Source organism: Astatotilapia calliptera, chromosome 20, assembly GCF_900246225.1.
Source record: "Astatotilapia calliptera chromosome 20, fAstCal1.2, whole genome shotgun sequence".
Taxonomy (NCBI): Eukaryota; Metazoa; Chordata; class Actinopteri; order Cichliformes; family Cichlidae; genus Astatotilapia; species Astatotilapia calliptera.
Genome location: NC_039321.1, coordinates 12,660,924 through 12,802,052, shown reverse-complemented (window position 1 = coordinate 12,802,052; position 141,129 = coordinate 12,660,924). Strand labels below are relative to the sequence as shown.

The window sequence follows — 141,129 nt, the reverse complement described above, 5'->3', positions numbered from 1 at the left end:
TTAACTATTGCATTCTGCCTGCTCTAATCAAGTTCACTTAATGTTTAATAGTCCACATTTAATCTATTTAGTCATATGCAGTTGAGGGTTTCTTTCTTTTACATAACGTTTGTATATAAAGGTATAATGATATTTTTAAAAATTACATACATAATCTATACATTAAATTAAATCCCTAAAAAACTGATATTAGTCTTTACTACCTCATTTTAAGTAAATTCCACCTAAAGTTGGGGTCAGCTTCATAACAGTTAATGTACATTTAAGGTATTTTTGTAGTTTAACATTTAAACCTTGTACATTATATCACTGGACAGCAGTTTATTCATTTTCTTTCTTCTGAAAACTCTAATTGATGCTCTATTCCTCCGCTGTCAAGCTCAAACTTTGTGAAACTTGTGCTTCATTTATATAGCACCAATTTACAGCACTTTACCCCTACAATATTAGAGAGGAAACCGCAACAATCAGATGACCTTCCAATGGGGAGCACTCTGTGACAGTGGGAATGAAGAACTCTTAATAGGACGGGATGTGATTATTTGTAACTTTTTCAGTGATGACTTTTGCTGGGCAAAAAAGTAAAACAGGCAATGTTACTGGAGAAGAGCTGCAGGAGCATGTAACTGATGCTGAGAAAGTGGTGGTTCAATATTATAGAGTCGATCCTTACTTCCAACAGTGAAAGGACCGGAAACGTGGAGTGGCAGTTATTACGAGTGAAAATGTGCAGCTGTCAACCATCAAAGTGAAAAAAGACTGGGCCCTCCAACACGGTACTGGAAGGAGATGCCAGTCAACCAGTAAATAATCCAAAGCAAGACCTCAGTATCCACCAGCTACTTGAACAAAAAACAAAACCGATATGGATAAATATGCTCAGTGAAAGCAGCCCAAAGCTCCTCAGAATATGAAAACGATGAAAAATCAACAAACACTATATGGATGCTCCCAAAGTGGCAAAAAATGTTTAAAAATCATCTGGTCCTTAACAGGTATAGTAAATCCAAATGTAGAAGTAGTGTGAAACAATTAAGTAAAGCCTTATTTAGGCAAATAAATGGAAAATGGACTGGTTCTTATATATCACTTTTCTATTCTACTTTTCTACACATTCCAATGATCAGAGAGCAACTATGGGTACCAGTGTCTTTTCCACAGATGCTTGGGCATTGTTAGAATATACTTTTTATGTTTAATGCTTATAAACCTCATTACTTTATATTTCAAATAAACTCATAACACATTTATGTTTTATCTAATCTCACACATTCAAATGTTATCTTTCCAATGTGGGTGTTGGGTTGCGATACCTACAAGAAAACAACTCTGGGTCTCCTGAACAACCTAAGAGGCATGGTGTTTTTAACTTGAACCTTTTAACTGCTTAATAAATTTAAGAAAATGTACTTTGGGCATATTTGTCTTTCATCTCATGAAATGAATCTGACAGCGTGCAGACTGGAGCAGCCACAGATCAAACCACCAACCTTCCAATTAGTAGATGGACTATACCTCCTGACCTACAGCCAACGTTAGCTGTCCAGCCAGGTGCTGATTATCAAATGCACTTAAGCGCTCCTCAGTAGCCATTTTTGTACTTTCAGGCCTTTGCTACTAACAAGCTCCAACAGGGATGACTCCAGAGGGACTGCACACAATGAATGAGAAAAAAAAGGGTTCCCAGTCATCCAGGTCATGGTAGTCTGAGGAGCTTTGAAAGAAAGCAGCTGGAATTCTCTAAGTTTCTTGAAGACCTTTCACCCCTTGTGAGGAGAAAATTGTTAGAAGGCAAAGAAACTCACAACTCAGAGACCGTTAACTTGTCTGTTAACACAGGAGGTAGTATCATATGTCACAGCATTCTTCTACACATATGGCTTCACTCTCTTTTCCTGTGGTGGTTCCAATTCACAAGCTCTCCTTCCTTTAAATGAAGCTACAACTAAACATAATCACAAAACTAAAAAATCTTTCATCATTCCCTCCTGTTGTAGCGAATTTAAACAGATACATCAACGTGTTTCAGACACAGACCCTACATTGTGAGTGCTTTCGGTCTGGTCGTCATAAAATGTGTATCATTCAAACATAATCATTCATCACATTAGTTTCATACTCATCGTCTTCTCCTTCTTCCTCGTCTGGCACAGTGACATATGCAACAAGAGATTGAGATATCATTCTTGATACCATTCCTCTTACACAGGGGATAATGCATGTAGTAAAGATATAAAACATGATAAGTATTAGGCCAATAAACATCAAAACCTTAAACATCGCTCATAAGCCAATCCCACCAATTACTTTGTGAATTTGCCCAATCGGTTACCTGTGCCTGTTGAACGTTTCGAAGTAATTGTAGATTATTTGTCATATTACCAGAATGCACATTGTCTGGAATATATGTACAACAAGTTGTATTAAACAAAACACACAGTCCACCCTTTTCTGCCAAGATCATGTCCAGGGCAACTCGGTGTTGCATAACAGTTATTCTTATGGCATCAATTTCCTGATTTTGCTCTTTGTTGATGCTGGTCGATGCATTTAAAAACAGCCCAAAACGATAATCCAATAGTCAGGGGGTCGCTGTGGTTTAGGACAATTCCTGAATATTGATAACCTAGACTGGCAAAGCTTGCTGCGCATGTCACTTGAGTCATGTTCATAGGTCTGCCATATAATGTAGCATGCTGTGTTGTAGCAGGCATGTGTGAGTATATATAACAATCTTTGCCTTCTGTGCGATTATATATGTATCTATACCAGGCCTTGTTCATCCAGGGATGGATGTGGTCCTGTGTCACTTCAGCCAGGTGTTAGTTGTCATATGTCCATGCCCTTCTATGCAAGTTGGCTTCTTGATCCTTTAAGTGCATCAGAGTCCATGCTGTAAGCAGCAGGGCCAAGGTGGTAAACAGAATAATCTTCATGATGACCAGACACACCGATTTACTCTGGTGAGTGGACTACAGGCGAGAAGTAGAAGGCGGGATGTACCCAATCAGCCCTCCCTTCACCTGTAGATCACCAAAGAGTCGGGGTGGTGGTGTCTTTAGGTTGTGCTGTCACTCACTTCCACTTTTTTGCAATGGCTCTGGTGGACCCAAGAGGGCCTCTCAGCGATTTTGCAAGCTGTTGGTGTCGTTAGGAGTACTTGGTATGGACCTTCCCACCGAGGTGAGTTCCAATTCTTTCTCTGGAGTACTCGTATAAGGACCCAATCGCCTGGTTTTAATCTGCAAGAGACTTGAGAAGCGTCGCACAGCAGTTCAAAACAATATCTCTATTTTCTACTAAAGTTGCCTCTCTAACAGATTTATCTATTGGTTCACTTGCATCAAATCATGCATCTTTTCACTGAGGTCTGATTCAAACTATCTTACTTCTGATTCTTTCCAAAAATAATTTCACATGTAACAATTTACTGTATATATGTGTGTTTTCTATTTTTGTTTACCTCTTTGTTGTGATCTGGTGGACATCTCTAAACACCATCATGAGTTCAGGCTTCAATTTCAACCCAATTATACTCCTCTGGGCTTCACGTTCACTGGCCCCTGTACCCTTCTCAAAGTATCCTTCGTTGTCTTAAATCTCCAGCAAACATAATCTGTTTCTTCTCTGTTTCTTTTCAGTATTTTCCTTTTAGATTAATCCCCAGCCAGGCAAAATATCACATTCAGTGCCTTTAAACAGTTATGTCACACTGTTCTTACCAGCCTGCTGTTAATTCTTCAAGTCCACGATGTTCTGTTGGTCTTCATCAGGAGATTGACTGTCCTTTGAGCTTCTTCTCAGGATCGGGACAAGTGGGAGGTCAAGCTGTAAAAATTTAAGCCAAACTTTGGCCTGTTTTCTCCCAATTATGTTAATCTATGGTTTTGCTGCTATGCTCAAAATTCTAGGTTGAGAAAAGTCCACCTTTATTTATTTGTGACCTATATTGACACACTAAACCATAACATTAATATCATTTTCATTTCTTTTCTTAAAGCCTCCATTTGCTTCATCTGGCTAGAGTCTGTCTCTTCTGTTTTTCTCTCTGGGTGCTCACTCCTTTTATGGGCATGCAAAGGTCCTGTCACACACACACTTCCTGTTACTCTCTTTTGTGTTTCTACAGGCTAATCAAACTCATTTTGTATTTACAATCTACAAACCCTCTGTAATTCTACTAACTTTTAATCTAAAATGTAGCATCATTCACACAATAATTTCATAATCCTCTCACACACACTGCCTTTTAAATAAACTAAACTCTTTGCATTTTTATCTATTTCAGGCATTTTCTGGGTCTCTGTTTTATGGTGCCGTTAGTTCTCTCTACTAACCCTGCACTCCATAGATGATAAGCACATTGATTTCTTATGCTGAATCCTAGTGCTTCAGAGACCTTACTGATCACATCATTGACAAAATGTGTCCCATTGTCTGATCTTATCAGAGAAGGGATACCATATGTTTGAATAAAATGATTACATAAACATTTTGCAATGGAGATTGCCTCTGCTTTTTACTGGATATACAGTGGGGCAAAAAAGTATTTAGTCAGCCACCGATTGTGCAAGTTCCCCCACTTAAAATGATGACAGAGGTCAGTAATTTGCACCAGAGGTACACTTCAACTGTGAGAGACAGAATGTGAAAAAAAAATCCATGAATCCACATGGTAGGATTTGTAAAGAATTTATTCGTAAATCAGGGTGGAAAATAAGTATTTGGTCACCTCAAACAAGGAAAATCTCTGGCTCTCACAGACCTGTAACGTCTTCTGTAAGAAGCTTTTCTGTCCACCACTCGTTACCTGTATGAATGGCACCTGTTCGAACTCATCATCTGTATAAAAGACACCTGTCCACAGCCTCAAACAGTCAGACTCCAAACTCCGCCATGGCCAAGACCAAAGAGCTTTCGAAGGACACCAGGAAAAGTATTGTAGACCTGCACCAGACTGGGAAGAGTGAATCTACAATAGGCAAGCAGCTTGGTGTGAAAAAATCAACTGTGGGAGCAATCATCAGAAAATGGAAGACATACAAGACCACTGATAATCTCCCTCGATCTGGGGCTCCACGCAAGATCTCATCCCGTGGGGTCAAAATGATCATGAGAACGGTGAACAAAGATCCCAGAACCACACGGGGGGACCTGGTGAATGACCTGCAGAGAGCTGGGACCAAAGTAACAAAGGTCACCATCAGTAACACACTACAACGGCAGGGAATCAAATCCCGCAGTGCCAGACGTGTTCCGCTGCTGAAGCCAGTGCATGTCCAGGCCCGTCTGAAGTTTGCCAGAGAGCACTTGGATGATACAGCAGAGGATTGGGAGAATGTCATGTGGTCAGATGAAACCAAAGTAGAACTTTTTGGTATAAACTCAACTCGTCGTTTTTGGAGGAAGAAGAATACTGAGTTGCATCCCAAGAACACCATACCTACTGTGAAGCATGGGGGTGGAAACATCATGCTATGGGGCTGTTTTTCTGCCAAGGGGACAGGACGACTGATCCGTGTTAAGGACAGAATGAATGGGGCCATGTATCGTGAGATTTTGAGCCAAAACCTCCTTCCATCAGTGAGAACTTTGAAGATGAAACGAGGCTGGGTCTTCCAACATGACAATGATCCAAAACACACCGCCCGGGCAACAAAGGAGTGTAGAAGCAAGAAGCATTTGAAAGTCCTGGAGTGGCCTAGCCAGTCTCCAGACCTCAGAAAATCTGTGGCGGGAGTTGAAAGTCCGTGTTGCTCGGCGACAGCCCCAAAACATCACTGCTCTCGAGAAGATCTGCATGGAGGAATGGGCCAAAATACCAGCTACTGTGTGTGCAAACCTGGTAAAGACCTATAGTAAACGTTTGACCTCTGTTATTGCCAACAAAGGTTATGTTACAAAGTATTGAGTTGTATTTTTGTTATTGACCAAATACTTATTTTCCACCCTGATTTACGAATAAATTCTTTACAAATCCTACCATGTGGATTCATGGATTTTTTTTTTTCACATTCTGTCTCTCACAGTTGAAGTGTACCTCTGGTGCAAATTACTGACCTCTGTCATCATTTTAAGTGGGGGAACTTGCACAATCGGTGGCTGACTAAATACTTTTTTGTCCCACTGTATCTCTGGTCAGTTTGAAAACACATCTGTGATCACTAAGGCATATTTTGATCCTTGACATTCTTTCAATTTGATAAAATCCATGTGGATTGTGTGGAGAACTGGCCTCTCTTAGGTCTTAAGTTTCCTTGTGAGTTGTGTTTTTGACAGAATAGGCATGTTCTTACAAATTTTTTCGCTGAAGTTTCAAAATTTATAGTGTAAAAATTTATAGTGTAAAAGTGTGTATTGTTTATCTATACTATATTTCCCTCCTGTTGACACATGTGTTACTTCATGTGTCACTACAGCCGCTGTCCTGTGTAACGACTCTGGTAATATTGGTTTTCCATCACAGACCATTAAGTCATCTTTCAGTTGTGCTCCACATTTCAGCCACTTGTTTTGTTCAGTGATTGTTGCAGCTTTTTGTTCGGTTTTTAGTACGTCAAGTGGTATTTCTGGGCAGTAGTCGGATATTAGTAGCTCTGCCGATTGTTGTGCAGCCTGTTTTGCTGCTTGATCTGCAAAATTATTTCCTTTTGTGACAATAAAATTGTCTTTTTGATGTGCTGCACATTTGCAAAGTGCCAATTGTTTTGGCAAGGTGATCACTTCCAATAAGATTTTTAATAAGCTGCCGTGTTTCACTGGGTTACCCGTAGAGGTGACCATATCTCTATTATGCAAAATTTTTGCAAAGTGGTGCACTGCTGAAAAACAAACTGGCTGTCAGTGTATATATTTATATTTTGGCCTGTGTGCAATTCATATGCACGTATGACTGCATACGTGCAGCTGACTCTTTTACTGCCTCTGCTGCGGCTACACAGACTTGCACATGCAGGCAGGCCTGACGCAACAGAGTCTAATTTACACAAGTCTAAGTTTCACCAGGAATGTTAACAGGCGTTATTTTTCTCCAAATGCCTGTGTTATCACAGCTTTCATATAACCTGCTCCTCTATCTACACGTAAGTAGAAAGGCTTATCATAGTCAGGCAATGCTAAAACTGTATCTGTCTGTAATGCCTATTTTTAAACAACTGAATGCTTCTTCTTTCTTCTCTATAGATGCAACATTACATTTTCACTTAATGCATTTTTAGATAATTTCTAGTTTTTCAAAGAATTCACCCTCTCACACATCTTACATATTTCAAACTTTGAAGTTAGAGTTTTTATATATATATATTAGTGCTGTCAAAATTATCGCGTTAATTGTTAAGATCAACGCGAAATGTTTAATGCATTAAAAAAATTTAACGCTGATTTTGTTTTTTTATTAATTTCCTGTAATCTAAGACCTTTAAATTCATGAGCACCTCTGGAGGAGGGGGCAACAGTGTGCTATGCTGGCGTTTGGCCTGACAGAAATGATTAGAAGAAGAAGTGACACCATGCTACTATCTAGCTAACACTAGCTAACACACGCAAGCATGGACGAGGGCGGACTTTTGGGTGGAAAGTTTCTCTTTAAGAAGTTGCCTGATGGCTTGTTGGACAAAACGAGAGTAATATGCACAATTTGCAAAGCTGAATTCAAGTACCACAGAAGCAGTTCATCACTGGTGTATCACCTGAGAGCAAAACACCCAACTGAATCCACCTCTACGGGACCTCGCCAGTCTACGCTTCAGGAGTATGGTGCTTGTGGACGAATAACAAAAAATGTGAGAGAAAAGGTAACCAATTCCTTGGTTGTTTGGATAGCTAAAAACTGCCGACCAGTTAGCATAGTAGAAGATGATGGACTGAGAGAAGTCATTCGTGCTGCATCAGGAGATGTGTGTTACAATCTGCCCTCGAGAGGAACCATTGTGTCGAGACTGCACACTTTGTATGGGGACCAGAGGGCTCAGCAGTCCAGCAAGCTTGTGCAAGTAAGGAATGTCGCTCTCACCGGAGACCACTGGACTTCGGTGAACAACGATAATTACTTGGGGGTCATGGCGCATTTTATTGATAACGACTGGACTATGCAATCGTTTGCACTAACAGTGAGTAAAACTGAAGAGAGACACTATGCTGAGGCGTGTGCTGACCATTTTCTGAATGTTGCAAACGAATGGAAAATCAAGGACAAGGTAACCACGCTTGGCACCTACAGTGCTCGTAACATGGTTGCAGCCGCCAGACTACTTCCATTTGAACACATGCCCTGCATGGCCCACATTCTGCAAAGAACGGTCACAGTTTCTCTTAATGACAGCGCATTTGAAAGGGCTCTGGCCAAATGTCGCAAGATTGTTGGACATTTTAAGCATAGTCCAGCAAACGCTCAGGAATTAAAGGCACAGCAAGCTGCACATGGACATCAAACAGAACCGCTTGTTCAGGACGTTCCAACAAGATGGAACTCCACCCTAGAGATGATCAAGCGGATCCAGAGAAACAAATTTGGGCTGACCACCATCCTGACTCAACAAAACAGCAAGGTGACTATGTTGACTGACCAGGAGCTTGACAGACTGCAAAAGCTGGAGGAACTACTGGAACCTTGCAGGTAAATCATTTTGTTTCTCATGATTGTGTGTCTATCTTTGCATTCTAGCTTTGTTTTCAAGTATGTTCTCCACCTCCACCTCTCTGTGTATTTTCATATGTGGTATTTATGTTTGTCTCTGTGTGATTAATAGAAAAATACAGACTTGATCTTTCTATTGCAGATATGTTACCGAACTGCTGGGAGGAGAGCGGTATGTCTCTTGTTCCATGGTGTTGCCAGCCTTGTGTCAGGATTATGGAGCCCTCAGATGATGACCCAGTCTACGTTTTGAGGTTTAAGAAGATTTTTACCACAGACCTAGCTCAGCGGAGGGACAGCAGCAATCTCACATGGCTGAAGATCGCTACTGCCCTTGATCCCAGGTTTAAAGACCTTAAATGCCTTTCCAAAGATGAAAGAAGAGAGGTGTGGGCATCAGTACATGACCTTCTGATGTCAGAGACGGATGCACACCAACCATCTGCTCAGACAACAGAGGAACCCTCACCAAAGAAGAGCAAGATGTCCATCTGCTTGCTGGGTTCTCCTGATTCAGATACAGAGGAAGAGGAAGATGCTATAGACTGCTGTCTGAATCTGTACAAAGCAGAGCCCAAAATTGACATAGGAGAGTGTCCACTACAGTGGTGGTTAAAGAGAGAAGGAGCACATGCCAGGCTGGCACCTATTGCACGCAAGTACCTGTCAACCCCTGCAACCACAGTGCCTTGTGAGAGATTATTCTCACTCTCAGGTCACATCATTCAAAAGAAGCGTGCTTCTTTGTCATCAGACAATGTAAACAGAATAGTCTGCCTCAGTAACTGGCTGAGTGCAAAGAAGGACTAATCCAGATTGCTCCTTTGAAGTGAAAAATGTTCAACATTCTGGGTTTTCAGCCGTGTCTTTTTGTGTTTTAAATACTGAGTTTTGTGCACCCTTTATTGTTATGATATTCACTTTAACCTGTAGGCCTGGGTTCAGTCACTGTTGATGGCCTTAAAGGTTTTTTGTAAGTTTTCACTGTGTTAAAGATTGATGAAAACCATTAAAATTCTCTTTGAATTTCAGCATACATTCTTTGTGTTTATTCTGCATTTACTTCATTGTGTTGCATAAATGTCTGTTACAATCTTAAAATATAAAGAATAAAAAAATGTAATTGGAGCCAGGCTATTAATAAAGTAATTGAGATTAATCGCAATTAATAACAGAAAATTGTGAGATTAGTTAGTTATTTTTTTTTAATCTATTGACAGCACTAATATATATATATATATAAATATATATATTTTTAAACTTTGAATTGCTCACAGTTCTAAAACTGGGCATTTGTAAATCATATGCCTAATCACTATGTGTCACTGTGATCCACAAGTATGGTCACAAATTCGCTTCCAAACCAACAAAATAAAATAATCAACCAAAACAGAAAACATACATGAGTCAGGACACAAAAAGAAAAATGCTGCTACTGAAACAGAGCAGACGTGTGAGGTAAAAACTGAGCTCACAGACAGCTGCATGTGTTGGCTTTTAATAGCATGCAGCCTCTGCTCTAAAAACAAATAAATAAAAAATAAAAGAAAATGTGTAACATGCTCATCAACTTAGCGGTGTCCACATATTTAATTCAGCTTCTCAATCCTGTAGCTTTAGCTGTTGTCTACAGGGTTTGGCTTATTAGTTGTTATTATAGATGTGCTCTATATCGCAGTAATATTTTATCTAGGATAAATGACAGGTTTTCAAGCAGGTTAAGTGCCTCTATGCACCTAATTAGTTTAGAAAGTTTCTTTATTTTCTTCATCTCATATGTCATTATACTGAGTTTTAGCAAACCTTAAGCTTGATGCAGACTACTTCATAACAATCGTCCACCTCACATCATAACTGACTAGGTTGCTTCTTATTATTAATATTATATCATTATTAATATTATCCGCAACCATCCGCAACGCTCTGAGATCCCGCACCGCTGCCTACAACACGGGACTCATGACGGGGGACATGGACCCGTACAAAGCCGCGTCATATAACGTGCGGAGGGCGGTGAAAGAGGCGAAACAGCGCTACGGGCGGAAACTAGAGTCACAACTCCAACAGAGTGACTCTAGGAGCCTGTGGCGGGGACTAAGGACAATAACGGACTATAAAGCACCAACAACCGGTATGACGAACGCGGCCGTGACTCTGGCAGACGAGCTGAACACTTTCTATGCTCGCTTCGAGGCTGCAGCTAAGGTCTCCAACAATGCTAGTGTTAGCGGCGCTAACGGCTGCAGACAGGAAGATACTGCCAGCACCGGAAACGTGCTCGTCATCTCCGAGCATGAAGTAAGGAGAGGCTTCAAGAGAGTGAACACCAGGAAAGCAGCAGGACCAGACGGCATCCCAGGTCGTATCCTAAGAGACTGCGCATACCAGCTAGCTCCTGTGTTCACTGAGATATTCAACATCTCTTTATCTCAGTCGGTGATCCCCACATGCTTCAAAGAGTCCATCATTGTTCCTGTCCCGAAGAAACCCCACCCTGCTTCTCTCAATGACTATCGCCCTGTAGCCCTCACCTCAGTAGTGATGAAGTGCTTTGAACGCCTGGTCAGAGACTTCATCATTTCTTCACTACCAGACACACTGGACCCACTACAGTTCGCTTACCGTCCAAATCGTTCCACAGACGATGCCATCTCTCATCTCCTCCACACATCACTCACTCACTTGGACACTAGAAGGGGGAATTATGTTAAAATGCTCTTCATAGACTACAGCTCTGCATTTAACACCATAATTCCCTCCACACTCACCACCAAGCTGGAGCATCTGGGACTCAGCTCATCTATGTGTCAGTGGATCTCCAACTTCCTAACTGGCAGACCACAGGCAGTAAGGATGGGCGGACATGTCTCAGCCTCCACCACTCTCAGCACTGGAGCCCCCCAGGGGTGTGTTCTGAGCCCCCTGCTGTACTCTTTGTACACATATGACTGTGTGGCCACTACCAGCTCCACCACCATCATCAAGTTTGCTGACGACACCGTCGTGGTGGGCCTGATCTCTGATAACAACGAGACGGCCTACCTGAAGGAGATTAGGAATCTGGAGAACTGGTGCCAGAGGAACAACCTCCTTCTAAACGTCAGTAAGACAAAGGAGCTGATAGTGGACTTCAGCACTAAGCAGGAGAGGAACTACCAGACCCCCGTCATCAACGAGTGCCCAGTGGAGAGAGTGGACAGCTTCAAATACCTCGGAGTTCACATCACGCAGGACCTGTCATGGTCCTGTCACATCAACACCGTGGTGAAAAAGGCCCGACAGCGTCTCTACCACCTCAGACGCTTGAGAGACTTCCAACTGCCCTCCAAGGTGCTCAGGAACTTTTACTCGTGCACCATAGAGAGCATCCTGGCGGGAAACATCTTAACCTGGTTCGGGAACAGCACCATGCAGGACAGACGAGCTCTACAGAGGGTTGTGCGGTCAGCTGAGCACACCATCCGCTCCGAGCTCCCTGACCTGCACTCAATCTACAGCAGGCGGTGCTGGACCAAGGCCAGGAAGATCGTGAAGGACCTCAGCCATCCCAACAACAGACTGTTCTCTCTGCTGAGGTCAGGAAAGCGATTCCGCTCCCTGAAGACCAACACAGAGAGACTGAGGAGGAGCTTCTTCCCACAGGCGATACGGTCTCTCAATCACACCACCACACAGTACTGACCCACACATATGGTTCTTACACACACACTGGACTTTCTGGACATTGTTTTTTCACAACACTGGTCACTATATTCTTCATTTCCGGTTAATACTTGTACAGCTGCTGTTATTGTGTATATATTTATTTACATTTATATTTCTTCATACATTCTTATATAGTTCTATATTGTGTATTGTGTATTTTGTATTTTGTTGTACAGTTATTTTATTTTCAACTTTAATTTATATATTTATCTTTATCTTATTCTTCCCAGTTAAATTTACCCTTCATTCTAATTTGTGTTGTACAGTTATTTCATTTTTAACCTTAATTTATATTTTTATTCCTTCTTAGTTAAATTTACTCTTTTTAATTTTTCATATTTATTTCCTATCTTATTCATAGCCTTTTCTTTTTTTGTTCTCTTTAGGTCACGAGCAGTTGTCCAAGCATTTCACTGCATATCGTACTGTGTATGACTGTGTACGTGACAAATAAAATTTGAATTTGAATTTGAATTTGAATTTATCATCTTTTTCTTATAATAACAATAGTATATTACAATATTTTATTAGTGTATATCACTATACTACTACTGAGCCAATTTAATAGTTAGGATCATCTTACTCAGCAAACAGATAATTTAGAATTCATCCCATCTGGACAGATTTGCTTTTCTCTGAACAGGTTTGTGCCTACTTTTTAGACTGGTCTTCTGTTTGCCTCATCTCAGATCCAACCTTCAGTCACATTCATTCTCTCTGTTGCATGGCGGACCAAGCAGTTTATTATTATATATTTTATATTTTATTTTGTATCCATCAAGGGCTTCGGGTGATCTGCAGTTTCACCCTTTCCGAAGCTGGAGACATTTACCTTTTCACACACTTTCCTTGGCTGAACAATGACACAGCCTTAATGTACCTTATGCATCTCTCTATTTTATTTAAAAGGTTTTCGTGTGAATTATTTCCTTTTATTCATTTTATACATTCTGGGCATGGTCGTCATGCCAACTATGTTTCATTGTTAATATCAGTTTACAGGTTGTTATCCTTCCTATTATTAGTTTCAATACGTTAAAAATAAGTTCTAATGCAATTTTGTCTTTGTTTATTTTTATTTTTGTACTTCTTATATTTATATCTATTCGGTGGGGTCTGTTTCCAACCTTTTTAAACTACTTTAAACTATTTTGATCTCTGGTTTTCACCTAATAAGGGTTTTATCAGTCACTGCACTGTAGTGTGACCTGATGCTGATTTTACTATTAAAGTATCTTCTGAGAATTGTACTTCCTGTGGTTTTCTGTTCAAAACGGTTTTACATACTCCTGTATCACATAACATCTGCACTGGTTTGCCTTTTACTTCAGAAACTAATTGATAGACATTAAATACTTCTGCGTCACTTTTGTCATTTTCATTTGGCTTTTTCTCATTTAGTCATTCATTTGAATATTGCCGTCTGTCTGTTTTATGTCTGCAATCTCTGGCGAAATGCCCTTCCTTGCCTCAGTTCCAGCACGTATTATCTCTTTCTTCACTTCTTTCGCATAAGTCTGTCTGTCCTACGTATCTCTGGCCCTTTCCTCTAAATCCTCCTCTTCCTCTGCCTCCATTTCCTCTCCTCTGTCCCTGTCTGTTACCTCTAAATCCTCCTGAGAATGCGATAAACCGTTTCTGGATCTAATGTGAAAGTACCTGTGCTTGCATGCGAGCGTGCAAGCACATATATATATATATAGATAGAGAGAGAGAGGTGTGTGTGTATATAACTGGACTTTGTGCATATTATGTAAGGTGTGGCTATATAAATATATGTACAACTCTGTGTATATGTGTTTATGGACAGGCATGCAATGTAGTGACAAGGATTGACAAGAACTACCATGGTGTATTGTACGCTGCAGGTAAGGAAGGAAAGTAGCCTTGCAGGGAAGGAAAGACCTGAATTTCTCATGGTTGGGGGTTGGGGGAGGGTGTCTTTGCACAACAAAAGCAGGAGAACAATGGAGCTGAAGACCTGTGAAAATCTCAGTGGGGTGCCAAGAGGTGTTAGGGTCGGGGGGAATTTACGCAAATTTGCGCAGGCTAGTAAATTTAGTAGTAGGGACTTGCACCAGGGAAAAAAAGGCTCAGTAATTCTAGGCTTAACTTGACTCAGCTCGGTCTTTAGACTTTCCATTAGGCGGTAGTAACTGGTAACAGGTATTTTTTTAGTACTTGCTCAGTTAGGTTTCCAAGTCACTCTCAAAATGTGACATATACAGATTGCATGGCAGGGACTGTGCAGTCAATGGCATCACTCAATGAGTCATGAGAGTGACTGCTTCACACAATCAGTAACAGCAGTTTTGACAGACAAATTGGTGTCACAGATAACACAGAGTCAACAGGGATGACTCCAGAGGGACTGATGGACGTGACGGAAGTGATGGGAAAAGGTAAGCGACCCATGTTGTAGGTGACATCAGACGCTGGAGATTTGGTGGAAAAAAGGGAATTGTAGCGTAGAATTTAACAAAGTTTCTTTAAGCTTCAGTATTACCAAATAAACTAATCAATTGTCATATAACTAACAACATCTCTCCTGTCATCTCTAACACCCTGGAGGACAGCTGGGAGAGTTTAGACGCTCTCCAAGATTACATCGACTGGTGCTTCCAAGATTTAGTAATGAAGAAGGCTCAGAGTGCATCTTCCCCGGCCAAAATTGAGACACCGTCATCGAAGAGATGTCGCCCGGCACACTCCTCCGGCACAACATCACCTGTCGGCAAAGACATTGCAGACATCCTGGTGTCAATCGACAAGCGATTGTCCAGTTTTGATGTGAGGCTGTCCCTGGTGGAGATTTTACACTGGGAATTTAAATCTCGGAGAGAATCCCTGGAATTCAGCCAGCAGCAGGTGGAAACGCTTGCCACTGAAAATGCCACGCTATGGGAGTTGGTCAAATCTCTCACCGATAACGTGACCCAGTTAAACATAGAAAATAAAAGAATAAAAGAGTCCGTTATCGATCTACAAGCCCGTAGCTGCGAGACAATCTTGTGTTTTCTGGTATTCCAGAATCTGCCGGAGAGGACGCGGAAGCAATGGTGAAACGCTTCATTAAAACCCACCTGAAGCTGCTGGAGGAACATCGCCTTCGAAACAGTGCATCGCTTGGGGGCTGTAAGGTCGCCGACTGGGAGACCACGTCCAATTGTGGCCAAATTCGGCCAATTCAAAAAGAAGGAACAGGTGAAGAGTCGCGGCAGGGAGCTGAAAGTAATGGACTTCAGCGTGAACGACCAGTTCCCCAAAGAGATCCTGGAACGACGCAAGGTCCTGTTCCCAGTTCGACGTAGCTTCATCCAGAGAGGCTCCCGCACTGTCATCACCGTGGACCGGCTCTACGTGGACGGACAGCTCTACCGCAACCCCGGCACCACTCCGTGGTTATATTGACTGCACTCCAGATAAAAACCCACTACACTCTTTTCTTATTCATTCACACTCTCTCCTTTAACATGAGTCTAACCTTGTAATTGTCAGGGCTCTGTGTGCGGGCAGGCAGAAATGAGGATCCAAATGCAGGACTCGAACACAGAATTGTAACTCAAAAACCTCAGCTTTATTGCTGGCAGGAAAACAAACATGAAGTGAGGATGGACCACTGAGACCAAGGACACACAGGCATAATCTGAGGGTACGACGCGACACTGGGCATGGGAAAACACAGGGCTTAAATACACAGGGTAGTAATGAGGAAATGGGCCACAGGAGGGGGACACAGCTGGGAGAGATCAGGGCTAACGAGACATGGGGAACAAAGCTGCACACACTAACATAAGACAAAGACTTTCACAATAAAACAGGAAACATGAATCACAACTCAGAGACATGGACTCAACACAGAGACAGAAAATGAAACATGGAACTGAACTATACATGAAACCACCATTCCTAAAACATGGATAATAGAAACATGAAACTCTAATAATAATAATAATAATAATAATAATAATAATAATAATAATAATAATAAACATCACAACAAGAGAATGAGAAACAATCCAAAACACCAAGATAACTGAAACACAAAGTACCAGAGAAACAAAGAATAATCCATGATGCAAAAGTGAACCAAAACATAATAAACTCAAAATACTGGGTCCAACGGACCCAGAACCGTGACAGTAATATCAGTATGATGTCATAGCTGATATAACACCGTCACCCTCCGTCATTGCTGTAATTGGAATGTTTCCGTTTCTTTTCTTTTTTGTTGTTGTTACTCACCGTTCTCGGGTTTTTTTTTCTTTCTCTTTTCTTTCACTGCTGTGATCACCTACTTCCCTACTCACCTACAAACAATACCCTCTATTTCTGCATATTTACACACCACGATCACGCAAACACATCCACTCAACGGTAGCACATTTACAACAGCCTCACAGCACACACAGACTTATAGGACACACACGCAAGCCACGCTTGTTCATATTAGTGAATATACACACACATAATCAGACTTATGGAGCCTCTCACCACCCATTTTTTTTCTCTTTCTATTTACAAACAAGTGATGTTTCCACATTCTCTTCCCCCATTTAAACGAAACACCCAGCGTACATCACTAGACATACACACACAATTATGGGCATACTAAGGTTTGTCACATGGAATGTAAATGGAGCTGGCACCAGAGAAAAAAAGGTTAAAGATATTTAACCAGCTTAAAAAACTACAGGCAGATGTTGTTTTATTACAAGAGACCGGCCTGTCACAGGTTTAAACAAACTTAAAACAACTGAGTTTCTTAATGTGTTTGCAGCCTGTTATAATTCTAAACAAAGGGGCAATTTTAATACATAAAAATGTTAATTTTACAGTACTCGATACAGTTATAGATCCAGAGGGTAGATTCCTTATTATTAAATTATCAGTATTTAACAAAAAGCTATGTATTGTAAGTATATATGGTCCAAATGTTGATGAACCCTCATTCTTCCACGAATTTTTTAGTGCACTCTCTGAACACCTTGATTGCACACTTATTCTTGGAGGCGACCTCAACCTTGGATTAAATGAAGAAATGGATAGGCTCAACTCAACACAGGAACTCAGCGCAATTGGCAGTCCACAAATATAATCAAACAGTATATGAGCGACTATGGCCTTTGCAATGCATGGTGCTCCCTTCACCCCAACAGTAAGGAATATTCTTTCTTCTCACATGTTCATCACTCCTACTCTCACTGCTGAATGATATTTCAGACACTGAGATTCACCCTATAGCTGTCAGCGATCATGCTCCTGCATCTTTAACACTAATACATAAGAAAAACGCTACATCGCTGCTCAAAGATGAAGACTTTATTAAATATTTTTAAAAAGAGTGGACTGCATATTTAGACTTTAATGACACTCCTGGAACATCAGCTTCTGTTCTATGGGAACAGGGAAAGATGTGATGAGAGGTAAAATAATTTCTTTCTCATCACACAAAAAGAAAGAAGAAAACAAAAAAATTCAGGAACCCCAAAAAAACCATCAAATCCTTAGAAGAAGCCTACGTGTGCAACCAAGTTAAAGAAATAATGAACAAAATATGCAAAACAAAACTAGAATTAAATGAAATTATTAATAAAAAAAACACAATTCCTAGTACAAAGACTTCGCTTGCAGAATTTTGAACACAGTAACAAATCAGGTCAATTTCTAGCTAACCAGTTAAAAATAAATAAAGAAAAAACAACTATATGTGCTGTTAAAGATTTATCTGGAAACACAATATATGACCCTGGAAGAATAAACAACATTTTTAGGGATTTCTATGAAACTCTATATTCACTAGAGATGGCACGATACCACTTTTTTATGTCCGATACCGATACCGATATCATAAATTTGGATATCTGCCGATACCGATATGAATCCGATATAGTGTGTTTCAACAAAACTGTTTTTTTTAAATATCTTGCTGCATTTTGTATAAGTTCATACTCAAGTTTAAAACAACAACTACACTAAAGCTATTCTGTTATACCTGTATGCAAAAAAATATATTTCATAGTTCAGCAATACTGATCAATCTAATAAACTTAAACCTACACCATCCTCCCTATTCTGGTATTTTAAAGAGTACTTAGCGTAAATATTAAGCAACCTAACTAATAGGGTTCAAACTCCCAGCAACAACAAAAATAAATAAATAAAAAATAGGGAACCACCCCTCACGCTCCACCTCATGATGCTCAATCGACGTAATCAACCTTAATTTGATGCAGTGTGAAAAAAAATGCACAGAAATCAATTATTTTTCAATATATTAAAATATTAAATAGATTCAACATCTTTCCTCAACAAAATTGCAGACTGCACAGATGGTACCTTCCCAAAGGAAAAAGTACTATAGCTTACTAGGGTATATATATTAGACTTAATAGTTACTATATACAGTAATGGACTTCTATTCATTTTGCATCAAATTAAAACTTTGGGTGTCAGATAATTATTTATTAAAAGCTAGACATTTTAAATGAGAATAAGAAAGAAAAGTATGTCTTTCTGCTCCCCTTTTCCCTGTTAATGCCCTATCGGCCCCCCTGGCTAAACTTTGCTAGATCCGCCCCTGCACAGTTACCAGCGTCAGCTACTAGAAAAAGATCCTGGTGTAGAAACTAATATTAAATACATTCTAACAACAGCTGATCAAGGTTAAACGTGCTGCTGTTGTTTAGCCGCTGGTTTCCTCTTTCTGGTGCAAAGTGGGCCAAAAACAAACAAGAGAGACGGACTCGTGACAGAAAAGCCGATCAGCTGATCATTGAGCAGTTTCATGATTGAAGTAGCAGCAGGAAGAGGCAGTCGCTCCATATATCGTTAAGCTTATAAGCTTAACGCAGGAATGCTTTACAAACATTCAGAGATGGACTTACACACTTGCTTTACTTCTCTCGGGGATAACTTTGTCGGAGATGAAATGCCGGGTTGCTAGCGAAGCTCCACATGCTATCCAGACCACGACAGGTCCCGCATGCGGCAGCCGCTCTATCACGTGATGCATACTGCTCCGACGTGCTAACGTTCTGAGGCGAGTTACGGCGTGTTGCAAGTTTTGCGAGGTGCTTTCGTGATATTTAATGGATCGGATTACATTTTTTATTTTTCTCCGATATCCGATCCAGTAATTTAGGTCAGTATCGGACCGATACCGATACGTAATATCGGATCGGTCCATCTCTAATATTCACCACAAATAAACCCGTCTAAAAATGAAATTAATCAGTTTCTTGACAACGTAACTCTTCCAAAATTACTAGACAGTCAAGCAATGGCACTGGATTCGCCACTGACGCCAGGTGAACTCCAGGAAGCCCTGATAAACATAACCCCCTTTTTATTCATCCTGACCAAACTGGTTTCATAAAAGGTAGGCACTCATCAACAAACGCACGTAGATTACTTAATTTAATAGACTACTCATACAGTAAAAACACTGAAACCACAATATTATCTCTAGATGCAGAAAAAGCGTTTGACAGAGTTAACTGGAAATTTTTATTTGCAACTTTACATAAATTTGGTTTTGGAAACTCTTTCATAAACTGGCTAAGAATATTATATAATTCCCCAACAGCTTGTTTCAGAACAAATGACCAGACATCCTTCAGCTTCTGTCTCCTGAGGGGCACCAGACTGGGATGCCCACTCTCCCCCTCACTTTTTTCAATTTTTATCAAACCACTGGCAGCAGCATTGAGACAGGCTACAACAATTAAGGGCATAAAATGTAAGAACATAGAACATAAAATCAGTCTCTATGCGGATGATGTGTTGCTTTTTCTCCAAAACTCACAAACAGACCTTTCGGAGGTAATTACTCTAATAAACTGGTTTTCAAGAGTTTCAGATTATTCAATTAACTGGTCAAAATCTACAATTCTTCCAATTAACTGCTCCTTCCATAATTCTTCTTCTGCCCCACTACAATCTGGAAATATTAAATATTTAGGTATTAATCAAGAACGAAAGTCGGAGGTTCGAAAACGATCAGATACCGTCGTAGTTCCAACCATAAACGATGCCAACTAGCGATCCGGCGGCGTTATTCCCATGACCCGCCGGGCAGCGTCCGGGAAACCAAAGTCTTTGGGTTCCGGGAGGAGTATGGTTGCAAAGCTGAAACTTAAAGGAATTGACGGAAGGGCACCACCAGGAGTGGAGCCTGCGGCTTAATTTGACTCAACACGGGAAACCTCACCCGCCCCGGACACGGAAAGGATTGACAGATTGATAGCTCTTCCTCGATTCTGTGGGTGGTGGTGCATGGTCGTTCTTAGTTGGTGGAGCGAGTTGTCTGGTTAATTCCGATAACGAACGAGACTCCGACATGCTAACTAGTTACTCGACCCCGTGCGGTCTGAGTCCAACTTCTTAGAGGGACAAGTGGCGTTCAGCCACACGAGATTAAGCAATAACAGGTCTGTGATGCCCTTAGATGTCCGGGGCTGCACGTGCGCCACACTGAGTGGATCAGCGTGTGTCTACCCTTCGCCGAGAGGCGTGGGTAACCCGTTGAACCCCGCTCGTGATAGGGATTGGGGATTGCAATTATTTCCCATGAACGAGGAATTTCCAGTAAGCACGGGTCATAAGCTCGCGTTGATTAAGTCCCTGCCCTTTGTACACACAACCCGTCGCTACAACCGATTGGATGGTTTAGTGAGTTCTTCGGATCGGCTGTGACCGACCCCGGCGGTACGCCGAGAAGACGATCAAACTTGACTATCGAGAGTTGTAAAAGTTGTAACAAGGTTTCCGTAGGTGAACCTGCGGAAGGATCATTACTGGCTATACCGAGCGGCCCACCTGCAGTCCACCCGGTTGTCTCCCTTTTGCCGCCGAGGGTCTCCCGCCACCGTCGCGGATCTCCCGAGTTTGTCAGCTTGCGCGTCCCCCATCGGAGCTCGAGCCTTAATCTGGGCCTGGTCACTGGCCGGACGACCCGACGGCCCCGCCCCGCCTCTACGCCAAAGCGAGCCCGCAGCCCTGACCGCTTCCTTTGAGGGCCGACCGAGGAGAGTCGGGACTGTGGCTCGTTGGAGGCGGGCGCCGGGGTCCCTGTCCGGCAACTACCGGTAAGGGCCCGCCACGAGAACCTCGACCGAAAGCGCTGGCTGGCGGTCTCGCCCTGGCCGCTGCCCGCGTGCCTCTGGGTACCCAACTCTCCTCCCTCCTGCGGAGGGAGCACGGGGGGTTCAATATTTCCTCTCCCCTGCTTCGGCGGGGGAAGGAGCGCCCGGGGGTTATACCTTCAAACCCTTTTCCCCGTCTACAAATGTGGCAACCCACAGTGAAACAAAAAAAACAATACGACTCTTAGTGGTGGATCACTCGGCTCGTGCGTCGATGAAGAACGCAGCTAGCTGCGAGAACTAATGTACAACTAATGTACAGTGATGTACACTGTCTTGTTGGTATATGTATGATTTCTATACGTTGTACATCAGATAAAAACTTTGGTTGTAAGATTCAGATAATTATTTAATAAAAGCGAGACATTTTAAATGAGAATAAGAAAGAAAAGTATTTCTTTGTGCCCCCCTCTCCCTGTTAATGCCCTTCCTGGCCCTCTGGCAAAGCTTTGCTAGACCCGCCTCTGCACAGTTACCAGCTGTCAGCTATTTATAAAAGGATCCTGGTGTTATTTGTCTCTCAAAAACAGTTCATAACTTCCCTTCAACTCATTCATATCACCTAAAAAGTAAACCTGTTTCTCCATCACCTGTTCAGCTCTGATGATTCAGTAAGGACATCTCCTGGTTTCATCTTCATGTTTTCCTCTCCCCAGATAACCAAACCGACATAATGACCAGCAGCTTTTACAGCTGTGGCTCCAGCAAACATCAGCTGATCAAGCTTAAACGTGCTGCTGTTTGTTGTTTAGCACGACAACCGCTGGTTTCCTCTTTCTGGCGCAAAGTGGGCGATAAACAAGCAAGAGAGAAAAGCCGATCAGCTGATCATTGATCAGTTTCATGACTGAATGAGAGAAGAAGAAACAGCTGACAGCGTAAAGACAGAGAAAAACTCCAGCTTTGTGTCTTTTTCCATTCTAGCTGAAGTATGGGACAAACTGTGTTCCTTTTCACCTCAATGCAAAACGCGTAACATTTTCTATGAATACGGGACAATTCCGTTTTTTACGGGACCGTTGGCAACTCTACTAACTAACCTTATGAATAAAATAAAGTTCACTATCAGTAACATAGCACCCACCCAGCTGTAGAAACTCCGTCATGCTAGCTAGTACGCAGTAAAAGTTATTGTAACTGACGGTAAAAACTCAGCACAACGAAAATAAACTACACCTAAACTTGGTTTATATCTGACCCAGATAGATTGCTGGTCATAACTTCTTACCTGAAGTTCAGTTCACCTGACACATGGACCGGCGGCCGCCTCGGGTCTCTGCTCCTCCTGCCCCCCCTTTCCCTCATCCACCTGGCCTCTTGTGGCAGCTCTGCCATAGCCACCACCAAACAACTGAGTTATTTTTACACATCTGCCAGCATCTGGCCAATCCATCACCTTTCATTGTTTATACTGTTATAAAAATAAAAAAAAATCATCGGCCCATAAAAACGAAAATTCACCATCGGCCCACCGGGCGAATGCCCGGTATGCCCGATGGCCAGTCCAGCTATGGATGAAATGCAGGTTTGGTAGAGGCTATAAATACACACAGCTGCTCTATCACGTGAGCACACTGCTCCAATGTGCTACGGTTATGAGCCGAGTTACGCCGTGTCGCAAGTTTTGTGAGGTGCTTTTTTGATATATAATGGATCGATTACATTTTTTATTTCTCTCCAACATCAGATCCAGCAATTTACGTCAGTATCGGACCGATACGATACGTAATATCGGATCGGTCCATCTCTACTTATTAGTGGAGCTAATGTGGCTGTAATTAAGGAATTTAATTTAAGACAGCACTACGAGACAAAACGTCAGGATATGCAGAGCAGAAACTACAGAAAGTAGAAGAGCTAAAGAAAAATCTGACATTTCAGCAGATGTTTTTCACCAGAGCAAAATCACAAAGTGAAGCTGTTGTGAAAGCAAGTTTTATTGTAGCAGAGGAGCGAAATGAGCCCGGTACCACTCTGAAGAGCTGCATGATGAAGCTGTGCGACGTCTTGTGTCCAGACAAAATGCAGATTTTGGAAAATGTGAGCCTGAGCAGAAATACGATTGCTGATTGGGTTTGTGAGATGGCCACTGATTTAAGAACACAGTTGTGTGAAAGAAGCAAAAGCTTTATTGCATACTCTCTTGCTGTGGATGAAAGTACAGACATGATGGACATTGCACATCTGACCATCTTCATCCGTGGAGAGGAAATATTGAACATTAAATCGATGCATGGGACAACAACAGGAAAAGACATTTTTGAAAACATATGTCAAAGTGTAACCGACATGAAACTACCATGGGACAAACTTGTTGGACTTACAACAGATGGAGCGCCGGTGTTGTGCGATGAAAAAAGCGGACTAGTCAGCAGGATGCGAGTAAAGATGCAGGAGGAGAACTGTACCGTGAGTTAACAGCATACTGCATCACACACCAGGAAAGGCTGTGTGGTAAAGTCCTAAAAATGGAGCATGTAATGATCTCCGTAACGTAAACCGTAAATTTTATCTGAGCTAAAAGTTTAAATCACCGTCAATTTCAGTCTTTTATGTGGGAAATAGATTCAGAATTTGCCGACATTCCTTATCATACTGACGTCCGTTGGCTGAGTTGGGATAAAAATTCTCAATAGAGTTTTTAAGCTCAGCAAGGAAATCTGTCAGTTCATGGACATGTATGATGTGGTGAAGGCATTTCAAGTGAAGCTGTCACAAACGCACCAGTGCAACCTGCCTTACCTTCCCTGTTGCCAAGCAATGTTGAACCAAGTCAGCGGACTTTGCTGAACTGCACCTGTGCAGATTCAGATGGAGCTGCAGTGTAGTGATAGACTCAAGGGAAAGTATGACACTGAATGGCCCACACAGTTTATTAGTTCCATTCCTGAAGCAATGCCCCAGCTCCATCTACATGCGGCTCGAACCTTGTGTATTTTTTCTGGGGTTTTTGGCCATGTGTTCATATTTCTAACTTGCCTGATTTTGACAGAATATTTAAAGTTAAAGTTTTTTTTTTTTAAGTTTATTTAATCTGGAATAATATTCCTGTCCATTTTTATTCATATTTATGTTTAAAAAACATTGTTTTAGTTTGTTCAATAAATCTTTATCTTCTATATAATCTATTCATTCACTAGTTTGGTAAACTGCCGTCCAATTTAGAGACTCAAGGAAGTCTAAATCACTGTATCACAGCACAGTATCTTATTTTATTTTTAGTCATTTATTTCAGTTTTTGTTGCACTAACTGAAATAAATTTATGATGTTTTGAATATGAATCTTAACCAAGCAAGTATTGAAAAATAACAGAACCAGGACAATGAGGAACGCGAAAGGTGACCTTCCGCGTTGTTATGGCATGCGCCGGGTTATGGATTAAATCCAGTGGAATTACACTCCCGCAGTAATAGACGTTCCAGCCCTGTATTGCAGCCCTAAACCATAACCTTATCCCTAAGCCTAACCATAACCTTATTTCTAACTGTAACCAGCACTTTAATGACGTGAAATAATGTTTTCCCAAGCGATTTTAAGGAAAAGAGCAAACATGTGTATATTGAGTCCAAACGGTTCTCATATGTCCTCAGTTTTCCGATGTCATCATGTAGGAATGTGTTGGGTGCCCGAAAACGTAATATGTTGACGATTTGTCACCTAGCGTAGAATGTTACGCTTTGGGAGTGAGAACGTGTTGTAGAAAGGTATAGTAATCATCCACAACTATTTTCAGTTGCGGATGATAAAGGATTCAGAAAGTTTATTCATGCAGGCCCATATGACAGAGAATATGCATGTTCTTTTTGTTTTCATATTTTAATTTATATTTAATTGTGTTGTGGTTTGTAGTGTTTTATGTTGTTTCATTTTAAATTTGTTTAAAAGGAAAAAGCTGAAAATGTAAATAGTTAAAAGTTGAAATGTGACTAGTTGGTTTTTGTATTATATGATTTATTTATTACATTTTATGTGGAGTGAATAAATAAAAGTATATTTACGGTGGCCCCTAGAGACAGAGCACATACAAACTTCAAAACACGTACAAACCCTGAAGCACGTAAATCTCCAAAACACGTACAAAACACAACAGAAGTGCTCCAGAATGCTAGGTGCAGTGTTGAGCTTTTGTTACCTAGTGGCTACACAAGCCAGCAAGTACCAACGACCGCATTTGGTGTGTGGTAGTAACAGGTAAATGAACATTTTTTGTTTATTTATTTGAATATATATGAGTGCTTGTGTATAAATACACAAACCATACACATATGCTTTCAATTGTGTAATTTAAGTGATCTAGGTAGCTCTGTTTTGGAAGTTCAGTTAACTCTAGGAATGTGTTTTGGAATTTGTATGTGCTTTTTGGAGTTTGTACGTGCTTTGTCTCTAGGGGCCACCACATATATTTATATATAAACATATATAAATAAAACCACATTTTTTTTACATTAGTACGGTAACTCCTTTTGTGCATAATTTTATATTATTGTTTAAAATAAATAAATTAAAGCAACAAAACAACCTGAAGAGCCGGTTCGGAGCTGAAAGAGCCGGCTCTTTTTAGTGAGCCGAGCCTAAAGATCCGGTTCTCTAAAAAGAGCTGGAAATCCCATCACTAGAAGGAACAATCAGACCCCCAAAACATCAGCTATTTTATGTAAGAACGTGAAAGCTGTCCAGATTTGATGATTTCTAGAGAACTTGTTCACCAGATCTTTTTGAATAATAGCCCTAACTAATCAATATTTGATGTGTCTTTGAGTTGGCCTGGGTTGTGGGTTTTTGTTTTTGTTTATATAACATAAATCTGGCAGTCGGAGTGATGCTATGAATCAAAATCCCGGCAGCTGATAATGCTGACTTACAATCTATCTACTATTATCCCTATGGTAGTGGTAAATCTCAAGTATTCCCAAGATTACATGTAAATTGCCTCTGAAACTTCATTCTGTGTCTAATGCAGAATCAGAATGAGTCCTTCCTCCTAGGTGCTCAAGCAGAAGGACTGGTTGGAGGTTTAACTACTTGATGGTCACTGATGGTGCCTCAGGAAGTTGGGTAGTGTGTTTAGCAGCAGAGCAGAGCTTCGGGTCACGTCAGCTCACAGGTGAATCTCAGCAGTAGAATGGTGGATAATGTGAAGGAGTGCCGACCGACTGCTGTGTTGATGGCTGCACACAAACAAGACAAAATTCAAATGCTGATGTAACAACCTCCTATCCAAGCATGTGGTATTTGTACTGTCAACCAGCCAGTTTGTCCTGTTATCTATCAATCCAGTACGTGTGTGTGTGTGTGTGTGTGTGTGTGTGTGTGTGTGTGTGTGTGTGTGTGTGTGCGCGCAAAACTCCAAAGTTTGAAAATGATCACAAATACATCAAAGTGTCACACTGACAAACACACTGTCCTTTCTTCTAACTACACACCTGGTGCATAAATACTATATAAATAAATAAAAACTGCAAACAGTTTCAAAAATAAACCTTGTACTGTAAATACTTTTGACACATTGATTCATCACTTACAGTGGGGCAAAAAAGTATTTAGTCAGCCACCGATTGTGCAAGTTCCCCCACCTAAAATGATGACAGAGGTCAGTAATTTGCACCAGAAGTACACTTCAACTGTGAGAGACAGAATGTGAAAAAAAAATCCATGAATTCACATGGGAGGATTTGTAAATAATTTCTTCGTAAATTAGGGTGGAAAATAAGTATTTGGTCACCTCAAACAAGGAAAATCTCTGGCTCTCACAGACCTGTAACGTCTTCTGTAAGAAGCTTTTCTGTCCCCCACTCGTTACCTGTATGAATGGCACCTGTTTGAACTCATCATCTGTATAAAAGACACCTGTCCACAGCCTCAAACAGTCAGACTCCAAACTCCGCCATGGCCAAGACCAAAGAGCTTTCGAAGGACACCAGGAAAAGTATTGTAGACCTGCACCAGACTGGGAAGAGTGAATCTACAATAGGCAAGCAGCTTGGTGTGAAAAAATCAACTGTGGGAGCAATCATCAGAAAATGGAAGACATACAAGACCACTGATAATCTCCCTCGATCTGGGGCTCCACGCAAGATCTCATCCCGTGGGGTCAAAATGATCATGAGAACGGTGAGCAAAGATCCCAGAACCACACGGGGGGACCTGGTGAATGACCTGCAGAGAGCTGGGACCAAAGTAACAAAGGTCACCATCAGTAACACACTACAACGGCAGGGAATCAAATCCCACAGAGCCAGACGTGTTCCGCTGCTGAAGCCAGTGCATGTCCAGGCCCGTCTGAAGTTTGCCAGAGAGCACATGGATGATACAGCAGAGGATTGGGAGAATGTCATGTGGTCAGATGAAACCAAAGTAGAACTTTTTGGTATAAACTCAACTCGTCGTGTTTGGAGGAAGAAGAATACTGAGTTGCATCCCAAGAACACCATACCTACTGTGAAGCATGGGGGTGGAAACATCATGCTATGGGGCTGTTTTTCTGCCAAGGGGACAGGACGACTGATCCGTGTTAAGGAAAGAATGAATGGGGCCATGTATCGTGAGATTTTGAGCCAAAACCTCCTTCCATCAGTGAGAACTTTGAAGATGAAACGAGGCTGGGTCTTCCAACATGACAATGATCCAAAACACACCGCCCGGGCAACAAAGGAGCATTTGAAAGTCCTGGAGTGGCCTAGCCAGTCTCCAGACCTCAACCCCATAGAAAATCTGTGGCGGGAGTTGAAAGTCCGTGTTGCTCGGCGACAGCCCCAAAACATCACTGCTCTCGAGAAGATCTGCATGGAGGAATGGGCCAAAATACCAGCTACTGTGTGTGCAAACCTGGTAAAGACCTATAGTAACCGTTTGACCTCTGTTATTGCCAACAAAGGTTATGTTACAAAGTATTGAGTTGTATTTTTGTTATTGACCAAATACTTATTTTCCACCCTGATTTACGAATAAATTCTTTACAAATCCTACCATGTGGATTCATGGATTTTTTTTTCACATTCTGTCTCTCACAGTTGAAGTGTACCTCTGGTGCAAATTACTGACCTCTGTCATCATTTTAAGTGGGGGAACTTGCACAATCGGTGGCTGACTAAATACTTTTTTGCCCCACTGTAATTCAATGCCTTTAACTGTTTTCTATCATGAATTTGCAATTTGGGATTCAGTATCTTCACTCAGGGCACTGTGGACTGGAAGAGCCAGCGACTGAGCCACCGACCTTTGAGTAGCAGATGACCTGCCCTACCTCCTGGAGGTAATCAGATTATGTGTAGTTATTAAAATGTGCTGGGAACTCCCAAAAAGCCCACACCTTGAGGTCACTCTCTTTTTATACTTCTTGTTTTTCTTTTAGACTCGTGCAAAGTTGCCACCGTCACAGTTGTAGCTGTACTGAAACTGACGTACCAATGTAATGTTCTTTTCCTCTCTTCAGTCTTGGGTTGTCTGTAAAAACACAAGATTCGCTTTGAAAAGACCGAAAGCATTGACTGATCAGAACTAATCCCTACACAAACAACTCACCAAACACGATCAGGCGGGTGTGGGTATCCGTGGAGCCCAGAGGATTCTGGGCTGTGCAGCGAAACATGGAGCCATTGAGCTCAGCAGGGACTCTCTCCAGGATGAGTTCCCTTCCGTTATGGACTGCTCTGCCATCGAGCAGATCCCCACCAACCTTGGTCCAAGTGAACATTGGCTCAGGGAAGACTTCACTCTGTGGACACACAGGTGTGTGAGCATGAGAAGCATTTTAAATTTTATGCCATTGAAACTGTCACAGCTATCCAACAGAAGTACACTGCAAAAACTCAAAATCTTACCAAGTATATTTGTCTTATTTCTAGTCAAAATTATCTCATTACACTTAAAATAAGACACAATCAGCTACAGGGCAACATTTCAGTAAGCTAAAGGAACTTGTTTCAAGACAGTGAATCTTGAAACTAGAGAAAAACTAGAGATTTTTCACTTGTTCCATTGGCAGATTTTTTCACTTATTTTAAGCTAAAATATCTTGTATTAAGTGAAAAAATCTGCCAATGGAACAAGTGAAAAATCTCTAGTTTTTCTCTAGTTTCAAGATTCACTGTCTTGAAACAAGTTCCTTTAGCTTACTGAAATGTTGCCCTGTAGCTGATTGTGTCTTATTTTAAGTGTAATGAGATAATTTTGACTAGAAATAAGACAAATATACTTGGTAAGATTTTGAGTTTTTGCAGTGTACTACAAGTTCAGATTTTTAAACTTCACAATGATTTTTAGAGTCTCTGTGTTGAATACTCACTGCAGAAGGTCCCAGCTGGAAGCCCTGGACAGTGATCCGCACTGTATCTCCCACTTTGGCTTTACTGGGACTCATGGACAGCTTAGGTCCTCTGGGAGCAGCTAAGAGGAAAAATGTAAAAATAACACACTGGACACTGAACACATGTGACTGGATTTAAAAACAACTCTGTTTGCATGTTAGCTCAGCCAGTTAGTGAATGACTCACCCAATGTGACCTCAGCTTGCATGGGCATGGATAGAGCTGGGTGGTTGACCTCACAGCTGAATAGAGCCTCATTGTCAAGCTGGGGGTTGAGGCTCCAGGTTAGCATGGCTCTAACCTCCATGGTGCCATCGCCTGCTGCCTGCTGCCGGTGATAGAAGTAATAGAGAGGGTCAGTAGTCTGAACCCAGCGGGGAAATTCCCTGCTCACTATTGTCTCAGGGATAATCTCAGTGGTTTCCTCAGGATTCAGTTCGGACTCTTCTTCTTGGCCCTGAGAGTCAACAGGTCCATTATGGTCTAGCCTGGCCTGCTTCTCCTCTTGCTCCAGCAGGGTCCTCTGGAGTTTGGTGTCATCAACATCTCGACTGGTCAACACCTGGGTACTCCAAAGCCCTGCCTGGTTCATAGTCCAGCTCTTTTTGTGACCTGGGCTCTTACTTTGAACTCCTACTGAAGAAAAAGACTGGGCTGTTGGCACAACATCAATAAGCTCACCATCTCTCTTGAAGTATACCTAAACAGCAGAGAGAGAAAAACTTAGCTCACTAGGCATTTTGAAGACATTTAATCATAAGTCAAGTTCAGCTGGAGAACTCCATTGTGTGTGTTAAAGTTAGTAGGATAGTGCAGAAATGTGAGTCTCATCCACAGCTGTAAAATTTTTAAAAATGCTGGCAGCCACCAGTGCTACCCCTCAGGCTCCTCCTCCATAGATCTATGGTTTAAATCTGAAATCTTCCAGGTGATTTTCAGAAAAGTTGACCTTTGACCTTGACCTTGAAGTTGAGGTCACTGAGATTTTTAGTATTTGCACCTGTGCTATTAATTCATTTGGAAGTCCATGCCGCCTGTTTTCCCACCCGCCCAGTAGATAATAATAACTCAGCCTTTTACGGCTAAGCAGCAACCAGGAAAATCAAATAATCGTCAGGTTGTAATTTTTACAAGTCTATGATATAGACACCAACTTGGACATTATCAAGGTTATTGGCAGTTGCACTTGCTCCTGTTGTCTTCACTGATAGCAGACACTTCTCAGGGGTTGGTAGTGCTAAGACAACTTTACATACAGGATTTGTTCCCCGTGTGGCAACATGTTTAGATTTATCTTTGTTTTTAGTCATTTAGGTTTAGGCATCCAAACAGGCTTACAGTGCAGAAGGGGGAAATGAAATAGGAACAGGGTGAATAACAAAATCTAACCATCCTTTCAGTGTACATAAGAGCTTTTGCATTTTGCTATAAGATGGGTCTGCATTGTTCTTGCTCTATTGCTTTTTTATTTTGTAGTGGCATTTTCAGCAAGAATTGTATCCATCTATTTAATTCTGCTTATCTAGTTCAGGGTCACTGCCTGGGATAGGGCTGAAACTATCTCTGCTGAGGGCAAGAGGGGGGGGGGGGGGGGGGGGGGGAGGAGGGAGGGAGGGTAGCCAGAATTATGTTTCTAAAATGACATTGCCTCTAATTCTGTTGGCTTCATAAGTGGAAAACACGAAAGCATACTGTAAATAAAGGAGCTGTCACTGCACTGCTGATTGTTGGAGTTTTCCTGCTTACAGCCACATAATATTCTCCAATATTAATTCCCAATGCAATAAATTCCCAATTCCAATGTTCAAAAGAGGTCATCCAGGGTACAGAACACAGTTTTAAATAGCTTTTTTGCTTCCAAATTTCCAACTGCTGTAGGGTGCATCAAGTAGGGGTTATTGCTCTTTTTATGTGAGCACCAACCAAATCCAGCAGTGCACACTAAATTAATTCTGCAGTGAAAGAAAGAACACAGTTTTCAACTCTATCAGGAAAATATTTGAGTTGTTTCCATATTCATAAATAGGCTGATGATCAACAATTAAGTTATCCTTCCTCACATACTTAGCAGTGATGTAAATACCAAATCTTTCAAGAGAGATAAAGACATAAAAATTCTCCATCTCACCATGGGAGCTGGTTTTGCTCCTGTAACAATGCAAACCAGAGTGAAGTTTTGAGCCTCGTAGCGGCTGAATGGAGCTGGGCTGTTGGCCACCACCACAGAGATAGACTTTGGAGGTACTGGAGAGAAAATACAATGACCAAGGCAGTCAAAGAGGAAGGTGCTTTCATTTCATTGAAGGTGTGTTTAATGAAGCTGAGCTGACACTGGAGTGCAAAGACCTTAAAGAGCAAAAATTTCAAAACATTACAATAATGTTTTTTTTTACTATTTTTACAACTTATTACCCCAGTGTAATGAATTCTTCCTGTAAAATATACACCAATGGCAAATTATAACCAAACTATAGCTATAATGAAATACTTTACAATACTTCCATAAATTACTACAGAATTTAGTAAAAGATATACATGGTGCCAAGAGAAAACCACTGATACAGCCAGAGATGTTCATGGGACAACATGAGTATGAATACATACCTATGACAGTGAGGGTGATACTGCTAGAGGCTAGAATAACTTTGTCTTTGGAATTTCTGTCATAAATCCCTACATGGCACTCATACAGGCCATCATCCTCCATGTGAACTTCTGGAAGTCTGTTCATGCAAAGAATGATTTTTATTAACAACTCAGATTTTCTGTGGAAAATTATCATAGAGCATAACAAAAACACTATTTCAGTGTACTAGTCTCACCGAACTGTTGACTGGTATACTAGGTCCTCCCGTTTGCGGTTGTCCTCCATGTTGGAGTAGCTAGTGTTGTACATGGCATTATAGCTGAAAATCTTTTGCTTGGCACTGGCTCCTTCAATAATCTGCCAGGGAGAAGTACATTAGAATTAGAATCAATTGAACTAGAGGAGGCGGACCATATAGATACAGTGGGGCAAAAAAGTATTTAGTCAGCCACCGATTGTGCAAGTTCCCCCACTTAAAATGATGACAGAGGTCAGTAATTTGCACCAGAGGTACACTTCAACTGTGAGAGACAGAATGTGAAAAAAAAAATCCATGAATTCACATGGTAGGATTTGTAAAGAATTTATTCATAAATTAGGGTGGAAAATAAGTATTTGGTCACCTCAAACATGGAAAATCTCTGGCTCTCACAGACCTGTAACGTCTTCTGTAAGAAGCTTTTCTGTCCCCCACTCGTTACCTGTATGAATGGCACCTGTTTGAACTCATCATCTGTATAAAAGACACCTGTCCACAGCCTCAAACAGTCAGACTCCAAACTCCGCCATGGCCAAGACCAAAGAGCTTTCGAAGGACACCAGGAAAAGTATTGTAGACCTGCACCAGACTGGGAAGAGTGAATCTACAATAGGCAAGCAGCTTGGTGTGAAAAAATCAACTGTGGGAGCAATCATCAGAAAATGGAAGACATACAAGACCACTGATAATCTCCCTCGATCTGGGGCTCCACGCAAGATCTCATCCCGTGGGGTCAAAATGATCATGAGAACGGTGAGCAAAGATCCCAGAACCACACGGGGGGACCTGGTGAATGACCTGCAGAGAGCTGGGACCAAAGTAACAAAGGTCACCATCAGTAACACACTACAACGGCAGGGAATCAAATCCCGCAGTGCCAGACGTGTTCCGCTGCTGAAGCCAGTGCATGTCCAGGCCCGTCTGAAGTTTGCCAGAGAGCACATGGATGATACAGCAGAGGATTGGGAGAATGTCATGTGGTCAGATGAAACCAAAGTAGAACTTTTTGGTATAAACTCAACTCGTCGTGTTTGGAGGAAGAAGAATACTGAGTTGCATCCCAAGAACACCATACCTACTGTGAAACATGGGGGTGGAAACATCATGCTATGGGGCTGTTTTTCTGCCAAGGGGACAGGACGACTGATCCGTGTTAAGGACAGAATGAATGGGGCCATGTATCGTGAGATTTTGAGCCAGAACCTCCTTCCATCAGTGAGAACTTTGAAGATGGAACGAGGCTGGGTCTTCCAACATGACAATGATCCAAAACACACCGCCCGGGCAACAAAGGAGTGGCTCCGTAAGAAGCATTTGAAAGTCCTGGAGTGGCCTAGCCAGTCTCCAGACCTCAACCCCATAGAAAATCTGTGGCGGGAGTTGAAAGTCCGTGTTGCTCGGCGACAGCCCCAAAACATCACTGCTCTCGAGAAGATCTGCATGGAGGAATGGGCCAAAATACCAGCTACTGTGTGTGCAAACCTGGTAAAGACCTATAGTAAACGTTTGACCTCTGTTATTGCCAACAAAGGTTATGTTACAAAGTATTGAGTTGTATTTTTGTTATTGACCAAATACTTATTTTCCACCCTGATTTACGAATAAATTCTTTACAAATCCTACCATGTGGATTCATGGATTTTTTTTTTTTCACATTCTGTCTCTCACAGTTGAAGTGTACCTCTGGTGCAAATTACTGACCTCTGTCATCATTTTAAGTGGGGGAACTTGCACAATCGGTGGCTGACTAAATACTTTTTTGCCCCACTGTATGAATTTATGCACGCCTCAGCTTCCAAACAGATACACCTATGGTATCAGTTTCAAAATCTTATGTGATTTCCGTCTCGAGTTATCGCTTTACAACATTGTGTGAATGTGTGCGTGAATGGGTGGATAACTGGATATGTAAAGCGCTTTGGGGTCCTTAGGGACTAGTAAAGCACTATATAAATACAGGCCATTTACCATTTTACCATTTACCATTTCAGAAAGCTTGACCTCTGACCTCTAACCTTCAAGTTGAGGTCACTGAGATTCAAAATCGCCTGAGAGTTTTAGTAGACACGCCTATGGTATCAATTTGAAAGTCCTATATCAGCCTTGACATGTGCAATTTGCCAACCCCAACATAAAAAAGTAAAAAATGTATTTCCAGTTTTTGTGTTGAGATTAGTTGACTAACGCAGCGGTTGAAGAATATCCCATTTCTTTGCCATGAGAAACTCTTAGGTGTATTTTGCAGCTGGCTTTGGGTCATTGTCCATCAGTAGTTTGAAGTACTGTCCGATCAGTTTTGCATCATTTGACTGAATCTAAGCATTAAATATAGCCCTGTGCACTTCAGAAGTCAGACTGACATAGCAGCCACATCAATAAATCCATCTGTAAAATTAGATAAACACACTGGCACATGCTGGCACATCATGGGCTGTTGCTTTTCCATTATCATATTTTTCTCTTCCCATGATTCTGGTATAAATTTATCTTGTCTATTTCATATCTGCCCAAAAAAATTTTTTCCCCCTTAACTATGCAGGCTCTGTTTTTTGGAAAAGTGTAATCTGGCCCTTCTGCTGAGTGTAACCGGTGTTTGCACTTTGTTGTAAATCAGAATCAGAATCAGAATACTTTATTAATCCCGAAGGAAATTATAGGTTACATCAGGCAGCACGCTAATGGTGCATGCGCACTTACAAAGGAACCTTCTGACCAAACTTTACACAAACATCACATTGGGAAGACATGTCAGAGAGGTAGGCTGATAGGAAAAAACAACGGAAATACAATATACTCAGGCTATAAAGACTTTGCACATCATTTCCTATCTACATTTTGCACTCCTCTCACTCATAATCTTACATATTTGTTAATTTATCATTTGTATTCTATAACTGTAGGTACTAGGTATTATATATTTCTTTTATGTGTATTTATTGTTAATATTTATACAGTGATGTATATATTACATATACTGTAAATACTTTTCACCATAACACCACAGCAAGATCCACGCACAAACTTGGAAATAAAAGTCATTTTGACTCTGATTCAGTCTGAGAGCCAAGTGTTTGGTTGGGGTGATGCGGTACTATTAGGTCTTCAAGATAAGATGGGGCCTTATTATTTAAGACCTTGTAATGTGATGACAAGGATTTTGATTCTGGATTTAACAGGGAGCCAATGAAGAGAAGCCAGTACTGGAGAAATCTGCTCTCTCTTTCTAGTCCCTCTCAGTACTCTTGTTGCAGCATTACACACGCAAGATCATCATTCAGCTCAAAGCTAACTAACTTTACCTGTTCGCTTTCCCGAAACCACACAATCTCTTTCAGGCTGCCATCTGTTTGGAAGTTGCACTTGAGTGTGACTGTATCTCCAATGACGACAGGAGGAAGAGATTCACTAGTAACGGTTAAATAACCTGCCAAGAAGAAAACAGAGGAAGATAAGACTCCTGCAGTGAATAGAAAGGTTCTGCACAGTCAATAGTCCTGTAGTTTCTTATACTATTCACTGCTGCTCTGTTGTACAGGGAGTGCAGAATTATTAGGCAAATGAGTATTTTGTCCACATCATCCTCTTCATGCATGTTGTCGTGCTCCAAGCTGTATAGGCTCGAAAGCCTACTACCAATTAAGCATATTAGGTGATGTGCATCTCTGTAATGAGAAGGGGTGTGGTCTAATGACATCAACACCCTATATCAGGTGCGCATAATTATTAGGCAACGTCCTTTCCTTTGGCAAAATGGGTCAAAAGAAGGACTTGACAGGCTCAGAAAAGTCAAAAATAGTGAGATATCTTGCAGAGGGATGCAGCAGTCTCAAAATTGCAAAGCTTCTGAAGCGTGATCATCGAACAATCAAGCGTTTCATTCAAAATAGTCAACAGGGTCGCAAGAAGCGTGTGGAAAAACCAAGGTGCAAAATAACTGCCCGTGAACTGAGAAAAGTCAAGCGTGCAGCTGCCAAGATGCCACTTGCCACCAGTTTGGCCATATTTCAGAGCTGCAACATCACTGGAGTGCCCAAAAGCACAAGGTGTGCAATACTCAGAGACATGGCCAAGGTAAGAAAGGCTGAAAGACGACCACCACTGAACAAGACACACAAGCTGAAACGTCAAGACTGGGCCAAGAAATATCTCAAGACTGATTTTTCTAAGGTTTTATGGACTGATGAAATGAGAGTGAGTCTTGATGGGCCAGATGGATGGGCCCGTGGCTGGATTGGTAAAGGGCAGAGAGCTCCAGTCCGACTCAGACGCCAGCAAGGTGGAGGTGGAGTACTGGTTTGGGCTGGTATCATCAAAGATGAGCTTGTGGGGCCTTTTCGGGTTGAGGATGGAGTCAAGCTCAACTCCCAGTCCTACTGCCAGTTTCTGGAAGACACCTTCTTCAAGCAGTGGTACAGGAAGAAGTCTGCATCCTTCAAGTAAAACATGATTTTCATGCAGGACAATGCTCCATCACACGCATCTAAGTACTCCACAGCGTGGCTGGCAAGAAAGGGTATAAAAGAAGAAAAACTAATGACATGGCCACCTTGTTCATCTGATCTGAACCCCATTGAGAACCTGTGGTCCATCATCAAATGTGAGATTTACAAGGAGGGAAAACAGTACACCTCTCTGAACAGTGTCTGGGAGGCTGTGGTTGCTGCTGCACGCAATGTTGATGGTGAACAGATCAAAACACTGACAGAATCCATGGATGGCAGGCTTTTGAGTGTCCTTGCAAAGAAAGGTGGCTATATTGGTCGCTGATTGGTTTTTGTTTTGTTTTTGAATGTCAGAAATGTATATTTGTGAATGTGCAGATGTTATATTGGTTTCACTGGTAAAAATAAATAATTGAAATGGGTATATATTTGTTTTTTGTTAAGTTGCCTAATAATTATGCACAGTAATAGTCACCTGCACACACAGATATCCCCCTAAAATAGCTAAAACTAAAAACAAACTAAAAACTACTTCCAAAAACATTCAGCTTTGATATTAATGAGTTTTTTGGGTTCATTGAGAACATGGTTGTTGTTCAATAATGAAATCATTCCTCAAAAATACAACTTGCCTAATAATTCTGCACTCCCTGTATATACATCAAGGCTGAGGCATGTTGTTGCTGAGGACTTTATTTATTTGAAAGCTGTACTCCCCAAAGTGCTCTACCAGGGGCAACAGGACACTGGACCATGTGCACAGTAACATCAAGCGACACCCCTCCCCCACCTCTGACAATATGACCACTCGTCTCTGCTCTTCATCTGTTTTTAAACCATCCTCAGGAAACAAACCCCTCCAAGCACCCAGGTCACTAAAACATGGCCAGATGGTGCTCTCATCCAGCTACAGGTGTTGATCTGACAGACTGATTCATCTTTGAACAGCAGGACCTGGAGAGCTTCACCTAGTCTGTCCTTTTCTACATTAAGTGCTGTGTTGAGAATATAACAGTTTTTCCTAACTGGAAACCTTGGATCACGAGAGAAGTACAGGCTCTGATCAGAACTGGTAACTCTGCCTTCCAGCTGAGGGAAAGTTTTCTGTACAGCACTGCCAGAGCCAACTCTAGGAGGGGTGTCAAACAAGCTAAGGAGGCTCACAGGAGGAGGATGAGGCCTTCAGTTTCACACTTAGCAGAGCAGCTCAACAACTTCTTTGCTCAGCGTCACCTCACCTCCCCCTCCTTCTCACCCAGCACTCTCCCTTTAGGAGCATGAGGTAAGGAGGCAACTGAGAGTGGTGAACTCCAAGAGAGCTTTGTGGCCATGATGGCATGGGGCTGTGGTCAAAGCCTGTGCGGACCAACTGGGAGGGGATCTTCATCAGGTTGTTTAACCTCTGCCTGACTCATGCCACCATTACCACCTGTCTGAAGGCCTACATAATGATTCCCATTCCCTAAAAGCCTGTAATAGACTTCCTCAATGACTACAGACCTATACCCCCTAAATCTTCAGTCATGAAGTGTTTCGAGTGTCTCAGCATATCAGAGACTGCCTACTGCCCTCTCTGGACCCCTACCACTTTGCTTACAGAGCAAATCAGTCCACAGAGGATACCATCTGATCCTGTATCACTGATCTCCTCACCAACCAGCCCAAATCAGTCAGACTTATGTCACATTCTAAAGATCTGACATGTGGGGTACCGCAGGGTTCAGTTCTGGGTCCTATTCTTTTTCTTTTGTACATGTTACTTCTAGGACTTCTAATTAGGCAGTTCCCTGAGGTGTCTTATCACTTCTATGCTGATGATATTCAGCTCTATTGCTCTTTTAAGCCAATGGAAGTCCATAAACTGTCCTGTTTAATTAAATGTTTAGCTTCCATTGAATAGCGGCTTGGTCACAACTACTTACAGCTGAACTCTGAGAAGTCAGAAACATTAATTATTGCCCCCGACAACCAGATATCAAACAGCATCTTGGTTCTCTCGCTCATCTGTTCACCCTAGCCTCAGGTACCTTGGTGTGATCTTTGATTCTGCCATGTCCCTAGAACAACAGTCTCGTCAGTTAATTAGGAATTGCCTTTTTCAGCTAAGAAACATCTCCAAACTGTGAATTTTGCTGTCTAAATCTGAGTTAGAAATGGTTATTCATGCTTTTGTTTCATCTCGCTTAGATTATTGTAACAGTCTTTTTCTTTGTCTGAGCAAAATGAATCTTGACCATCTCCAGTTAGTCCAGAATGCTGCTGCAAAGCTTTTAACTAAGATACAAAAAAGAGAGCACATTACACCAGTGTTACGTTCATTACACTGGCTTCCAGCCTGAGATCATCTAATCAAAGGCTGTTGGTAGTCCCACAAACTTGTTTTAAGACCAGAGGAGATCGATCTTTTAGAGCGGTGGCCCCCAGGTTGTGGAATGCTCTCCCTCCATCATTGCGTTGCCTTGATTTTATTTATTCTTTTAAAAAGCAGCTTAAGACTCATTTATTTAAATTGGCTTTTAATTTGTGCTGTATGTTTGATCATTGATGTATTTTATGTATTTCTGTTTTATATTATTGTGAAGCACTTTGTGGTTTTTATCCTGTGAAAAGTGCTATATAAATAAATTGATTTGATTTATCTTTTCAATGGTCTGTTGTCATGTAGCAGTGAAGGCTTGATATAGGACCCAAAATGCAGACTAATTGGGAAAATTAAACTTAAACACAGCTTTATTGCTGAATGACTATGTACATAAACCAAGAAACCTAAACTGAGATACCAGCCGGAACACACAGCCAGAGGATGAGGGAGATCACCACACTGGACGGAGGGAGACACAGACAGTAAATACATCAGAGGGGGTCAGAGCAGAGATGAAACACCTGGGGAACACAGGTGAACAAAATCAACTGACGAGACAGGGGAAGAACAACCGAGTATGGAACACACAGGACTCTTGTCTAGTTTCAAACAAAAACAGGAAGTACGTGAAACATACACACCAAGATGCAGACTGATGAAACCCAGGGAACAGAGGGAGGGGCGAGAGAGGGAGGGACGAGAAAGGGCATAAGAACAAGGAGAGCAAGGGACAGAAAGGCAAGAGAAACCAGACAGACACACAGACCATGACTGGGGAAACGGGGGACAAACAAAGGACCTGCTGTGGTGGACACTCATGAAAGCAACCAACTAAATGAACACGTTGTCATGGTCCCTGTGCCTGCCCGGCCAGCCCAGTGTGGCCACAAATGTTTTTGTTTTTGTTTGCTCTGCCTTTGCTCTCCCCTCTCTTGCTCGCCTTGCTCTCTCTCTCTCCTGTCTCTCTGCCTGGGCGGAGCTCAGATTGAGCTCCCACCCTTGGCCCACGCACCTGCAGCTGATCACCAGTGATTCTGCATTTGGTTACTGACACTTCTTAAGGCAGGGGCGCTGAGCTACTCGTCGCTGGAATATTGAATAACTCTAGTTCAGGCATGGGCGAACTACGGCCCGGGGGCCACGTGCGGCCCGTTAAACGTTTTGATCCGGCCCGCCAAACTTGAAAAAAATTTAATAAATTAACCTTGTTAATGTTTTATTTCCCCTGCAATTCTGATGTTTCCTCACTAGATGGCGCACTCTAGATATATTGGCTTTGTTGAGGTGAAGCGGCGTAGGCCTATTACTCCACGTTTGCACTTTACCCTGTGACCTACCGCCCCTCTATGAAGATGAGCGGACCCAAGAAAAGGAAAGTGGACAGAGAATGTCGAGTGTTCAAAAAGGAGTGGACAACTAAATATTTTTTCACTGAACACCGATTATCTGCTGTTTGCCTGATATGCCAAGAAACTGTGGCGGTTTTTAAAGAGTATAATATTAGCCGTCACTTTGCCACAAAGCACGCAAATTATGCTAGCAAGCTCTCAACAAAAGAACGGGAATCTGCTGCTGAGAAGTTGGCAGCTAATTTGAAGGCTCAGCAAAGTTTTTTTCACCGTCAAACTGCCATTCAAGAGTCAAGTACCAAGGCCAGTTTTATGCTTTCATTCAAAATAGCAAAGGCCAGCAAACCACTGTCAGAGGGCGAGTTTTTAAAAGAATGTATGGTAGAGACAGCAGGTATTTTGTGCCCGGAGACCAAAGACAAATTTGAGAAAATCAGTTTATCACGGCGGACAGTGACTCGCCGTGTAGAACTAATAGATGAAGATATCACCAGCATGATCCGTGTTAAGGACAGAATGAATGGGGCCATGTATCGTGAGATTTTGAGCCAAAACCTCCTTCCATCAGTGAGAACTTTGAAGATGAAACGAGGCTGGGTCTTCCAACATGACAATGATCCAAAACACACCGCCCGGGCAACAAAGGAGTGTAGAAGCAAGAAGCATTTGAAAGTCCTGGAGTGGCCTAGCCAGTCTCCAGACCTCAACCCCATAGAAAATCTGTGGCGGGAGTTGAAAGTCCGTGTTGCTCGGCGACAGCCCCAAAACATCACTGCTCTCGAGAAGATCTGCATGGAGGAATGGGCCAAAATACCAGCTACTGTGTGTGCAAACCTGGTAAAGACCTATAGTAAACGTTTGACCTCTGTTATTGCCAACAAAGGTTATGTTACAAAGTATTGAGTTGTATTTTTGTTATTGACCAAATACTTATTTTCCACCCTGATTTACGAATAAATTCTTTACAAATCCTTCCATGTGAATTCATGGATTTTTTTTTTCACATTCTGTCTCTCACAGTTGAAGTGTACCTCTGGTGCAAATTACTGACCTCTGTCATCATTTTAGGTGGGGGAACTTGCACAATCGGTGGCTGACTAAATACTTTTTTGCCCCACTCTATAGTATAGGCCATCCCTACACACAAACCAATACCATTTCAAAGTCTAAAGCTCATCAAAGATCCATAGGGGGAGGTACATCACTGTTTAAGATATTATCATGGAACAAAAAATACATTTCGTAAATGTATATGGCCCCAACGACTCTATGAACAATTTTTCTTTACTTTTGTCACAATCTGAAAGCAGGGACTCAAGCGCAGAACAGGTTGACGTCTCAGAGCACCGTTTATTTACACACCAGTGCGATAATATATACAGTGACGGGGAAAAATCCAGGGTTCCAAGGGATTAGGGGAAGGCTCTCTCTCTCACGTTCGCTCACGTCCTCACATCCAACTCACACACGTTCGTACAGCTGGGAGGTCACAGGTCCGGGAAGGTAAAGTTAGTAGCACAATTATCCAGCGATGAGAAAATCTGTGGCCCAGCCTCAAATAGTAGTCGGGAAATCAGCTGATCGCCAACAGGTGTGTAAGCCAAGGGCAGGAGCCAGCAGTGAGCTCCGCCCAGGCAGAGAGGTAGGGGAGAGAGAGAGAGAAAGCAAAAACACAAGTGTAGCCTTATGAGGCCGGCTGGGCAGGCACGGGGACCGTGACAACTTTACCTAGAGCGTCAAAAATTCCCAGCATGCTTCACCATCAGAGCTTCTGTTGCGAGCACGTCACTACCTGACTGAGGTTCCTCTCATTCCCCTACCAAGGTCTCTCATTGTCCAGAATTTCTTCTGATGTCTTCTCCCACCATTTCTTCCAAATTTTGCCAGCACACTTGCTCCACTCAGTGGATTTCATGATCATGCAGTTGAGGTCACGGATCGCTTCTCATCGCTAGTCTGCCTACCACTTATATTTTTGCCTTATATTTTAGTATCCCCTCACCCTCATCAGTTGCACACCACAAAAGGAAGACAAGACAGGGAAGGAAAAGCCCAGGTATATTACCAGACAAGTTTTTGTGATAAATACTTCAGGTATGCCTCTTCCAGAACAATGCATTCCATTATTGTCACAAGATTTCAAGATTTTGCTTTTTCTCCAACAAACTAAGCAAAAAGTTTTCAAAGAAAAGTGATTTTATGTCAATTTTATAGGCATTTACATCTTAAAGCATGGTATCACCAACATTCTCAAATACCAATTTTGGTTTAAAAATAGATTGGATTATGACACATAGATCATGTGTCATGTTTCCTGTCCAGTCTGTCATGTGTTTCACGTCTGTGTTGTGTCCATGTTGTCAAGCTTGTGTGGCATGTCTATGGCTGTGTCCATTAAGAGACCGCATGCTTGAAGTACGCATTTTGAGACCTATTAGAGGATCATCATTTAGCCTGGAGAAATAGTTTGCTGCTTTATAAGAAAGCCCTCCGCAAAGCCAGAACATCTTACTATTCATCACTGATTGAAGAAAATAAGAACAACCCCAGGTTTCTCTTCAGCACTGTAGCCAGGCTGACAAAAAGTCAGAGCTCTTTTGAGCCAACAATCCCTTTAACGTTAACTAGTAATGACTTCATGAACTTCTTCACAAATAAAATTTTTATCATTAGAGAAAAAATTACCAATAATCATCCCACAGATGTAATATTATCTACAGCTACTCTTAGTACCATTGATGTTAAGTTAGACTCTTTTTCTCTAATTGATCTTTCTGAGTTAACTTCAATAATTACTTCCTCCAAACCATCAACGTGTCTTTTAGACCCCATTCCTACAAAACTGCTCAAAGAAGTCCTGCCATTAATTAATTCTTCGATCTTAAATATGATCAACCTATCTCTAATAATCAGCTATGTACCACAGGCCTTCAAGCTAGCTGTAGTTAAACCTTTACTCAAAAAGCCATCTCTAGACCCAGCAGTGTTAGCTAATTATATGCCAATCTCCAACCTTCCTTTCATATCAAAAATCCTTGAAAGAGTAGTTGTCAAACAGCTAAAAGATCATCTGCAGAGGAATGACTTATTTGAAGAGTTTCAGTCAGGTTTCAGAGCTCATCACAGCACAGAAACAGCTTTAGTGAAGGTTACAAATGATCTTCTTATGGCCTCTGACAGTGGACTCATCTCTGTGCTTGTCCTGCTAGACCTTATTGCAGCATTCGATACTGTCGACCATAATATCCTATTAGAGCGATTAGAACATGCTGTAGGTATTACAGGTACTGCACTGCAGTGGTTTGTATCATATCTATCTAATAGACTCCAATTACCAATGTAAATGGAGAGTCCTCTTCATACACTGAGGTTAATTATGGAGTTCCACAGGGTTCAGTGCTAGGACCAATTCTGTTTACATTATACATGCTTCCCTTAGGCAGTATCATTAGAAGACATAGCATACATTTTCACTGCTATGCAGATGACACCCAGCTCTATCTGTCCATGACGCCAGATAACACACACCAATTAGTTAAACTGCAGGAATGTCTTAAAGACATAAAGACCTGGATGGCCGCTAACTTTCTGCTTCTTAATTCAGATAAAACTGAGGTTATTGTACTCGGCCCTGAAAAGCCTAGAAATATGGTATCTAACCAGATTCAAATCAAATCAAATCAAATCACTTTTATTGTCACATCACATGTGCAGGTACACTGGTACAGTACATGTGAGTGAAATTCTTGTGTGCGAGCTTCACAAGCAACAGAGTTGTGCAAAATACAATAACGTAAACAAGCAAAATACAAGAATGGCTACATCTGAAACTAATATGTACAATATGTACAATATATAATAGTATATGCATTTCTGGATTTGTATACTAAATATTTTTCTACGTGTGTGTGTGTGTGTGTGTGTGTGTGTGTGTGTGTGTGTGTGTGTGTGTGTGTGTGTGTGTGTGTGTGTGTGTGTGTGTGTGTGTGTGTGTGTACACATATTTTACAAATTAAATAGTGTAAACAATAAAATAAAATACATAAATATATAATATAATATATATATTCTTACTCTGGATGGCATTACCTTGGCCTCCAGTAACGCTGTGAGGAACCTTGGAGTCATTTTTGACCAGGACATGTCCTTCAATGCACATATTAAACAAATATGTAAGACTGCGTTCTTCCATTTGCGCAACATCTCTAAAATTAGAAATATCCTGTCTCAGAGTGACGCTGAAAAACTAGTTCATGCATTTATTACTTCCAGGCTGGACTACTGTAATTCATTATAATCAGGATGTCCTAAAAACTCACTGAAAAGCCTTCAGCTAATCCAAAATGCTGCAGCAAGAGTACTGACAGGGACTAGAAAGAGAGAGCATATTTCTCCTGTTTTGGCTTCCCTTCATTGGCTTCCTGTTGAATCCAGAATTGAATTCAAAATCCTGCTCCTCACATACAAGGTCTTAAATAATCAGGCCCCATCTTATCTTAATGACCTTGTAGTACCATATCACCCCATTAGAGCACTTCGCTCTCGCTCTGCAGGCCTACTTGTTGTTCCTAGAGTATTTAAAAGTAGAATGGGAGGGAGTGTCATGGTCCTGGGTCGGTGACCCAGCGCTTTTAGTTTGTTATCATTTTCTAGATGATGATTGTTTAAGTTCTGTGTTATATTCGGTCTGCCTCTGAGTCTGCGTCTGTATCTGTCTGTCTATGGTGTCACCCCATCTGTTTGTGAATCTGTCTGTTTAGTTCAATGTCTTGTCTGGTTCCATGTGTCTGAGTTTCCTGTTTTATTGTGAAGGTCCGTGTCGTATGTGAGTGTGATCAGTTTACGTTTCCCCTGTCCCGTCAGCCCAGATTCCTCCCAGCTGTGTTGCCCTCCTGTCTCTCATCCCCTGATTACTGGTGTGTGTATTTAAGCCCTGTGTGTTCTCCTGCCTGTTGCCGGTTCGTCTGTATTACTCAGTGTCAGTCTATGTATCCACTGCTCGGTTTCATTCAGGTTTGTGCTCTGTAGTTTAGTTGTTTCCCAGTTTAGTTTAGTTCGAGCCCCGTTTTGCTGTTTGTCCACATTCTTTTTGTGTTCAATGAATCACCTTCACTTCTCCACGACTGCCTGCGATTGGATCCTCATTTATTCCACACGGCTTGCCTCGGGAGCCGTGACAGTACGAACCGGCCACTATGGACCCAGCAGCAGTCAACCCGCCCGAGGAGCTCCGGGAGGATATTGTTTACTCTGTGGACAAATTAATTAACTTATGGCTCGAGCATGAGGGGAGAGAATTCCGCCAAGGCATAGCTGTTCGGCTACAGCGCTTAGTTTCTGGTCTCCCCTGGTTGCTCAGCTCACTTCACCCGCTCACACAGAATTTCGTTCTGAACGAGCTTCATCTTATCCCCCCTGCTACCACCCACCTTGCAACTCATGCTTCACTCCCTGACCCGACGGAGAGTGTCCTGCCCGGCCCGTCGGTCCAGCCTTCAAATGGGAAACGGCACTCACGCCGTCGACGCCCCTCGCCACAGTCGGACCCCAGGATATCAGAGCGGCCGACTGTGGTGAGTAAAAAGGATAACAGCTCCAATCTGAACTTTGAGACGTTTTCTTCTGGGGTTGTTCGGGGTGTGTCAGTGGGAGCTAATTCACAAAGCTTACCTACCTTCGTGATAACCGATCTCTCCCAGGTTGGCATTTTTAAGACTTCAGTGAAAGCAAAGGGCTGTTGTTCTTCTGAACCTGTTAAACCCATGTCAGCTAACCCAGGGTCTGCTGAAACTGTGGCATATATCCCAGAGACAATTAACACCAGCTCTGATAATACCAGGACTGTTTATTCTTTTGAACTGCAACCGGAAGCTCAGTTAGCCGCCCGGCCTCAAGCTCAGTTAGCCGCCCGGCCTCAAGCTCAGTTAGCCGCCCGGCCTCAAGCTCAGTTAGCCGCCCGGCCTCAAGCTCAGTTAGCCGCCCGGCCTCAAGCTCAGTTAGCCGCCCGGCCTCAAGCTCAGTTAGCCGCCCGGCCTCAAGCTCAGTCTCCAATTCCACCACCGTCGTCATCCCAACCATTGTTTCAGTCACCCTCAGTTCAGCCTCCTGTTCAGCAGCCACTAGCCCTGCACCCTGTGTCACTTGCTACTCCGGTACAACAAGCTCAGTCAAATCAATCTAAAAGGAACTGTGTTTCATCCGTTTGTTCTAAGCAGAACGTCAAACCTAATGATAATGTAATCATTCCTAAAAAGCTGGCCAGTTCGGAGACTGTGACGCGCTCCAGGGCCTTCCCCGGGGCTGAGTTTCAGCCCTCAGCCCACTCTGGACCCCTGGAGGCTAGGAACCCAGCTGAGGACTGCACCTGGCTGTCACTGCCTGAGCAGAGTCAATGCTCTGGGCGGCTGAAGTCTGCTATGTGTTTGCCAGAGGCCCGTGCGCCTGCTGGTTCTGTTCTGTCCCTGCCAGAGGCCCGTGCGCCTGCTGGTTCTGATCTGTTCCTGCCAGAGGCCCGTGGGCCTGCTGGTTCTGATCTATTCCTGCCAGAGGTCCTCGCACCTGCTGGTTTTGTCCTGTGTGTTCCAGGGTGCCCCTGTGCCCACTGGTCCTGAGACTGTTCTCGCTGGAGGGCCCGAGGAGCCCGTCCAGCCTCCTTCCTCGTCAGCTGGGGGGCCCGAGGAGCCCGTCCAGCCTCCTTCCTCGTCAGCTGGGGGGCCCGAGGAGCCCGTCCAGCCACCAGCTGCTCCACCAGCAGCCTCATCCTCGCTTGCAGCAGCAGTTTCATCCATGCCGCCACCTGCTGCAGCGCCTCCGTCTCCAGCTTCCACGCCAGCTGCAGCCTCCGTGTCTTCATCCACGCCAGCTGCAGCCTCCGTGTCTTCACCCATGCCGTCGCCTGGCTCGGCCTCTGCTGCATCCTCGCCTGGTCCAGAATCAGCATCATCCTCGCCGTTGCCTGGTCCGGCTCCGGCTTCAGCATCATCCTCGCCTGGTCCGGCTCCGGCTTCAGCATCATCCTCGCCTGGTCCGGCTCCGGCTTCAGCATCATCCTCGCCTGGTCCAGCTTCGGCTTCTGCTTCAGCCTCACCTGGTCCAGCCTCTGCTTCTGCTTCAGCCTCGCCTGGTCCAGCCTCCGCATCCTCATCATCCTCATCAGCATCGCCTGGTCCAACTTCAGCTTCAGCATCAGCATCGCCTGGTCCAGCTTCTGCTTCAGCGTCCTCATCAGCCTCGTCTGGTCCAGCCTCCGCTTCCACCTCGTCTGGTCCAGCCTCCGCTTCCGCCTCGTCTGGTCCAGCTTCCGCTTCGCCTGGGGCTGCAGGGGCCACGCAGCCTTCAGGTCCCCTACTACCACCTCCACATCGTCGGTCATCTGCCAGGCCGCTTGTTGGGCATCTCCGCCACCGTGGACGCCCTCCTGAACGCCGCCACTGCCTTCCGCGTGGCCGGCCTCCGGACTTGTTTCCACGCCGCTGTTGCCGTCCGCACGGTCGGCCCCCAGAACTGTTTCCGCGCCACTGCCTACTGCGTGGCCGGCATCCGGACCTGCCCCGCTGCCATTCGCATGGTCGGCCTCCTGAACTTGGCCATCTGGGCCTTTTTGGACTCTGTCCCTCCGTCCTGGGCCCCCTCCGCCCGCCCTGGTCGGGTCCTTTTCTGTTTTGTTTTGGTCGGTTTTTTTGTTTCTGCTGGGCTGTCTGGAGCCAGCCCTTGAGGGGGGGGTACTGTCATGGTCCTGGGTCGGTGACCCAGCGCTTTTAGTTTGTTATCATTTTCTAGATGATGATTGTTTAAGTTCTGTGTTATATTCGGTCTGCCTCTGAGTCTGCGTCTGAATCTGTCTGTCTATGGTGTCACCCCATCTGTTTGTGAATCTGTCTGTTTAGTTCAATGTCTTGTCTGGTTCCATGTGTCTGAGTTTCCTGTTTTATTGTGAAGGTCCGTGTCGTATGTGAGTGTGATCAGTTTACGTTTCCCCTGTCCCGTCAGCCCAGATTCCTCCCAGCTGTGTTGCCCTCCTGTCTCTCATCCCCTGATTACTGGTGTGTGTATTTAAGCCCTGTGTGTTCTCCTGCCTGTTGCCGGTTCGTCTGTATTACTCAGTGTCAGTCTGTGTATCCACCGTGTCTTCTCCCTGCTGTTCATCGTCATCCTCCTCTGCTCGTTTTCATTCAGGTTTGTGCTCTGTAGTTTAGTTGTTTCCCAGTTTAGTTTAGTTCGAGCCCCGTTTTGCTGTTTGTCCACATTCTTTTTGTGTTCAATAAATCACCTTCACTTCTCCACGACTGCCTGCGATTGGATCCTCATTTATTCCACACGGCTCGCCTCGGGAGCCGTGACAGGGAGAGCCTTCAGTTTTCAGGCCCCTCTTCTGTGGAACCAGCTTCCAGTTTGGATTCAGGAGACAGACACTATCTCTACTTTCAAGATTAGGCTTAAAACTTTCCTTTTTGCTAAAGCATATAGTTAGGGCTGGACCAGGTGACCCTGAATCCTCCCTTAGTTATGCTGCAATAGACATAGGCTGCCGGGGGATTCCCATGATGCATTGAGTTTTTCCTTTCCAGTCACCTTTCTCACTCACTATGTGTTAATAGACCTCTCTGCATTGAATCATATCTGTTATTAACCTCTGTCTCTCTTCCACAGCATGTCTTTTATCCTGTCTTCCTTCTCTCACCCCAACCGGTCGCAGCAGATGGCCGCCCCTCCCTGAGCCTGGTTCTGCCGGAGGTTTCTTCCTGTTAAAAGGGAGTTTTTCCTTCCCACTGTTGCCAAAGTGCTTGCTCATAGGGGATCATATGATTGTTGGGTTTTTCTCTGTATCTATGAAGCGCCTTGAGGCGACTTATGTTGTGATTTGGCGCTATATAAATAAAATTGAATTGAATTGAATTATTACGTCACCGCGACGCAATGACGGCTGTCCCAATCCGAAGGGTACTTCAAATGCATACTCCAAATATGCTGTCGATTTCCCAAATGTCAAGCGTCGTCCGGTGCACGCTTCGTGGTCCCATATATCCCAGAATTCATAGCGCGGCGGTGGGTGTGGATAATTTTGCCGCAAAATACGGCAGAAGCAGAGCGGCCGAAGAGTGAACTGTCAAAAGTACTGAATATTATGTCACTTATGTGCGAATGTTTAATAATGAAGACATTCCTGTTGGCCACATGTCGGCAGAGTTATGTGACATTAGTGATGTTTGTACTAACTTGGTTTTAGAGCCTTTACTTTAAAATATACGCCGTTCAATAGTTGACCATAATCTTACAGAGAATGTGATGATTTTATGGATAATTAAAGTCAGTCATATATCCACAAACACAACAAGCTGAAACTCAGTGATGCTGCTCGGTTTGTAGTCCTGAATATCACGGCACAAGCAGGATTCACTGCACTGTTAATGTTAGCTATGTTATATTGCTGCCTCTGTTCGGTGGTGTCGAGCCAAACGGATTTTAACGTGTGTTTGAACGAGCTGACGGTTCACTCGTTAAGCTGAAAGAAAGATGCTTTGATCACAGGAGTCACACATGTGTCCACTGTACCATCTGGAAACTCTTCTTGTTTAGCACTCGTAATAACACAAACACTAAATCCTCCTTCTCTTGTGCTGTTTTGTAGCAGTGTATACACCTGAGACTGTCACCTGTCTGTCTGTCCTGCATTCTTTCTCTCTTTCTTTCTCTCTGATTGTGGAATAAAAGTATGAACATGTGTTTATAAGTTACACTTGTGTTTGAATCCTGCAGCTTATCACACATTTGATTTCCATGTGTGACAACTGCAAGTGTCCAGAGTGAGGACAGACTGAGGGACCCACTGCTGCACATCATCTGTGAGGCTTTGCACTTTGATACAGAGTCCGTCTGTATCTGGAAGTCCCACAGGATCTTAGCTCGGTCATTCTCCACCACCCTTGGGGGTGTCTCCCATTTTGACCTTGGAACTTTCAGGCAATATTCGGCACAGATGTTTCTGTATACTATGCCGGCCACTTGGTTATTGCGTTCCATGTATGCCCTGCCTGCTAGCATCTTGTGCTGCCATGATTAGTGCCTCTGTGCTGTCTTTCAGTCCAGCTTTGTCCAGCCACTGGTAGGATTTCTGGATATCAGCCACCTCCTCTATCTGCCGGTGGTACATACCATGCAGGGGCCTGTCCTTCCATCATGGTTCCTTGTATCCCTCCTCTTTCTTGGGTTTCTGCTGCCTGAGGTATTCACCGAGCACTCGGTCAGTTGGGGCCATCTTCCAGGAAAGCCAGCTTTCCTAGCTGCCTCTTCATGGTTCCCATTCGCCTGCAGGAACCCCAAGTTCTTGTAACTGTCCTCTATGTCTGCAATGTTGCCTTCTGGTAGCTCGATCCCCTCAGTTCTGACTACCTTCCCTCTCTTTGTTATCATCCGACTACACTTCTCCAGCCCGAATGACATCCCGATGTCATTGCGTAGTGTGGATCAGTGAATCGATGTCTCGTTCACTCTTGGCATACAGCTTGATGTCATCCATGTACAGGAGGTGGCTGACAACTGCTCCGTTCCGTAGTCGGTATCTGTAGCCAGTCTTGTCAATGATCTCACTGAGGGGGTTCAGGCCTATGCAGAACAGCAGTGGGGACAGAGCATCTCCTTGGTAGATCCCACACTTGATGGTGACTTGTGCTATGGGCTTGGAGTTGGCCTCTAGTGTTGTACGTCACATCCCCATTGAATTCCTGATGAAGGCTCTTAGGGTCCTGTTGATCTTGTACAATTCTAGGCATTCCAGTATCCAGCTGTGGGGCATTGAGTCATAGGCCTTCTTGTAATCAATCCAGGCAGTGCACTGGTTGGTCAGCCTGGTCTTGCAGTCTCGGCTGACTGTTCTGTCTACCAGTAGCTGGTGTTTTGCACCTCTGGTATTCTTGCCAATCCCTTTCTGTGCCCCGCTCATGTATTGACCCATGTGCCTTTTCATCTTAGCCGATATGATGCCTGACAGGAGCTTCCATGTAGTACTGAGGCAGGTTACTGGTCGGTAGTTGGATGGGACCGGTCCCTTCTTGGGGTCCTTGGGGATCAGGAGCGTCCGACCTTCGGTTAGCCATTCCAGGTGTCTCTCGTCCACTAGCAGCTGGTTCATTTGTGCTGCCAGACGCTCGTGGAGTGCAGTCAGCCAGTAGGCGTGAACCATGTCGGGGCCTGGTGCTGTCCAACTCTTCATACTAGAGACCCTTGCTTGGATGTCTGCCACCATGATGGTTACTGGACCCTGTTCATGGAGGTTGCTATGGTCTGCCCTCAGATCCACTAGTCACTGAGCATTGCCGTTATGGGTTGCGTCCTTCTCCCATATGCTCTTCCAGTATTGCTCCGTCTCCAGCCTTGGTGGTGCTGTTCTCTTATTGTTCCCTTGCCACTGAGAGTACACCTTTGCTGGTTCTGTGGAGAACAGCTGGTTATTTTTCTTTTCTGCTGAAAAGAAAATTGGAAGAAGTGAGAGTTCATTGAAAAGAGTACACAGATAGAAAATTAAGAAGAAAGAAGAGAAAGAGAAAGAAGAGAAAACCCCAAAAATCATATAATAATAATAAATTTTATTTATAAAGCGCCTTTCAAGACACCCAAGGACACTGTACAATAGGATAAAACACATAATAGAACAATGACACAATGAAGGACAATAAAACAAAAGCACAAGATAAAATTAATGACAGTGGGAAGAAAAAACTCGCTTTTAACAGGAAGAAATTCCAGGAGAACCAGGCCAAACAGGTGAAACAGGTAGTGGGCAGTATGCAAGGGGTTACCTGTGATGGCCCTGGTTTTCCTGAAACAGGAGGTGCTGGTGATGGCCTCCAGGGATGGCAGAGGGGAGCCAATGATTTTTTGGGCAGTGTTATTTACCCTTTGTGCAGCCTTCCTGTTGTCAGTCGTGGCCTCTGCATTTCAAATACCCAGGCAGTAGGAGAGCTGCTCCACTTCTACCACTCCTCACAGTAGAAGGCCAGCAGCAGCTTATGGTGGTGTCATCGGCATACTTGACATCTGAAGGTGGTCCACTTTGGTGGCAAGGATGTCTGGGATTGTAGTGTTGAATGCTGAGCTGTAGTCCACAAAGAGCATCCTCACATAACTCTTACTGTTCTCCAGATGGCTCAGTGCTCTCTGAAGTGTGATGGTGAAGGTCTCCTCCCAATTCATATCCCCAATACATAATTTCCCCTTGGGATCACAATAAAGTACTTTGATTCTGATTCTGATTCTGATTTGATTTGTAAGCAAAATGGTAGGAGTCAGGACAGGGCCGTATGCAGTCTCTAAGGTGCGAAAACACTATCTGTTCAAAACACTTCATGACTACAGATGTGAGGGTTATAGGTTTGTAGTCATTAAGGCTGTCTATTCCAGGTTTGTGGGGATGGGAATGACACCGTTCCCACCTGGCATAAGTCAGGGAGAGGTTGAACAGCCTGGTGATGATCCCCTACCAGTTGGTCCTCGCAGCCCCTGGGATGCTGTCTGGGCCAGCAGCTCTCCTGGGGTTCACCACTCTCAGTCTCCTCTTAACCTCATGTTCCTGGAGGGACAGGGGTGTGTGCCTGGTGCGGGAGAGAAGGAGGGCAGGGGTGTGGGAGAGGGGTCATCTCAAACTGGGCAAAGAAGGTGTTAAGCTCCTCTCCAAGTGTGAGGCTGCCGTCAGGGGCTGGGTGGCTCTGGCCTTTGATGTTGGAGAGGGCTTGGATGTCTCTCCACACCTGGTGGGGGTAGTCATCTGCCAAGAAGCACACTACCTTCCTTGACATGCTTCCTCATGTTGGCTTTGGCAGTGCTGTACAGAGAACTGTCCATCAGCCTTAAGGCTGAGTTTCAAGTTCTGTTCAGACCTTGATTGCGGTTTGAAAAAAACTCGGATGTTTTTTGTCATGGTCCTGGGTGTTTCCCAGTGTTTTATGTTTGATTTCTATTTCCTGATTATTGGTTATTCATTTGTTGTTTGTTGTCCGCGTATTTGTGAATTGTGTCTTGTTTCCTGTTTTATTTTGATTCTCCCAGTCCTACGTGCAGTGAGTCTAGTTTTGCTTCTCCTTGTCTCGTTATGTATAATTAACCCCAGCTGTGTCTCCCTCCTGTTTCTCATTCCCTGGTTGCTCCTGTGTGTATATAAGCCCTGTGTTTTCTCCTGATTGTTACTGGTCCGTCTGTGTTCCTCCGACAGTTCTCCCTGATTATCCTTCTTCATGTTCACGCTGTCGCCTCGTGTTCAGGATTGTTGTTTAGTTCTTAGTTTTCCCCAGTTTAGAAACTACAAGAGTAGTTTCCGTATTTAACCTGTGAGTGGAATATTAAAGACTGGCCGTCCTGTGACTAAACAGTTTGAAAGACGGTGAGCCCACTCAACTTCCACTACAACCACCACTACTATTGTCAGCTGCCCAGCCGTCAGCTCAGTCATCTACTCCACTACCCGCTCCACTCCCACCACAACCATCACTTTGGTCACCAGCTCAGTTTCCAGTGTTGTCACCAGCAGTGTTGGTCAAGTTACTTGAAAAAAGTAATCAGTAACTAATTACTGATTACTTCCCCAAAAAGTAATCCCGTTACTTTACTGATTACTTATTTTCAAAAGTAATTAATTACTTAGTTACTTAGTTACTTAGTTACTTTTTAAAAACACGATTTACAACCTGAAGAGGTGATAAAGCGATAGATCTTTCAGCCCAATTCTACTTTTTCTACATAATCCATCATACAAAATGTAATCAAATGGAAAGGTCCCTTTTTAAAACTTGTTTTATTAGTTTTAATCTTTTAACTTTATGCATCAAGCAAAAAATTTAATTATATGCACCATTCTCTGACTTGAAGAAATTAGTTTAACATTTAAACCTATTTTCTACACATTCCAGCACATAAAATAAAATATTTTTTGTGTTTACACTCACTCTTTCAAATAGATGCAAGTAAAACACAGCAGAAAATAAATAAAGTCAAAGACTCAGCGGTCCTGTTGCTCTATTTTAACCTGTAAAGCAGGACTGCAGTAGGCGGGGGTTTACCCTGGTGCAGGTGTGCCGCGGTCAGTTGAAGAATCCGCGAGTTTCTCTGTGAATTTCCCATTACGTGGTAGCGCACTCGGTGCTTGCTTGGAAGTTTAGGGGTTTTTTTTCGCTGTCAAAAGAAGTTTTCTTCCCACGCACAACGGACACTAATGTTTTTGTCACTTTTTATGGAATCAAACTCAAAGTAAGGTCAGTACTTCCACGCTTTAAACGCTGCACGCTCATACTCTCTCCCACAATCGATATGTGATCCATTGTTGATCTGCACACAGCTGTTGTCACTAACGGCGCACTCGCTTACGTCACTGTTGTGAGACATTCTCGCAAAAAAATCACAGTTTTCGTAACGCAGTAACGCAGCGTTCCTACGGGAAAGTAACGGTAATCTAATTACCGTTTTTGCAATAGTAATCCCTTACTTTACTCGTTACTTGAAAAAAGTAATCAGAACGCGTTACTGCCCATCTCTGGTCACCAGTTCTGTCGCCAGCTCAGGCTCCTCAGCTCTGAGCACAAGGTAAGCGGCGGGGCCAGACGGCATCACCGACCCTCTGCTGCGGTGCTGTGCTAACCAGCTAGCAGGTGTGTTCACTTCAATTTTCAACGTGTCCCTGGCTAAGTCTGTGGTCCCCACATGCTTCAAGAGATCTACCATCATCCCTGTCCCAAAGAACAAGCAGCCCTCATGCCTGAATGACTACCGTCCAGTTGCACTGACCCTATGGGTGTTGGACTTCCTCACTGGCGGTACTCAGGTGGTGAGGGTGGGTAGCTGCATCTCCAACAGCATCAACATCAGCACGTGAGCGCCACAGGAGTGTGTCCTCTCCTCTCTACTCCCTCTACACTTCAGTCTGTGTGGTCACCCAAGGCTGGTGTTGGACGCCATCTCCAACAACGATGAGGCGGCCTACATGGATGAAGTGAAGAATCTGGCATCGTAGTGCCGGGACAACCACCTCCAGCTGAGCGTCGGCAAGACCAAGGAGGGGGTGGTGGACTTCAGAAGGAGTCAGCAAAGAGACTACAAGCCCATTATCATTAATAGAGCTCCAGTGGAGAGTGTGCAGTCCTCAGTATCTCGGTGTCCACATCTCCTCAGACCTGACATGGTCTGCCCACATTCAGGTCCAGACCAAAAAGGCTAGGCAGCGCCTGTATTACCTCCGACAACTGAGGAAGTTCAGGGTCTCTCTTATATACAGACACTGTGGAGAGCATCCTCACACAGAACATCACATCATTGTATGGAAACAGCTGTGTCAAGGATAAAAAAGCTCTTCAGAGAGTGATCTGTATAGCAGAACACTGCTGCAGGACAGCTCTCCCTTCCCTTCAGGACATTTACGTCAGGAGATACTGGACTAGAGCAACTCAGATTTTGAAGGACCTGTCCCATCCCAGCAACGAACTGTTCCAGCTTCTGAAATCAGGCAGAAGGTTCCGCACCATCTGAACAAAAACAGAGAGGCTCAAGAGGAGTTTTTATCCTCAGGCCATTCGTGTGTTGAATCAGCTTACTCTGGACCCCTGGAGACAGCGCAACCTGTTTCACCTCGGAGCTCTACTGGGCCGTCTCAGCAATCACTCTCTGCTGAGAGCATGGGTGAGTTAACTCAGCTGCCTCAGTCCTCTGCTGGAAGCTCGAGTGAGCTCATTCGGCCAGCTGAGGACTGCACCCTGCTGTCACTGCCTGGGCAGAGCCAGTGCCCTGGACTCTGAAAAGAACAAATTACACTTCTGTAAAACCTTTTACTGGTGTATTTTTTAAAATCTAACATTTCATGTACAGTTTTCTCTCACCATGTTACCAGGCTGCTAATTTTTCTGTAGATGGATGTAAAACAGTTTTAATCAGTTTGTTTATATCATGCTTAGGTTTATGCTAAAAGTTTATGCTAAAATCTCAAATGCAACATTTAATTTCTAGATAATTCTGATATTTACAATAAATCTGGACCTCTCCAGATTGTGTGGTTGATCATGCATTGTCTAAAATGAGGAGAACAAAGACTGAGTAGTGAATTATTCAAACTCATGGACTATGAGAGGAACACAGCAACGCAAATAGGGAAAATTGCAGTAGTCCCATCAAGAGGTGATAATAAAATAAATACGAAAATTGAGTGTTAACCAGTCTTTGACAGCAAGAGGCTGCAGTGGGACAGAGACATCCAATTTCAATGGGAAGTAAACTGGGATGTCATCAATACAAAAGTGTAAGAAAATATTATATTTCTTGATAATGAATCCCAAAGGTAGCATGTATAATGAGAACAGAGCAGAACCCAAAACAGGCCCCTGTGGTATACCACACAGGGCAGAACAAGAAGAATATTCACTACTGGCAACAGAAAAAGACCTCTTTCACAAATATTATTTAAATTACCATAAAATGGTGTCTTTCCGACCAACATGTAGTGATGGACAGTGTCAAAGGCAGCGGCTAACTCTATAAGAGCTAAAACAGCAGAACATCCTGAGTCAACAGTTAAAAGATAATTGAAAACTCTCAGTACTGTCATGGGATTTAAAACCAGACCACTTCACAAACACAATCAACATCCAAAATGGTCTGAAGTTGCTTAAACTTTTTCTACATGATTTGACTTTAGTAATACAGTATTTGTCTAAAATGTGATTGTCGCAAAGTGGAACCCAGGTGGAGGAAAACTCACCTAAATGTTCATCTCCTCTACCTAAAGGACCTTTTAGCTTCTTTTAATAATGCTATCAGAGGTGCGAGGGCTGCCTATTTCTTACACTTGGTTGCAAATAGCAGAGGTAATCCTAAGGTGCTATTTAACACCATTAGTGGCTTTGTTACTCCTGCTCTTCCCGCGGCCCCGTTTTCTTTCTTTTATGCTTGCAAAGATGAAGAATGTAAGAATGAACTTTTCTCATTCAGCACCTGTTATGTCTATCTCCACCTCATCACACCCTGTCATTTTGGACACTTTCTCTCCTGTTTCACTACCTGAGCTAGCAAAACTAGTGAATTCAGTGAAAGCATCCTCTTGTCCACTTGGCATTGTACCTGCATCATAATGAAAAAATGTCTTCCAGGTTATTGGTCCATCTGTGCTCACTCTAATCAACCCTGAACTGGTGTCTGGTATAGTTCTGGTTTATTTTAAAAAATTCTACTATTCTCTCACTTTTAAAAAAACCTCAGTTAGACCCCCTCTCTTTGGAGCAGCTACAGACCTATCTCTAAATTACCGTTAATTGCTAAGCTTCTAGAAAAGGTTGTGGCTAAGCAACTTATAGCGGCTCTGGACAAACATAGCATTTGCGATAAGTTTCAGTCCGGCTTTCGCAGAGCTCACTCCACAGAATCAGCCCTTCTTAGGGTCTCAAGTGACATTTTGATGAGTAATGATGCAGGAAAATGTTTGGTCCTACTTATGTTGGACCTAACATCAGCTTTTGACACTGTTGACCACCACATCCTCCTTGAAAGGCTTAAACATTGGGTTGGTGTATCTGGTACTGCCTTGGAGTGGTTCTCCTCATATCTACATTAGAGATGGCACGATACCACTTTTTTATGTCCGATACCGATATCATAAATTTGGATAGCTGCCGATACCGATATGAATCCGATACAGTGTTTTTTTTAAATCAATAACACTGTTTTTTTTTTTATATCTTGCTGCATTTTGTATAAGTTCATAGTCAAGTTTAAATAAACAACAACACTAAAGCTATTCTGTTATACCTGTATGTAAAAAATACACTGCACCCAAAATAGTTCATAGTTCAGCAATACTGATCAATCTAATAAACTTAAACCTGCACCATTCTCCCTATTCTGGTATTTTAAAGAGTACTTAGCAGAAATATTAAACAACCTAACTAATAGCAAGCAAAAAAAAAAATAGGGAACCACCCACCCTCCACCTCATGATTCTTAATCGACGTAATCAACTTTAATTTGATGCAGGTTGGAAAAAAAATGCACAGAAATAAATTATTTTTCAAGAATAATTAAATACATTCAACATCTTTCTTCAACAGAACTGTAGACTGCACAGATGGTATCTTCCCAAAGGAAAAAGTACTATAGTTTACTAGGGTATATTAGACTTAATAGTTACTATATACAGTAATGGACTTCTATATATTTTATGTCAGATTAAAACTTTGGGTGTAAGATTCAGATAATTATTTATTAAAAGCTAGACATTTTAAATGAGAATAAGAAAGAAAAGTATGTCTTTGTGCCCCCCTTTTCCCTGTTAATGCCCTATCCTCCCCCCTGGCTAAACTTTGCTAGATCCGCCCCTGCACAGTTACCAGCCGTTAGCTGCGTAGAAAAGGATCCTGGTGTAGAAAGTAATATTAAATAAATTCTAACAACAGCTTATCGAGGTTAAACGTGCTGCTGTTATTCAGCCACTGGTTTCCTCTTTCTGGTGCAAAGTGGGCCAAAAACAAACAAGAGACACGGACTCGCAACAGAAAAGCCGATCAGCTGATCATTGATCAGTTTCATGATTGAAGAAGCAGCAGGAGAGGGAGGGGGAGAGAAGAGGCAGTCGCTCCATATATCGGTTGTTAAACTTAACGATGGAATGCTTTACAAACATTCAGAGATGAACTTACACACTTGCTTTACTTCTCTCTGGGATCACTTCCTCGGAGATGAAATGCTGGTTTGGTAGCGAGGCTATAAATACACACAGCCGCTCTATCACATGATGCATACTGCTCCGACGTGCTACGGTTATGAGCCGAGTTACACCGTGTCGCAAGTTTTGTGAGGTGCTTTTTTGATATTTAATGGATCTGATTACATTTTTTATTTCTCTCCGATATCCGATCCAGTAATTTACGTCAGTATCAGACCGATACCGATACGTAATATCGGATCGGTCCATCTCTAATCTACATAACCAATCTTTTTCTGTGGTGGTCTCTGATTTTAGGTCATCCTCTACCTCCCTTACTTGTGGTGTCCCTCAGGGTTCGGTTTTGGGGCCTTTATTGTTCTTAATATATCTTCTCCCCCTCCAGCATATAATGGGCTCTTTTAGGACATTTCTTATCACTGTTATGCTGATGATATTCAGTTGTACATTTCTTTTAAGCTCCAGGATTTATCTAAGCTTCAGCTTCTAAATGACTGCTTAGATTCCATCAAACGTTGGATGGCTGCAAATTTCCTCCAACTCAACGATGGGAAAACTGAAGGCCTCATATATGCTCCGGACAGATTTGTATCCCAGATAGTGAAAACCCTTGGTCCTCTTTCTGTGTATGTTAAATCCTCTATCAGGTGTCACTTTTAGGTGTCACTTTTGACGCGACTCTCACATTGGATGGGCATGTGAAATCTCTGGTTCGGTCTTGTTTTTATCATTTAAGAAATGTGGCTAAGTTCAGCCCTATTTTATCTCGCCCTAAACTGGAGATTGTCAGGGTCCTGGGTCTGAGCGACCCAGGATCCCTGGGCAGTCATGGACTAATGATATTATATGTATTTTTGGTGTTGCTGCTGCTCTTTTCCATGCTTGTAGGTGTGTGTGTGTGTGTGTGTGTGTGTGTATGGGTGCAGGTGTGTATGTACACTGGTTTACAGGTGCCTTCAGGCCTGGTGGGTGTGGCCCTGCTAGGGGACTGGCCACACCCGAAGCTACACAGCTGCCGCTGATCAGGGCTCGTCAGGGGAGTTACTTAGGAGAGTCTTGGAGCTCCCACTGACGTGGGATCATTCCTTGAGATTTCATGTTAGTCTTCTGCTTAGTTAAGTCTGTGAGTGTATGCTTACTGGAATTAAGTGTCTTGATGGCTGCCTCTGTTATTTTCCCCTCAGGAGGAACATCGGAGGGCAGCAGGCACAGGGTGTGTGTGGACACACGAGAGTGGAGAACATGACACGGGAGAGCACGGGGATTTACTGTTATTGTTTCCACACACTGTAAATAAACGCACTGTTTATACACAGAGCACCGCGCCTGAGTCCTCCTTCCCCACATCCCCACAGTCTGCCATGCCAAACTGTGACAGAGATAGCTATACTTGCATTGATTTCCTCACGCTTGGACTATTGCAACTCTTTGTTTATGTGTCTAAGCAAAGGTTCTCTGGATTGTCTGCAGGTTGTGCTAAATGCTGCAGCTAGGCTGTTGACAAAATTCTCCAGGTATTCACATGTGACACCATTGCTATTTCAGCTACACTGGCTTCCTGTTGAATTTAGAGTACATTTTAAGATCCTGGTCTTGACATTTAGAGCCTTGCATAGGCTGGAACCATCCTACATCTCCGACCTGCTACAGCCCTATGTCCCCAGCAGGTCCCTGAGGTCATCTGATCGGGGCTTACTTGCTATAAAACAGACTAAGATGAGAACAAAGGGTGACAGAGCTTTTGCCACTGTGACTCCAAGATTGTGGAACTCTCTCCCTCATACATTAAGAATTGTGGACTCGGTAGTTGTTTTTAAAAAACAACTCAAAACTCACCTTTTTAAAACTGTTTTTGGTTAATTTTTTGCCTGTTTTATTTTGTCTGTTTTACCCTTTTATTATTTGTTATCTTATGTGCAGCACTTTGTGATTCTGTCTAGAAAAGTGCTATATAAATAAAATTGTATTTATTTATTTATATACAAAAGTTCATTACATGACAGCACCAGATCAAGTGTGTGACCATTTCCATGAGTTGGATCACTCACCCACTGAGTGAAAATAAGAGTTGATAAGGTTCCTTTACTAGTGGTCCAGTCTCAGAAAAAACATATATGTTAAAATAATCAACAATTAAAACATGATCATAACCTAGCACAAGTAAGTCAAAAGAATTAACACAAAAATCCTTAACCCATTTCAGTGGACCATACACCACAGTGTAGACAATTGAAGGAGTTCAGTTCCAGAAGCTGCACTTTAAAGCTGGGGTAGAAAACGGGTAACAGTTGTCGACAGTGAATTTTGGATTTAAATACAGAAGCTAGCCCTCTACCTTTACCAGTGGTCCGGGGAGAGCTGAGAAATGAACATTGGGGGGGAAGAAATTCCAAGCAAGAACTCCTTTGTGGGTGGCTGTAGCTCAGGTGGCAGCGCAGGTCATCCACTAATCAGAAGGTCGGTGGTTCGATCCCTCCTGGCTGCATGCCAAATATCCCTGGGCAAGATACTAACCCCATGTTTGCCTACTGGTGGTGGTCAGAGGGCCTGGTGGCACCAGTGTCCGGCAGCCTCGCCTCTGTCAGTGTGCCCCAGGGCAGCTGTGGCTACCAGTGTGTGAATGTGTGTGTGAATGGGTGAATGACTGAATGTAGTGTAAAGCGCTTTGGGGTCCTTAGGGACTAGAAAAGCGCTATACAAATGCAGGCCATTTACCATTTCACCGGGTTGAAGCCAAGTTTCTGTTGGCCCAAGTTGCGCCAACAGAAACTTTCTGCCAAGTTGGGCCAACAAATGCTTTCATAAATCACGGCCAGTGTATAACAGCGCTATCCAAAACATGATTAAACTGGTGCTAACCGAAGTGCATCTCAGAAGGCGAAGGTGTCTATAATTTGGGCCACTTCTGTAGGACGACAACCACTGCCACTGGAGGCTTCGCTGGCAGGTCTGAAGGAACAGGAAGACAAAAAGGATTTATCCAGCGATGACATCTGGATACTTACATGACTCATCTTTTTTAGTGCTTCCAAGGAGGAAAAGTGAATGGTAGGCAGCATAGTCAATCAAGTATGTCCGCCAGTAGTGGAGGAAGGCTTCCTGGCTGATTTCTCAGATCAAATGTTGGCAGTTTAACTGGCTAAAAGCTCAAAGTGTTTGGCTTTCATAGATGAGTGGAGCAGAGCCATCAGGGCAATATGAAAAAAGAAAAATAACAACATCCTGCAGATAGAACCCAGCTTGCTGTGCACACTGACGCCATCTTTATTGAAAAGACATTTCGGGGAGTGTTATTGCAGAATATTAATAATGAATTTAGCCAAAAATAATTAGCCACAAAGGATTTGCCTGTTTCCCTCGATGCTCACTTAAGTGTTTATTTAAATGAGCGCACCTTAAAGCAGATAACATGTAAGCTAGGGAGGAAATGGCTCATTAATTTGGAACATCATTCTTTACCCTGGCTGGAAAATAGTTTGCTGCCCACCGTAAAGCTAAAACAGAAGAAAACTGAAGAAAATAAGAACAACCCTAGGTTTCTCTTCAGCACTGTAGCCAGGCTGACAAAAAGTCAGAGCTCTGTTGACCCAACTATTCCTTTAACGTTAACTAGCAATCAGTTAATCAATTTCTTCACAAATGAAATTTTAACCATTACAGAAAAAATTACTCATAATCATCTCACAGACATAACATTATCTACAGATACTTTAAGTACCAGTGATATTCATTTAGAATCTTTCTCTGCAGCTGAGTTAACTTCAACAATTACTTCCTCCAAACTATCAACGTGTCTTTTAGACCCCATTCCTACAAAACTGCTCAAAGAAGTCCTGCCATTAATTAATGCTTGTTACAGCCCTAGCAAGGCCTCCTCTTGAAATTGCCCTTGTGTGGGTGTGGTGTTCTCTCTTTGCCTCCTCCTCTCTTGCTCCTCCCACCCCTCTCTCTTGCTTTCAATCTGCCCTCTCTCCAGGACGCACCTGCTGTTCATTGGCCTCGTTTGGCATCTGGACCCAGTCAGCAATCCCCTCTCTGAGGTTATATATGCTGGGGAAGAATTGTATGATGTGGGGTGGTGTTTCTGTGGCTCTACAATGTGTTTTGGGTGATAGAAAGGTCCCACTGCGAGATTGTCTGGGCTGTGATGTGGAAGCAGTGGGGAGAGTAGCTGCTTAAGTGAGTATTGTGGCTTGTGGGCCACAACAGCAGCAGCAGCAGTAGAGCTTACTGCTGCTAGTGACAGGATGAGCCTTTGGGCCCTTGGAAGGGTCAAATGATCATCATATGACCCTAGAACTGAAGAAGCTTCTCGGATGAGACGTGAAACATCTTCAAGCAACTTAAAGAAGTCCAGATGTTTTTCTTTCCAGGCTCCTTAGACTTGAAATTGATTAGAAATCTCAGTCTACAGTTAATACAATGCAAAATACTACATAATGTACAGTATACAGGTCAATGGATGTTCAGTATGGGTTTTATGTCTTCTAAGGACTGCTCACACTGTCAAGGGAAAACACCTTGCAGTTTTGTCCAAGCTCTTGGGTTCTGTCCACCTGTTCAGAGGTTCTGGTGCTGGATATGTGAAGACTTATCAAAGTGTTTGAAATGTAACATTCCAGTCTCCACTTCAGTTTGCTTGTTGGTCGACTTAGATGATGTCACTACAGAGATGAATACAGCCCACAAGGCTCTCACTGCCCTATGCTTGCCAAGAAGACCGTCCTCATGAACTGGAAAAATTAAAATAATGATAATTCTAACCAATATAGAGACCGTCTGATAGATCATATTAATCTACCAGTAGCCATGCTGCTCCTAGGCGGGTCTGGGGCAGGCTTATGGACTTGGAGTTCTGGGGGTGCTCTGCCTCTAGGCTGGGGTTCTGGTTGGGCCTGGGTCCTGATTAGTGTGTCGACAGGATTGTGAGTGGGTGCATGCACGGGGGCCCTGCCTAGGGGCAGGAGGCCTCTAGTGCATCAGTGGAACTGGGGGGAGCTATTTAGCTGGCAAGAGGTTGTTACCATCCTTTGCATGTGGTCTCTGCTCGTAAAGATGTGGAGGGCAGGGGATCTGACAGACGTGGAGGATAAACTCAACCTGGGTGTCTATTGTCTTATGTAGTCTGGGAGTTGACTAATTGTTGGGCTGGCTGTTTCTCCTCTGCGGTGGGCTTGGATTGAGTGGCAGCGGAGCCTGCGGGCTTGTCGCAGCTGCCCTCTGTGGCTTCTGCACTGTGGCTACTGGGTAACCTCCCAGCTCTTTTCTAGGTGGGTGGTGCGATTCCTCCTTGTGCTCTCATGTTCTGGGGATCATATATATTTATATCGATCTATCTGCCATGCCTGCTTCATGTCCTGGGGGGAGGGCTTTGGCCCCCCACTGTTAGACACTTACATGGAGAAACCTAATGAATAAAAGCGCGCTCACAACACAGATGTGCACAAAGGTGTGCAAACAGGTACTCAGAGACAGACAGTATCTTGGTTGGCTGCTACATCTAAGCATATCATGCACTATTAATACTGTATGCTGCTCAGTAACACTGAATATTTATTATTTACTGTTGCTTATGCTTATGTTGGTTCTTGCTGTGGTTTCCTTACTGTGTTGTTTTCTTTTCAGCAGGTGATCAAGCAGATTTTCAGTCTATTGTTTCTCCTCTATTTTTTTCCTCTCCTTCTGTTAACTCCCTTCCCAGCTTCTCTTTCCGTTTTCTTTCTCTTTCCCTGTTGCTGTGCCTCCCGCAGGCTGCTTCTGCTGAAGGTTTGTTCCCTGTAAGAGTTCTCCCACTGTCCCTCGTCTGATTGATTTGTTCTTGTTTTCTCTGTTTTGTCTGTATTATTGTAGGGTTTTTAATTTACAATATAAAGCACATTGAGGAAATCACTGTAGTGATTTAGCACTGCATAATATAATAAATAATAGTATTTACTTGAATTTAACATTCAGTTCAATTCGAGGGCAGCTTGAATTGAACTGAAGACCACTCATCATGTCCTCTGCCATTACAGTGAGGCTCACCTTCATGAGGCTGATCTGTGCTGCATGATGTCATCCTGCCTCAGATTATTTTTCCCCATGTTTTCTCTTTTAATCCTCCCTGCAGCTTTTTATCCACAGAGCCAGCCATTTGCCAAACTCTGTCTCCCCCAACACACACACACACACACACACACACACACACACACACACACACACGCAATGTGGCAAAGAGATTAACACATAAAAGAATAATAATACTGAAATGTCAAAAAAAAAAAACCCTAAACAAAACAGACAACAAAAAAGCCAGAGAGAACATATTTTGTAATGAGATTAATGTTAGTCAAATGAGATATAGAGAAGTGATATGATTCTTCCCTGTCAGGACAGTGTGTGTGAATTGTAAAACTAAGTTCATGACATAGACATAGACCATGTCTTGTGTTTGCTGGGGGATAAAGTTAGGACAAGCCCCTCTATTCTCCCATTATAGGATGCAAGACAGTCTGCCCTCCTGTCAGAAAATAGACTCCAACATCCAAACACATGAACACCAAACTGAAAAAACACAACTACAAATCTGCAATTCATGTTGCTTCTCTAGACATTAGGAATGGTGAACTTTAATGAGACAAAACAAAAGCTGCTTTAAAATGGAAAATAATGAGACTCACCTCACATTAATGCCCTTCTTTGCTCACAGAGCTCAGATCTTTATTTAAAACCATCACGTCTGTTATCTAGCTGCTTAACCTGAGCCCAAAATCCTCACAAAAAGAGAACTGGTGTATGAAATATCTTTCATCTTCTCGAATAGCTGTTCAGTTCCTTCCAGAGCAAATACCATGGCCATATCACTGTGATGGACACATTTAATTATTTCTCTGTGTTCCTTTATTTGGAAATGTACCTTGTAAGCCATTTTACCTCCATTAATAACCAATGAAATTTTATTGGTTGAAGATTTTAATTGGGACTGGTTGTCTTCTGTCTTGCAGTTTCATTCTAAGTATCATTCATTTAATATCATACAACACTGATTTACAAACCTCATTATCCAATCTTTTATTCACAATGGAACATAGAAAACCTGTCAAAGGTTTAAAGTGTGATAGTGTATCATTTTAAGAAAAATTGTTGTTGTTGTAGTAATAGTAATAGTTGTAGTTTGATTTGATGGCAATAACTCATCACAAAAAAGCTGGGAGAGGGCAAGAAAGGCTGGAAATGTAACACCTGGAGGAACATTTTGCAACTAATTGGGTTGACTGTCAAAAGATCAGTAACATGATTAGGTATAAAAAAGAGTGCATTGGAAAGGAAGCGCTTTTAAAAAGTAAAGATGAGCAGAGGTGCACCAATCTGCAAAGAACTATTTCTACAAATTGTGGAACAATTTCACAGTAATGTTTTAGAACACCCTGAATTGGATAAGCAGAAGAAAATAGATTGATATTCCTAAATATAAAATTGTGACGACTTTTATCAGAAAGTATCATCAAAAAATTCCAAGAATCTGGAAAAGGACAAGACTGAAAATGAATATCGGACCATGACTAAGTGAATATGTGTTGAATATGTATTTAATTTCTTTTACAGTTTTTCTCCATTGGTTTGGCTCATTTCTTGAAACAGAAATTACATTCTCAAAACTCTAAGATCATTTGGCAAAACACTCTTACAGTTTAGCACAACACTATAGCTCACCTGCAAAAGCTCATATCTCTTCCAAAACTGTTCACTCAGGCTTCAATCTAAATCCCTTTCGCATTTAAACAGTCAGTGTCTCCAAAATGGCAAAGATCCTTCTCAATAGCTTTGGCTCATTTCTCGACACAGATCGGACATTCTCATCATTCTTGGTGCTTTTGTCAAAAATAAACCTGGATGGTTGATCACAACAACATGGTCCACCTGCAAAAGCTCATATCTCTCCTAAAACAGTTCCCTCATGTGTCAAAACTACATTTCTTTCTAATCTGAATAGTCAGTGCCCCCAAAATATATCGTCCATTTGGCATTGTGTGAGTGCTGCCATACAAAATGTTTAGATGTTTTGTCACTATGGCAGAGGACCAACAATATACAACAGAAAAGAGTAGCTTCCAAGGTTTGACATCACAGATTGCACTCACACTACCAAGGAAATTATAACCATTTTTTTATTCACACGCAAAGAAAGTTTCATACATATGTAAAAAAACCTGGGACATCCACTGTGACCCGGTGGCCAATAATATTACGGCCACATCTTCGGCCCTTGGCCAGGTTGAAGCCAGCTTCATCCACGAACACCAGGATGTGAGGGATCTCATGTCCTTCCAATGACATTATTCTCTAAAATAGAGTAAAGAACATAAACTCAGTCATACAGAAGAGTCATATACTACAGTTAGACAATGACATGTTCTCCCCCACAGGTTCAATATACTACAGGCCACTACTCCAGTGGTTCTAAACTAGTGATAGGCCTATGTGGAAGTACTGCAGGGGTATTTGATAGAAAGGGGAGTGGGAAATACTGATGACTTACTGAGATGTTACAGTAAAACCTACAGTATTAGATAGATTTGATTGGGAGACAATAAAATAAGGATTATAATGAGAATCGTATCATACAGTAAACTGCAGTTTTCTGTTGAAATTGTTGAAGTCAGATGAAGCAAATACTGATTCTGAAATCAGGTAAAGGAGGTATTGAAACCAAATAAGTGAACTACTGCTTACTGTGATTACGGGTAAGGTTATAATGAGAGACAACCAGTAACTGACTTACATTTATATACTGGTAGCGCAGCTCCTTCACTCTGTCAGAGTTCCTCTCAAATGGTACCCTGTAGATTTGTTTCATTGTCATCTGATGCTTCTTCAAAACCCGGTCTATTGTGGAGATGCTTAATGTGTTTATATTCTGGAATATATGATTGTCCTGAAGGATGGCATCACGGATCTGTCTCAATGTGATGGCATTATTTGCGGCCTCTTCCCCTTATTCCTCCACCACGCATTCTCAGTCCTCCTCTTCTTCTTCTTCTTCCTCCTCTTCCTTGAGGAAGAACTTCCTCTTGTCCGTTTGCTTGGCCTTGTCTATCCTTGTTCAGAGATCAGACTGGCTCTGGTCAAGCTCTATATATCCGTGTTTGGCAGCACACAATCATGGAACACACCTGTGTGTGACACTACCCCTTCGTTAGTCTAGTTTCACCTGACTGTCAACGACTGTCATCAATTTATCAAATATTCAAAGAAATTCATATATGGTATTCATGGTATTATGTTCTTGACCAATTTTGACAATTGAACAGACAGTTGTGCATGCGAGTACTTATACAATGAAATCATGCTGACATGTTTTGGAGAGAATGATCATTAGACTGAGAATCAACTAATCAGTTTAGATCTACAAGATCTATTCATTTGGAAAATGTGCTAAATGTGGGCTAACTGTATAACTGTAGGCTACGTGTACTTAATCATTTGCAAAGATGCACTGAGACAATTGAGACATGTACTAAGGTATTTGCCATTTGATAAAATGAATGAGAAATGCCATTCTGTTATGAACATTTGCCAAGAGGTTTGGAGGTTTGTCCATGTTATTTTGAGAATGTAATTTCTGTTTCAAGAAATGAGCCAAACCAATGGAGAAAAACTGTAACACATCTCCATCTCTTATCAGGTTTTTACTTCTTGCTGTTGAAATAACAGGTAATAAGTGTAAGTAGTAGCTATTAAAATGGGCTCTCTCCTGGCCTCATTGAAGGGCATGAGGTCTACTTATATATTTTTTTATTCTTATAAATATAGCATATAATTTGGTTAAATGTAAGGGATTAATAGTGGTGGTGGACATGTAGTGTCCTGGAATACAGCTTGATGTCATTTATGCAGAGTAGGTGAATAAGGTTTACTCCAGTCCATATTAGGCATCTGTAGCCAGTCTTGTCAATGATCTCACTGAGGCGGTTCAGGCCTATGCAGAACAGCAGTGGGAACAGAGCATCTCCTTGGTAGATCCCACATTTGATGGTGACTTGTGCTGTGCTGTTGTATGCCACATCCGCACTGAATTCCTGATTAAGGCTCTACAACTGTAGAGCCTTAATCAGGACCATCTTGTACAGTTCTACGCATTCTAGTATCCATGTGTGAGGCATTGAGTCATGAGGCTTTCTTGTAGTCAATCCAGGCAGTGCACAGGTTGGTCAGTCTGGTCTTACAGTATCAAGTGACTGCTCTGTCTGCAGGTAGTTGGTGATTTGCTCCTCCAGTGTTTCTGCCCATTCCTTTCTGGGTCCCGCTCAGATATTGAGCCATGTGCTAGTTCATCTTAGTTGCTATGATGGAGCTTCCATGTGGTGCTGAGGTAGGTTATTGGCTGGTAGTTTGATGGGGCTGATCCTTGCTGAGGATCTTTGGGGATCAGGACTGTCTGGCCTTACTTTTATCAAAAAATGTTTTGATAAAAGTAAAAAAAACATTTGGTGCCTAAGTCTCAAAATGGTAATGTCAGGGATGAAGTGATTGACTGATTTTGTGTGTTTTGACATGTGTGTTTTAGTATTTTTAGCAACTGTTTTGAGAACTGCGTTAGGAATAATTATAATTTCAATCTGCTGTAAGAATTATGCCAAATTGAAAAACTAATCACAAAAGTCTTTCACAGAAGAACATTTTAAACCCCTCCTGCATCGCACAGTTGCCCTAATAGTCCACTCAAAATCCTGAACTGAAAATTAACTGGAGCAAGTAAAGTGGGTTAATGTAGATTTATGAGTTAAACTGCAGTTTAAATGAGATAAAGCGATGAGCAGGACCCCTCCAAAGCCTATGATGTAATGACAGCATCTAAATTGTTTCTATTAAACTATGAATTAGAAATCAAATATTCCTTTGCATTTTATTTTATGTTATTCATGTTTCATAATTTCTTTAAATGTAAGTTTCAAATTGCATGAATGAATTCTTTCCTTTTTCTTCTCATATGGAATTGTCATGTGTAATTCCCATTGCACCTCCATGATGTTGTCTTTGGGCTCCACATCACGTTAGTGAAGGAGCTCGTTCTCCCGGAGAAAATAATTCATGAACCAAAATCTAGACGGACATTTTGAAGATCATAGATCGCAAATCTCTGACTTCTGCTTTGGGATTAGCATTCATGCACTCTGTGGTTTGAGCAGCCGCTAACATTTAATCATTTTAAAGTACAGATTACCTTGAGCAATATGGGTCATGGTTAGACAATGGGCTTTTTTATCCCTAAGGGCAAAAATCTCTGAGCAGGATTAAGTAACTTACTAAAGGACAGCTTTCCTACTCTGAAGCTTTAACAAAAGGCTTAATAAACATCCAAATTTCCTTTCATAAAAATGGATTTCAACAAGATCCATGAGAAAGACTGCAGCTGCTGAATTTGTAACATTAAATCTATGTTTACATAATCCTCACATAGCTGCAAATTTTAAAAAGCTGATAAAGTTTTTGAGGTTTTTAAACATTTAATAGCTTCCAGACAACCTCTGGTTTCCAGTCAATTCACCTCAGCCAAAATACAAAAAAATAGATATAACATATAACTTATGATATGCAAAGTCATCTGTGTACACAGTCCAAAGTAAGGCTGGGCTGACCATTGGCATGTTGTCCTAAAGTTCTCATGAAGATCATTTCACAATACAGAAAACATCATTATTTGCATGGAGATTTTTAGTAATTTGTTCAAGGAGTACTATGACGCTTGATGACTAAGGTCGATGTCAAGACTGTTGACATCGACCTTAGACAGCCATGCCCTGTGACCCAGCCCTGTCCGTGACTCTAAATAGGATAAGCAGAATAAAATAGATGGATTTCTAAGGATTTGGAAGAAAATAAATACTTTAATTAAGCAAATTATTAATTGCAGAGTTAACACAAAACAATTGTCATGTAGTGATGTGTCCTGTCAAACTACTGTTCCAAATGTGTAAAAATACTGGCATGATGGCATGATCCTTTCACTATGCGCGCACACACACACACACACACACACACACACACACACACACACACACACACACACACACACACACACACACACACACACACACACACACACACACACACACACACACACACACACTTACTCTCTTGAGTATCAGTATAAAAAGTGCATTGTTCTCTCTCAGGTGATTAACTTCATCACAAGTAAGTTTATGTGAAACCATCATGTTCCCTGAAACAAATGATTTAAAAAACACATAACTGCTACTACTACCTATAACTACTCTTAGAAACTGACTTTTTTGACTACTGAAAAGACCACACAAAGGCAAAATCAATAATATCAACAAGGAATCACAAAGCACACCCCTATGTACTTACCTGTTGTAAGACTGAAAATGTGAAGCAGAAGGAGGAGGCAGAGGACAAGAGAAGCAGTCATCCTGCTGGGTGCTGCTGCTCACAGCTGAGGATGCTCCATCTGTTATAAGAGCGGAGGATGACAGCAGCATTTCATCTCCCATACTTCACTCTGAGGCAGCTTTGCTCAGCAGCTCGGGTTTAAACTCGGAGGATTACAGCATCTCTCTCTCTCTCTCTTGTTTTTGTTTCTACACCTCACTCTCAGTGCATCTCCATGTCTGCTTCCCTGTTTTGTCTGCCAGAATATTTAACATTCTGTCCTATTTTCTGTTTCCTTGTTCAAGTTGAACAAGCTCTCTCTCTGCTGTGGCTTAATGTATGCTGCTTATCACAATCCAGCATTTGTTTTTGTTTTTTTCTCTGGATAGGTTTATGTGAAAAAGCACAAAAATGTGCTAAAAGAAATCCCATGTAATTAAGCTTTCGTGTGTTTCATGTGATGCCAATTAAAACATTAAAACATGTATATATTTTATATTATTTCTCATGGAGGGTTTTTGGCGGGGCAAAAAATATACAAGCAGTATATTAATACTACGTGTGATTTATGCAGTATGTGTGTGGTTGGCTACTAAAAATAGTTCATGGTTGACTGTTCCAACAGCCTAAAGGTTTAGTATCATACAGGGATGCTCGGGAGAGAGAGCTACTCTGGCTGTGGGATGTATAAAATGTAGAAAGCATTTTCTGTGTTTTAGCATTATATGTTACTCAAATTTCTCTGATTATCATCCACTACCAGTCAAACATTTCAGAACATCCCAGTTTTTCCAGGTATTTATTGAAAATTATGCAGTTTAATGTCTCATAAAATTAACAGCAATGTTTTCATCCTAGATTGGGTGAACAAAAACAATGGCAACTGTGTAAAGTTTTTCTGTTATGCCTGTTTCATTCATTTTTAAAGCCAGATAACTTTGGGAGAGTTGCCGTCCCATCTCCATCATCATCAGCTTTCCTTGGGCTATTAACAATTTTTAAAAACTCTGTTTTTACATCACATTCAGTTCAATTGAATTCAGTTTTATTTATCTAGCGCTAAATAACAACAACAGTCACCTCAAGGCGCTTTATATTGTAAGGTAGACCCTACTATAATAATGTTGGTTGATGTGGTTAGCAAGATGAAACACATCTGTTACAATGACTAAAACTTGTTTACTTGCTAACGTTAGCTGTGTTGCCACACAAAGCGCAGTTCTTAGCTGAACTAAGACCAGTGATTTATCCACAATATATATATATGTGGAAATCACCTGAAGAAAAGCTGCCGGTCGCTTAGCTTCACCAGCTTCAGTCACTGTTAAAACCCTTGTTTTGTCCTTGGGTCATTTTTGTCTTCTAAAGAAATCTTTTTTTCTATCAAAAATGTGTTTATTTTCATCAAATGGTCTGAAAATAACAAAAGTTATTCAGTACTATGCTATGTATGATTGGAAGAAGTTTTAAGTAATCTGATTTATTTATGGGGTTTTTTATTGGATTTTATAACACCTGTTGTCCTCGGGGCCAAAAATGTCCCCAAAGTACAAAATGTTGCAAAGGGACATATTTTCACACCATACTTCTTTCAAACATCTTTGATCTTGGATCACTGATGTGTGGGGTCAAGCAAAGGTCATAACCATAACAACAACAACAACAACAGGCAGCACAATGAGGAGGCAGGTGCTCTACATCCAGTTCAATTGTATTTATACAGCGCCAAATCACAACAACAGTTGCATCACGGTGCTTCATATTGCAAGGTAGACCCTACAATAATACATACACAGAAAGTATGCTCACAAGCCTCCATTGCACTGGAGGACTTTGCACTTGGAGAGGACTCTGTCCATTCCAACACAACATCCCAAGTAAACCGGGGAACTTTGAGATAAAAACGTGGGCAGTATGTGATGCCAGGTCCAGCTGTACATGGAACATGCTAGTGTATGATGGCAAACCATCTGGCCTGCAGTCAGGGCATGCAAGTTGTCCCTAACATTGCAGAAGGTTTCCAAAAGAAAACAATCACCAGTAACAATTTGTTTACTGTATATGACCCTTGGCCTGCAACTGCAGAAAAGAAGGCTGTCCATGATGGGACCAGGGCCCAATTTCAGGAAGCCGGTTTAGTGCAAACTCTGAGTAAGTATACCCTGAGTTAACGAAAACTCTGGGTTTTCGGTTTCACAAAGCGAGTTTAGATTAATTCTGAGTGAGTTACTATGACGACACACTCCGTGAAGCTAACCTGCCCCCTAGCAGGTTTACTTCAACTAACCCTGACCTTCTCCGCCTCTTTGTCAGAAACCTGACTGTAGGAAGTGTCAGACATAGCGAGCCCCTTCCCTGAAGAGCCAGTAGATGTTGAAGCCCAAATTCTCCGCAGAGCTCTCCGCCGGGAGAGAGTGATTAGAGCGCGTTTGGACATTTTATCATTTCCTGATGATTTTCTGTGTGAACGTTACCGTTTTTCAGCACAATCTATAATTTATTTGAATAACATCCTCAGGCCTAATATTGCTCATGTGACACATCGCGGACATTCTCTCAGTTCTGTACATATTATTTGTATTGCACTTCGGTTTTTTGCAAACGGGAGCTTTCTGTATAATATTGGTGACGCTGAGCACGTTTCCAAGGCTACCGTCTGTCGGGCAGTCAGGAATGTTACAGTTGCACTGAAACGTCTCCTGCACTCGTTTGTGGTGTTCCCCGGTCATAGACCCACAAGATTTATCAAAGAGGGATGCCACAAAATTGCAGGTAGCAGGATGAACGAAACTTAATTCATGATGTGCTGATATTTGAACTACTACTTAAATTTTACATTTATTCTCACGGTTCCCAGGCGTGATTGGCTGTATAGATGGCACTCACATTCCAATCATTGCTCCTTCAGTAAATGAAGGAGACTATGTGAACAGGAAGTCTTTCCACAGCATTAATGTACAGGTACATAGCTCCCTGTAGCATTTCAAACTAACAAATTATTTATTATAGTAATGGATGCTAATTTGTGTTCTCTGCACTGTGAAGATCATATGTGATGCTGCCAACATTATCACAAATATGGAAGCTAACTGCTCAGCCTCTGTGAGTGGTGGTGGTGGAGGACCCCCACCTGTTTTTCGGGCCTCCGCTTTTTTTTCTGTTGGCTATAACGGGTCACATTTGAGCATACAGAGTAAGCAAATATGTACTTGTAATGTGCTCAGATAATTTCAATAAGTGCTTACAGAGGGGAAATTAATGTAGCCTCTAACTGCAATTGATTTACATCGCACAAACAGACCAAGCACTATGGCTCATAATACAATTACACCTTACCTGTTTGGACTATATTTTTATATTTCATTTTTACTTGCTGCCAGGAACGTTTGGGGCCTGTTGGGTTGCACCTGCGCTCACATCACATCACAAAATCAAATGTATAAAATAAAAAATAAAATAAAATATAATAAAAAAACGTGTTAAATGGGTGGAAATCCCTAGATCAATGTTTAAATTAACACTCACGCATTGACTCTGTCGGCTATGTTTTGCCATGCATGCACCCTTTCTTTTGCAGCTGAGGCTGTGTTACTTTTTTTCCGCAAAATTTGCATGTTATCGGCATATGCTGCCATCAGAATTTTGGCCTCAAGTGCTGTAAAATACATTGACCGCGCCTTCGTTCACTCCGTCTCCATGGTGACTCGCTTAATCTGTGCTCCACTAATCAGGGCTTTATGTATCCTCGTGCGTGCGTTTAACTTGGGGTTAAAGCAACTCCGCGTTGATTGAACTAATTGTTATCAGCCTTTCTGAAACCGAATATTCCGAGTTGGACAGTTCGGGGTTACTCAACCCTGAGTATCGTTTTTCACTCTGAGTTTTCTAAACCGGCTTCCTGAAATAGGGCCCAGTACAGAGGAATAAACCTGAGCTTCCTCCTGCACTCGTGTGAAATATGGACACGGCTTTGTCCTCATGAAAGTTTGCCTTCACTCAGACCCATGCCCTGGTGTCCTACCATGCCAAAATATAGAAAAATGTCAGGTAATGAGTTGGAATAAAGATGAATAAAACCTTGAAACACAGAGATGAATGATATTTTATACTTATTGCTTTATAAATATTCAAACCAGACGGGGTCATTTTTGAGCCCAAAGGACAACAGATGTGAGTATTTGCTGCCACTACTTGAAGTAGTTTAAAAACCGCTTCCTAAATTAACTTTGACATATACCCGTCTGTGATCATCTGTTAAAGCAACCAACTCTGGTTGTGAAACGATAATCACAAATCCCTCAGACTTCATTCAAAATGTGGGTGTTTGATGGAGAGTTGCGGTTAGTGAGAGTTTGGAGGTTTATGAGAGTGAGGAGAGAAAGACAGGAGAGAATGAAGCCAGCTACGAAGAGGAGGATGTCCTCCCCTGTGTGGGAACATTTGATCTTATTCCTCCCAACAAGGTATGTAAATTTCTACAGAAGATGTATTTTCATAATACTGATGGTGCAATACAATTTATGTTAAGCTGTCTTTACTTTTGTACAAGGTGAAGTGTTTGCTATGTGCCAGGGAGCTGGGATATAACAACAACACCTCATCCATGCTTAGGCACTACAGAGCTTTGCATGAGAACAAGGAGAACACTGTTTGTGGAGCAAGACCAGGTGAGCCATCAAATGCCATGATAATATAGCATGACGTAATGTTACTAAATGATATAACAATATTATACAACTGTAATAAGTTACGTGTGTGATATTTATATTTGTGCTTTGCTTTTATTGTCTTTCCTCAGGAGAACAATCTCAAATAGATGAAGACCTGGTCAGCATGGTGATTGAGGACTCCCAGCCATTTAGCATTGTGGAGGACAAAGGATTTAAAAGATTTGTTAAATCATTAAATCCTAGCTATGTTCTCCCCACTAAAAAGGCAATAAAAGCAGTGAAAATTTAGTTTTTACTGAATAAAATGTGAACAGGCTGGACTGAGGCCTCAGTCTGTAGCTGTCCATACCTCAACATTACAAAAGCACAACCACTGTCCACACCTCACCTCACAGTAAATGATCATTTCCATTTTAAGCATTTCCAAATAATCATTTTCCATACTGCCAATATAAATATACACAGTATACTGCCACCACTACAATATACATGTTTTACACACTCCTTTTGTTGTTGACATTTACAGGCTGTGTGCAAAATGCCACACTCTTCAAATTCATGCCAACTAATATTTTTACGTCCAGTAGGTGTCCTGCTAGAGCAAATGAAGCTTCAAGACGCTTTGCGCTGGGGTGAACCAATTGGATGAAAAGCTTCAGTGCTTCATGAAGCTTCATCTGCCCATCACTACTGACCTGGCCCTCTCCCCTTGAACATCTGAGTTCTTCTGCTTAAATACTCCAAACAATATCCTCCTCTGGACTATTCCATTCAATAGGTAAGATAAACATTACCATTCTAATAAACGTATGATGCTACTCTTTATTAGCAATAAAACACTCAAAGGTGTAGTCAATACATGTTACATCAATACATATCTCTCTAACAAACACAATCCTAAAATCGGCTTTATTCAATTACACCAATTCTCCCCCTCTTCACCTGGTCTCTTCCTGTGACATCCTAACCAAAAAAGAAGCTATAAATACAGGAAGTGAGGCATCACTTCCTCCTTTTGCTCCTGGAACACAGGTAAGTCAGGTGAGTTCAAACCAAGTAAACTAGACAAATTAACAGTTGAATTAAATAAAATGTTAACTTAACAAACTTGTCAATGTTGATTTAAGCCAAGATGCTATATTATATAATCTGTAAAAGTACAAAACATAAACAAAACCGGGATAGTAAATGTTTGCAAACTACAGAATTAAAATAAGGTATGGCTAAATCAAAACACAAACGTTAACTAAGAATAGCAAACTTCAACTCTGGACAAATGGTGTTCTCACCCACTTTGTCACAGCATCCACACAAGGGTACAACTCCTCCAGCTAACTGGCAAAGTCCAATCAGAGGAGATGCTTGCAGATGTGAACATAGATCTAAGATAAGATAAGATAACCTTTATTAGTCCCACACGTGGGAAATTTGTTTTGTCACAGCAGGAAGTGGACAGTGCAAAAGTTATGAATCTAAAATTAGAATACAATAAGAATAAATACAGTACACAGCTGTACAGAATAGAATAAAATAAAATACTATATACAGTAGAATAAAATAGAATAAAATATACAATAAGATAAAAATAGAATACAAATGCTATATACAACTGAGTAAAAATACAACGATGCCAGAAAAGATTATTGCACTTAGTGTTATTGCACATGTGTGGATGTGTGTGTTTGATCAGTTAAAGTCTTTGTTGTGGAGTCTGACAGCAGTGGGGAGGAAAGACCTGCGAAATCTCTCCGTCCCACACCGTGGGTGCCGCAGTCTCCCACTGAAGGAGCTGCTCAGTGCTGTCACAGTCTGCTGCATGGGGTGGGATATGTTGTCCAACAGGGATGACAGCTTAGCCACCATTCTCCTGTCACTCACCACCTCCACTGGGTCCAGAGGGCATCCTAGAACAGAGCTGGCCCTTCGGATCAGCCTGTTCGGTCTCTTCCTGTCCCCGGCAGAGATGCTGCCGCCCCAGCAGACCACACCATAGAAGATAGCAGAAGCCACCACAGAGTCATAGAAGGTCTTCAGGAGTGGGCCCTCCACTCCAAACGACCTGAGTCTCTGCAGCAGGTACAGCCTGCTCTGCCCTTTCCTGTAGAGGGCGTCTGAGTTATGAGTCCAGTCCAGTCTGTTGTTCAGATGAACACCAAGGTACCTGTAGCTGTCCACAGCCTCAATGTCCATACCTTGGATGTTCAGTGGTTGCAGTGGAGGATGCTTGTGCCTGCGGAAGTCTACCACCAGCTCCTTGGTTTTACTGGCGTTGATCTGGAGGTAGTTCAGCTGGCACCAGTCCACAAAGTCTTGAGTCAGTCCTCTGTACTCCTTGTCGTCCCCATCAGTGATGAGGCCGACTATTGCAGAGTCATCAGAGAACTTCTGCAGGAAGCACTGGGTGGAATTGTGGGAGAAGTCTGCAGTGTAGATGGTGAAGAGGAACGGAGCCAGAACCGTTCCCTGTGGGGCCCCCGTACTGTAGACGACCCTGTCCGACACACAGCCCTGAGTTCTCACATACTGTGGTCGGTCGGTGAGGTAGTCCAAAATCCAGGTAGTGAGGTGATGGTCCACTCCAGAGTTCTCCAGCTTGTCCTTCAGAACCGAGGGAAGAATAGTGTTGAAGGCACTGGAGAAATCAAAGAACATGATTCTCACAGTGCTTCCAGCGGTCTCCAGGTGAGCGAGGGAACAATGTAGGAGGTGAATGACGGCATCATCCGCTCCAATGCCAGGCTGGTAGGCAAACTGAAGTGGGTCCAGTGATGAGCTTGTTAGGCGCCGAAGCTGAGCCAGGACCAACCGCTCCAGGGTCTTCATCAGGTGGGATGTCAGAGCCACCGGCCTGTAGCTGTTGAGGTCCTTGGGGCGTGAAGTCTTTGGCACTGGTACAACACAGGAGGTTTTCCAGAGCTGTGGGACTCTTCCCAACCTCAGGCTCAGGTTGAAGAGGCGCTCTACTCTTCATTTGGCTGAAGAAGCTAATTGAAGGCCTGGTAGCATAAATAAGTGGGCTGCTAACAGCAGGTACCTGTCTGGACTTGCCAATACAGGGCAGAGAATCCACAATCATGAAATATCCCCACAACATGGAAGCTCCACTAAAGTTGGATTTATAGTCCCGCAAATGTGTGCATGTACAGACCAGGAGGGGAAAGGGATTTTCAATCACACAAGACGCACTGTCCAAGTGGGCTGGAATAGAGCAGTGAGTAATAGTGAGTTCCCTGGGGACGGGAGCTCAAAAAATACAGCATGTAAAGCACAGATATTGTTTTTAACACCTGGTTTTACTTCAACTCTTTGTATGTTACAACTTTGTTCTTCTTTGCAGCTGGCTGACAACAGAGTTCAGTGCAATCAGACACACAATCCCTGGACAGATGATGCGGTCTCTCTGCACGACCATAAATAACGCATCACAGCAACCAAGCTAGTTACAAGTAGACACGTGAGTCAACCATTGAGCACAGCACAGAAGGACATTAGAAATAACAGTTTACAAAGCACCAGCTCCTGGTTGAGCAGTTCATGAAGATTCGAGGAACAGGCAGACCAAACTCAGCACCACCTGGATTCACTACATGAAAGCCTCTGACTCTTGTAGAACATCTTTGCTGCATATGGATTAGACATCACCAAGTTCCCATTGCGTCTAAAGGTGGTTGAAACAACAGTGGATTAAGGTCCTGTGGGACTTTCAAGTTCCGGATAGAAAAGCAGCCTCTGGCCAACCAAACAGATATAGTTGACAAGGAGCAGAAGACCACAGCTGTGAAAGACGTGGCTATGCCAGCTGACAGTAACATCAGACAGATGGAGCATTAGACATCTGAGAAGTGGCGAGACTGAAGGAACAGCTGTGGCAGATGTAGGAAGTCGTCATCCTAGTGGTAATAGAAGTATTAGGAGGTGGAACATTTCCAGCAGTGAATCTTAACAGCTCACAGTAAAGACATCACTTGATTCCATTAACTGTCTGGGTCTGTGTATTTATGTTGTATTTATGGTGTAGCTGCACACACGCGCTCTCTCTCTCTCTCTCTCTCTCACACACACACACACACACACACACACACACACACACACACACACACACACACACACACACACACACACACACACACACACACACACACAAACACCATTGAAACTTTCATTGTGATGCAATTTTCTTACATTTTTTTCCTTTATTATGTAAAGATTCAGGTTTTCATTAAGTTCTTTTCATAATATGCCACTATTTTGTTTAGCCTAACACTGAGATATGTGTCCAAATCAAAACGTTTAATGTCCAAATGCAGACACTGAGGCTTGACACTCATCTGACATACACATACAACCTGTTTCCATACAGAAATGTTCCACCAAGTATCACATTGTACAGCTTCATTTGAAACACATTGCTGATTTTAAAATTAGTATACTATATAAGCCAGGTTCTTTGGGGGATTGCTTCCTGCTGATGCCAGGTGCCGCTATTTTTGTGATATGCAACATTACTACTGCTCACTGTAGTAAATAAAGCTGTCACCTAGTATCCACTGTGATGACGGTCGTCATCTGTAGGCTTAAGTAATGTTACTTTTATTTTAACTGTCAACTGTCAAAGGTGATATGTCCTTGACTTTAGAATCAACCTTAAATGTTTAAACGTGCCTGGTCTAAGAGTAATCACACGTGACTAGAACTAGAGTAACTGAGGACAAAGAAAGCTGTCACTGGCTAAGCGTGAGAGGGAGCTGCCACACGAGCAGCGTGTTTTCACTGGAGTCTGAGCAGGTTTCTTCTGATGCTGACAGTCCTATCCTGCGGTATCCTCTTCCACCAGAGAAGATGGCTGTTGAAGTGACTTTGTTACGTTTGGCCTCTCCCTCCTTCCCCAACTCCAGTGGCCGCCCTCTCAACCAAACATCGGGGTCCTCATTTACTTCATAGATGGAACCGTCCTCCATCTGGAGATCTGGGGAGGCCCTTGGGTTCGCTTGTTCTGGCTGAGCTGTCAGCAGCTTCCCAGGAAGCTGGGAGGTGGAATGGAGGTGGTACTGCAATAGGAGATGCTTAGGTTTGTCCTGCTTCCATGGAGAAGTTTCTAAGTTCTCCCTATGGTGGCTATTTTCCAGCTTCTGCTCTCCTCTTTCTCCTTCAACATTACCTCCACCTCCTCCTCCCTCTCCATTAGCACTCTCTTTGCTAATGTTGAAGATGGAATCCCGTCGAAGCAAATCAGAGGCCAGGGTGCTGGAGGCTGACACCAGGAAATCTACAGCACCACAGTGAGCATTCAGAGATGTCATCGCTTTACCTGAGGATATAAAAGTTGTGCATCTGCTCACTTTATCTCATTTTACCAGAGTAACACATGAAAGAAGTAAATGTGTTCCAAAAGACAAAAAAAACTAAAACTGAACAAACATTAAGTATACAATAGAACTAAAAAGAGTGTTTTTAAATGCAACCCTGCAGAGAATCATCAACATTTCAGGACCACAGTTTTAGTGGAGTTTGAGTTAAAAGGGGAAGAAGTTTTAAAAAACTTGCACTGAGACCCACAGAGGCAGAGTGTTTCCAAAGCAAAGCATATGCACAGGACTATTTGATATATATATCGCACATCAATAAACTAAAATAGAAAACTAAATAATAAAGTAAATTAATAGGGGAACAAATAGTATAAATTAGGAAGCAAATAGAATTGAAATAGTCGTTTTTTCATAGATTTATATATAAAAAAAATAATGGCTACACTTCTTTTGAGGGAATTAATGTCATTTTTTGTTAAATAGAGCATATCTCCTGTTTCTTTGTTGCTTTCAAGGTTCAGTTTCCAGTTTATTGAGTTAACTTTGTTTTGGTGAGTGCCAGAGCCTTCATGAGTACGTGTGCATTATCAGGCCATCATGCTACATGGATATATTGTATATCACAAGAGATCTTGAGATGTTCAACCAGTAATGAGCACATGCTGTGTGTACATTCAACTTCAGTCACAAAAACATCAGAGAGCAGGAGCGCTGATGCATGTTCTGACCTGTGATCTTCGGGATACCCTCAAGAGTCGGTACAGAGAAAGTGATGATGACGCCCTGGCTAGTCCCCACCCACAACATACCCTGAGAGATCAGTAAGCTGGATACACAAACGTGACCTGGAAAACAAACATTTAACCATTACATTGGTCATAGTCTAACTGTACATGTTTTATTCCTGCCCAGCCCTGACAACACTGTGTGTGTGTGTAGTCTGCCAAAATTTGAACTCGGGCTGAGCTCTGTCACTGAGCAGCTCAGTTCAATTTACAGCGTGGAGATCTTAAGGAAAAAGTGAACAGGAAGGGAAAGTTTCCAGTAAACTGTAAACGTATTGTAGTATGGGATATCACACCCCTGTGTGTCTTGGCTGAAGACATCTCTATTCATGCCTTTAAGGCAGATAACCTGTGATGACACTATGTAACTGAATGTCTGAATGTTAGATAGACAGCATTACATATTGTTCGTAAGAATGGGAGCAAGTTGTATAGAACAGAAATGCATCATTTAATAACAACTTCTGCTAACTTCTGTTCCCTGAAGGAACAAGGTTGCCCTGCCATGCAGTTGGGTTCAATAATAATAATAACTTAGATTTGTATAGTGTCTTTCAAGAAACCCAACTTTGCTTTACACAACAGTAACTAGAGCTTAAAATAGCTATGGGTTGTGGGATTTGTTGAAGAGGCGAGTTTTGAGAAGTTTCCTGAAGGACTCCAGTGTCGTGCCATCGTGAGTCTCATATGGGAGAGAGTTCCAGAGGGTGGGGGCTGCCACACTGAAGGCTCTGTCCCCAAAGGTATTAATAAGGTTGGTGCAAGGGACAGAAAGGAGACCCATTCAACATGACATCTGAACATTCAGGCAGTGACAACAATATTCTAGAAATGCTAAACACAGGTCTAAAAGCAGCTATGCTGTATTCTTGGTATGCCCGTCTGTCTCGGTGACAGTATCGTTTTTGGCCTTGCCTGGTGACAGATAGTTGGTACGGGTGGAGATGTTGATTTCCTGCAGTTGTTGCAAGGTCTCTGTGTGGAACAGATGAATGGAGGATCCTTTGGTGAAGGCCATCCAAACACCTCCACCTGAATGGACCATATGGCTAACATGGAAGTCTGGATCTGAGTGGGCTTCGAAGCTCTGAAACACAGAGAGAAAGGGTTAATCTGTGGCTTATCTGTCAAAAAAAATATGTCAGTTGGTTTCACAAAATGTGTCATATGACTCATTTTGTGGAAAATATTTTTTTAGGAAAACACGGTACATGAATGTTCTGAAGAATATTTTAATTCATGTAAACAATAATCTGCTGGTTGTTCAGTAAATAAAGCTCTTGCCTAGTTGTGACTGTCATCTGTAGTCATCTGTAGTATTCGGGTAAGTGTGTATGCTGAGAATACATATTTACTAGGGGTGGGACTCGATTAAAAAATAATCTAATTAATTAGAGGCTTTGTAATTAATTAATTACGATTAATTGCATTTAATCACACAAGAAACCTCGCCCCAAAGTGCAAATTTTTTTTTTCATTTAAAAGGGTTTTAGCGGGCGACAGAATCAAATAATACACATGGATGTGAGTATTGTAAACTCGAGCTCTTTTCATTTTTTGGGAAAAAAATGAAGCATTTAAACTGCATTTCAATTCAAAACAGAGAAACAAAAATAATATCCCTGGTCAAAATTGGGCAGACCTTTGACAACCATTTGATATTTGATGCTCTACTGTGAATAAAATATGGATTTATGAGAACAAATCATTTCATTCTGTTTTATATACATTTCACAGAGTATCACAGCTTTTTGGGAATCAGAGTTGGAATCCAATCCAGGCAGTATTTTCCTAAATGTGGTTTACTGTTGATGCTGACCCATCAAACACATTTAACACTTACAGTTTTATTCTTCTCTTGTAGAACTGGTAATACTTATTGAGCTTACTTTGGGCCTTGACATAGCCTGTCAGTTCACTGTCTCTCTGAAACAAGCCCTTTTGTCTTATTTGCCTTAAAAAGCAGCTTTGAACAGCAGGTAGGTGGGACTGTTGAGCTGGTCTGATAATTTAGTTTTGCATTTGTGGTGGATTATACATCCAAGAATATAAAAAATGTCTGAAATGCAATAGTTAGAGGACTGAAGCTTGAGCCGTTGGTTCACAGGAATCACTTGTAAAAATGCCAGCCTCATTATTGGGTCATTTTGACATGGATCCACCACTGTAACAGTATACACATCCATTGCAGAGCACAAGGGAAAGTGTAAAGTAAAGTGTAAGTGTAAAAGTGTTCTCAGTGTGCATACTGAACAGTCAATATACCTGCATGCAGAGGCTGTCTCCTTGTATGACAGTGACTTGGTTTTCACAGCTGGCCCACATAGTGTCTTCAAGTGTCAGCAGACAGTAGACCGGCTTGGAGCCAAGAGACACTAGCTTGCATGAATCCACATCCCACAGTCGCTCTGACAGGAAGAATTAGTTGGTGGTTTAGAACCTAATTTGAGCTCTGTGATTTAGCTCCTACTACGCTAGTGCATGACCTCATTAGTCTGACATGCAAACTCGCATCATGTGAGAGTGGTATCTGTGACAGCTCACCTCCAGTTTTTCTGTGGTATATAGCTACTTTGCCATTAGCCAGTCCAGCAAAAAGGAACGACAGTAAATGTTTGAGGCAGAGCACTGGACAGTTGTCAGGGTTTACCAAGGTCAGCAGGCACTGAACAGCTGTGTCCACACTGCTCTGAACATGGATACTGGAAAGACAAGCAGACAGAAAAGTCACATATTACACATGGGGCCAGATTGTTGCTGTTGCTGCTGTAACAAAATAACATAGCTCTACATTAGTCTTTCAAAATCTCATAGTACAATCTGCTCAAAGAGATACATAAGAAAATTGAATGTCATTACCTGATTTCATGCTTTTCATGTAAGTTTTAAGGTTGTCTTTGATTATTTATTTATATATATATATTTTAGAATAATGTATTTTGCAATCAACTTGTTTTCTTAAGCCTTTTTTGTGCAATCCAAATCAAATAACAGCAGAGTACCACATTCTTTCAGTTTATAGCAACATAAAATTACAAAATGGGTTTAGACATCCTTTTTCTGGGGAAAAAAATAATAATGGCATAATCAGCGTAAAAACTGCCTGGTGCAAACCTCGGCATGAATGAGCAACTGTAAACTCCCACAAAAACATAATGTCAGCAGCAAAAATAATTGTTTTTAGCAGCAGTGACAAAAGAGGGTTCATCCTGGCCTTAAAACTGGTCGATGAAGTGAAAGAAAATTGATGATATTAAAAAAAATGGTTCAATATTTTGAGGAATTGTCTTCTTCTTTTTTTTTTCTAAACTTACAATCGTTAGTCAAATATAACAAAACTGTGGTCCAAACAATACTTAATGTTCCGACAGCTATAAAACTAAATAATGTCCTGTGTTGGAAAAGACTGACCTGCCGTCCTGCAGGCCAACACAGATTATGTTTCCTGTCTTGGCTGCCCTTGGGCCTTTCTCAGTCCCCTCCTGGAGCACTGTACTGGGGCACGGCTCCTTCACATACTCCAGGCAAAGGACTGGGGCTCTCAGTGGGAGGGTTTTGACCAAGCGGGCACTGGCTCGGTTCAGAGAGAAAATCTCTACTTGCCCATGGTTGGAGTTGCCACCTCCACCAGCAACCTGAAGACCATGACAGGAGAAAAGTAGCTTTGCTTATCACAAAACAAAACAAAAAAAAAACCAACAGTCAAAGCAATTATGCCATGGATCCGTAATGTACCAATAACAGTGTGTCTCGAAAGCACAGATTTGAACAGCCAAGGTTTTATACATAAGTTCTTACAGCAGGGGGACAAGCTTACCCCAGCAGCAGAGCTAACACCGTGGTAGTGGTTATACAGACATAAAACAGAAACCGCACTGAATAATGCATTCAAACATACAGATCCACATAGGAGCAGGTGAATACTGAATAAAAAAGATGTTTTCTGAACAGTGGAAGCTTAAACTCACCCAAAGGTAACCCTGTGGCAAGGATGTGCTGGCAGTGCAGAAACCAAGCAGTCTGGACTGAGATGGGCTGTGAAGAGCTGCCTCCAGCTGGCCAAACATAGCAGACATGTTTGAAACATTAATAACGTTATAAATCATCTCTAAACAAATAATTAATTAATGAAACAGAACAGATAAACAAATTATTCAAAGGTCAGTTCAGTTATTAAAACAATAATGTGTTAATAAATTAACATATTTAATTAGTGAAATGCTTTCTCATCTCATACAGCTAAAACTACTCAGTATCACTCATATATATATATATATATATATATATATATATATATATATATATATATATATATATATACATATCTTAGCAATCCTTATTCGATTCCTGCCTGGGGCGTCTGTATCCAGTAAGGGTCCTAAGGCTAGACCCCCTATGCTAAGTGAGCCTACCGCAGACATGAGTGAGACAGATAAATACGAAGGCATGCCGGCTCGGATGTTGCCCGGATCAACAAGGTCCGCGTCAGGTGTTGAGGAACCAGGGCACCATGACGACAAGTGGGCTACTGGAACAAGAAGGCATTGGTGGGCAAGAGACGAAAACAGGGCGTTGTTGGAATGCTACTACGCAAGTAACCCTGGCGGAAGGGGCTACATGAATAGGATGAGGGATGTGTTCCAACATTCGAAAGAAGGGACTGCTATCACAACTAGAGATTGACGAGGTACAACATAAATGCTACGGCAAGGAGGAGTCAGGACTCCAGGTCAGGGGGGAGATATCATCACCCCCACCCGAGATTGGGTACATAGCCCCAAGTGCGATAGGAGAAGGATCGTTGAGTGCGAGAGGAACTGACCTGAAAAATAGGATCATGGCCAAGCTTGAAACCTGGATCCCCCGTAGCCGGTTACCAAGATTACGTGAAGTACCCTCAGAAGGTCTGCTAGATGATGTTAATGCAGCACTACGGACGATACCTACAACCACGATTACTGACACTAACAAGCTGATCTACAATACGGCAGCAGTGATCAGTGAGATGCTTGGCTACAAGTTGAACAGCCACAAGGGGCAGTACCCTCCATGGAGAAGGAGGCTAGAGAGCAAGATCAAAGTAGCACGGAGGGAGGTTAGCCAACTAACGGAGTTGCAGAAAGGTGCGGCAAAGAAGGTGCATAAGAAATACATCAAACTGTCCTTACCTGAGGCCTTGGAAACTGCCAAGCAAAGACTCACAGCCTTGGCCAGCCACTTGAGGAGGTACACCAGAGAGATAGAAGGCAGGAGAATAAACCAGCTGTTCTCCACGGAACCAGCAAAGGTGTACTCTCAGTGGCAAGGGAACAATAAGAGAACAACACCACCAAGGCTGGAGACAGAGCAATACTGGAAGAGCATATGGGAGAAGGAAGCAACCCATAACGGCAATGCTCAGTGGCTAGTGGATGTGAGGGCAGACCATAGCAACCTCCCTGAACAGGGTCCAGTAACCATCACAGTGGCAGATATCCAAGAAAGGGTCTCCAGTATGAAGAACTGGACAGCACCAGGGCCCGACATGGTTCACGCCTACTGGCTGAAGAAGCTGACTGCACTCCACGAGCGTCTGGCAGCACAAATGAACCAGCTGCTAGTTAACGAGAGACACCTGGAATGGCTAACCGAAGGTCGAACGGTCCTGATCCCCAAGAAGGGACCGGTCCCATCCAACTATCGACCAATAACCTGCCTCAGTACTACATGGAAGCTCCTGTCAGGCATCATATCGGCTAAGATGAACAGGCACATGGGTCAATACATGAGTGGGGCACAGAAAGGGATTGGCAAGAATACCAGAGGCGCAAAATACCAGCTACTGGTAGACAGAACAATCAGCCGAGACTGCAAGGGGGATGTGGCGTACAACACTAGAGGCCAACTCCAAGCCCATAGCACAAGTCACCATCAAGTGTGGGATCTACCAAGGAGATGCTCTGTCCCCACTGCTGTTCTGCATAGGCCTGAACCCCCTCAGTGAGATCATTAACAAGACTGGCTACGGATACCGACTACGGAATGGAGCAGTTGTCAGCCACCTCCTGTACATGGATGACATCAAGCTGTATGCCAAGAGTGAACGAGACATCGATTCACTGATCCACACTACCAGGCTATACAGCAATGACATTGGAATGTCGTTCAGACTGGAGAAGTGTAGTCGAATGGTAACAAAGAGAGGGAAGGTAGTCAGAACTGAGGGGACTGAACTACCAGAAGGCAACATTGCAGACATAGAGGACAGTTACAAGTACCTGGGGATCCCGCTGGCAAATGGGAACCATGAAGAGGCCGCTAGAAAGGCTGCAACCACCAAGTACCTGCAGAGGGTCAGGCAAGTCCTGAGGAGTCAGCTGAATGGTAAGAACAAGATCCGGGCCATCAACACCTACGCCCTGCCCGTGATCAGGTACCCTGCTGGGGTAATAGGCTGGCCAACGGAGGAGATAGAAGCCACTGACATAAAGACAAGAAAGCTCCTTACCATGCATGGAGGGTTTCACCCCAAGTCCAGCACCCTGAGGCTGTACGCTAAGTGGAAGGAAGGGGGCCGGGGACTGGTGAGTGTCAGCACCACAGTCCAGGATGAGACAACGAACATCCAAGAATACATTAGGAAGATGGCCCCAACTGACCGAGTGCTCAGTGAATACCTCAGGCAGCAGAAACCCAAGAAAGAGGAGGGAGACGAGGAACCATCATGGAAGGACAGGCCCCTGCACGGTATGTACCACCGGCAGATAGAGGAGGTGGCTGATATCCAGAAATCCTACCAGTGGCTGGACAAAGCTGGACTGAAAGACAGCACAGAGGCGCTAATCATGGCAGCACAAGAACAAGCTCTGAGTACAAGATCCATAGAGGCTGGGGTCTATCACACCAGGCAAGACCCCAGGTGCAGGCTGTGTAAAGATGCCCCAGAGACAATCCAGCACATAACAGCAGGGTGCAAGATGCTAGCAGGCAAGGCATACATGGAACGCCATAACCAAGTGGTTGGCATAGTGTACAGAAACATCTATGCTGAGTATAACCTGGAAGTCCCAAGGTCAAAATGAGAGATGCCCCCAAGGGTGGTGGAGAATGACCGAGCTAAGATCCTGTGGGACTTCCAGATACTGACGGACAAAATGGTGGTGGCTAACCAACCGTGGTGGTGGTAGACAAACATAAGAAGACGGCCGTAGTGATCGATGTAGCGGTTCCGAATGACAGCAATATCAGGAAGAAAGAACACGAGAAGCTGGAGAAATACCAAGGGCTCAGAGAAGCGCTCGAGAGGATGTGGAGGGTGAAGGTGACGGTGGTCCCCGTGGTAATCGGAGCACTAGGTGCGGTGACTCCCAAGCTAGGCGAGTGGCCATAGTATATACAGTATTCTGGAGAAGGTGTCAAATGTTACTGTGTGTGTGTGTGTGTGTGTGTGTGTGTGTGTGTGTGTGTGTGTGTGTGTGTGTGTGTGTGTGTGTGTGTGTGTGTGTGTAGATTTTTTAAAATTATTACTCAAGTATAAAAACAATAATAAACACAGCTTCAATGTTTTGGTTCTGTAACCTTTATTCTATCATTACTTTATTAGAGATTAGGTGTAAGAGTTGTTTAGTGTGAATAATTAAATAATAGTTTAATACAACATCATATTGTGCCTTGTACTTAGATAGACAGCAAGTAGAGAGTGATAGATGAGATGAGGAGATGGAAGGAGGAAGAGAGGCAAAGAGTGAGTGTGACAAAGTGGGTGAGAAGACCATTTGTCTATATTCTTAGTTAACATTCTTGTTTTGATTTAACCATATTTCACATGTAATCTGCAATAGGCAAACATCTACTATCCCGGGTTTGTTTATGTTTTGCACTTTTACAGATTATATAATATAACATCTTGGTTTAAATCAATTCCTACAAATTTGTTAAGTTAACATGTTCTATATTTCAACTGTTAATTTGTATTGTTTAGAACTTTCCTTACGTACCTGTCTTCTAGAAACAAAAGGAGGAAATGTAGTTTTACTTCCTGCTTTATACCTTCTGAGTTCATCTGAGGTCACAGGAAGAGACCAAGTGCAGAAGGGGAAGAACTCTTATAATTTAATAAAGTTGATTTTAGAGGGTTTATAAAGAAATAGATTTATTGTTGTGATATGTATTGATTACACCACAGAGTTTGTTGCCAGTAAGGAGGAGTAGTAGAGGTTTGAATATAATAATGTTCATCTTACCTACTTACTGAATGGAATAGTCCAGAGGAGAAATTGTTTGGTTAAGTGGACTATTTAAGCAGAAGAACTCAGGTGTTTCGGGAAGAAAGGTTCAGGTCAGTGTAGCTGTGTGCAGTTTGACCTTAATTTCCGTTGATTTAAGTTCAGTTATGTTTATTTGAACTGAGTTAATTTGGAGTTGAGTTTATTTGTTTCTTTGTAAATATTTTTTGGGTCACAAAATACCATACCATACCATACCATACCACCTTTATTTATGAAGCACTTTAACATAAAAACCAGAGTTCACAAAGTGCTGTACATGCTAATAGCATAAGTAAAGAAAATTAAAATGAGATAAGATAAAATAAATAACTAAAAAACTAAAATAAATTGAAACATGTTAAAACAAATTGAGTCAACCCCTCTAATCAATGCCAAAGGCTTCAGCGAATAAATATGTTTTAAGAAGACTTTTAAATTCAGAGAGAGAAGAGGCCTGCCTAAGATGCAAGGGTAGATCATTCCACAACTTTGGAGCAACTACAGCAAAAGCACGATCACCTTTAAATTTATACTTAGTTTTCGGTACCTTAAGGAGCTGCTGATTGGCGGACCTAAGGGAACGGGCAGGTGTATATGGTTGTAGTAGCTCCGAGAGGTAGGGTGGGGGGGGGCAGGCCATTAAGAGATTTAAAAGCAAATAAGAGAATTTTAAAAACAATCCTAGAATGTACATGTAGCCAGTGGAGTGAAATTAAAATTGGGGTAATGTGCTCAAACTTTTTTGTTCCAGTTAAAAGACGTGCTGCAGCATTTTGCACAACCTGCAGGCCTAATGGACGCATCACTAACCCCAAAATAAAGTGCGTTACAATAATCCAGCCTAGAAGTAACAAAGGCATGGATTACTGTCTGAAAATGCTGTTTCGATAAGATAGGCTTTATTTTGGCTAATTCCCTCAAATGAAAAAAGCTACATCTTACAACAGCTCTGACCTGGCTTTCAAGTTTAAGATTTGCCTCTATTTTAACTCCCAGATTAGTGATGACTGGTTTAACATACTGTGCCAGTGAACCAAGATCTATAATAGTGGCCTCAGAAGCGCCACCAAAAACCATCACTTCTGTTTTCTGTTCATTAAAATGTAAAAAGTTCAAAGCCATCCAGGCCCTTATTTCATCAAGGCATCTGAGCAGCAGGTCTACTGAGAAGCCATTTATCTTTTTAAGTGGGAAATAAATCTGGGAGTCATCGGCGTAGCAGTGGAAAGAAATCCCATGTTTCCTGAAAATAGACCCAAGGGGTAGGAGATATAGAGAGAAAAGAAGCGGGCCTAAAACTGAACCCTGTGGGACCCCACATTGAAGAGAAGCAGCAGAGGATACAAACTCCCCTAGTTTCACAGAGAAAGTTCGCTCTGCCAAATAGGATCTGAGCTACTGCAGTGCGGTACTCCGCATACCCACCAACTGCTCTAAACGGGAAATTAAAATATTATCATCCACTATATCAAAAGCAGCAGTTAAATCTAACAGCACAATGATAACACAGTCACCTGAGTCATTTGCCAAAAACACATCATTAAAAACTCTTAAAAGGGCAGATTCGGTACTATGTAAAGCTTTAAAACCAGATTGGAAAACTTCTAAAATACCCTGTTCTTCTAGGAAGGACATTAATTGCTTGTAAACTACCTTTTCAAAATGGTGAATAAATCACTTGCTACACTGGACAGCATCAGTCTCCTGCACTTCTTTGACCGCTTAAGTCAAGTTCTACCACAGTGAGTCTATTAGGGTACCTGGGTCATTGACCCAGTGTTTTCAGTTCTTATTTTGTTTTATTACTGTGAAGGTTTTGGTTTCTGTTTTGCATTTTGCATTTCTCTTTTCCCCAGTTCTTCTGTGTGTGATTTTGTAGTTCCTAAGTTTAATCCCATACTCCCTCTGTTCTGTGTCCAGTCGGTCTGCCCTCATCTCACGTCTCTGCTCACTCTGTTGAAGTGTCTGCTTGTGAGTCTGTGTCTGTGAGTTCAGTCTGTGTTCCCCGTTTTACTTTGAAGGTCCATGTCTTATGTTAATGTGTCTAGTTTTGCTTCCTTTGTCTCGTTAGCCCTGATTTGTCCCAGCTGTGTTTCTCTGCTGTTTCCCTTTCTCTGATTGCGTCCTCTGTATATTTAAGTCCTGTGTCTTCCCTTGTCTGTGTCGTGATCTTCATCATCCCGTGCTGTGTGATCCATCCATCCATCCATCCATCCATCCATCTATCTTTCTTTCTCATTTAGTAATAATTGTTTGTTTCGAGTCCATCATTTCTCCTAGCCTGCCTGCACACAGCCTTCACTTGACAGAGTCGTAGGCAGAGCCTGCTTTATTTCCTACAGTTTTTTTTTATCTGTTGCCCTACGGTTCCAAGTGCTATCACCAATCTGTGCATTTTATTATCTCATAACACTTGTTTAATCAGCTACAATCTCTCCTATGGACTCTTTAATGTCTACAGTCTCAGATCAACACAGCCGTGCCCTCCAGCACTATCAGCAGCAGGAGCAGCAGCAACCCCTCAACAGCAACATTGCACCTATCAGGTAAAACATAAACTATGTTTGCTTTGCATTGTCCCCACCTAATGACAGTGATAGTGTATGATGCGCTTCCACATTAGATTCTTGATGAATGTGTGTTGTTTTTATTCAGCCTGGTTCTACAGGGAGTGCAGAATTATTAGGCAAATGAGTATTTTGTCCACATCATCCTCTTCATGCATGTTGTCTTACTCCAAGCTGTATAGGCTCGAAAGCCTACTACCAATTAAGCATATTAGGTGATGTGCATCTCTGTAATGAGAAGGGGTGTGGTCTAATGACATCAACACCCTATATCAGGTGTGCATAATTATTAGGCAACTTCCTTTCCTTTGGCAAAATGGGTCAAAAGAAGGACTTGACAGGCTCAGAAAAGTCAAAAATAGTGAGATATCTTGCAGAGGGATGCAGCAGTCTCAAAATTGCAAAGCTTCTGAAGCGTGATCATCGAACAATCAAGCGTTTCATTCAAAATAGTCAACAGGGTCGCAAGAAGCGTGTGGAAAAACCAAGGCGCAAAATAACTGCCCATGAACTGAGAAAAGTCAAGCGTGCAGCTGCCAAGATGCCACTTGCCACCAGTTTGGCCATATTTCAGAGCTGCAACATCACTGGAGTGCCCAAAAGCACAAGGTGTGCAATACTCAGAGACATGGCCAAGGTAAGAAAGGCTGAAAGACGACCACCACTGAACAGGACACACAAGCTGAAACGTCAAGACTGGGCCAAGAAATATCTCAAGACTGATTTTTCTAAGGTTTTATGGACTGATGAAATGAGAGTGAGCCTTAATGGGCCAGATGGATGGGCCCGTGGCTGGATTGGTAAAGGGCAGAGAGCTCCAGTCCGACTCAGACGCCAGCAAGGTGGAGGTGGAGTACTGGTTTGGGCTGGTATCATCAAAGATGAGCTTGTGGGGCCTTTTCGGGTTGAGGATGGAGTCAAGCTCAACTCCCAGTCCTACTACCAGTTTCTGGAAGACACCTTCTTCAAGCAGTGGTACAGGAAGAAGTCTGCATCCTTCAAGAAAAACATGATTTTCATGCAGGACAATGCTCCATCACACGCGTCCAAGTACTCCACAGCGTGGCTGGCAAGAAAGGGTATAAAAGAAGAAAAACTAATGACATGGCCACCTTGTTCACCTGATCTGAACCCCATTGAAAACCTGTGGTCCATCATCAAATGTGAGATTTACAAGGAAGGAAAACAGTACACCTCTCTGAACAGTGTCTGGGAGGCTGTGGTTGCTGCTGCACGCAATGTTGATGGTGAACAGATCAAAACACTGACAGAATCCATGGATGGCAGGCTTTTGAGTATCCTTGCAAAGAAAGGTGGCTATATTGGTCGCTGATTTGTTTTTGTTTTGTTTTTGAATCTCAGAAATGTATATTGGTGAATGTGGAGATGTTATATTGGTGTCACTGGTAAAAATAAATAATTGAAATGGGTATATATTTGTTTTTTGTTAAGTTGCCTAATAATTATGCACAGTAATAGTCACCTGCACACACAGATATCCCCCTAAAATAGCTAAAACTAAAAACAAACTAAAAACTACTTCCAAAAACATTCAGCTTTGATATTAATGAGTTTTTTGGGTTCATTGAGAACATGGTTGTTGTTCAATAATAAAATTATTCCTCAAAAATACAACTTGCCTAATAATTCTGCACTCCCTGCATGTGCCCCTTTTTAACTTTGAGCACCCACCCCTTCAAACATCTCTGCACGGCCCTGGTCCACACATAGCAACAAACCATTGATGAGTAGTTTGTTGCTATGTGTCTTTTGGACTGCGGTTACCCACTTGTAAGAAGGCCAGTGAAAATACTACATGGGAGGAAACTGTTCAGGCTATGAGGAATGTGTGGACATGCAGCAACGCAGGGGAAGAGCTGGTGAAGCTGAAAGCAGGAGGTCAGGATAGTCCAGCTGAGATTGAGTCACCACAAATTTCCTTCATTTAATTAAAGACTAATCAAACACAGACTCTAAGTGAAACATTTTTGGACAACTGTATTTGTCATCAGCAACAGCTCTCTCACCTTCAGAGTGTGTGTTCTGGAGGAGAAAACCGAAAGTTTACAGGTAAGCAGTGGGCAGCTTAACAGAGCTTTCGTCTTCCCATCTTCTTCAGCACATTCCCAACCTGATGTGTTTTCCTTTCCTGACCAAACAACAGACACGCACGCACACACAAACATTAAAGACAAAAACTAACAACTTTCTTAAACTGTCAAAATGCAGACTTTGCTGTATGATGATGATGATGATGATGATAATGATGATGATAATAATAATAATAATAATAATAATAATAATAATAATAATGATGGATTGCATTTATATAGCGCTCATAGATCCTCAAAGCACTTTACAATTCCACTATTCATTCACTCTCACATTCACACACTGGTGGAGGCAGCTACAGTTGTAGCCACAGCTGCCCTGGGGCAGACTGACAGAAGTGAGGCTGCCATATCGCACCATCAGCCCCTCTGGCCAACACCAGTAGGCGGTAGATGAAGTGTCTTGCCCAAGGACCCAATGACCGAGACAGACAACGCTGGGGATCGAATCGGCAACCTTATGGTTACAAGATGAGCTTCCCAACCCCCTGAACCACGGTTGCATGTATGTAGTAACTTTAAAGTTGAAGACAAATACAACTTATGATTAAAATTAAATGTAAAATTAATTTGATGATTTATTGGTGAATTAATGTCAAACTCATGTCTCAGCATGAATAGGCTGCAAATTTCAATTTAACCTAAAATTGGCTTTTATTGTTTTACAGCATTTATCAGCACTGCTAACTGGTTGGTAGTTTTTAGGTGAAGCACAAATCTAAAAAGATTGTGAATCTGAGTGCTCAGAGTATCAAAATGCTATGCACGCAGCAGTCCATTTCCACACTCCACACACACAATTAAACTTACTCTGGGCTATCTTGGCGAGGTGAAGACGGTTCACCCAGGAGATCTTACTGAAGGGGTTGGGAGTGTTGAAGACCACCATGATGCTCACTGGACGACCAGACCTGTCAGGCATAGAAGATATGACCACATAATATTCAAACACTTTCACACACCTCTGCCTGGTAAAACCTCACTGCCCCTTCTCTAAGTCTGCTTTGGATATGGACCTCTTGACACTTACTTGTCAGGTTTGCCTGGAACAGATAGGCGTAGGCGACACTTGTTGGCGTTCTGGATCTCCTCCTCCTTTAGACGGATGAGCCTCTGCAGAGCCAGACACCAGTCCTGAGACACTGTGGTATTCAGATTCTGGCAGGGAGATTAAAAAAAGGGGGGAAATAAAGGATGGACCTCACTTGCTTGGGGTGGGGTTGTGTTTTGTTTTGTTTTTATTTATAAACAAATACAGCAGAGGTGTGGTCGCTTGCTCAACTGCAGGTGCTGCAGTGAACTCAAGGGTCGGTCCCAGGGAGGTTGGAGAGACGGGTGGAGATAATTTATCTAACAAGGTTTTTCCCTTTTTATAATAAGATCAGAGACAAGAGGAGAGGAAGAGTGTACCGAACTGGGAAGAGTTATATAAATGCAAAATCAATAAGAACCCCTAACACAACCGCAACAACAGTGTGTTGGGTTGCAGTCTTTTACATACACATTCAGAGTTTTAATCAATAATGTGCTTAGACATACTGCTGCTCACTGATGATCACCTTTTCTTAACCTACAATTCTTTCATATAATTTTATGGTCATTAAAAGCTGTTGAGCCATATCATTTTCTCAATACTACTGTAGGGTCCTACAGTATATAGCACCTTGATGTGAATTTTGTAAAACGTGAATTGAATTGAAAGTGAGAGCTTTAATCATCTACCTACTACTCTGCACATCACCCATGTTCTTAAAAATCTGTCCTGTACTATTCTTCTTCATATGTATGCCTGGTTTGAGATAGTAGGCATTAATGCAGTTATAGCTGTCTGTCCAAAACAGCTTGCTATTATGATATATTTATATTTAACTGGTTAAACAAAACAATTATTATTAATCAAGAGGACAATGAAGTATTACAGTTTTTCTTGATTGCTTAATCACTATAACCAATCTTGTGAACCCAAATTTCAAAACCATAATGCCACTTTCCAAAAAGCACACCCATTACCCTGAGCTATAAACACTATGCCCCTGCTTTACCACATGAGTCAGATGTGGTGAACTGTTACTGCAAAACTCTACACACAAATCCCTACATTTGTCAGTGCTGACACCATGTGGTCACTTAGAAAGCACTAGCAGTCAATAATGCTAACTCACATCAGCACAGTTTTAGCTCAATTAGCACACAATTAACGAAGTGGAAACACTAAAAGTCAAAATGTATCACACACCAATCAGAAACTTTGATAGATAGACAAAAGCGGCAAAGTCAGCTCATTCAGGTTTGAAACAATGGATCCAAAGACATTTCAAGGAGGAGGAGGAGAAGGAGGTCTAGGACACCAGGGAGGAGGAGGTGGAGGAACATAATTGGCCATTGGGCTATTGTAAATGCCCCCTGGTCAGCGTGGAGGGAATGTTGCTCCCTGTGCCGGCATCAGCCAACGAGGGGTACACCACTGCCATGCCATTCTAGGACCCTATAAATAAGGGGACCATATTTTGATTTCCAAAAGGAGGACACTTGGCCCAGTCATGAAAAACTTTATTTACAGTTTTTCTGAATTGCTAAAACACTAAACCCCATTGTAAAAACTAAATTGTCAACTATGAAAACTCTTTCATCAAATCAATCTCACAGTTGCCAAAATCTTAAACACTATTTATGTGGTTAGGAGACCGTTGGCAAATCTGAATCTCCCGTTTACCAAAACTCTCTAAACACATTCTCAAACACAAAACACATTTAGCAGTGTGGTGCACTTGTATCCAGAATGGTGCACACAGGCAACAGAAGTTAAACACAACTAACACACTGTTTTCATCATTAACTCTCTACCACTCAAAATGGAAAACACATGTTGCAACCTCTTCTTTTGTTTTTTGCTAGATTGAATACAGCTTCATCCACGAAGATGTATTCATGAGGCCTAACCATTGAGTCAAGTACACAACAAACTAATTTTAGTTCTGTAAATGAATAGTATGATGTATACATGTGCTGTGTATACAAGTATACTTATAACTAAATTGTTTTTTGTTTAGAATTGAAGGATGGCCACATGAGGGTGGAAGGACATGAATGCGCTCACAACACCAGGATACACTTATTGTGGATATGGTAAATCAGAATAATGGAATTCGACTGCATGGAACACAGCAGTGGATTATAGAAAACAACATACATGTTGAATCTAGCAAAAAGGAGAAGAAAAGGTCGCAATGTCATAGGTCAACGTACCATTATTGAACTGCCTGGCCAGCGTGGTGGAAATGTAACTGTGCTGCCATCAGCAGCTATGGGGTTCTCCGCTGTCATGTTACTGTTGGGCCATACAACACCGAACTTCTAGCAACATTCCTGGATGGTACAGGATGCTTTGCTTGAGCAGAGACATCGCGAGCAGGCAGAGCATCCCATATCATTTGGGACAATGTGAGCTTTCACCGAGGTCCAAAAATATGCAACTGGTTTCACAATGAGCAGCATTTTATCAATGTGTTTCTTCCACCATACTCTCCCTTTTGAACCCTGTCAAGGAGTTTTTCTTAGCATGGAGATGGAAAGTATACGACCGAAATTCTTAAACACAGGAAAATCTACTTCAAGCAGATTAAATTATCTGAATATGCTGTAAAAAAATTTTTTTTTATGTATATGTAACTTTTTTTATTGCAGTTCTTTTTTCTTTTTTTTTGTTAAAATGTGAGTACAAGTATAAATGAATGAATAAATACACATTCTTTTCCCGCTTTCTCACAGTGTTTTGTATTTATTTCTGTAGTGTGTAATAGTTGCTAAGTTGTGTTTGCACGTTGGCTGGTTTTGTGTGGTTTTTGACAGTAGTGCTTGATTTTGAGAAAAGTTTAAATAGTTTGGGGTCAAATGTTTGGTTTTGCAAGACAAATCAAAGGTTTTGTGTGTGTAGTTTGAATTTTACAGTTTGTGTTTAGTGTTTTGAGACAAAGAGATGAGATTTTAGGAAATGTGTTTTAGCAATTCAGAAAAACTGTATTCTGGTACTTAAAGAAAACGTTAACATATTTAAATGATGCCTTCTATGTGCGGTTAATGAATGGTGAAATAAAAAATATCACATAGGCTTTTACAAGTCAAGTGCAAAAAAAGAGGATGGTTGGTCACCCTACTATAACACTATGCTTCTCCTTGCTTTTCTTGGTGGTCTGAGACAACATATGTTCCAGTGGGACTGAGGGGAACCAGCAGCCAGAGCAGCCTCACTACGTTCTTGTTGTCAGCTTCCATCACGCTGCTCTGGTTCGAGACTGGTTTACCAATAACCCAAGGTTTTCTAACATCTTTCTGCCTGAATACTCTCCCTTTCTAATCACGAGGAGTTATTTTCGGCATGGCAGTGGAAAGTGTATGACAGAGAACCGTATGCCCGTGTATATACATTGGTTGCGTCTTTTGTGTTCATCATGTGAAAAGGTTTTTGAGGGTAAGAACCAAAAGCAACGTAACTTGTTTTACATTTATTGCACCAGTGTGTACAACTATGTTGTCGTGTGTGTGTTTTTGAGGTCTTGTGTGTGATGTCTGTGGGCAAAGTTTGGTTTTTCAGCAAGAGTGAATGATTTTGAGTGTAGAGCTTCATTTTGACCTGACAATACGATGTTTGGGAAATTGGGTGAGACATTATGGATTTGTGCTTACTGTTTTGGGGATACAAGGCATAGTTTCAAGAAATGTGTTTAAGCAATCGAGAAAATCTGTAAGCAATCGAGGAAAACTGTAAAATGAAATCAGAACAAATCTCTTTTACAAAGTGCTAACACTTGCCAAATATGACACCAAAACTAAAAGGTGTGATTTTACATAGTGTGACAGTGTTTCCATAAAATTTAAGAGTGAAATTTCAGAAGGAACACATCAATATATCTGTCGATTTATCGATGGAACAGCAGAAAAGCTGTGATCAACCAATCTCTATATCTCACATGCTTTCAGAACACTTTTAGGAAGACATACCTGCTGCATAAAGCAGCAGGTTTCAGGCCCCTCTTCTGTGGAACCAGCTTCCAGTTTGGATTCGGGAGACAGACACTATCTCTACTTTCAAGATTAGGCTTAAAACTTTCCTTTTTCCTAAAGCATATAGTTAGGGCTGGACCAGGTGACCCTGAATCCTCCCTTAGTTATGCTGCAATAGACGTAGGCTGCTGGGGGACTACCCTGATTCATTGAGTTTTTCCTTTTCAGTCACCTTTCTCACTCTCTATGTGTTAATAGACCTCTCTGCATTGAATCACACTTGTTATTAACCCTTTAAGACCTACCATAGAACCAAGTCCGCCAGAGCTTATATTATATTTTTACATGCTGTGGAGCCATTTTTGGGAGCATTTCAAGTTGCTATACATCAATACAAACATTATAGCCCAGATTTTAATAATATGTATTCATTAAGTGCATAGTAATTACATAAATTGCAAAAAAGTGCAATAAACTACAAAAAAATTTAAAATCGTTTTTGATTTTTTAACATATATTTGTAGTTAGAGAAATTTAAGAGGCTTATCCCTCAAAACTGTAAATACAAAAAAGTTGCACAAAATAGTTTCCCACCACAGGAAATGTATTTTGAGTGTCTTCATAGTTTTATTTTTGAAATACACCAATTTTTATACACTGCAGGAAAAACAAAAATAAATATTATACTGCAAATTTGCAAAAAAGCAGCATATGCATCAAAATAAACTATTTCCAGCAGTGCAATATGAGTCCTAAGCATCCCAGAAAAGACACAGAAAGTCATAAAGTCAAAGATAACTTTTAAAAAGAGCAGTATAGGCCCTGAGGCCCTGATCGCAAAAAAGACTACATTTCCGCGAAAATGACGTCACTTCCGGTTTCGGGCAGGTAATGGCGGAAATGCAAAAGTTTGCGCTGACGTCTATTCCAACGTAGGAAGTGTTATGGACAGCTGATCGGATCGGTAAAGCGTGTTTCTGGAATATTATGTTTTTGTTCCTGCAAGCGCTTTTTATGCAGTTTTTGCAAAGCTTTATGTGGAAGGAAACCGTGACCTAGGACAAGCTGATGGCATAAGATGTAAGTACAACTCCTCCGGTTTCATATGCAAAAAAAATTTTTGCGCTAGCTTACGTGGTTGCAGTGCTACTGGGATTTAAAAATAGTTACGCATAACAGAGCGTTCCCGCTCCAATCGGCTCTAAAGGGTTAATCTCTGTCTCTCTTCCACACCATGTCTTTATCCTGTCTTCCTTCTCTCACCCCAACCGGTCGCAGCAGATGGCCCCGCCCCACCCTCAGCCTGGTTCTGCCGGAGGTTTCTTACTGTTAAAAGGGAGTTTTTCTTTCCCACTGTTGCCAAAGTGCTTGCTCATAGGGGGTCATTTGATTGTTGGGTTTTTTCTGTATGTATTATTGTAGGGTCTACCTTATAATATAAAGCGCCTTGAGGTGACTGTTGTTGTGATTTGGCGCTATATAAATAAAACTGAATTGAACTGAATTGAATTGAATTCATAAAGCAAAGTGAAAATAATAATAAATATTGTTACCTGGTAGATTCCGTGGAGCGTGCCAACCAACAGTGAGACCTCCTCCACTACAGCCAGGTCATGCTGCAGCTCTTCCAATTCCTGATACAATCTTGGAGGGCCAAGCAATACTTTACCTGAAACACATACGTGGTCACATTTAGCATCTATGACAGCTTTGTACCAGGCATCTTCAGTATCAGAGGGGACCTCTGGTGGGTGCTTGGGGAAGTCCCCCTCCAATGCCAAAGATTCCCAAGCCACTGCAGAGCACCACCCCGAGGGAGGCCAGAACATCTAGCCACACGCCCCAGAACCAACAAGCACATGCATCGTAGTCTAAGGAGCTTGGAAAGAAAAGCGTCTGGACTTCTTTAGGCTGCTTGAAGACGTTTCACCTCTCATCCGAGAAGCTTCTTCAGTTCTAGGGTCAAATGGTGGAGAGTCCCAGATTTAAACCCCATGGGGGTATCCCCCAAGGAGGGAAAAAGGACCCCCTGATGATCCTCTACCTAATCACATGAGCCAAGGTGTGAAAATGGGTGTGGCTCATGAAAGTTATGCAGTTTAATGTCTCATTGCACTCTGAAATGAAAGCATAGTACAAATACGCAATTGGAGTAAAAGAAATCATGGAATCAATTTATAGACCAAAATGTATTCTAAACTTTTGACTCATCAAAGTAGCACCTGATATAACAGCTGAACACAGCCGTGGCTTCTTTCTACAATAGAAATCAAATATTCTCCCATATCTGTAGCAGAAGTTCCCATAAATGTGGACCTTGTAGGTTGCTTTGCTTCATTCTTCTGTCCAGTTCATCCCAAACCAGCTTGATGGGGTTTAAGTCTGGACACTCCGTGTTTTCAAGCTCACCACCTTGTTCTTTGTTCCTGAGGTAGTTCTGGCACAGCTTGGATCTATGTTTTGGGTCTTTATGTTGCTGTAGGATGAACCCCTGACCAACTAAGCTCATACCAGAGGGTACTGCATGGTGCTGCAGAATGCTGTGGTAGTTGTTTGGGTTCAGGGTGCCTCTCACTCTGGTAGTGTATATATTGCTTTGCACTCAGAGCGCATATAAATTTCGATTTTCCATTTTATATAAGAACATTAGCAGTGCAGTGAAATAATTGTTTTATGCGTTCATGTTCAGAAATAAAAGTCAGCAATAATCATAGAACACAAGCATCACTTTCTGTGTGATTGTTCAGTGTGCACAGCCTGTGTTTATATTTTCTGCAAACATATATTCAATTAGTGCTGTCAGCGTTAATCTTGTTAAAATGACATTAACACCATAGCACCATAACACGGACAGCACTAATATATTCATATCAGTATTCTATAGAAAGGCACACTGTTGTGATTCTGTCATAATTATGACTCCTGGCTCAAGACCTTTACACAGTACTTTAAAACAGATAGCTTGGAATAATTCCCAATCAAATTCTTAATATTTGCTTGCTTTTAGTATACTGCACAGCAATCTGTGTGGTAGCTCAGATAATGAGATGTGGATATGATACCAGTGATGCTGGCAGTAGAGCTGTGACATCTGGCTGTGATGACACCGTCTTTGCCCTGCAGACTATCTTGCCCCACCTCCACCACCTGAGTCTGCAGCAGAGAAGCACTCCACTTCACTGTGTACTTAGGACCAACAGGAACCAGGGTGTTGATGTCAGGGGGACCCCTGGTGGACAAATACATTGCAAACATTTACAACAAGGGACTGGGGGTCTCAGCAGGACACAACAGCTATGGCGTAACTGCAGCTTGTCTAGGAAATGTTTTTCTTATCTAGATTCACTGACACTTAGTAACATATGTAAAGATGGTTATTAACTCAATAAGTCAACCGAGGGGTTGTGTTGGAAGTATATCTACGTATGCAGGTAAACAGACTGATACCAATACATACATTATTTCCACTCAACCCTGCACTAAAACCACTTTCTACTGCAAATCTCATTCACCCAGTCACAAGCATTCTCATAAAGAGCGTTTATCGATGCCTAAGGACTATTGCACACACAGTCCTACACCAATTGATGTATCAGGGCAAATTCCATATTTAGTATCTTAAATACACTTTGGCCAAAAAGTATTTGTCCCTGTGGCAGCAGAGCCAAAGCAGAATACAAGTCCAGTTTCCCTTGGTAAATAATAAATTAATTAAGTAATAATAATAATAATAATAATAATAATAATAATAATAATAATAATAATAATGGGGAGATAAAACCAATAATAACACCAATATTTGTAGTTGACATGGCTTTCTTTTAGTACCTGTTCAAGCTCTGAGAACCCTACGAGACGAACTTGTATAATATCCCAAATAATAACAGCTGGGTAATTGCAAATTCACTCCAACCATTCAGTTAATTTTAATTGAATTCTATTTTATTCATATAGTGCCAATTCACAACAACAATCACCACAAGATGACTTTGGTCACTATACGTATCGCACCAGTCAGGATATTCAGAAACACCTAGGAGTAAAGTTTGGGATTAAAGAGGTTTGGTACTTACTTCAGGTTCACATTTGCACAAATGAGGGTGTCGTTGATGAGAAAGACCTTCCGCTCCTTTGACTTGATAACTTGACCTTTATCCCCAAAAACTATCTCAGTAAGAAGTTCACAATGAATCAGCTGCCTCTGTTCTGAGTTCAGCAGCTAAAAACAATGCAGGTCACTGATTACAAAGTATTCTTACATAATGTTTGAAACTACAGAAATCAAGAAATGTCTTCACTGAAATCAAGTTTCAGAGTAGTTTTATCCCAGGTAAGATTCATGTCACAAGCTAAGAGCTGACAAAGTACACCTTCATATCTGCAGACAGTTTGGCATGGTGCTGATTAGCTGCAGATATCAAATTCCTTGAGAAACAAATTTTCTCATTTATTTTATTCCATATTAAGGTAACCCATTGGTTACTAGACTAGTGTTAAATTCAGCTTGAATAGAGAACTTTGGTGATCTTCCGTCAGCTGCCCAGAGGTACCATGAGCAATACAAATTAATTTAGCTGAACACATGCTGGAGGATGAACCCACCCAACCATGTACTTTCAACGTCCAGCTAGAAAAATGAAAGAGGACTCAAAAATCAAACATCTATGCAAATTCATGCTGGGTAATGCAAATAAAGTCTATCAGATGAGATTCTCCCACAGATTGTGGAATCTCCTTACACCATTTTCAAAAACGTAAGAGAAGCTTGTTCTTTGCATCCATACAACTGGAGCTTTGCTTTTAAAGATTGATTGGACAAAGGAAAGTGAATGGACTTTCTGGTGACTTCTGAATATATGTGGTCATGCCATTATCTCAAATTTACCCGCAAGTTTCATGAACAGCTTATGTTTGCATAAATAAATGCATAGTTGTCACCTTGTTGAGATTGCGTTCCCCAGTGCTGTGAGCTAAGTGCTGGATCTCAGCCTCCTGATCAGCCAGACGTTTCTGCTCATTGAGTTTCTCGGCCAGGGTCTCAAGCTCAGTCAGAGCCAGCTGCAGGGGCAGCCGGTCACTGTGGGACCTTGGAGTGTTCTTCAACATGTCCTGATGCAACACAGCAGAGACTGTTCATATAACATATCTTATGGTGACAGAGAATTTAATAGTCCATAGAGAGAACTCATTATAAAGACAGAAAATATAGAAAACCTTTCACTTGACAATAGTATTTTACCAAATACAACCTTACATTTAAGTGAGTGGGTTAAAAAAGGAAAGATTAAATATTATTTGATCATTTAAAGTCTGCCCATTCTCTTGAGTCCTTATTTTATTTTTGGACTAGAGCAGAATGACTGACAGACAAATAGTCTTTGTTCGTCTTATATCACGTTTAGTGCAGCCCCTCAGTTCATCCTCTCTCTGAACCAAGGGTTTGTAACACTTCCTCCTTGAAGCCATTGTTTTTTAAAGTTACCCTGATTTTAATTAAAAGTACTCAAGAAACTGAATTGCCATTGCCAAAGACCTGAATTAAATTGTAAAAATTAATAAAAGTCTTATTTTGGGTAAAGTGACAAAGATGTGTAATTCCTCTGATTTTCGAAGAGGTGAAGTTTAATGGGGTTTTTTTTTTTTTGGTTGATTATCTGGGTTATTCCAAATAGGAGAGTAAGGAGATGGTGAGGCTGTGGAGTTGGTAATATTTCCCACCAGGCTGACAGAGATGACTCTATGGATATGCTGTGAAAAGTTTGTCTGATGAATGGGAGATTCAATAAAAGTATGTCTCGGCATAATGCTCGATCAGTTTGTAACCAGAACAATTTGGATTGAGGATTAAACCATTTAATAAGATATTTTAGCTGATTAGCTAAATAATATAATTCTATATTTGCTGCTTCTAGACCTCCTGGAGATTTTTGTTTTTGCACAATTTGATATGGGGAGTTTTATTTTTCCAACAAAATTTTGACAGAGATGACTTAATAGACTTGAACAAGGAGGTTTTAGGAGATACAGGGATCACTGACAATACATAATAGAATTTTGGAAGGACTGAGATTTTAACTGTTGCTATCCTTCCACTAAGTGATATAGGTAGGTTGATCCAGGGGTTTAAATCCTCTGGGATAAATTTAAACAAGGGAGTGAAATTCATCATTCATTCTGTCAGCTTGGAGGAAACTTTAATACCTAAATATCTAATATTGTCTGTTTGAAGGTGATGGGGCGAAACAAGATCTGCCACATCCTCCTCATCCATACAGAGTGGTAAAATAGTGGATTTCGACCAGTTTATAGGGGAGCTGGAGACTATTTAGAACAACAATTGTTGCATTGTTACCTATTTAGCTGTTACTGTCACTTATATTCACAAACAATAGGCTAACTTTTTTATGTCATGCAGATTAACTATGTACTGACGTGTACTCTAACTGAGTGTAATATTAAATATTCATGCAATTCGTTTCACTTTTTTGAATGGGGTTTTGAAAAACCAGCTTTCTGGTACAGTACTACTTGCTGAATGCACAGTGCACTGGAGTAGACAGTGGCGAGAACTGCCTTTCACTTCCTTTCATCAGAAAGTTTCAGTGTAACTTTTTCAGCCTTACAGTATTCCAGAAGAGTCGGTAAGTTTCAGTATGAATTGACATGTACACTTGACCACACACCTTTTCTAAAAGTCAGCATTTCCTATTTAGCATGCAAGTCATCTGTTTAAACTGCATTTCATCAACTGGTTGCTTCGCTTGCCTTGTAAGATTTGGATAAATAAGTAATAACTGTAACCTGAACCTTCAGCTTGCGTTCCATGGTCATGACCCACGAGTGCAGAGGTTGAGACATGCTAACAAGGGATCAGAGTGATGCAGTCACTGGTGTGTCATCAGTCACTCACCTGTAGCAGCAGAATGAATTGTGGGAAGCGCTGAATAGGTTTAACCATCAAGCCATATAGGGTGATTCTGTCTGGGCTTGATGCCTGCTTCCTCTAAAGGTCGAAAGAAAAGAGTTTTTTTTTCCACTGAGCTTAAAATAGGAAGTGCTTCATGTTTCAAAACAAAGTATTGTATTTTCCAAGATCACTTGATCACTTGAGGTAAATGGTTGTAACTAACAGTTAGAGATCCTACAACCACTTGATTATGGTCCACATGGAATATTGCCCTATGCCTGTATGTAGCATGCTGGGAAGAATGGGGAGGATTTCCTCGTCTTCCACGGTTGCTGTACAACACTACAGAGCTGAGTCATTTTCAAATATGTATTAACTCTTGATATTGAAAGTCTGCTGCTGATCTCAGTGGCTGATTCACAGTTTCCCCCTTCCTTATTCTGAGATTTCCAGGTGTGGGTAAAAGAACCACAGATGATGTTCCTCAGGAAAGCAGAAAAAGTTGATCATCAAAGCAGACTGTTTCTTAGGCATATAGAGGATTCTCTTCTCTCAAATTGACTGCATTTTGTGCTGCTGCATTTTAAAATGATTTCATATTAAATATTAAAGTTAAATAGCACAGGTGGCCAAACAGTGGCTGTGGCACATTATACTGTTTGTATTGTTTGTCTGAAAAGACGGAGAATAATGTGCATATGTGTTTCAATAAAGATGTCATGGTATTCATGCAGATGCTGTAGTTGAATGTTTCAGTTGAAGTTCATAAGTGTTCTATAGTCTGTAACACTGACAACACTATTAAATAACTACAGATTATATGTTCGGGAATTTTACTTCTATGTATTTTTCTTTCTTTCAGTGTGGCATAGTGGTGAAGTGTCTAGCACTGTTACTTCGCAGTAAGGTCCTGAGTTGGGATGGGTACCGGTATCCGGTGCCATGATGGCACCGGTTCTGACATAAACGGCACCAGTTCTGAGCGGCGAACAGGTGGATGATGTCTCTCTTTTAAACCCGGCCCAATAAGGCTAAACACGTTATTAAATTAACGCCTGTAAGGTGAACTAGCAAACACTGTCGTAGTTACATGCGGCTGTCTTCTTGTTTGATGGCAGATACTCCCTTCACCCTGGCCAAAAAGGCTTAAATGACAAAAAAAAAGTGTAAAACAGTCAAACATGAGAGGTTTTTGGACAAAGTTTGTGTTTTTTCCATTGTTTAAGCACTGCTTCCAGCCAAGAGTGATACCATATATGCCCTATAGCTGCAGAAAAGGCTAACATTGTTATCTTTTTACAAAAAAAAACAGCTGAACGTGAGGTTTTTTGGACCAATTTTGTGTTCTCCATTCTTTAAGCACCGGTTTGAGCACCGTTTAAGCACCGGCACCGTTTCAAAAGTACCAGTTTGGTACTGGTATCGGATAAAACCTAAACGATACCCATCCCTAGTCCTGAGTATATATATTATACACACACAGGTATATATATGCAAATATATCTGTGAAGGTTCTCAGTCATCCAGGTCATTGTAGTCAAAGGAGCTTGCAAAGAAAACCGTCTGGACTTCTTTAAGTTGCTTGAAGACGTTTCACCTCTCAAATGGTCAGGAGTCCCAGATATAAACCTAGTGGGAGTATCCCCCCACAGAGGGACAAAAGGACCCCCTGATGATCCTCTAATCGCCTGAGCCAAGGTGTGAAACTGGGTGTGGGTCCCAATCAGCCAGGGTTTCGGGTGAGCTCATTGTGAAACCTGGCCCCACCTTATCATGCGAATTCCTGAGGTCAGATGGCCCAGCCGGTGTATCAGAAAAACTCAGGAGAGTTTTCTCCAAGCATGACATCCCGGTGCATTTCAGACCCAGCAACATGCTCAGACAAAGACTGGTTCACCCGAAAGACAAAACTCCAAAACACAGACTTAACAATGTGGGGTATGCTGTGCAGTGCAGCGAGGAATGCCCAGACCTCTACATTGGAGAGACCAAACAGCCACTTCACAAGCGCATGGCACAACACAGAAGAGCCACTTCCACAGGACAAGACTCAGCTGTCCATCTGCATCTTAAGGATAAAGGACACTCTTTTGAGGATGCCAATGTTCACATTTTGGACAGAGAGGACAGATGGTTTGAAAGAGGAGTGAAAGAAGCCACCTATGTGAGCGACTGTGAGCGACCATCTTTGAACAGAGGCGGTGGTTTACGACACCAACTCTCTGCCATCTATAATCCAGTTTTGAGTTCCCTCCCCAGACGCCTTAATGCCCACTCACATCCTGGGCCATCTGACCTCGCATGATAAGGTGGGGCCAGGTTTTCACAATGAGCTCACCCGAAACCCTGGCTGATTGGGACCCACACCCAGTTTCACACCTTGGCTCAGGTGATTAGAGGATCATCAGGGGGTCCTTTTGTCCCTCTGTGGGGGGATACTCCCATTAGGTTTAAATCTGGGACTCTCCACCATTTGACCTTAGAACTGAAGAAGCTTCTCGGATGAGAGGTGAAACGTCTTCAAGCAACTTAAAGAAGTCCAGACGCTTTTCTTTGCAAGCTCCATATGCAAATATATGCAAAACAAGAGAAAGGCATTCAATAGAAAAGGCAAACATTAGAGGACAGGTTCCAAAGTGTTTGGAAGTAGTGCAAGAGGACTTGGTCTGAGTAAAGTCTGTGTGTGAGTGTGGCCTGAGTGATGAGGGTTACTCCAACCATGGCTCAGATTGGTGGGTCAGTGGGCAGGATTGGGGTCACCTGTGAGTGCCCTGGATTGGGGTCACCTGTGAGTGCCCTAGATTTCCTGAGACAGAAGGAGCTGGTGATGGCCTCGGCAGAGGGCAGCCACTGATTCTTTTGTTACCCCTCCTGTTCTCAGTAGTGGCCTTTGCATATCAAATACCCAAGCAGTAAGGGAGCATGCTCCCCACTCAGGAGCAGTCAAAGGTAAGCTGCAGCTTCTGGTCCAGTTTGTTTTTCATGTTTTTCATGTCCGTGTGCGCAGCCATCTTGGAATGAGTAGTTCCTTTCCCATTTATTATTTATCTGCACATTTTCCTTTTTTCACTTCCTTTATTATTTTTGCCATTTGGCCATTCTTCTTTCCAGAGTTTTGTCATATCTCATATGCCCTGCCATGGGGTTATAATGAGCTGTCTTGAAAATCATTTCCCGGTGGCTCTTAGTCACTAACAACTAGGTGTGTTCCTCCTCTGTACAAGTGTCACGACTCACTCGATAAAGCCTATCATTTAACAATACAAAGTGTGGTCCGCGCATCATCAGGGCGCGCCGAGTGACCATCAATTTCTATCACTTGGTCAAAGGTTGAGTGTAGGGTGTCATCACAAGATTAGTCCAGTGGAAAATCTTCCGTGGGGTGAATCGCAGCCAATCGGTTCCCAGAATTAGGGGATGCGACAGGTGCGAGCAAACTGCTGCCTTTACTCTATGCATGTTGCCCTTGTATTCCAATAGCAGCAGCACAAGTGGGGTAATTGTGAATATCCCCATGAACACATCTAACCTCCACCCACTCTGCCTCCAACAATGCCACGGGGAGAACCAGGGTCTGCATGACACCTTACCAGAATGTGGTATGTTCCTCCAGGACCGTGGCAGGGTGCTGGAGCCCCGGCGACGGTTCAAATATTAAAACTATGCAAGTACTTTTTAAAATGTCAATGGATAAAATGAATATTGGGTTACACTTCTGGATGTGGGCGGTCATGGTCTTCAGCTACTTGCTTTCAACATAGAAAGAAGGGGAAATTGCTGCTGGCTTGTAAGGGAGCCCATCTTCTTGCCAAAAGGCTGGAACAGTGCTGAGAGTAAGAGGCTTCAGGTGCTCACAGCTCAAACTTTACACTTCTAAGTTCATAAAAAATCTCATAACCTTATAAACCATGTATTCTCAGGATATGGGAACTTAACAAAACATTAGAATTTCCATAATTCCTCATATCAGCACAGCCTGTTCTGATATTATACTCACTCATAGCTGATTCCACTCCAAGTCACATTTTAGCTATTCCTGTAAGACTTTATTCATCTGTCTCACTCTCATGGCCAATTCATGATCACCAGTTAACCTTAAGTCTATGTCTTTGCACTGCGGAAGGAAATGGGAATACCTGGCAAAAACCCACACAAGCACATGGATAACCTTCAAACTCCTCACAGAAAGGCCTCATCTCGAATTCAAACCAGGAAACATTTAGCTGCAAGGTGACAAATGCACCAACCATCCACCACCATGCCACCCTTTTCACTTTACAGCTTTTCACATTATTTTCATTTAAACTGCACTTTTAAAAAGGTCACACTTGTTTATCATTTGGTATAATTTGATTTTAAATCCAGTTAACAATCCTACTCTTCTTAGTTCTCCCCTGAAGGGAGGGAACATGTAATCGGTTCCGTTTGTCATTTGTCACATTTGACAATGTGGTGTAAATGTGCAGTGTGAGCACCTTAAGAAAGTCCAAGAAAGCAGGTTTTGACAAGCAGGCCTTCTTGATAAGAGCCATGGCGCTGGTGAAGTTATTGATGTAGTCACTATACAAGTTCAGAACCATGGACTTTGAAAACTGTGAAGGAAACATTGTGACATAAGGACTCTGCTTCGCCACAATATTTGTATGATAAGATTCACAGTAATTCAACATGTGGAACTACAAAGTAAATAAATGGTTGACGAGTCAATATTTTTGTCAAACCATTAGCCATCATAGGTTATTCTGACTGCCCTCTGAAACACGGAGCTCCCACTCTAACAGACTGACTCACTATGGAGCTAAGTCAGGGTCAAAAGTTTTATTCATTTGAAAAAGTTATTTGAAAATGACTGTTCTTATTTATAAAGTGCTTTACAAAACAGAACATTACGGCTAACGGGTGGATTTTCCCCATTTGAGTGCAGTTAGGCAAACAGCCACTTACTGCTAAAGAGTCAGACAGTAAAAGTGGACAGCATAGCCTCAGTTTCTTAACATAAAACTCACTGCTGCATCCAGGGACAGCATAAAAGTGATCCCCTTAAACTGACTTTTAGTTTTAGTGTCACAGCTGTCATGGTCCTGGTCTGTGACCCAGTGTTTCTATGTTCCTTAGGCTTTATCTGGCATTGTTTAGGTTACTAGTTTAATCACTGGTATTTCTGGTTCTCTTAGTTTTCGCCTTGTGTTATATTTATTTTTTTGTGTGTAGTTGTATGTTACTGTGCTTCCCCTGTGTTCCATGTTTCTCATTTAGTTACCCTTGTCTTCATGTTCGTTTATCTGCTATGTCCGTGTTAGGTCTTCCTTTTCTGTCTCCCTAGTCGACTATTTTCTCATGTCTGTTTCTCCCCTGGTCGCCAGTGTCAAGCCTGTGTGTCTTAGTCTGTGTCTCAGAGTGTTTCCTGTTTTATTTTGACAGTCTATCATCTTGTGTTCATTATGTTCAATTTTTCTAACTTTACAGCAGTAAAGCTGCCTCCTTTCATTCATCACTTTGTGTTACACGTCCTGCATTTGGGTCCGACCTCTGCCTGTCACACAGTGCTAACCATGACAACAGGAGATGTCAGTCATTAGTCTACATTCTGCTTCTCCCTTTTGATACACGCTCACAACACAAAATTAGGGAAACTGAAAAAAGGGTCTGAAACTGGATGAGATCAAATGAGATTTGAAACAAAGAAAAGTGAATTTAAAGCTAAAAATAAATTGGAAAAAAATACTTGCATTAAAACGAATAATTTATTTAAAATAAAACAGTTTATGTTTTTTTCACTTTCTTTTAAAACATGAAAACGTAGAATTTCACTTTCAAATAACTTTTTCAAATTAATTAAACTTTTGACCACAATCTTGCTCCATAAATGCTTTCACCTTCTATATTTCAGTATGCCTGTCAGGCAGAGAGGCATCTATCAGATAATAATATTATGTCACTAAAATCAGGAAATAGCACAGCCATGATGGTCTGACAACCCCTATGCCTAATACATCACTGAGATTACCTCGGCTTAGAATCAGAGACTTCAGCTTTACAAAAACGATGTTATGAGCAGGTTGTGTGGAGTTTAAATGACTTGAAAGAGACTTTAGTAGTGTGATGATGGACACTTCACTTAAAGGTGAAGGATGACAGAAATTAAAAAGAGAAATTAGGAAGAAAATGTCAACTGACCGAAGCCACAAACAAGTCTCCTATCTTTTCACTTTGATCCCACTCGGCCACGCGGGATGCAAGGGCAATCTGGAACATGCAGTGACACTGATAGATCTCGTGCAGGCGGTGAAAGATCTGACGCACCTTCTTTGGGTTTAAAATCACAGACTGTGTCTCCAGCAAAGGCTTCTGGTACTCCTGAAGGACAAAGACAGACCAGTCTGGTATACTGCATATCTGTGGTTATGGTTCTGTTAGGTTACCCAAACAGTGCTTAAACTGTATACTTTGCATTTTGATATCCATGATGAATTCATCTGCTAAATAATGACCCACAATGTTAAATATTAGAAATTGGGATGTCATATTTCTGATGGCTGAAGTTTTTTCTGCTTAAGTATAAAGTAATTAAAGTTTTAGAGTGAGTTCCCCAAAGTGCTCAGATGAACACTGAACATTTATAATTAACCTTTATATTAAAATGCAAAATTTGGATATAATATAAAAAATATAAAATTCGTGACTGAGTTCCACACTGACAACACCTGAAGAGAAACGTGTCTCACCTGAAGGATTCGTTTGAGAGAGTCCAAGTAGCTGCTCTCACTTTGCACAATGGATCTGAGGATGAGACGTCTGACAACCTGAACGAAGCACCAATAAGTGAAATGGATCCAGCAAACCAATGACCGTAAATATTAACAATAAAAACATGCGCAAACAGTTTCAGTTTTAGAAAAGTTGTAGATGATGAGTCAAGACGAATGCAGAAATATGGAACAACAGGGAGGACAAAATTTCTTAAACTTCAGCCACAGTTGTTTGATATTTATTTGAAGTAGTTCATGTTAAATTATTTGTTTTAAACATCCTAGAAAACATGATCATGTTAAGAATGCTTAAATAACTTTGACCTTGCAGTAAGTGTAGGTGGCTGTGGCTCAGTAGCATAGAGTAGTTGGTAACTATATGCCAAGCTGCCTCAATACACTATTGCAATGTCCTTGGGCAAGTGACAGTTACTGATGCATCAATCAGTAACTGTGCAACTGTGTGTGTGTGTGTGTGTGTGTGAAAACTAGAAAACTATGAATGTGACCTGTAGTAAAAAAAAACACTTTAAGTGCTCAGTTAGAGCAGAAAAGTGCCATACATTTACCAGTCCATACACAAATCTCCATTAGGTTAGGGTCACAGTTGTGAAATCAGGTCTTTTTCAAAGTCTTTTTGAGGATAATCATCTGTTGTTGATAGAATAATAACGTTTTACTGTAAGTAGCTACCACAAGTTCACTACTTGGCATGAATTCCTTTTATGTGTTGAATATGTCATGGAATAACACAGAAGCACCTGGCACTGAAACTCAGCCTCCAACTAAACACATGTATGACACATCTATGATATCTACCATGCCTTATTATTTCATTCATACGATTAGCAGAAAACTTATTGTGACCTTAAGATCGAGGTCATTGACATTCAAACTCGCCTGAGATTTTTAATAGATACACCTATGGTATTAATTTGGAGCTCCTACGTCGTCTTGATCCCACCTGGCAGGGTGACGACTAAAGGATGAGGACTAAATTACTAGACCCCTATGTGTTTAAAGAGAGCAAGGGATTTTCAACATAGCATTTCTAAATCTACTAGGTTTTTTTTAAAGCAAAAAATGTTTTTTTGCACTCAATAACAATTATTTTAGAAAAAAAAATCAGCAGGGTTTGAGCTGTCACCTGAGAAAGCCTCATGGCAAAAACAAAAGAACTCTGCTTAGACTTGAGAAAAACAATTGTTGATGCTCACAAAGCAGGAGATGGATATGCAAAATCATCTCAGCGTCTCCAAGTGTGAAGTATCAAAAATGTCAAAGATAGCCCTACAGTACAGAACCAGCCTGGTAGAGGTAGGAAGCGAAAGACTTGAAAGACTCTGGGAAGAAAACTAGTGAGAGATGTGTCCAAAGACCCCTGAACGTGAGGCGTATTCTTACAGAAGAAAAGAAGGTAAACACTAAATTCTGCATAAACATGGGCTGCATGATTTCAGGCCAAGAAAAACTCTACTTCTGCAGAAGAGACACTGTCAAGCCAGACTCAAGTATGCCAAGGACAACCTGGAGAAAGATTATGCATACTGGAAGTGCATCCTTTAGTCAGATAAGACAGAACTAGAGCTCTTTGGCCACAAAGATGCTGCTTATGTTTGGGGAAAGATGAAGCACAGTGATGGGTATTTGTGGAAATGTTTTGGTGCATCTGGACATGAATCTCATCAAGGTGAAAGGAATCGTGAAGAAAGAAGGGTACGTGAAGATTTTGAGAGAAAACATCAACCAGTCAGCAGCAAAACTGTTTCATCGCTTTGTCTTCCAAGTTGTTTTAGGTTGGTGTCATGGACAGCAGCCTAAAACATACATCACTCCTGGTGAAGAAATGCCCCTACACAATACATAGGAATTTTCCCCAAAAAATCCTTGTTGTGTTTTAATTCTGTCCTCAGCTGTAGACAATAGTCAGCCACCATAAGATCAAATACAGACTTCATGTGAAAGACAGAAAACAGTAACAATGTTCCTATGTGGGTGATTTTAGGTTGTGTTCATTCAACTAATAAAGTGATCAATATATGGAGAACTGACATCAGAGCATCACAGGAAAATCCAATTTCATCAGTGCAGCCTTTAATAAGTCAGCAGAAATACAGATTAGTGAACATATGCTGACATGCACACCTGCTGACTGCTGAGTCCCTCTGGCATGGGGCAGAGTTGTGGTGGAGGGTGTTTTACCTCACACAAAAACACATCTATGTAACCGGCATCATCTTTTCCATCACCTGCAAAATCAAACAACCAGAGAGTGTTTGCATCACAAGTCATTTACTGCCTTTCCTGGCTCATTTATTAACTACTGTCTTCTTTTCCATCACTGTAACTGAATATGTTATTCATATAAAGAGCATTTTATTATTATAAATCTCACACACTTACATACACACATGTGTAGTCACTTTTCTAAATTCCCCCCTCGCCCCTGCAGGCGGTCTTTATCCTTCAAACTCGGATCTTTAACAAGAGGCCTGGAAGCTGGAGGGTCCTGCTCAGTATCTTAGCTGTTCCTAGGACTGCGCTCTGGACAGAGATCTCAGATGCTGTTCCTGGGATCTGCTGGAGCCACTTGCACTTGGTCACTGCACAAAGTGCTCCAATTACCACTGGGATCACTGTTGCCTTCATCCTTCAAATCTTAAGTTCTTCTCTGAGTCCTTGGTACCTCCCCAGCTTTTCATGTTCCTCCGTTCTGATGTTGCTAGCACTTGGTATGCCGGCCACTAGCCCTGCCTGCTTGTATCTTGCACCCTGCTGTTATGTGCTGGATTGTGTCAGGCGCATCTTTACACAGCCTGCACCTGGGGTCTTGCCTGGTGTGATAGACCCCAACCTCTATGGATCTTGTGCTCAGAGCTTGTTCCTGCGCTGCCATGATTAGTGCCTCTGTGCTGTCTTTCAGTCCAGCTTTGTTCAGCCACTGGTAGGATTTCTGGATGTCAGCCACCTCCTGCCAGGGGTACATACCGTGCAGTGGCCTGTTCTTCCACAATGGTTCCATGTGGTATTGAGGCAGGTTTTCTGCCGGTAATTTGATGGGAGCTGTTCCTTCTGGGGATCAGGACTGTCCAACCTTCAGTAAGCCAATCCGGGTGTCTCTCACCTTTCAGCACCTGGTTCGTTGGTGCTGTCAGAGGCTCATGGAGTGCAGTCAGCTTCTTGTCTGGCTTCAGCTATCTCTTTCCCACTCATATCTGAGATAGGGTACATTAGCATGAGGGGTCTAGCCTAGGAATCCTTACCGGATGCAGAAGCCCTGGTTGGGAATTGAACCCCGGACATGAATTTCCAAAGGCATGTAATTATAATTTTTATTATTTTATATGCTAAATGTTAAAAAGAATGTTGACAGGTTTCTGCCGTACCCTGTACAAAAGTAAAAATAGTAATGGTGACATCAGCTGTTTTTTTAACTATTGTTTGCACCCTCGGTTTGGCACCCTTGGTGTTGGATCCAAAAGTGACTGGTAATGGGCTGGCTGTGACAGAGGACGTTTGTACATAAGGTAGCAAGTTATCAGTTACAAGGTAGCAACACTCTAAATCATGACTCAAATAGGCCCATTATTTACAAAATGAACATCATAGACTTGAATCTTGGAAAACTTGCAACTCAGGCCATAAACTTTTTAAAGAACGTTATAATTTTCATTTTTAATTATTAATGAATTATTTAAGGATTAATCCCAGCTCCAATTCTATACCTGTAGAGTCTTTTCTCTGTAGGAATGACACTTTGCGAATCATTGCTAACTTTCTCCTTCCTAAACCCTCCTTGGTACCGTTTCTTGCTGCTTTCATCAATTACTGAACCTGGAATACAAGAACAGATGTGTAACCATGGTTACTTCAAATTCAAATCTGAAAAAATTAAACCACTTGTATTGTATCAAAATACTATTGGGGTTTATTTCATTTCTGGCAAAAGCAAAATAAAACCATATCTATCTGAAGTCATTTAAGATTATCTGATTAACAGTCAGAGTAAAAAGTAGTTTGTTCAAAGATGGAAGAGACAAACAGCTGAAGTGACTAGCACTACCTTAGTGTCACAGGTCTGTCTGATGTGGGCAAAAAGAGGCATACTGATACACAAAGCCAGCTCTCTCCTGGTGACAGCACAAAGGTCTTTGAGCCCCGGCACATCTGCAGGCAGCTGACAGTTGAACATCAGGAGGCAGAGACACAGCATTAGTTTAACTTTGACACGCCTGACAACTCATATCAATAAACACAACACAATACGACAAGAAGTTCAGTTAAAGACACATGTTAGTAGGTTTCCCACATACCCAGAAAATGAACCGCTGCCTAGGTCTTTGTTAAATAAACTTAACAATATTGATGTTTTTGCAAAGTTTTATACACATCTGATCAATACTTCTGCACATACAGTAGTTGTCAGAAGTTTACATACATTCATCCTGAGCGAATGTACAAGTTTGAATTTATTTGGGATTTTCTTTAATATTAGAAGCCACATTCAGACAGTCGATGGATCACACACACAGTGATGATGCATTATTTTGTATGTTTTCAACACTTTGTTTTAGGGATCAAATCACAAACCTTTCATTTGGCAGATAAATGACTGTGGTTCATGTGGGAAACTGTTATATCTAACTAAATGAAAGTGACTTTAATGTGAGGGTAGAGGGCCATCACTCTAAAGAAACACATTTACAATGAAGGAAATGTATGTGAAACTGAGATCTAAACTTGGCTTGGCAAGAAACTACAGACACACATGAACTTTAACATCTTAAAACATGGACTGACAAATCTAATAAAAAAGCATAACATTAAGATTTATTGTTGCATATATTCTAAGAGAAAGTTAATCATAATATCTGTCTCTAGCAATTGTTCATATTTCCTTTGTATATAGTTTTAAGACACCTACCTTCTGTTCACACAAACCACTTTATTTATCCAAAGTAAAGAGATTCCGTGTTGTGTTGACCCAGCTGATGAACTCCTTATTCAATATTCCGAACTTTACAAATTCTCCCCACTAACCAAGTCAAATTACTCAAGTTACATTTTACCCTTTTCAAAACACTGAGCGGCGAAAGTCCAACAGCAAGTTACAGCACATGGTGACAAAAGCAGAAGACAGAAGTGCTGACATGGTGAGGGACTGCCAGAAATAAATCACTTCCTCTTTTCATCATTCTCGGGTTGATTCACACAGAAGTTTAAAACAGATGTAGTTATTCCTTAGCAAAGTGATTTTTGGGCTGAAAAACTATGAATCGTTTAAAGCTAATCCTGACACTGCTGGACTTTTTCCACAAAGGTTGAATCTGCCTATAATGAAAAAAATAAAGAGAATTATGACCAACTCTGCAGTTTCTCTCTTTCAGTTCATCATTTTGCACTTGTAAAATATTCTTAACTCCAACCACAATAAAACATGAATGCTGTTTTTACAGCGCCTTCTGTGATCCAAAATATATTAAATCTACTTTATTTCTTTAGTGAAGACTTTTTAAATGACTTCACATGCGGTTTTCAGAGTAAGCATATTGATAGTTTTTTTGTAATGACTTATCTTGCTGCTGCTGTGGGTTGGAGGAGCAGCCTCACAGTCACACGGGTCATCATAACGCTCAAACTCACTGCAGCTCCAGCTTTTGGAGCCGAGATGATCGGGTCTCTGAATGGTAAATGGCCTGTATTTGTATAGCGCTTTACTAGTCCCTAAGGACCCCAAAGCACTTTACACATCCAGTCATCTACCCATTCACACACTGGTGATGGTAAGCTACATTGTAGCCACAGCCAACCTGGGGCGCACTGACAGAGGCGAGGCTGCTGGACACTGGCGCCACCGGGCCCTCTGACCACCACCAGTAGGCAATGGGTGAAGTGTCTTGCCCAAGGACACAACGACCGAGACTGTCCAAGCCGGGGCTCGAACCGGCAACCTTCCAATTACAAGGCGAACTCCCAACTCTTGAGCCACGATCGCCCCGCCCCGATCGCCATGATGTCCTCAAAAGTCATCCACACCTGGACACAACATACTGTCAAGGTTAAAAAAGAGAGCAAACAACTGACGTGTTTGTCGCTCTCTATTCTTCTTCTTAAATTCATATCGTTAACTTTGTTTTGGACTTGACCGATCAACCGTTAAACCTGTTATGTGGGGTCTATCACCAAAATACATTTTGCTCACATCTGAACCTGTTTGGCTCTAGCACAAATCTGCTCCACATTCCAACATAAAGAAGAAAAAGCCTTACCGTGTGTTCACACCGAACGCGATGGGCGCGTGAAAAAACGCCAAAACGCCCCTAACTTGACGCCTGCACATTCGCGACCTCTACGCGTGTCCAAGAAAAATCGCTCGCGCCCCAAAATATCATATTTTCACGCGCGTGAACCGGAAATGTGGGAGGGATGTGGGAGGAAGTTGTGCTAGACCGGTATCTTTGAAAGATGGCAGCTGTCGAGCTAGCGCTTGAAGAGAGAGTCTCCCTTCTTTATTTACTGTGGAGAGCAGAGCAGCGGCGTAAGAGACGTCCTCGCCGTACCTGGGTCCATCAGGTCCTCGAGACGCGTGATCAGTTTGGTGAGTTTCACCATTTGCTACAGGAGCTGCGCCTGGATGACGGCAGATTCCAGCGATATCATCGCCTGTCACTCGGCCAGTTTGAGGACCTGCTTTCCCGCGTCGGTCCCAGAATTGCCCGCCTAGACACCAATTACAGGCGCTCAATTCCACCAGCAGAGCGCCTGTCCATCTGCCTGAGGTTAGTAAAAGTGTTTAATACGGTAGTCCTGTAATGATACCTGCGCTAATATATGCTAAACCATCCATTTATACACTGCTAACATGGATGTGCTATGCTAAGAGTGAATGCTCTCGGTGTTTACCGATAGCAAACTGGTACGACACGACTTCACAATATTTGTAGTGATACACTGACGGTCTCATCAGGTCCCGATTTAATTCGATTTATGCTGTTATCAGTGTTTGAATGATAGCATGGCTGTGGTGTCATAGGTATGCTCTCGGTGTTTGCTGATATCAAACTTGTACTAGGACCAATGTGGGTTAACCTTTGTAGTGATACTCACTCCTTTTCACATCTAGACCTGGTTTAATTCTGGGATAGTTGAATATTTGTTTAAAATCACGGCAGATTGTTCCAGATTATACCAAATATATATCATGTAATTATCCTTATATTTACAAAATTTTCTATGCAAGATTCATGTTTTGTAATTTCTATAATGTATTTTGTAACTGAAGTACACATAATACTCATTTTGAACACTGTTGTCCAGGTTCCTTGCCACCGGGGACTCCTTCAGGACCATCGCGTTCAGTTTTCGAGTCGGTGTGTCCACGGTGAGCCAGATCATCCCCCAGGTAGCGACGGCCATCTGGGACTGTCTAGTGGACGATTTCATGGCTGTGCCTTCAACTCAAGACTGGCGGTCCATTGCAGAGGGATTCCAGGAGCGCTGGAACTTCCCTCTCTGCTGTGGAGCTCTGGATGGGAAGCACGTCCAGACGAAGGCACCCCCCAACTCAGGATCCATGTTCCACAACTACAAGGGAACTTTTTCCATTGTTCTCCTTGCGGTTGTGGATGCAGAGCATCGCTTCCGCGTCATTGATGTTGGGGGGTACGGGAGGACCAGCGACGGTGGTATCCTGGCCAACTCCACCTTTGGTCAGGCTCTTCGGGCTGGGACTCTCCATCTGCCTCCAGACCAGCCTCTACCTGGTGGAGAACACCGTGGAGCCCAGCCCCACGTCTTTGTGGCTGATGAAGCGTTCCCGCTGCGGCGTGAGCTCATGAGACCTTTCCCTGGACGCCTCCTCCCTTTACAGAAGAGGGTCTTTAATTATCGCCTTTCCAGGGCCAGGATGATAGTGGAGGGTGCCTTCGGTATCCTCTCCTCACAGTGGAGGTTGTATCGGCGCGCCATGGAGCTCCGTCCTGAAATTGCCGAGAAGTGTGTGAAGGCAACGTGTGTTCTCCACAACTTTCTGCGCTGTGTGGACGAGAGAGGGGCACCTGCTGTGGGAGGTGTGGCGCCTGCTGTGGTGGAGCCGTTGCAAGGCCTGGGTCGTGTGGCAGCAAACAACTCCTCCAGAGAGGCTGTCCTGGTGAGGGAGAAGTTCATGGCTCACTTCTCGGCAGAGGGAGCTGTGTCTTGGCAACCAAAGGAGTAGCCTGTTTGAAGTCTGAACGACTTCCCCACAACGGCTCTTTTAAGAGCCACCCACAAACCTCTAAAGAGTGTTCCTGTCTTTTTAACATTTTCTTAATGAATGGAGCTCTACTCCAAAATAAACTAACCTCTTTTTACTCTGCAACTTGTCTTCACTATGTTCCTATATACAGTGTGGTGCAAAAGTTTGGGCAACCTTATTATTAGTGTCTGTGAAGGTTCACAGTCATTATTTTCCTGTATGAATCGCTGTTACAGTAAAAAATGTTACTTACATATATCATATAGGAGACACACACATTGATATACACTACATATTTATGTTATTCCTCTTTTTTTGTGTTGCCAATTTATGCACCTGCTTCATTTAGTTTAAAGTTATTGCACTTTCTGTAAATCCAGTGAACTGCATTTCACTTCTCAAATATCACTGTGTGTCTCCTATATGATGTATTTAACTGACAATTTTTATTGTGACAACCAACGATTTGTACAGGAAATAATTACTTTTCACAATGTTGCCCAAACTTATGCATCCCACTGTATTAGTATGTTTTGTTATTGGTGTAATATGAAATAAATTCTACTTTTGTCAAGTCCGGTGCCAATATTTGCTGTGTAGTAGAACAAAGACATTTGTCAGTATAAATGTTTATTTGATAAAATATATAAATTCAGTAACAAAAGGATAAATATATGACATCAACTATTTACAGACAGACAGGAATAAAATATACAAATTCAGTAACAAAAGGACATAAATAACATAAATATATGAGATCTAACTATTTACAGAGAGACAGGGATAAAAAGGACCCAGCTTGGAGTGGAAGAGCCTCAGGGAGAAGGAGGAGAAACATAAGAACATTGTTTCTGCCCTGGAGAGCTGCTGCCTCATCAGTAAACTACTGATCATTAGGGTCCAATGTTTCCAAATTTAGCACAGCTGTGCTGTTTTCAAAAACTGATTTATAAATTTGGAATTTCACGAATTCTCGTGTCTGAGGCGGCATAATAGGTAGCATCGTATAATTCTGGATGATTTGCCACAGCACTGATTAGTTTCTCCTCCATTTTGAATGCAGAATGAATGGCTTTGGCTGGATCTGCCCCTTTGAACTAGGTAACAGCCACGTCACCAGGCTCCTGATTGGTTGTCGCGGCGCGATTTTACGCTGGAGTTCAGATTTTTCCAACTCGAGCGGGGGAGGCGAAACGCGCGTATGCACAAAATGCAACACATAAACTCACGCGCGTGGATTTTTTCGCGAGTCAAACGCCTGAAACGCCCTACACTCACGCGCGTTTTTGCGTTTTCGCAACGCCAAAACGCTTCCGAATTTTCGCGGGGGCCGCAATCGCGGGTCAGCGCGCCTTTCCATTGACTTTACATGTAAACCTGACGCTCCGCCTGCCTCTATCGCGTTCGGTGTGAACACACCGTTAGAGGCAGCTTTAAGCTTTTATCCTGAGCTTCTAGAACTGTCTGCTGGAGGCCCTGAGAGCAGCCAGAAGTGCTGAAATGTTTAAACAAACTTAAAACTTACTGCCTCAGCTTGGCTTTTGACTGATTATGTGCATATACTAAAAATCAATTCAATTCAATTCAATTTTACTTATACAGTGCCAAATTACAACAACAGTCGCCTCAAGGCGCTTTATATTGTAAGGAAGATCCTACTATAATACATTCTGAGAAAAAACCCAACAACCATATGACCCCCTATCAGCAAGCACTTTGGCGACAGTGGGAAGGAAAAACTCCCTTTTAACAGGAAGAAACCTCCGGCAGAACCAGGTTCAGGGAGGGGCGGGGCCATCTGCTGTGACCGGTTGGGGTGAGAGAAGGAAAACAGGATAAAGACATGCTGTGGAAGAGAGACAGAGGTTAATAACAAGTACGATTCAATGCAGAGAGGTCTATTAACACATGTTAATGTTTTACTACAATCTGTGAAATATTAACTGATTTTTTTTTTCTACATACAAAAACAAATATTAAATAACTTTCCTTAAATGGACTGGTTCTTATTTAGTGCATTTGTACTCTGAGCACTCTACACAACTTGCCTAATTCACACATTTAAAGCACTTTTCTCTAGGTTGTTACTAAGTGCTTTCTGTCTAACACTCACACACATTCATTCTGTTACCCAAGGATATTTGACATGCAGACTGGGATCAAACCACCAACCTTCTGGTTAGTAGGTGACCTGCTCCACCACCTGAGCTACAGCCACCCACTAACATTTGTTGGATGTAGTTGTGCGCTCATCAGCTGCTTGTTATGTCTGTGGCGTCCCAAAAACCTGTTGTAGAGTTGGAAAGTATGGATGTCTGCTGGGAGGTTGCAGAGAGCCATCTGGTGGACAAACTGCTGAACAACACACCATGGTTGGAGTTCGCCTTCATTTTGGTTCAATTCTATATTATCCATATAGCTCCAAATCACAACAACTGCCACCTCAAGACCCTTTATGTTATAAGGTAAAGACTCCACTATAATACAGAGAAAACACCAACAATCAGATGAAGGAGAAAAAGGAAAAACTCTGTTTTATCAGGAAGAAATCTCTGGCAGAACTAGTCTCAGGGAGGTACTGGTTGGAAGTGATGGGAGGAAGACAGGACAAAAGACACAGTGGAAGAGAGACAGAGACTAATAATAACTAATGATTAAATGCAGCATGGTATCTAAACACATAGCGAGTAAAATGGGTTAGTGAAAAAAAAAAAACACTCAGTGCATCATGGAAGCCCCAAGCAGCCTAATGCAACATAAGTAAAGGAGGATTCCCAGAAAGCTGATCCAGCCCTAACTATTTTAAGACCAATTGTAAAAGTAGAGGGGTGTCTGAAAGCTGAAGGCTCTGCCTCCCATTCTACTTCTAAATACCCTATCACCACAAGTAATCCAGCAGTGTGAGAGCAAAGTTCTCTGTTGGGCTGATGCAGTACTAGAGATGGCACGATACCACTTTTTTATGTCCGATACCGATATCATAAATTTGGATATCTGCCGATACCGATATGAATCCGATATAGTGTTTTTTAATCAACAAAACTGTTTTTTTTTAATATCTTGCTGCATTTTGTATAAGTTCATACTCAAGTTTAAAACAACAACTACACTAAAGCTATTCTGTTATACCTATATGCAAAAAAAAAATATTTCATAGTTCAGCAATACTGATCAATCTAATAAACTTAAACCTACACCATCCTCCCTATTCTGGTATTTTAAAGAGTACTTAGCGTAAATATTAAGCAACCTAACTAATAGGGTTCCAACTCCCAGCAACAACAAAAATAAATAAATAAAAAATAGGGAACCACCCCTCACACTCCACCTCATAATGCTTAATCAACGTAATCAACCTTAATTTGATGCAGTGTGGAAAAAAAAATGCACAGAAATCAATTATTTTTCAAGAAATATTAAATAGATTCAACATCTTTCTTCAACAAAATTGCAGACTGCACAGATGGTACCTTCCCAAAGGAAAAAGTACTATAGCTTACTAGGGTATATATATTAGACTTAATAGTTACTATATACAGTAATTGACTTCTATTCATTTTACATCAAATTAAAACTTTGGGTGTAAGATTCGGATAATTATTTATTAAAAGCGAGACATTTTAAATGAGAATAAGAAAGAAAAGTATGTCTTTGTGCCCCCTTTTCCCTGTTAATGCCCTATCGGCCCCCCTGGCTCAACTTTGCTAGATCCGCCCCTGCACAGTTACCAGCCGTCAGCTACGTAGAAAAAGATCCTTGAGTAGAAAGTAATAATAAATAAATTCTAACAACAGCTGATCAAGCTTAAACGTGCTGCTGTTGTTCAGCCGCTGGTTTCCTCTTTCTGGTGCAAAGTGGGCCAAAAACAAACCAGAGACACGGACTGGCGACAGAAAAGCCGATCAGCTGATCATTAAGCAGTTTCATGATTGAAGTAGCAGCCAGAAGAGGCAGTCGCTCCATATATCGTTTGGTAAGCTTAACGCAGGAATGCTTTACAAACATTCAGAGATGGACTTACACACTTGCTTTACTTCTCTCGGGGATAACTTTGTCGGAGATGAAATGCCGGGTTGCTAGCGAAGCTCCACATGCTATCCAGACCACCGACAGGTCCCGCATGCCACAGCCGCTCTGTCACGTGATGCATACTGCTCCGACGTGCTAACGTTCTGAGGTGAGTTACGGCGTGTTGCAAGTTTTGTGAGGTGCTTTCGTGATATTTAATGGATCGGATTACATTTTTTATTTTTCTCCGATATCCGATCCAGTAATTTAGGTCAGTATCGGACCGATACCGATACGTAATATCGGATCGGTCCATCTCTATGCAGTACTAATAGGTCTTTATTATAAAATGGGGCCTGATCATTTGAGCACTCACATGTAATAAGTAGGATTTTCTTGATTCAAATTAACAGGGAGCCAATGAAGACAAGAAAAATATGCTCTCTCTTTCTAGTCCCTGTCAGTACTCTTGCTGCAGCATTTTGGATTAACTGAAGGCTTTTCAGGGAGTTTTCAGGACATCCTGATAATAATGAATTGCAGTAGTCCAACCTGGAAGTAATAAATGCATGAACTAGTTTTTCAGCGTCACTCTGAGACAGGATATTTCTAACTTTAGAGATGTTGCGCATATGGAAGAACGCAGTCTTACATATTTGTTTAATATGTGCGTTGAAGGACATGTCCTGGTCAAAAATGACTCCAAGGTTCCTCACAGCATTACTGGAGGCCAAGGTAATGCCATCCAGAGTAAGAATCTGGTTAGATACCATATTTCATGGCCGAGTACAATAACCTCAGTTTTATCTGAATTAAGAAGCAGAAAGTTAGCAGCCATCCAGGTCTTTATGTCTTTAAGACATTCCTGCAGTTTAACTAATTGGTGTGTGTTATCTGGCTTAATAGATAGAGCTGGGTGTCATCTGCATAGCAGTGAAAATTCATGCTGTGTCTTCTAATGATGCTGCATAGGGGAGGCATGTATAGTGTAAACAGAATTGGTCCTAGCACTGAACCCTGTGGAACTCCATAATTAACCTCAGTTCACTGTGTGTTATGCTTGTATAACTATGCATGTGACAAATAAAGAACCTTGAACCTTGAAATTGGAGTCTATTAGATAGATATGATACAAACCACTGCAGCACGGTACCTGTAATACCTACAGCATGTTTGGCTCTCGTCGAAGGCGGTCGCACTTTTTCTCCTCTCCTCCTTCCGCTTATCTTCCCTGCTTAGCCTCTTGTGTCCTTGTCCTGTCTCGTGTGTATTACTTTCCCTCGAACAGTCTCTCACTGTCGTTCTCTAAAACCTAAAAGAGAATTGTGGATTTGATCAACTGGTCTCTGAATGCTATTGACACCCTTTTCTCAACGAGAAGTCTGGGCTCGGGAGAGCCCGAGTGCCCTGGAGGGACTTTCCCTGCCGGATACACGATGGACGGGTGGCAGAAATGGAGGGTCATGTGCCTGGTGGGACTGTCGATCAAGGACGCTGAAGATATCTACCTATTCGGAACCATGATAACAGGGTTCTTGCTGATCGGAGCTGTCTTGGCCCTGGCTTATCGGAGAATTAAGAGAGCGGAACCGGCTGTTCAAACCCCCCCAAGGCTGCCCGCTGGGATTGAAACGATGGGACGAGGCGCGACTTCTCACAACGAAAGCAGCATGGCTAACACCTTGGAGACGCTTACAGCTGCCATGAAGACTCAAAATAACACCATTGAGAGTATATTGGGATACATCAAAGAGAGGCCTGCTCAAAATGACACCCTTGAGCGAAAGTTGGATCACATCGCAGAACGGCTCACTGCAGTTGTGGGGTCTCAGAATTAAAAGAATGACAACACCACGGAATGGAAGTTTGATACCATCATGGGGAGGCTCGCGGTTCTCCAACGGGAGATATAGAGACCAGTGTCGGAGTGTTAAAGAACAGCTTTGAAATTCTCCTGAGCTGCTCGCATAAAAGAAAAATCAACAACATCAACACGCGGATACCTAGGCGCCAGCTGCGGGCCCAAGGCTGGAGCCGAACAAAAACTCCCAGATAACGACTGTGTGTTGACTATTCTTCCCACCCCATGCAAGGCCACCTGGGTTGGCTGGCAGACTGTTTACTTAGCCTGATAGGGGGGAGGACACTGTCTCAGCTGAACTCTGGACACGCACACACAAATGCCTTCGATGCTTGTTTCCTGCGGGGGAACATGGTGGGTCTGTGTGCCGCGCTGTGCAGGGCGGCTGCTGTGTTCGCTTTGTATTACTCCTCACCCCCCTACCCAATCCTGTGGCTTGTCATGTCTTTCACAAAGTTGTGCTGTGGACATTTATGTGCTTTTTGTGCAGGGGAGTTTTTTTGTTTCCTGTTCTCATGCTGTCCTACCATGGAAGCACAGCATGAGTAGAGGTCTCTTTTTTTCCTCTTGTACTTTCCCATTGTTGTGTATATTTCAGTGTTTTTCTGTAACGCTACCGATCTCCGACTTGTATCCCCATGTAATGTCTGTGTTGTGTCTGTAAGGTCGGGGGGGGGGGGGGGGGGGGGGGGTAGGGGTTCCCATTTCACTGCAGGGCAACCTGCATGTGGCGAATAAAGCTTTGATTAATTGATTGATTGATTGATTGATTGATTGATTGATTGATTGATTGAGCATGTTCTAATCGCTCTAATAGGATATTATGGTCAACAGTATCGAATGCTGCACTAAGGTCTAGCAGGACCAGCACAGAGATGAGTCCACTGTCAGAGGCCATAAGAAGATCATTTGTAACCTTCACTAATGTGATTGTTGTACTATGATGAGTTTGGAAATTTGACTGAAAGTCTTCAAATAAACCATTCCTCTGCAGATGAGAGCTGTTTGACAACTACTCTTTCAAGGATTTTTGATATGAAAGGAAGGTTGGAGATTGGCATATAATTAGCTAACACTGCTGGGTCTAGAGATGCTTTTTGAGTAAAGGTTTGACTACAACCACCTTGAAGGCCTGTGGTACGTAGCCGATTATTAGAGATAGGTTGATCATATTTAAGATTGAAGCATTAATTAATGGCAGGACTTCTTCAAGCAGTTTTGTAGGAATGGGGTCTAAAAGACATGTTGATGGTTTGGAGGAAGTAATTATTGAAGTTAACTCAGAAAGATCAATTGGAGAAAAAGAGTCTAACTTAACATCAATGGTACTAACAGTAGCTGTAGATAATATTACATCTGTGGGATGATTATTGGTAATTTTTTCTCTAATGATAAGATTTTTATTTGCGAAGAAGTTCATGAAGTCATTACTAGTTAACGTTAAAGGGATGGTTGGCTCAATAGAGCTCTGACTTTTTGTCAGCCTGGCTACAGTGCTGAAGAGAAACCTAGGGTTGTTATTTTCTTCAATCAGTGACGAATAGTAAGATGTTTTGGCTTTACGGAGGGCTTTCTTATAAAGCAACAAACTATTTCTCCAGGCTAAATGATGATCTTCTAAATTTGTGACACGCCATTTCCTCTCCAGCTTAAGAGTCCTCTGCTTTAGGCTACGTGTTTGAGAATTATACCACAGAGTCAGGTACTTCTGATTTGAGACCTTAGTTTTCATCGGAGCTACAGTATCCAGAGTCGTACGTAGTGAGGGGGTAAAATTATTAACAAGATAATCGACCTCTGTTGGAGTATGTCTGTGAAGGTTCTCAGTCATCCAGAAAAACCTAGTGGGAGGTCACTCCCACTAGGTTTATATCTGGGACTCTCCACCATTTGACCTTAGAACTGAAGAAGCTTCTCGGATGAGAGGTGAAACGTCTTCAAGCAACTTAAAGAAGTCCAGACGCTTTTCTTTGCAAGCTCCTTTGACTCTGTTGGAGTAGTATTCAGATAGCTGCTCTGCTGTATGTTGGTACAGGGCATTGAAGATGATAACAGTGGGTGGATTATGTTCTTAAACTTAGTTACAGCACTTTCAGAAAGACATCTACTTTGATAAAGTCTACTCTCCACTGCTGTGTAAACAATTATTGTAAATGTAAATGTTATCAGGAATGTTATAAATGGAAAATCTTATATTGCATTCTGAGCACAACAAATGTGAAATGGCAGGAAAGATCAGTGCTCTGTTGCAGTATGCAGAGTACATGTGTAAATTTTTCAGAGTACCAAAAAACACATTGCCTTTGCAGACTGATGATCAAACACAGAGATAGAGGTCACAGAAACATTACAAATACCTGAATGTTGCTGTCTTATGTCATTCAGTCACCTAAAGGTAGTAAGTTTGACCTTTGGAGGGTCATCATGATTAGGTCTGCATGCCTACTGTAAATGCATCGATTTCCAGTCATGTGACTGGCTGATTAGCTATTTGTCTTAATGAGCAGTTGAGCAAATGTACCTAAGTTACCTGATTTTAGTCAATAGGGCTTTTAAAAAGTATTACTGCCATTTTTGTCTTAATATTTCTAGTAACACTACTTTAACTGCAGTGAGCACAGGAGACATCCCTTTTTATGGAAAAGGAAGGAAAAGTCATATTTAGTATTATTCACATATTACACAGACTGTTTGTGCTGACTGAACAGGCTCAGACTGAAGCAGTGCAGTTCCTGGCCTATTTTCAATTATCATTAAAATTATTGTCAGGTGGGATAGGCTCCAGCGCCCCCCGCGACCCTGAAAAGGATAAGCAGAAGCGAATGGATGGATGGATTATTGTCAGGATTATATTGTTGATTGTCATTTATGCTTAGAAATATTTACTCATATATGCTTAGAGTTTATAATCAATGGCATATTGATAGGGGTTTGATCCTTAGTAGTCTGCAAAGAATTTGTGTGCATTCCAGAGTGTTCTGGCATGCACACACACAGCTTAATGTCATGAGAGAGGTTATATCTTCTCTTACTGATATATGGTATAGCAAACACATCTATATCTGTTTTAGTATAAGTGCCTTTTGTTTAGATGAACTGCTGGACTTCCAGACCAGCAGGTTTAGGGAAGTCGTTTATGGGTTCACATTCTGACCCCACACACACACACACACACACACACACACACACACACACACACACACACACATACACATACTTATACAACGCACAGACAAGGTACACTCTAAGAAATAAAATGTTGTATTTACTCCACCCGGTTATGTCAACCGGTTCCACACAACTGGGTTAGTGAAATATAAAATGTATGATACATTTAATTTGAACAAGAAATTTTAAGTACATCTGATAAGATTTGGATAATTAAATGCAAATCAAAAGAATCATGTTGTATTAGCTGAATATCATAATGTTGATATAACTAACCTTGTTGATTTAAATTGAGAAGACTAAATAAAACCTACTCAACCAAAACAAGCTGTACTTACTTTGAGAAATAACATGTTGTATTTACTCCACCCAGTTATGTCAACCGGTTCCACACAACTGGGTTAGTGAAATATAAAATGTATGATATATTTAATTTGAACAACAAATTTTAAGTAAATCTGATAAATCTACTCACCCAAAACACGCTCTACTGAAACTATAGGATTAAATCACTTTAACAGAATTGCAACTTAGTCTATTTAAGTTTGTAAATTAAATAAATCGAACACAAGTTTATTCAGTTAACCTAACTTTAATAACACTTTGTGTAAAACTTGTTGAAGCACACTTTGAGCAATTCAAATGCTTCTAGATCTTTTCCCCCAAACAATCTTTACATATATTCAAGTGCATTTTAGGTGCAGGAAGACAAGATACAGAATGTCATGTTAAACTGAAATGATTAAAACTGGAAAGTGTTGTGATTCCAACATTTTTAACATTAACATGACTTAATTTAAACTTGATTGGGCTACAATGAAAATCCCACAATACAGCCCTGCAAACAGCAGGTAGAAATTACTTTTGTGTCATTTTTGTCCATATTTAGAAAAATAACCTTTGCTTCAAAACTTAAACTGAAGTCCAAAGTTAGGAGCAGTCTTTTTCAGTGTAGTTGGATGTTGGTAAAGGTTCAAGAACAAAGAACGCAGAAAAGTGAAAGGCCTTGCAGAAGTTCTTGTGGCAATTCAAACTGAACAGTTTATCAAGTGCAAGGAGAAGGGTTCGAGAACCTTAAAGTTCAGTGTCCTCTATAGTTCACTGCAGGCTGTTTCACTCAAGCAGTTTGTTTTTCAGAACCTGCACCTTCATGGATAGGTTGTTCCCATCCAACTCCATCGGCACCTTCTGAAGAAATTCAAATGTGTATTTCAGGTGCTTTGGGTAGCTCAGATTTAGACTATAGATTAGTCAAAGCCGGAGGGCACAACCCTTTGCCACATCACTAAGAGCTTGCAGCACAGTGCATCCTTCTATGATGACAGCAATGTCCTCAGGTGTATCTGCAGAGTTTGCTCTCATGTCTGACAACATAGACTCCCAAAGTCAGCTGCTCTGTTTCTCTGCTTGCACCAAGATCCACATCCTTTAAATAAAAATTAAAAAAAAGATAAGTTAATTGCGTACATATACATATGGACAAGTAAGTCCACCTTCCATTTCCAATCCCAAATTTAAAAAAGGAAAATAACTGATCGTTTTCCTTTTTTAACTTACCAAGAATTCCTTGAACAGGTCATCTGGCTTTTCATTTAAGTAGACACAGACAGCTTTCAGAATGCATTCCTGTCAAACATCAACGCTGGGATTCTGGTGGAGATAAGAACTCAATATGAGAGAAGTTTCCTATTTTGGTTCCTTTCAACCTCTTTACAAAAGAAAGTCAAAAATATTAACACATAGCAGATATGTGATTAAGCAATGTTTCATAACTCACATCAGTGATGTGCAGTGAGGTTCATGATTGGTAAGGCACTGACTCCTCTGTGTCAGATTAACAAATATATGAACCCAAAAATCGAAGCTTTTCAATTTTGACATTACGTGAAAGCTTTCATTTTTGTTTTAATCAATTCTAGATTGTTCAACAATATATTTAATAATTGTGCCCCTAAAAATATTAAAATTAAATAGAAGATTAGAACTGGGCAATATGGACTTAAAATCCTATCATGACATTTTGTGGATAACAATAAGTCTGTGAAGGTTCACAGTCATCCAGGTCATCGTAGTCTGAGGAGCTTGGAAAGAAAAGTGAAGCTTCTTCAGTGAAGATTTCTGACACTAAACCAGAAATCAACATGGAGTCGAATTCTTTCAAACAATGTAGCAACTTAATTGATGCACATTTCTAAAATACACTACACATTCATTTCATTCTTCAAACTACAGGATCGCTGGCGCTCCCAGTGGTCATTACTGATGTCAGGGAGCAGGTGCGGTAGATGTTGGGAGTAATTTTAAAACTGTCGGTCTTAGTAGGCAAGTCTCATCTTAACAAGAATCGCAAAAGATTTTGGAAAATTACACCGAAGCAGGTTCAACAATATTTGTTAAATGTTTTCATACTTCTAACATGTGTGAGAGGTATACAAGCTAGAGCAGGGGTGCCCAGTCCCGGTCCTCGAGAGCTACCGTCCTGCAGCTTTTAGATGCATCCTTGTTCCCACACACCTGAATCAAATGAATGGCTTGTTATCAGGCCTTTGCCAAACATGATGGCATGCTGAAGAGGTAATCAAACCATTTGATTCAGCTGTGTTGGAGTAGGGATGCATCTAAAAGCTGCAGGATAGTAGCTCTCGAGGACTGGGATTGGGCAGCCTTGAGCTAGAGTGTTAAAAAATTTGCCAGGCATCATTTGTTTAAAAAAAAATGCAAAAGTATTCCCGAAAGTGTCAGATGTGTATCAGTTAGTATACATTAATCAAATTTGTCATCCTTAAATTGTTGTACTTACCAAATAATCCTCAGATGGCGATGGATTCTATCCAGGATGCTAAGCATATGCAAGTCTCAGTTGAAAATGGCGGATGATCAAACTTCCACACTGCACATGTGCAAACTCAGAAGTACGGAGAGCCTATTAGGACAATCCTCTTTAAATTAAAGTGCTCTTCATTTTAAATGAACTTTTTACATTGGATTTAATTTACTGCATTTTGTTGTATTGAAATATTATCTTGTTAATTAAATTCAAAACAACATACTTGTGTTTAAAGTTAAAAATCAATTGGTGGCATTAGTTTTAACATGAAGCATTTACATAATGCTACCAACATCAGTGTGTCATTTCTTAGAGTGTACTCTTTGTTTATGTATACGTCATATGTTAATGAACCTATGCATACTCATGTAACCTCAATAAAGAGTAGTGTTGCGGGGGGAGCGGACGAGAGCAACTGGGGTCAAGCGAAGGAACAGCGTTTGTCCAGTTCTCTCCCGTGCATGAGAAACATAAAGAACTTTGCCTACTCGTGTCTTGCTTTGCTGTGTGGTTAAATTGTCTTGAACATTCCAACGAATAGGTTCATTTGTACACGTGATAACCTATCAGTTATCACGTGTATAAATCTCACCATTAGATGCCAGTAGATTGCAGATTGCAGTCAATTCAGTCACTTTTCTTATCCCTCCTAATTCAAGTGCATAAACCGATCTACTTTAGCTCTGGTAATTCTGATGATCGTTCAATAAATCTTAATCTTTTTGTTTGCTTTTTGGAGGAGTGAAGTTACAAAAACCTCTTCAATCAAATTTGCTTTGGTGGACAGAAAACAACCGTTGTAGACTGTTTGGGGTTACCTTTTATAATGTGGGACTAGTATTGAATTTTCAAAACTGAAGTCAGTTCTTCTGACCAGTTTCAGACCAGGATGAACATAAGTACAATATTGAACCTGAAGTATGATCATCCCACCCACTAGGGAACCGCTCCCAGCTGTGGGTTCACCTCCTCCTGCTGAACTCATAGAGCAGCAAACAACCAGCCCAGGGACAGACTTTAATGTAGCATCACTTTCATCGGTCACTCCCGAACTCCTGTGAAACATGACGAATGTGGCCTTTGCAAATATGAGTAACTAAGAAAACATGTCCACTGTTTTGTAAGCCATTGTTTTACTGCATAAGTTCCCATCTACAGTAATGGAGATAAGCAGGCACATAATATGAAAAGGTTGTAGGTTGACTTTGTCTTTTCTGATTCATCAGTTTGTGTGGCTCTTTTCACAGGAGTGACCTAACCCACACTTTATTTACTTATATGATAAATTAAGTTTAGTGCAATGTAGTGCAAAATACACTTTTAATTTAATAACATGAAGCTGCATCAAGTTTCCATGGTGACTGTTCAAGAAATTCTGCATTCATAAATAAATATCAGACTGTCAAAAGAGCTCATCTGTGCGAGACCACCGAGCTGAGAGCATTTTCAGGTCGAGATCTCCCCGTACGCCATCGTTGGAGAGCATTTAAAAGTTTTTCTTCCTGACTGTGATTTGAAAACGTCTAAATGGAATCAAGTCAAGGAATCTATAAACCAATCAGGGTATGTGACCATTTTTGTTTTTACTGCATTCAATAATTTGAAGAATTTGTTGTAGTTTTAAAAGTTGACAAACTGAGAATCATTTTAAGTAACAATGACTAAATTGCTATTTCTTTGACAGGTGTTGTTCAACACACCGATTTATGAAACAGCTTCAAAGATCTGCTGGCATCTTCCAGGCTACAGGACTCATGCAAACCAAAGCTGACAGAAAATATCAGGTAATTTCTGAGGACCTGAGAGTGGTGGTGATTAGATGTCTCCTTTTATTTTTAGATTGCGATTATGACGGAGTTTCTCAGACTTCAGCAGGAAGATCGAATTCCACCTAACCTCACTGCTGAAGATCTGAGAGATCTTTTGGTGGAGAAAAACAGGGAGACGCTCAGAGAGCAGTGCGTTGCTGTCACACCTGAAAGTCTGTTTGTGATGACATGTAAATGCTGAGAGAAAACCTCTGTTTTGCTTTCTTTTGAAGGCTATGGGAGTTTGAATTAGAGGATTTTGAAGAAGAGGAAGCCAAACCTCTTCTAAGGCTGGTAAGACTAGAAAACTCACAAGACTTGTAGTAATTTGGACTTTTTTTTTTCATCATGTTCACATAACCTTTAAACATAAGTGCACTATAAATGTGCTTTCCGTTTCAGGTATGGGCAGTGAACGATATCAATAAAATGAGGGACGTTGAATTTCAAGCCAGAATGCTTCTTCAGTTCCCAGAGGCCATACCTCCTAAATTTCAGTGAGTCACGTGTAATATACAGTTATTAACCCTGTAAGACCCAACCCATCAAAAAATAGCCAGAAAATTCAGATTTTTTTGGAACTGAGATGTTTATTAACCCTTTAAACAAAATCCACAAATTTGTTTTTTGACAACAAAACAACACGACAACAAACGTCATGTTGTGTATGATATACTTTTATTATGTATTTATTATATTTTTTTGTATCGCATTTGATACATTGGGTGTTTTGGCAACTTTTTGTTAACAACAATGTTAATTTTAGACAAAAAAAGAAGAGTTTTGTCCATAACATTTAGAAATTATGGAAAGTATTGATCATGTTGATGAGATAGAGCTCCCAGAAACTCATGTACACAAAGGCGGTTATAGGGTTAACAGTCCAGCTACAGTGTTTCAATATTTAAATGATGCTTTGAATATGTTTAAAAGATAACTCTTATAATGTTTTTCTACAGAGCACAAATGAAGAACGCTCCTCTGACGGTCTTTCAATGGCAAATGTTCCACCAGCCGAAGGAGCTCTTTCAGAAAGTGTGCCAGTGGCTGACATTCCCTGTGAGGAACCCTATGCTGAGTCCAAATCCAGTGTTGAAGGCGAAGATCATAAGATCAAAGGATCTCGTTCGGAAATTGGGCCAGTTCCTGATGTTCCCTGTGAAGAACCTTTTCCTGAACCTGAATCCAGTATGAAGTCCAAAGACCTTCAGATCAAGAAGAAGAAGAAGAAGAAGAAGGGCTTCTTCAAAAGACTTAAAAGTCTGTTCTGCTGTTGTTGCAGACCAAAAGACACTGACTGACATTGAAACTGAAATTGTCACCGTACTGAGTCTGCGGCCCAGTATTGGTGTTCCAGTAACTGTAAATATGTAAATAGTATGTTCCTTGATGATTGTTGTTCATGTTTTGGGGGTTTCTTTAGTTTTCAGTGGGCTGGGTGTTTTTTTCCCCTTCGTGTTCTTTACTTAATTTTTGTTCATAGTTCCTGATTTGTTTTCCTAGTTCTTGTTTCTTAGTTCTTGATTCCAGTTGAGTTTCTATATGAGTTTTGAGTTTTTGGTTTGTTTTTTGTGACATTTATCCCTTTTTTTTATGTCCCGTTTGGATCTTTAGCCATCAGAATTGTTGTCTTAAGGCCAAGAAAGATGCCAAGCAGATTTATTTTACCAAGTGGATCATCATGGCCTTGCCATATTGGTCCATTTGATTGACCTTTATTATAATTATGAATTTATTTTATTTACAGTTGCTACAAACGGGACAGACATGACTGGGGGATAGGACAGGGAGAAAGAATGAAAGAAAGGGAGGGAGAGAAAGAAAACCAAAGGGGAGAAGAGATGGTGAGAAGGGGGGGAAGAAAGAAAAAAACAAACAAACACCTGGGTCACCTGTATGGAGAAAAAAAACAGAAGAGAAAGCAAACAACAAAGAGCAACATAATAAAAAAAAAACGGCACCATCACAATAAACTAGCTAGCAGTAGATATCAGTAGATACTAAATAATAAACGATATTGTGCAGCACGCAAGATAGACAGTGCAGAATGTGCTTTGAGGCAGCAGCCAAGAAAGCTGTAGTCCGCGTCTGTGAATACCCGTGTGTACACCTGTGTGCATACCTGTGTGGATCAGCATGCTTGCATTCCAAAGGTTTCTCCATGTAACGATCTGCTAGGGAGTGTGGGGAGCCACAGCCCCGTCCTCCAGGGTATGAAGCAGGTATGGAGGAGATCAAAACTCCAGACATCCAGAGGCCCCCAGAACACAAGAGACCAAGGAAGACCAACAGAGGGGCAGCCGCGCCACTGTCCCAGTAAGAGCTGAGGAGAGTCCCAGATGAGGGCTCACTCAGCAGCCGCGGAGCAGAAGCCAGGGGGAGTTGCAGTGACGTGTCCGTGAGCTCCGCCGGCAGCCAGCTGCGCCTGAGTGACCGAGCCCCAGGCCGAGAGGCCGGGGGGCACCCCACCCCCGAAGTGGCCCGAGCGAGCCCCAGGCTCCAGGCCCCGATAAGCAGCCGCCAAGGAGTGAGCCGGTGTGTACCCGGACGCCCACCCCCAGACACAAAGAACCACCAACGCACCGACACCTGAGGGAGTCCGCCACTGGCAGGGGAAGTGGTGGTGGGTGGAGATAGGCCTCCAAACCTTGGAGGGCCTGAGATGTCCCCAGAGAGGTGGCGTCTGATACCCAACCTGACATATAGACACAGACATACAGGCACACACAGACACAAACATCCATTCCCACCCTCATGCTCTCATATGCACTTACTCCACACTCAACCAACGTGGAGACAGACATAAAGAGACGCTGTACACACGATCACACTCCCCAAGCGTACTCTACGAACCGGGTCTAGGTACCCTTACCCCTGGAGGGGGGAACTGCACCCAGACCCAGGTGGTGTTACTCTTTCCCTGCGGTGGGGAGAGGCAGGCCGCCCCGACTCCGCAGCAGCAGGGAGGCCCCACACTCCAGAACGCAGTCGGACGGCCAACTCCTCCTCCTAGCCCCCCCGCTCCAGCAGGCCGCAGAGAACGGGGGTGAGAGAATGGGCCGCAGAGAATGGGTGTGTGTGTGTGTGTGTGACATTTATCCCTAATGAAAATATTTTTCCGCAATAAAAGCTGCCAATTTAAGTTTCATTCCACATAAGAGTCCTATGTTTGGGTCCGACTATACCTGTCACAACACACCATGACAGAAATCAAACTTTATAAACTCATTCATATTTCTACATGAGTCTTCATCTATATTAAAGATTTTTTTCTTTCAAACTTTTGTAAGAGTCTCTTATGGTTCTCAAAATATTTATAGTCCAGTAGGTGTAGTCGGGTAAACATAACATATTGATGGTATTATTTTTAATACAATTTGAACTTATTCTGTTAACATATGAACAACAGTAACTGAAACTGGTATATAAAATGCATTTCCTGTAGAAAATGCAGTGTGAATGCTAATAGCTGAATAGTTTGAGTTGAATTTTGATAATTGCTGATATCTTTGGTAAAAAACATGTTCAATGGGCTGAAATACAGCGAAACATTCACCTGACAGCCAAAGCACAGAACTGAAATTCACACAGAAGAACTTGGAAACTAGCTGAACAGCTTGAAAATGTACATAAGAAAAACTGTCTAATGGCAAAAGAAAATCTAGAACTAGAATACATCTGAATGAATATTAATAGCTCATATTCTTTAAATCACTGGAAGAGTGGAATTATGTATTTTAAATGTCTAAACTCAACAATCTCAAATGAAAAAAACAGAATATTTTCAGAATATCTGCTGTGTGTGTGTGTGTGTGTGTGTGTGTGTGTGTGTGTGTGTGTGTGTGTGTGTGTGTGTGTGTGTGTGTGAGAGAGAGAGAGAGAGATCCAATTTTTATTCTTCGGGGGCAGCATTTCATTGGTGGATTCAAATTGAGCATTTTCAGACTGATTGGCTGGCATAGAGACACACAGGACACTCCATGCTCTGTGTGTGTCTCTTTGTGCCCCTGTCTGTGTATGTTTGTACGTCTGTGTTTATGTTTGCATCCATGTTTGTAAACATTGCATTCTGGATGTAGGTTATGTGTCACTGCATTTCTGTGTGGGCGTGTCCATATTTGTAAACATTGTTAGGCATGTCATTTTTGCCTTACCCTTGTGTATCTGCCATTTGTTCGAGGGGAATCCTCTGCAGAAATACACTGCAGAAAGCTTGTGTCTCTCTTTGTCTGAGTGTGTAAGGGCTGCAGCAGGTGCAGCTGTTTGGGCAGGAAAAAGTACACAGCCTCTCTGTTTGGTGGATTCAGAGTTCAGACTCATTGACTGGTAGGGATGGGTACCGGTTCTGACATAAACATAAACGGTAGTAACCAGACCAAAAAGTAGCGCACATTTCGGTGCTTTATTTCGGTGCGTTTTTTCCTGAGCTGTGATACACTTTAGATTCTAGCCAATCATTTTACGTTTCCGAGGATAGTAGGCGGGGCCAGGTACGTACGTTCTTTTAGAGCAGAGCTACAGATTAAAAATGCCCAAGGCAAAGCGTTCAAAGTCTGGCTGTACTTCACAGCAAAATATGCAAACTCAGCAGCCTGCAACAAGTGCTTTAAGCTGATACTGTGATACAGTCAAAGGAAGTAACACCTCAAATCCGATAAAAGCGTTTTTTTTAAAAGCCGAAAAATGCGCCGTATTTGATAGCTTGCTGCGAGACCTCACACCGAGCGCATCTACTGCGGGTGTGTTGCCTGTTATCGGACCGGAGTTAGCAACATCCCCCAAAAACACGAAGAGTAGAGTCCTGGGGCCCGTTCTTCGTACGTCGCTTACTACATCCAAGATCAAATGACACATCCAAGATCAAATCATCGCGCTAACCGTGAGCTCGCTAATCCGGTTCCCCGAACACACCTGCTGTTGACGATTACTACAGCTGGACGCAGTAATGTGACATCACTGGGTGTCGTAAAAGGGGCTACGCATCGATAGTAGAAACATTGATCGGCAACCCTCTGATTGGTCAGCGAAAA

At 41.9% G+C, this 141,129-nt stretch overlaps 4 protein-coding genes and 1 long non-coding RNA gene across 9 annotated transcripts; 2 read left to right on the top strand and 3 right to left on the bottom strand.

Moving 5' to 3' along the window:
• The first annotated feature begins 8,225 nt into the window (after nt 1–8,225).
• On the top strand, nt 8,226–9,630 carry LOC113013384 (zinc finger BED domain-containing protein 1-like). The gene is made up of 2 exons (XM_026154245.1): nt 8,226–8,614; nt 8,778–9,630. Exons 1-2 carry the CDS (start codon nt 8,229–8,231, stop codon nt 8,866–8,868), a joined length of 477 nt encoding a protein of 158 aa, XP_026010030.1. The 5' UTR covers nt 8,226–8,228; the 3' UTR covers nt 8,869–9,630.
• Nucleotides 9,631–26,058: 16,428 nt separating this feature from the next.
• igsf21b (immunoglobin superfamily, member 21b) lies at nt 26,059–72,108 on the bottom strand. Of its 2 annotated transcripts, XM_026154580.1 has the most exons (11): nt 71,829–71,892; nt 62,337–62,426; nt 35,939–36,063; nt 32,616–32,737; nt 32,398–32,516; nt 31,922–32,037; nt 29,980–30,493; nt 29,772–29,872; nt 29,009–29,201; nt 28,892–28,930; nt 26,059–26,655 (listed from the first exon to the last, which is right to left on the bottom strand). In XM_026154580.1, the coding sequence occupies exons 2-11, from the start codon at nt 62,344–62,346 to the stop codon at nt 26,576–26,578; spliced, it is 1,419 nt and encodes a 472-aa protein (XP_026010365.1). In that variant the 5' UTR covers nt 62,347–62,426; nt 71,829–71,892; the 3' UTR covers nt 26,059–26,575. The 2 variants fall into 2 exon arrangements, with proteins under 2 accessions (XP_026010365.1, XP_026010364.1); XM_026154579.1 differs by lacking the exon at nt 62,337–62,426 and having other exon boundaries at nt 71,829–72,108.
• An 8,573-nt stretch (nt 72,109–80,681) lies between these two features.
• arhgef10lb (Rho guanine nucleotide exchange factor (GEF) 10-like b) lies at nt 80,682–119,918 on the bottom strand. 4 transcript variants are annotated; one of them, XM_026154247.1, is made up of 22 exons: nt 119,116–119,918; nt 118,255–118,368; nt 117,917–118,025; nt 116,337–116,440; nt 114,168–114,245; nt 113,620–113,799; nt 111,918–112,034; nt 107,446–107,538; nt 105,474–105,644; nt 104,609–104,754; nt 103,598–103,764; nt 102,089–102,204; nt 96,565–96,692; nt 96,345–96,445; nt 95,451–95,572; nt 86,579–86,665; nt 86,022–86,245; nt 85,155–85,312; nt 84,876–85,018; nt 83,526–83,697; nt 82,554–82,670; nt 80,682–81,827 (listed from the first exon to the last, which is right to left on the bottom strand). In XM_026154247.1, exons 3-22 carry the CDS (start codon nt 118,011–118,013, stop codon nt 81,241–81,243), a joined length of 3,108 nt encoding a protein of 1,035 aa, XP_026010032.1. In that variant the 5' UTR covers nt 118,014–118,025; nt 118,255–118,368; nt 119,116–119,918; the 3' UTR covers nt 80,682–81,240. The 4 variants fall into 4 exon arrangements, with proteins under 4 accessions (XP_026010032.1, XP_026010031.1, XP_026010034.1 ...); XM_026154246.1 differs by having other exon boundaries at nt 118,255–119,918; XM_026154249.1 differs by having other exon boundaries at nt 113,746–113,799; nt 118,255–119,918.
• Nucleotides 119,919–120,758: 840 nt separating this feature from the next.
• LOC113013755 (protein ANTAGONIST OF LIKE HETEROCHROMATIN PROTEIN 1-like) lies at nt 120,759–122,633 on the top strand (the record flags this gene model as incomplete). Its single annotated transcript, XM_026154899.1, has 2 exons — nt 120,759–120,970; nt 121,509–122,633. Coding segments are annotated over 2 exons (1,110 nt in total), but the record flags the coding sequence as incomplete, so codon positions are not given.
• A 9,430-nt stretch (nt 122,634–132,063) lies between these two features.
• Nucleotides 132,064–134,401, bottom strand: LOC113013223 (uncharacterized). Its single transcript, XR_003270804.1, has 3 exons — nt 134,265–134,401; nt 133,022–133,114; nt 132,064–132,890 (listed from the first exon to the last, which is right to left on the bottom strand). It is a non-coding gene; the product is annotated as an uncharacterized LOC113013223 (long non-coding RNA).
• Between the last annotated feature and the right edge of the window lie 6,728 nt (nt 134,402–141,129).

Excerpts from the sequence above, each read along its gene's own strand:
- arhgef10lb (XM_026154246.1), bottom strand. The coding sequence starts at position 118,013 with ATGAAAGCAGCAAGAAACGGTACCAAGGAGGGTTTAGGAAGGAGAAAG. Across the intron at positions 105,645-107,445 it reads AATTCATTCTGCTGCTACAG|GACATGTTGAAGAACACTCC; the intron begins GTGAGTGACTGA and ends GTGTTGCATCAG. Across the intron at positions 86,246-86,578 it reads TGCCACAGGGTTACCTTTGG|GTTGCTGGTGGAGGTGGCAA; the intron begins GTGAGTTTAAGC and ends CATGGTCTTCAG.
- igsf21b (XM_026154579.1), bottom strand. The coding sequence starts at position 71,889 with ATGACTGCTTCTCTTGTCCTCTGCCTCCTCCTTCTGCTTCACATTTTC. Across the intron at positions 28,931-29,008 it reads CACCCGCCTGATCGTGTTTG|ACAACCCAAGACTGAAGAGA; the intron begins GTGAGTTGTTTG and ends GTGTTTTTACAG. Across the intron at positions 26,656-28,891 it reads AGGAAAAGAACATTACATTG|CCATCAACACAGCAGTCGGT; the intron begins GTACGTCAGTTT and ends GTTTGTGTGCAG.
- LOC113013384 (XM_026154245.1), top strand. The coding sequence starts at position 8,229 with ATGGTTGCAGCCGCCAGACTACTTCCATTTGAACACATGCCCTGCATG. Across the intron at positions 8,615-8,777 it reads GAACTACTGGAACCTTGCAG|ATATGTTACCGAACTGCTGG; the intron begins GTAAATCATTTT and ends TTTCTATTGCAG.